The 144,179-nt window shown below is 32.6% G+C and overlaps 5 protein-coding genes and 1 long non-coding RNA gene across 9 annotated transcripts in view; 5 read left to right on the top strand and 1 right to left on the bottom strand.

The window, feature by feature from the left end:
• The window catches only part of LOC139517397 (uncharacterized), a 28,114-nt gene extending 21,618 nt beyond the window's left edge, over positions 1-6,496 (top strand). The window contains exons 2-4 of the long non-coding RNA XR_011663137.1: positions 239-366; positions 2,524-2,705; positions 6,140-6,496. This is a non-coding gene — a long non-coding RNA (uncharacterized lncRNA). The remainder of the gene's footprint in view (positions 1-238; positions 367-2,523; positions 2,706-6,139) is intronic.
• A 212-nt stretch (positions 6,497-6,708) lies between these two features.
• Positions 6,709-18,025, top strand: LOC139517395 (trypsin-like). Its single transcript, XM_071308380.1, has 6 exons — positions 6,709-6,717; positions 10,742-10,923; positions 13,243-13,324; positions 15,386-15,545; positions 16,773-16,912; positions 17,747-18,025. Exons 2-6 carry the CDS (start codon positions 10,811-10,813, stop codon positions 17,984-17,986), a joined length of 735 nt encoding a protein of 244 aa, XP_071164481.1. The 5' UTR covers positions 6,709-6,717; positions 10,742-10,810; the 3' UTR covers positions 17,987-18,025.
• A 19,594-nt stretch (positions 18,026-37,619) lies between these two features.
• Positions 37,620-66,439, bottom strand: LOC139517394 (N-acetylated-alpha-linked acidic dipeptidase 2-like). The gene is made up of 18 exons (XM_071308379.1): positions 66,063-66,439; positions 59,979-60,282; positions 58,086-58,208; positions 55,630-55,819; positions 52,501-52,597; positions 51,078-51,170; positions 50,498-50,583; positions 50,033-50,152; positions 49,584-49,669; positions 47,379-47,442; positions 46,133-46,200; positions 45,554-45,651; positions 45,029-45,119; positions 43,954-44,043; positions 43,604-43,769; positions 43,004-43,085; positions 39,277-39,369; positions 37,620-38,211 (listed from the first exon to the last, which is right to left on the bottom strand). The coding sequence occupies exons 1-18, from the start codon at positions 66,341-66,343 to the stop codon at positions 37,989-37,991; spliced, it is 2,355 nt and encodes a 784-aa protein (XP_071164480.1). The 5' UTR covers positions 66,344-66,439; the 3' UTR covers positions 37,620-37,988.
• Positions 66,440-72,396: 5,957 nt separating this feature from the next.
• LOC139517355 (uncharacterized) lies at positions 72,397-96,477 on the top strand. The gene is made up of 5 exons (XM_071308303.1): positions 72,397-72,551; positions 87,807-87,949; positions 89,002-89,381; positions 94,491-94,545; positions 94,964-96,477. The coding sequence occupies exons 2-5, from the start codon at positions 87,845-87,847 to the stop codon at positions 95,120-95,122; spliced, it is 699 nt and encodes a 232-aa protein (XP_071164404.1). The 5' UTR covers positions 72,397-72,551; positions 87,807-87,844; the 3' UTR covers positions 95,123-96,477.
• A 4,992-nt stretch (positions 96,478-101,469) lies between these two features.
• LOC139517354 (uncharacterized) lies at positions 101,470-107,416 on the top strand. Of its 3 annotated transcripts, none has more exons than XM_071308300.1 (4): positions 101,470-101,688; positions 104,287-104,876; positions 105,580-105,637; positions 106,598-107,416. In XM_071308300.1, the coding sequence occupies exons 1-4, from the start codon at positions 101,575-101,577 to the stop codon at positions 106,742-106,744; spliced, it is 909 nt and encodes a 302-aa protein (XP_071164401.1). In that variant the 5' UTR covers positions 101,470-101,574; the 3' UTR covers positions 106,745-107,416. The 3 variants fall into 3 exon arrangements, with proteins under 3 accessions (XP_071164401.1, XP_071164402.1, XP_071164403.1); XM_071308301.1 differs by having other exon boundaries at positions 101,474-101,688; positions 104,299-104,876; XM_071308302.1 differs by having other exon boundaries at positions 101,478-101,688; positions 104,649-104,876.
• A 15,191-nt stretch (positions 107,417-122,607) lies between these two features.
• On the top strand, positions 122,608-139,561 carry LOC139517352 (uncharacterized). 2 transcript variants are annotated; one of them, XM_071308298.1, is made up of 6 exons: positions 122,608-122,740; positions 123,382-123,490; positions 125,039-125,149; positions 135,867-136,432; positions 137,628-137,661; positions 138,094-139,561. In XM_071308298.1, exons 3-6 carry the CDS (start codon positions 125,057-125,059, stop codon positions 138,328-138,330), a joined length of 930 nt encoding a protein of 309 aa, XP_071164399.1. In that variant the 5' UTR covers positions 122,608-122,740; positions 123,382-123,490; positions 125,039-125,056; the 3' UTR covers positions 138,331-139,561. The 2 variants fall into 2 exon arrangements, with proteins under 2 accessions (XP_071164399.1, XP_071164400.1); XM_071308299.1 differs by lacking the exon at positions 122,608-122,740 and adding an exon at positions 132,055-132,156 and having other exon boundaries at positions 123,248-123,490.
• The last annotated feature ends 4,618 nt before the right edge of the window (positions 139,562-144,179 follow it).

Here is a 144,179-nt window from a genome sequence, read left to right as displayed (position 1 = left end):
CGACATGATATGTCGAAATTACGACATAGCGATGTCGTTATAACGACATGTTATGTCGAAATTACGACATAGCGATGTCGTAATAACGACATGTTATGTCGAAATTACGACATGCTATGTCGTAATTACGACATAAAATATTTTTTTTGAATGGCCCTTATCGGCTTCCGTAAAAAACATCTTTTTGTTTTCATGAGTAAGTGTTTGTATTAATATGAAATGTTGTCCTCTTTTTCAGTTTAGACAAGATTTGAAGCCTGTATTGAGTATCAGTAACATGAACATGTCATAAAGGCGAAAACGAAGAAAGCAACTGATAGGTTACAAGTTGATGTTTTTTTATTAGGATTCAAGTCAGTTTTGGAGGTATTAATAATCTTGTCACGCCGAAAGTAAAAAAAACTAATATGTAAACATTTGGAATTTTTTGTCTTTCATTCCAGGGTTCTAAACGGTCTAGAATTATAAATCTAGAGGGAAGAAACTAATATGATAATATTCGTTTCGGGCAAATACCTAGAGCTTCGCCTCTTGTGTTAAAATATTTTTTTCTCGTTGGACACAAAAACACAGAAAAATTAGTTAAATGCATTTTGCCAATAACTTTACATCATTATTTCACATAATATTTCTACAATCATATTCAATGTGACATCTTGTGTGTAGGAAATTACACCAGGAAAAATAGTAATATTTAACAGTTAAAAATATATATCAACATAAATTGAAAAATTAAAGTACAAACATGTAAGCCATGGGTTAACAAACGTATACAATAAAGGAAACTTGCTAAAGTGCTAGAAAAGTTTAACAGTACATGCATTATGAAAAATGATTTTGGTAAATTTCATTTCTTATATCAAACAAGTTTTTCCCGAAGAGTAGATTCCGAATGTACTTTAATCACGATAGATCAACAAAAATTAGTCAACTTTAAAAACGGGTGATACGGTGCTTTTTGTCCGCGATTTGCTTTTTGTCCGCTTTTGCTTTTTGTCCGATTATTTTGCTTTTTGTCCGATACTTTTGCTTTTTGTCCGTTGCTTTTTGTCCGTTTTGCTTTTTGTCCGATAATTTTGCTTTTTGTCCGATACTTTTGCTTTTTGTCCGTTGCTTTTTGTCCGTTTTGCTTTTTGTCCGATAATTTTGCTTTTTGTCCGACACTTTTGCTTTTTGTCCGTTGCTTTTTGTCCGTTTTGCTTTTTAGCTCACCTGGACCATAGGACTAAGTGAGCTTTTCTCATTTTCTCATTATTCGTCGTCGTCATTAATTTTTACAAAAATCTTCTCTTCTGAAACTACTGGCAAAATTAAAGCAAACATGGCCAAAATCATCCTTAGGGTATTTAGTTTCAAAAAAGTATCCGATGACCCCGCCCAATAATTAAGATGGCCGCAATGTCTAAAAGAAGAGCATCGCATAAAATGTAGATTTTGGCTTATATATCTGAAACAAAACCATAGAGACAATCTAACAAGGGATAAGAACATTTCGCCTCATAAAATAATGTGGACCAGTCAGAACTTTTCATGTGGGACAATATGAGCTCTTAATTTAAAAAAAAGTGGGACAATCGGGAATAAGCCCTACAGACTTGAGCAATTCTAAAATAAACACTGTTGATGTATCTCTTTTAAATTTTCTATTAAAAAGTGTTTTACATTTACGAATGCACTATATTGTATCTGTATAAATATGTTTAAGAGTCTCATGATTACCAACACTTGCAGCGTGGAAAGTAGATAGCGATATTGTTTAAAGGTAATAATAAATCGTCAGTATTAAACATGCAATTACAAGTGCCATCTTACTGCTAGAAAGATACTTGCATTATTAAAGGGATTTATCTGATATGATTTGTTCAGGAACTTTCTATATTCAGATTTACAACTTTCTGCGAGTAATCAAATCTTGTCCCGATGCCATATTTGGAACAATTTTATTTTTAGTATCGACAATTTCATTTTGACAATCAAATCGACATTCTACATATATTTCAACAGGTCCAATTCTCGATATCCTAATATACAATATAACTGTAATCTTAATAGTTTATGACAATACATGTATGTAGAGGAGAACTATTGTGTGAACCTTTATCAGATTTTATAAACATTGACATTTTCTTCAATAACTGATTTGATTTTGGAAAATAACCTAATATAATATTATCTAAATTAGTTTCAAATCTGCCTTTAAGTTGACAATAACTGTACGAAACATTAACCAAGCTATATGGTCCATTTCCCATCGGCGTTATGTCTTCCTCCCTTCTCGGTATATGATATAACTGACCTAATGTCATGATTGGTGCCACCAGTTAAACACGAACATTTGAACCTTTAGGAGTACCATAGACGATCCCTGGCGTTTTTTTTTCTTTTTTTCGTGTATTTCAATCTTGTGTTATGTAAAATTTTGTTTGAACGTTCTGTTTTTCCGTATTGCTTTTTGGATGTTTCGTTTTTTTATCAATAACCATAATGTTACATAAATTTTACCATAAAGTTTTATTTATTTAGTTACCGTAATTAACCAATGTCAATTGGTAAATTGTTATCGACGTGCTGAAAATGTTATGTTCGTAGCAAGATGTAACAGCTTCAACTACATACCACGCATTACGTGGATGTATATAAAACTGGCTGCTCAGATCTTCAAAGCATTACAGTAGAGGTAAAACAACTTAGAAATTTCAATACAGGTTTGTCAATTAATAATTTATATCTTTTTTATGGTTTTTCAATTAATAATTTATATCTTTTTTATGGTTTGTCAATTAATTATTTATATCTTTTTTATGGTTTGTCAATTAATAATTTATATCTTTTTTAAGGTTTGTCAATTAATAATCTATATCTTTTTTATTTTGAATAAATTCGTCTGAAATTATAAGTTTGTAATAAGTTTATTGCAAATCAGCATATAATATAATGCTATAGCATCAACAACATATATAATATAGTAAGCGACATAATATAAATGCAAACAGAAAGCAAAATAATAACAAACAAAAAACAAAACCAACATATTAAACAAATAGTATTATATATAATCTACTTTATCAGTTGTGACCGTAGTTTCCAGTTCTCATTTAACAAACAACAAAGTTTTAATACCAAAGTTCTTGAACATGTTTGAATAAGTGATAAACATTTTGACATATTAGGCCAAGAACAATAATATTTAGGCAAAAATCTTAAACGCAGATGGCTATAGGCTGGACAAATCATTACAAAATGATATTCATTTTCAATAGCTTTCATATTGCAACATTGACATAGTCTTTCATTACGAGGCACATTATTATATCTACCAGTTTCAATGTTGAGTTTAAGTGAACCACATCTAAGTTGTGTTAAGAGTTTAACATTGACATCAAAAAGTAAATATTTTTCCAAACAAAAGTCAATTTTGAACATTTTCAAAATATCCAATTTTTCACAATCCAACATACTAGAACGCCAGCTTTGTATAAACTGGTCATAGAGGCGTAGTTTCAAAACATCATATGAAAAAAATACATTTTCTTGGTTATACCATAAAAAATTATAACCAAGATCATTTAATAAGGTACGAACATTTGACGCCCAGTTTGTTTTACTATTCTCAGCATCATTAACTAACATTTTATATACATCAAATACAATAGGAGGTTTCTTAGTAACAATTTTCAACCAATATTTAAGTATTCTTTGTTTTCTAATAATATGCATTGGCAAATGTCCAAGTTCACCGATAACAGCACATATAGGTGAATTTTTACCAACTTTAATTACAAATCTACAAAATTTATTATGAACCTGTTCAATGTCTTTGGCATGATGAAACCCCCATATCTCAGAACCATAGCTTAAGATCGATCCAACAAGACTATCGAACATTTCACATTTCTGTTGAGTTGATATGTACAACTTCTTAAATGAATTAAAGAGTGACGCAAGAGCTTTATTAGCTTGCTGGGATAATCTCTTTTGGGTTTGCTGAAATTTTCCGTTATAGTGAAATAAATTCCCAAGGTAAACAAAAGAGTTCACAACTTTGAGCTCGTGCTTGTCATAATACCAACTGTGATTGACTTGTTGACATCCATTACGGAATACAATTATTTCAGTTTTATATTTGTTCACTTCAATGTTCCATTTTGAACAATATTTTAGAAGTTTATCAAGAAGTAGCTGCAGTGCCTCTGGTGTTTTACCGAATAAAACTGTATCGTCAGCAAAAAGTAGCAGATGAATCAAAATACCATTCACACTAACGAAGTCGTCGTTGTTACTTGTTTCAAGCTCCTCAGCAATGTCATTAATGAAAAATATAAAAAGTAAAGGTGATAAAGGCTCACCTTGTTTCACGCCAGAAATATTTTCAAACACTTCCGAAAATTCTCCATCAGTTTTCACACGGAGGCGCACAGTTGCATATATCGACTTTATCATAGTAATTGTTTTGCTACTTATTCCAGAGTTAAAAGCTTATACCATAATATTCGTCTGTCTACATTATCAAACGCTTTACAGAAGTCTACAAATGCACAGAATAGTTCTTCTTTATTTTGTAAAGTATGAGAAATAATACCATGAAGCACGAAAATTGCATCAATTGTTGATTTATTCGGTCGGAATCCAAATTATGTCATATTGATCTCATAGATATATTGCATAAAACAACGTCTAGAATGATCGAGAAAATGAAAGATTTTTTTAGCATTTTAGCAGTAAGCCACCAGACTACTATAAAAAAAAAAAAAAAATAGAAAATGAAAATAAGCTATGGACAGTTTATATCTAGAATATTTCTGAGAGACTTAAATTTGTTATGTAAGATATAAAAAACTTGCCAAAATATATCCATTTCCAAACATTTGATCTTTAAAACGATTTATAATTTGAGACAAGAAAAACATATATTCTCGCTAACATACGTGGACTTCTAATATTGCAGAATTGAAGGTCGGCCAAAAAACTGTATATCATATATTACTGTTGTGTGGTTCGATGTATTTGAAATAATTTGTGACTGTATTCTCTATTGGAAAATTTTCTTTTAAGTTTTTTTAATTTATTTTCGTTTTTCATATAAATTTTGCTTTGTTTGATAAATGATCGTTTATCTCATTATCATCAAATTTATAATCTCCAACAATAAAATTTTACAAATACATAATCAAAATAACTTAAAATAATATCTTATAGATATATAATCGCGATAGCATCGAATTAGAGACAAAGGATACAATAGATACAGTTAAGTCGGCCTCATATCTTGACTGACATCTAAAATTGACAATGAAGGGCGGTTGAAATCAAAACTAACCGACAAAAGTGATGATAGAAGCTTCTCAAATATTACTTTCCATTTCTATGTAGCAATATTCCAGCAGCGTCTGCAAACGAAGTATATATTTCCGAACTGATACGATATTCCCGGGCTTGTATTGCCTATCATGATGAGTTTTACTGTCCCTTTGGTATCTGTCGCTCCTCTTTCAAGTCAATCTAAAATATTACAAACATGTCTGGTTGATTAACTATCATTATCGACATTTTGAGAAATTTTCATTTATTCTTTTTCACAGTAGAGATAAATGAAAAAATATCGCTAGAAAGTAAAGGTGAACGTCCGTTGTAAATGAAATTAACAACGTTATCATAGGTAAAACAGAGATGAACAGATTAAACAGAGCGTATCGGATCAATCCAGAAAATCAATCTGACTGAGAAGGCCATCATCTATAATTTCTTATTACAACCAACAAAATGAAGGCGCGGCTGTGAAAGTAATGCAAACTTTTCACCAGATTAGATCCTGGATATAAATCACCATCAATTAGAATTTGTACTGAGACGACAACTATCCAAAAATGCCTATTTGCAGCACTGTATTTTCAGCAAACTTTAACTTCCCATATTGTGTGGATCTCAAAACTATTTAGTGAGATTTCTGTCATATTGTTAATGTTGTTTTAACGGGACATAGATCTAAAATTGCTAGATTGGTGGTCGCATGTCTAGGGTCAAAAAGTTATCAGAGTCATGTAAATAAACTCATCATAAATACCAGGACTTAATTTTATATATACGCCAGACGCTCGTTTCGTCTACAAAAGACTCATAGGTATTGGACGTTTTATTGTAGATTTCTGAAGTGGAGTTGTTAGGAAACATAAAGATGTATCGAGTATTCATCGTCAGTATATTTGTCGGTAAGTAAATAATGTTTTATCTATATATCGAAGCGATAATACTTTTCCTGTTTTGAAGTCTTGTAAATCGATTTGAAAGAGACAAACCAAGATGAAACAATTTAACAAATCCGCGAATCACATGAAATTCAATAGATAAATGAACAAGTGGGTCGCCAGGGTTGGGTTCAAGGGTATAGATTCAAGTCAGAAGTAAATGTATTTCGGTCTTAAACGAATCTAATTAATTTGAAGTATAGTCTAAACAATTACATATGCAGTCGTGTTTAGGATTTTAGTTAATTGCCATATATATACACTGAGAAACGTTCAATTTTGTTCCGAACTTACGCTTTCAAACAATTCAGTACATAAACAATTATAATAATTTATGATTATACTAATAAATCTGCTGTAATTTTATATTCTTAAACAAATGCATTGTAAAGATAATGTTAAGAAAAGTATTTTAATAATTACGATAATAATATTCATAATATAACTTTCTTGTGAATTTGTAGTGTTCTACACGGTACGTATATGACCATTGTTTTAAGATATTATGAATACAACACAATTTCAACAACAATTAGCATTGTTGCTTATAAATGGTACCTTTGACAACTATTAGCAAGTCGAAATGTACTATTGTATTTCTAATTTTTTTATTTCTCTAAAACGAATGTTCCTGTATTTATTTGTACTGTAGTCCTGTAATGTAATGTTGTCATTTTAGTGTTATGTTTAACATAGCCATAAAAATTGATGTGGTGTCCTGCCACTTGATGATAAATTAAGATTATATTTTGATTGAAAATAAACAAAATAACGAAACATACTGGCGGAGCTGTAGTATTTCCTTCCTTCATCACATGGATCATGGTAGCTTTTTCAGTATTCTCATCACTTTCAAACATTAGACAATAACCTACACATACGGAAGGATTCTCAGTATACTATACAGAAAAATATGAGAATATTTAGGATGACAATATACTCTTTTTCGCTATGTTTTGCTATAGATATAGGAAGATGTGGTGTGTGTGCCAATCAGACAACTCTCCATCCAAATACCAATTTATAAAAGCAAACCATTATAGGTCAATGCACGGCCTTCAACACAGAGCCTTGGCTCACACCGAGCAACAAGCTATAAAGGGCCCCACAATTACTGTTTATAAACAAAACGCACTTAAAAACATCCTAAAAAATCCTTTGTTTTAGAACAATTAACAAATACTACTAAAACATCGATTAACATGTAAATCATGGCAAGGACTAATTATCACCATTAATTAATTGAATGTGTCCACGTCACGTCACCGAAGGATTTAGAATATGCATGTCAATTGCATCAAGATAATATCGATGGAAACCTATTCTATCATCAGATGCATTCAAAATGAGTTTGACTGTTCCTTTGGTATTTTTCGTCCCTCTCTTTGGTAACAAATATACAGGTTTCAATAAAAAAATAAAATTAAAAATTACGAATTGGTTGCCAAACTGAAATTGAACCTTTTTTGTTTGATATTATGATGTTTATATTGCTTATAAAATGTTGATTGATTCAAAATAATGAGGATTTCTTCTCACATGCTTGTAATGCATAGTAGCATTTGTCACAAAATTATGACTTTTTGACTTTTTATTTCTGTTGCGTCGTATTGATTGACCATTTCCACTTTTGTAAGTGTTAGCGTACTAAAGTTTGAGCCTGTATCACTAGTGAGATGTAATAAATTTTTCCAGAATGAATTGTATATACAAAAAGCGATTCGGACGCACAAAATTTATAAAATGTAATTGTTTGGTATAAATAAAATTCTCCTCAATGTATTATCATCTATGTCTCTAAACTATTTCAATATTTTAGACATTTTACAACCAAAAGTACATAAGCAGCAATGAAAGAAAAGTATACAAAAAGTGACCATAACACTATAACAAATCGGCGGGATGTATACATACCGTGTAACGCCAAAGATAAATTTATGGATACACCTTTTTAATGAACAGATATTACACGGTCTCTTGATTATAAGAGTTGCATAATTGTTTTACTTAACTTTACATAATTTGTTTACTAACCAATTTTTACTTACGGGGTGTTTCTTTAAAAAAATAATTTTAATATTGATCTTTTTGTTGTGATTAAATAATAATACTTTGGGAATATCATTCTTAAAAACTTATTAAATTCGTAATTTTTTTATGATGAGATTTTTTTTTAGCCAAACGAAAATAGTATTTGCATGTGTTTGCACTAGTCCTAAGTTCGGACACTCATTTTCAGTAGTTGTCGTTTGTTGATGTGGTTTACAATTGTGTCTCATTTCTCGTTTTATGTATAGATTAGACATTTGCTTTTCCTATTTCAATGGTTTCACACTAGTCATTTTGTGGGCTTTTATGGACTGCCGTTCGGTGTGAGTCAAGGCTCAGTGCACTACAAACCATTAAAGTCTGAAATGGCCTATATCTGTACTCGACTGTACTGATTTTTAACTCGACCAGTCTGAATTGGTCTGACTTTTACTTGATATTACTCGACCCCAGTCTGAACCATACTTGACTGTACTGAATCGTACTTGACTCTTATCTTTGCTGTTGAAAATAGTCTGAACTATTACTCGACCAGTCTTAAACAGTCTTAACCCATTCTTGACATGTACTCGACCTATTTTTCCAGTCTAAACCATACTTAACCAAAGGTCTGAACAATACTCGACCAGTCTGAACCATACTAGACCAAAAACCCTCTACTTTTTTAACTGTTTAAATAAATCTTTTTTTTAACTGACATATATAACAACAGCCAACAAAATTTATAAAAGATTTTAACCTTATATAAAAAAATATATCTCTGATTACATTTAGGTTAAAAAAAATATATTATATATAACTTATATCAAAAAAGGGATAAAATTAAATAAATAAATAAAATTATATTTCTGATTAGTGGTGAAATATAAAGTATAACCTCTGCTTGGGGCAAACTCATAAATAAGATCACACCTGGTCAGAGGTATTAAGTCTAAATAAAATTGATTCAAAATTGCATAATCCTGTTTAAATTAAATAACAAGGCCTTTCGAATATACATGTATGTACTAGATAAGGAATACACGAATTTAAGAAAATAGGGCTTTCTTTTTACCTGTAAAATACACATGCACTGAGTAATTTAGAACATATTAAAGTGCTGTATGTATGCCATGTTAATTTGACAAAAAATACTTAAATTAATTTAAATTTTTTTTTATTGTTACGTTAGAATACATTTCCTTTTTTAAAAAGGTTATCAAGGATTGCTAGGGAAATTCTATTATAATGATTATATTAAATTCTTGGTTTAATAAAACAAAACAATTAAGGTCTCATTTTTTAAAAATTTATTAAGTTGTTTTATATACTATTTTATATATATCTTAATAAAAAAACATTCACTGCATTAAGTCAACTGACAACATAAATCTATACTAGGCTTAAGTTAATGGTGAAAATAGTCCAATTACCACAAAATACTTCCGAAATATTCATAAAATATGAATAATATTGAAGATATTAGTCATAATTCATTTTTTTTAAATTATTTGATCAACTTGTTTCATTTATATTTTAAAAGTTGATATATATTATTATGTAAGTGTTGATTAATATTGAGTTGAAGTTATATTATGATTGATTATTGTGAAATTTTAATTTCAATATTGTATTGAATACATTTTTAATTTCAAGTTGTTGTTTAAATTTCATTTTTATTAAATAAAATCCTAAATTGATAAAATTCAGTTAATAGATACAAAGAATATGTCTAGTTTGGTTAAGACTCGGTCGAGTATGGTTGAGACTAGGTCGAGTATGGTTGAGACTAGGTCGAGTACGGTTCAGACTAGGTCGAGTACGGTTCAGACTTGGTCGAGTACAGTTTAGACTCGTATAAAACGGTTAAGTACTGGTCAAGTACATATTCAGACTGTTAAGTATGGTTCAGAATTCAGTCGAGTATTATCGAGTTAATCTCAGACGAATTCAGACTGGTCGAGTAAAAATCAGTACAGTCGAGTACAGATATAGGCTATTTAAGACTTTTAATGGTTTGTAGTGGTGTTGAAGACATACTTTCACCTATCATGGTTTTCTTTTACAAATTGTGACTTGGATGGAGATTTGACTCATTCACACTTATACCACATCTTCTTATATCGAAATACTCGGTAGTTTCGTGATAACATGTATTATAACTTTAAAGGAACTGTATTATCTTTGTGACTTCATAATGTAATTGAAAGCTGCTACAATCAAACTGTTTATCTGAGTGATCTGGTGATAATTATTGAATTGTTGCGAAATTAAAACGGTCTCAATGTTTTTATATTGACATTACGTTCATATAGCTTTTATGGATTAATCATAATTTTGTGATTTCATTATAACAATTTTATAATCGCATTCACAAAAACGAGTGATAATGTGGAATTTCCGATAAATAAAGTTTCTTTACTTGACATTTGATAAAGAATATCTAAAACTAATGTTGTATCATAATTCAGGCTTTTTCGGCTGGTGCAAGTGTAAAGATTATCAATGGTGAAGATGCCAATATAGCAGATCATCCATGGATGGTGTCTGTTCAGTTTAAAACTGGTGCAAATTTTACCCATGAATGTGGTGGATCAATAATTGACAAAAGCTGGGTTGTTACAGCAGGACATTGTAATATTTTAGGATATAAGTAAGCTTGCTTATTTACAGTTTATAAATTAATTTAAAGATTAATACAGCTAAAACTGTTAATGATGAAATGGACTTGTTTTCATAAGTCTGCAATTAGGTAATAGTGCAGGGGACTCATACACTTTTCAGTTTCATTTCATGCTACTTTTGTTTTTACAATAAATAATATTTATGTGATGAACTCCGTAAAAAATAATGTATTTGGGAAATGGCGTTCAAGGTTTTTTCTGTGTATTTTCTAAATTGTGTTTTTTGAAGAATTATAATATGATATTGAAAATATCACTATTTTTCAACAACTTCATAGCTTCTCGCATTAGCTTTTTTGTCTTCTGCATTTAAATATAATTTTTTTTAAATATTCAGTGATAAACTTGCAAAATTTCTTTTTGTCTGCTACGGTGATTTTTCTGTGGTTGATATGTGTGACGTCAAGACGTCATAAGTCTACATTTAGCAAGATATTTTATATTGACCACCAATTAACATATATAAATAGATATTAAAGGTAAACATAGAAACAAGTATACGGATACGTAAAATAATCCTTAAATGTACGTGATTCTAATGTCCGATAAAAATAGTAGAATGCTACACCTTATGTAATATTGTATACTTATTGACTGAGTATAAGTGGAATAGTAAGTTTGTTGTCCCCCGAGGTGCAACTATTGTCCAGAGGCGTAACAAGGGCAATAGTTGTATCCGAGGGGAGAATAAACTTCCTATACTACAAATATCCAGTCAGTAAGTGTTTTATAATATCGAAAAAGACAACAGACAATAAATAGCTGTGATAAATCAACTGTCGTAATATATAAAGCAGAATCCCAACCATAATGATAACTTTATTTAATCATTCTGAAATGCTACGTTTTGCACTTGCGTCAACCCTAGAGTAATAAGGTTAAAAGCGACATCGTTACTCCCGTGGATCTAAAATCCTCCAATCCCGTAGCTGGATTGTAAATGCCGCGTTATATATTGACGCTTGCGGTCAAATAGTTTCATCGAGGTCCATCAGTTGGAAAATATTGACCGGTTCATTAGTTCAAAGCTTGAAATTTGAAGAAATAGTCAAAGTATTGTGCACTTATTTTATATAGAAAATGATAACTGAGGTATTATAATTTCTATTATCAAATGATTTCTATATCTTTTTTACTTGGATTGTATAGTACTCGATGTGGTTTACTACTGAATTGATATGCCGTAGAGGTTTAAGCTTGTCACAGTGTTTAATGAAACCTTCACCATGATCAAATGAATTATATATCTTGTTTTTATATATGGCTATAAACATGAATACACTATGTTCCGGATTTTGTTTTCTGTAATTAGTTAATACTTCAGTTTTATCATGTATATCTTTTATATTCATTTGATAAAATATACTGTTTGCAATAAATAGCATAAATTGTTTTAAATAATAAGTGTGTTCTTATCCCAAGCAGCAAACCCTAGCCGTATTTGGCACAACCTTTTTGAACTTTTGATCCTCAGTTCTGTACAACTTTGTATTTGTTTTGTAACTTTTATATCTGGGCGTCACTGGTAAGTCTTGTGTGGACGAGGCGCGTTTATGGCGTATTGTATTTTAAATCTGATGCCTTTTTCATGTTTATTCATGTGTTTCTTTGTCTTATATGTTCTCCTATTTATCTGTATTGTAGTCCTGTAATATTTTGTTGTCATTTTAATGTTATATTTAACATTGCTATTAAAGTGCGAGGTTTGGCATGCCACAAAACCAGGTTCAACCCGGCATTTTTTTCTTTAAAAATGTCCTGTACCAAGTCAGGAATATGGTCATTGTTATATTATAGTTCGTTTCTGTGTGTGCTACATTTTAACGTTGTGTTTCCGTTGTGTCGTTTGTTTTCTCTTATATTTGAGTGTGAATTCACATTACTATAAAACGTGTCACGGTACTTTTCTATCCCCAATTCATGCATTTGGTTTTGATGTTATATTTGTTATTCTCATCGGATTTTGTCTAATGCTTAGTCCGTTTCTGTGTGTGTTACATTTTAATGTTGTGTCATTGTTCTCCTCTTATATTTAAAGCGTTTCCCTCAGTTTTAGTTTGTTACCTCGATTTTGTTTTTTGTCCATGGATTTACGAGTTTTGAACACCGGTATACTATAGCTACTGTTGCCTTTATTTATCATATCTTCGCCAATATACCTATGAGTTGCACTACTGTGCATTAAAATCTTCTAAAATATGTTTGCCTTAAGGATTAATATGTTTACTGTTGCTTATATAATTGTAATGATAACCAGACTTTTACCTTTTGTTTTTTTGTCATTTTAGGGCGAAGGATATACGAATAGCAGCTGGAAGCTCTTTTAGGAGTCAGATGACAACTATTGTACCTTTGAAAAACTTCTATAGGGTATGTGCTTTCAGTTTTACATATTTTACTACACTATGTATAGGAATGAGAAAATATTGAAATCAGCCAATTTTTTTCGTCTTTCCGTTCCATCCGCCGGTACAACACGGTAGGTTTTAAAACAACACAACATGTATCATCACAATTCTTATCAACAGAACAAATACAACATATTTGGCAGCTAATGATTTATAACATTGGAGTGTTTTTTAAAAACGTCAAACTTATAATTTTTTTACGTTAACTAACGAATTGAGACATGCCCCACTCTACAAATGGTGCATTCTTAATCCTCCCGATTGAAGGAATATATATATAAGAAATTATTGATCTTGAAAGGTTACGATAAGTTGCATATATCGAAAATGCTTAACATGATAAGGTTTACAAATATGCTAATGACAAATGTAAAACAATTCAAACGAGAAAAAATAACGGCCTAATTTATGTACAAAAAATAACGAAAAACAAATAATACATCAACAAACGACAACCAATGAATTACAGGCTCCTGACTTCAGACAGGCACATACATACAGAATATGGCGGCGATTTGACATGTTAGCGGGAGTTGCACAATATGTTTGATGAACGAGACAGTATTCTAATTACAAAGCTGTTATTTACATTTGTAGCTTTCATTTTTATTTTTTATGTGTGTGTGTACCTTGTAAGATTGGAAAACAAAACTTTTGACTAGACCGCTGTTCGAAAGTAATGTAATGATGTTTGGTGTATTTTATAACAATTACAAGAATATTAATATAGACTTGTGTTAGTAATTAGATAGTTAATTGTATTGTCTAGCTATAAAAAAGAAGATGTAGTATGATTGCCCATGAGACAACTATTCATAAGTAACCAAAATGACACAGAAATTAACAAATATAGTTGCTTTGAACTGCCTATATATATATTATTATATGTTGGTATTTCTTCTAAATCAAACTGTAAAAACAAATGATTCGTGTACATATAGTAGCTTTAAACTAAAATCTTATAAATGAACTGGGTGAATGTATTTTGTGGATATTTGTCTTACACTAAGATTTTTTCATAAACCGATAAAAATATGTTAGAGAAACTGGAGGAGAGTTATGTTGCTCTGAACAGTCGATATTATTGTTAAATTATTCAAAGACATTGTTTATTGCCTGCTCTGTCAATGATTTCTTTCAATGTATAAAACTGTAAGACATGCATCTAAATTGGTGAGAAGTTATTTGTTTTTAGAATGTAAATGTTTAATCTCGTTGTATATTTGTCGGTGTAGTAGTAAAATCATTACAAAAAACTTAAATAAAAGAAACTGGGTCCTACTCTTTAGAATGTTTGGATTTATTAATATACGTAGAGCAATTTCATGTAATATTGAATACACATAGAAAGAACTTTACGGCGTCAAAGGATTCAAGAATATGAATATTTCAAATGACAAAGTTCTGTTTTCACAAATTATGACAACATGCAAGTGCAAATAAAAGACAAAATATCATTATGCCTGAAAAAAATATACATGACTAGCTAATTTGGTGTCTTCCTTATGGATGTACTTAGGTGCGGTTATTTAAAAATTATTAAATTAAGAAATCAAAATTAAACTATAAGCCGGTAGAGCATCGATTAAGGATAAGGATAAGCTAAAAATATTGATAGATCATGGACCTCCTTTTCGAGATATTTGAGATTTGAAATATGTCGGAAAAAGGCTGACTCGGACTTTTATCTTATATTTGCATTGATATTAATTGGGTCTCAAATCAAAAGAATGAAAATCAAGAATCTTCTAAAATTTTGGTAAATGACCTTTCTTGAGCTATGAAGTCTTATATGAAAAAATAAATGAGAGTTATGGGGCAAAATATTTTACATAGTATTGTATAGTAAAACACCAAGGAGTCCGAACATTTGACACAAATTCCAAAACCTCACCTAAGTACACCCTTATGTGTAATATAGAAGACACTTAGACAAAATAGTTTCTGTATAGATATATGTGTATACATGTGAATAACACGTCTGCAAATACTGTTTAATTGAATTTCATTCTTTATGTTTTAGCCCAAAGACTATGATGGTATCTATAATGACATCATGCTACTGCAGCTTCAAAAACCGCTTAAATTCGGATCTACCATCAATAAAATCAATCTTGAAACTGATATAGGCAAAAATTACACAGGAGACTTGTGCACAATAACAGGATGGGGTCGTAACGGTGGTATGTTTTATAAAATTGAAATTTTTTAAATTTACTGTAAACAAAATATCAACTGTGCATGCAAATAAGTGATAATACTTTTGGCTCTCTTTTTTCACCTTCAAGTCAAAAATATCTTTTATATAATAAAATATAAGTGTATAGAATACAGATATGGCAGTAAGTATTTTTTATCAAGGATTGAAACTTTAAAAAATCGTTCTTTATTGGCCATGGTATTGTCCTTAGTTTGAATATCCAATTGGTAACTTTCGCTTGTCTTTTTAAGTTTAAATCTTTGATAGAACATAATTTCTGCAATATCTGTATGCATGTACTTTGTAACTTTGTGTTATAATCTTAGTCACTATAAAACATACAAATATGTCAACCAAATCAGTTTAAGCTTGATTCAAAACCAATGAAAGCGACAGTTGTTTCCCGTAAAACCATTAAACTTTTTTGGTAATTAAACAAAAACTGAGGAAACCATATGACCTCCAAAAACAACGAGACACGACTCGTCAACAGCATAAAAAAAGAGGGGTAAAAGATATCAGAGAGACATTCAAACTGATAAATCGAAAATAAACTGACAACGCCATGGCTAAAAAAGAGAACGACAAACAGACGAATAATAGTACACAAAACAAAAGCGTCTTCTCCTATGAATGATTCATTTGCCATGCGCATCAACTATCTGCCAGAAACCACGACCATACCCGTTGAATTCGTTTGTGAATAAATGAAAAGTATGTGAATGTAAAATAAAACTAACAAGTGCATTTGATAAAGGGAACAGAGCAATATAGTATTGACGTATCCGACCTCTAAAATTAACAGCTGTTATTTTGATAATGTTTTATTTGTAAAGTCTTTCCGAAATGGTTCATTAAATGGCTTCTCCACAAATGGGAGCGGAAGTAAAAAGGACAAAAGTAAAAACATAAGTATACGAATGACAATAAAACATTTATACTAATATATAAATAAGATGTGGTAATATTATAAAAAAACGATAGCTATTCACAAATGTTATAACTGCATGGCCGTAAACAGTTAAAGCGTATGACCTTTAACAATGAGAAACAGCAATACATTATGGTCAGCTATAAAAGACCCGGACATAACAAATGCGAAATAATCAAAACGAGAAAACCAACGATCTTGATTTTAACATATCAATTAACTGGAAAATAAATATGACAGATATGAACCAACGAGATTATTAAAAATATTTGATTACAGAGGGGAATTTACCCGATCGTCTGCAAATATTGTCTATGCCTGCAGTCAATAAAACATACTGTGGAACTGCTAATTTCATGCCTGAGATTTATTGGAACAAAATACTTTGTCTTCAGGAGATTGGAAAGGATTCATGTAATGTAACTACATTTTATTTTACCCAAAATCTATCATTTGTAAATTTTTCAACTTATATAAATTTAATGATATGTGGTATGACTACCAAAGAGACAACTATCCACCAGAGTTCAAATGAACTGCATGTTGGCAATTATAAGCAGTACAGCCGTCAACTATGAGAACATGACATACCGCATGGTCAGCTATAAAAAAGGCTCCGGCATGAAAAATATGAAACAAGTACATTTAATGATTTTGGTATGCTTTAACAAAAAAGTGTTAAAACTATCGTACGTCTGACTTTTTATGATACAAAATATATATCGACGTCAAAGCATGTAACCACTTATGGTATCTTGTTTATTTTTTAATCAAAATAACTTTTCAATCATTGTTTCTGTTAAGATATAAATGACAAGAATAAAGCAAACCCATAGCATTGAAGACTTGAAACCATTTGTATGGCCATGGAATGAATTATTGGCATTTCTGATCACAAAACGCAAGTTTTAATCGAAATCCCCCAAGTTGACCAAAATCATGAACAACTCTTAAATGTAATCTGTTATAAAAGGCTACATGTAGTTTGTATGCTTTGTTCTAACTATTAATTGGAGTGCGTTTGCTTGAATTGCATTACAACTGTAATGATGATAAAGGACATGTTCCATAATTGTAATGACAGAATGTTATAGAATAGATAAACAAATCTGTGATTGTGGTACTATTTCAAATTGTTAAGCAGATTTGACAACCTGTATAGTTGAAATTAGTCCAAGAAGAACTAATTTACTAACTACTGTGGCTTTGCATACAACCGTTTTTTTCCTTCAGAGATTCTATTATATATACAGGGCGATAGTGGTGGACCTGTGATTTGCAATAACGATAACAAGCTAGCTGGCTTACTATCCTTTGGGCTTAAATGTAATGGACCTACACCAAGTGTTCATACCAAAATTGCTGCTTACTTAGATTGGATCAAAGACACAATGAATACGAAAAATAAGAAGAATAAGAAAGATAAGAAAAACAAGAACAATACGAAAAGCAAAGGAAAGAAGAGCAACAAAAATAACAGAAACAGAAATTAATACGACAATAAAATTAGACATAGAATGTTAGTTATTCAATATGTTGTTGTTGTCTTCTTTCTCACCGACTTTAAAACTCTAATTCAAAAGGAAAACCAAAGGATAAGGTTGCAAATTTAAAACACTGAAATTGTTCAAACTATTACCAAACACTGTGAAAAGGTATGGAACGCCACAGCTGTCTTATATGGAAATCTCATATTACGTTATGTTGTTTAATTGTGACTTGATGATATTATGTCTTTACATAATGATGTTTTGATATAACTCAATATGGAATAGTCATTACTTAATGATATTTTTATATTTTACGATATGGTAAACCGTTTCGTATTGACTTGATATAGTTTTATCATGACTTGATATGGTTTTGTCATTAATCAATTTGGCTTTGTCATTAGTCGATGTGGTTTCACCATTATTTAATGTAGTTGTTTCATTAAGCAATGTGGTTTTAACATTCCTTGATGTGTATGTGACTATGTAGTTATTTCATTACATGATGTGGTTTTGTTGTTCCGTAATGATGATTTGCCAGTTCTTTATATGGTTTTAAAATTACGTAATGATGTTTCAAATTTGACGATTTGACACTACATGATGTGCTTGTTTCAGTATTTGATGTGGTCCTTTCATTCTTTGATGTGGTTATCACATTACGTGGTGCAGGTAAAACCACGTGACCATTTCGGAAAAACTATTTTTAAACTGATTGCACTATGTCGTTTGTTTAATGTCCTTGAGTTTCGCTATCCATTAAGTTCAAGTTCAAATTAAAGTTCGACTTTTTGTTCAGAGTTACTAGGTATTAAAAAGTGGAACGGCAGACAAAAATAAAAAAATAGTACTAAACTATTTACAGCCTTTCGGCCATACGGGGGATATCCCTAAACTATTTGGTCCTGCCGTTTATACTTCTTTCTTAATTCTCAAATAGAAGCAGTATTATATAATAATTCATGAAAGATTCCACGGAATTCTCGCCTCGTCTGATATTGCTGCTGTCAGTGTAAAAGCGTAATGTTGACTTTACATTTATTTGTACATATATCGGTAAATACAAAATTAAAAAAGAAATGTTTTTGTCTTGAACTTGAAGAATAACTCCTATACAAGTTTTGTACTAATCCATTGAGTTTTTCAAATGTATCATACCAAAACAGTTTAATTCGGTAATATTTAATGCAAAAAAACAACGTATATAGAAATAAGAAAATGTGGTATGATTGCCAATGAGACAACTCTCATCCAAATATTTATCACATGACGTAGAAGATTTAAACAACTATATTTGACTGTATAGTCTTCAAAAATGAGCAAAATCCATACCACATAATATGCTATAAAAGGTCCCGAAATGAAAAATGTAAAAACAATTTAAACGAAAAATCTGACAATCTAAATGGCCGACGCCACTAACGACAACGAAACATAGGTTTGATGTGTTTCATTGCCGCAATAATAATGGCAAGACAAGACAAGACAATTTATTTCAACTTAGGCACACGTATGGTGCTACAAGAGGATACCAATTATACATTAACAATTACATATATACATGTTCATATACATTTACAAACAAGACACCAAGGTTCAACTTAAAAATCAAAAGACTTGTACTTTATTGTCGGCAATCACTGGGTGTATACTTTCACTAATTACACGACAGCTACCATACCTTAAGCGGAATCTGTTTAACCTTCTGGAGCACGCGAGATCATCCCCAATGGATTTATATTACCTAGTAATACCGATCTATTGATTTAAGCCTATTGGATATTTTTTTTTATATTTTCTTATGTTGTATTGTTATATTACAGTCCGAGTTTATGTTAGGGTTTATCGCTCACATACATGTTAAACTCCACCACGTGCACTTTCTGTATGTGCCTGCTAAAGCCACTCGAAGACCTGTGGTTCAATGGTTGCCATTGTTTCATGTGCGTCATATTTGTTTTTCGTAGATTGTTTCGTTTTGAATTTGAATTGTTTCACATTTTCACGTGGTAGCCTTTGTAGCCTTTTTTACCATACGGTGCGTTGAAGGATGAACGTTTGCCTATGATTGTGTACGTCCATTACTGTGGCATTTAAACTTTAGTGGATAGTAATCTCATTGGTAATCATTACACATCGGACTTTATTTCAATTTCTATGTTGGGTTTTGTACAATGTATGCGTTTACTTTTCTACATTGGTTAGAGGTATAGGGGGAGGGTTGAGATCTCACAAACATGTTTAACCCCGCCGCATTTTTGCGCCTGTCCCAAGTCAGGAGCCTCTGGCCTTTGTTAGTCTTGTATTATTTTAATTTTAGTTTCTTGTGTACAATTTGGAAATTAGTATGGCGTTCATTATCACTGGACTAGTATATATTTGTTTAGGGGCCAGCTGAAGGACGCCTCCGGGTGTGGGAATTTCTCGCTACATTGAAGACCTGTTGGTGACCCTCTGCTGTTGTTTTTTATTTGGTCGGGTTGTTGTCTGTTTGACACATTACCCATTTCCATTCTCAATTTTAATGTAACATTGTTTATCTTTTGTACAAATACCCCTCGGTCCACTTTTTGTAAGCCCGGACAAAAGCCCTTGATCTTAGATAGAAAAAATTAAATACCGTGACGAACTCATATTAGATAACTCCAATTTTAATTCGAAATCTTAATCTAAACGAAACGCATATTCCACTCTAACTTAAACTCTACCCAAAAAGGCGCCTTAAATTCAAAGTTGAGGTCAAATTCATTATTGTAACTCGAATGCTACCTTTAAATTGACTCAGACTTGAAATTGAACCCGAAACTTAATGCAATAGATCGAAGACTTAACTGAAAGTTTAATTCGAAAAGCAACCCAAACTTTAATTTAAACTCTAAATCGATGGATGGCCACACTCAACCAAGGCACATAAAAACATGGAAATCTATGATCTAAAAACAGAACTAGTCTTTCCGGAATGGTCACGTGGTTTTACCTCCACCACGTAATGTGATAACCACATCAAAAATGAAAGGACCACATCATGTAGTGGTATGGGCTTTGCTCATTGTTGAAGGCCGTACGGTGACCTATGGTTGTTAATGTCTGTGTCATTTTGGTCTCTTGTGGACAGTTGTCTCATTGGCAATCATACCACATCATGTAGTGTCAAATCGTCATTACATTATGTTTAAACCATATAAAAAATTGGCAAATCATCATTACGAAACAACAAAACAACATCATGTAGTGAAACAACTACATAATGTTAAGTCACATACACATCAAGTAATGTTAAAACCTTATTGTCTAATGAAACAACCACTTAAAATAATGGTGAAACCACATCGAGTTATGGCAAAACCATATTAAGTAATGACAAAACTATTCAATACGAAAAAATTCAATACGAAACCATGTCGTGTAATGTCGAAATATGATTAAGTAACTACTATTCGATATTGAGTTATATCGAAACATCATTACGTAAAGTCAAAACCATTTTTATGTAAAGACAAAATATTATCAAGTAATAATAAAACAACATAACATTATATCAGAATTCCACATAAGGCAGCTGTGGCGTTCCATAAAAAGGTGAAACTTAGTTTTGAACGAATCTACAAGCAACTTTAGACTTTGCATGCATGATTAAACATTTGTTTTCGGAACATTTATAATAGGATATGATTTAAATTGTTTGTTTCTCAACAGTATGAGTGTCTTTTGTATTAGTAGTACGGCGGCTTTGTGAAAAATTGTGCACATCCTGCTACAAGCATGAAATTTGGCATAGACCTTCCTCAACTATTACTCTTTTATTTCAGATAGGGAGGCATTTGAAAAAAAATGTCGCACTTCCGGTAAAATCCAAAATGGCGGACTGCATACTTAAATCAGCCCAATATCGAATCCATTATTCAAAATATTCATTTCATTATTCAAAATTGGCTATTTCTTAATTTGCACGCTTAATTCGATATTTAAGTCATTCGTTACTCCTCTAATATGCGTTGCGGAACATATCGACTATATACCTTTTGTTTCTATCTTGATAAGCTTTCGATTGAGGCATAAAATATCTGTAATTAGGGGCTAAAGGGTCATAGCAGTCCATTCCGTTATTCAAAATATCCATTTCATTATTCAAAATTGGCTATTTCTAAATGTTCACGCGTATTATATATTTAAGTCCTTAGTTACTCCTCTAATATGCGTTGCAGAACATATTGACTATATACCTTTTGTTCCTCTCTAGATAAGCTTTCGATTGAGGTATAATATATATCTGTAATTAGAGGCTGAAGGGTCCTACCAGTCCAGTCCATTATTCAAAATATCCATTTCATTATTCAAAATTGGCTATTTCTCAATGTTCACGCGAATTTCGATATTTAAATCCTTAGTTACTTCTCTGATATGCGTTGCGGAACATACTGACTATATAACTTTTGTTCCTCTCTTGACAAGCTTTCGAATGAGGTATATTATATATCTGTAATTAGGGGCTGAAGGGTCATAGCAGTCCATTCTATTATTCAAAATATCCATTTCATTATTCAAAATTGGCTATTTCTAAATGTTCACGCGTATTTCGATATTCAAGTCCTTCGTTACTCCTGTAATATCCGTTGCGGAACATATTGACTATATACCTTTTGTTCCGATTGAGGTATAGTATATATCTGTAATTAGGAAGTGAAGGGTCATAGCAGTCCATTCCATTATTCAATATTCATTTTTTAATATTGAATAATGAATAGTGAACTGGGTGGAGTTTATTGTTACAGGAATATGATGTAATTATAAAACATATTAAGGGTAACGATAATGTAATAGCAGATGCTTTATCTAGAGCTTATTAAAACACTTTGTATACACTATGTATTTTTGTTCATATTATTCATGATAAGTTTTTGTTACACTTAAACTTCTTTTAAGGTCGGGGGGGGGGGGGGGAGTGGGGGTGTTATGATATTGTAATTATTATATTTGTTTGAGTTTGCCTTATTTGTTTTGTGTGGCCTGATAGTTGTTTACAAAATAATCTTAAAACTGTGCAGTTTAGAAATCACTGGAACAATCGCAGAATGATTGGAACTTTCCATTTGACTTACATAATGATACCAGAATGATCCTAATAAAAGATGCGTAATTTAAACTTTTACATTTTACTAGAAACATCCGTTGTAACTGTCTAGGACGTTCCATTTCTAGAGTCTTCTAGAAATTTCCGTGACAACTATATATATACAAACACTAAGTTAAACTCTCAGACTTAGACATCGATAGACATTAGTATTCACAGCATTTGGATTGACACTTTTATTCTACAAACAACATCATACTGGATTGTGACCTTAGTAGTGAACGTAATATTCAGATTGGATTCCGAGAAGATTTCCGAATACAGATAAAGATAAAAGATTGGACTCATATTTTGTCAGTTAAGTTAAGGGGGTACCCAACACTATACCCCAAAAAAATCCTGTCGTTTAATTTTTCTTAATTTTTTTTCATTGATAAACTAGGCCAACCTCAACATCTTGTAAAAATTTTAAAACATTTGAACCATAGGTTTAAAAGATTTGGCAACTCAAATATGGCATCTTTTACATACTAGTATCGGCCAAAATTGGAAGTTTCTGAAATATGGGTATAGGGTTGAATTTGTTAAAAATTTAAAAATTTAATCCTAAATTGACAATAGCATAGCTAATAATGATAGCTGAGGTGAATATTAGTTCACTGATACCCCTTCCTTGTAAGTTTTTTATTCCGGATTTAAAATTTTGCCAGAACTTTAATAGGGGGTATCAGAATCAGCCCCGAAAATTGAATGCTGTGCTTCTAGTATTTGAAGAAGATTTTTTTTTTGAAAAAAAAATGTGTCGTTTAATTTTTTCATAAAACTAAGCATTTGTAGTGCTATACTAGTCGGTTGTTCATGCAAAATTATTTTAAAATTTAACCGTTAGATTTTTTGGTATTTAAGTTTAAATTACGCCCCACCCTCAAATTGGTTCATTAAATAAGAGCAAAATCTATTCAAAAAGTACATAATGGCCATATTTTTGTTCGTCTTTAGAACTAGGCCTTAGCTATTTGGTATGTTGATGTATCATCATAGGGTTAAGTGTCTTGCATCATGATGACCTTTGCGTGACCTTCAAATGTGACCTCAAGGTCAACTTTATGGGTTTTTTCCCGCGAAAAACACAACCATGTAGGCCATAACTTCTTTTCCTTTTGACCTAGGCCTTACATCTTTGGCATGTGGATGTATCATCATGAGGTGGTGTGCCTTCTTAAAATTTTGACCTTCATGTGACCTTGAACTTTGACCTCAAGGACGATAAATGTAGTTTTTGGTAAGAAACACTTGTACGGGCCATGACTTTTATGAAGTCAGTATGAATTCATATTTATTTTAAAAAATCATGTTACACAAGCTTTAATCGACCATACAACAATATAGAAAGATTTATGACATGTCAACCCATTCAATGCACACGGAATAAATAATCGACATGTAGTCACATAAAATTGTTTGAAAAGGGAATCGTTTCTATTGAAGCGCAGCGTACGTACTTAACTACTCAACAGACAGCAAAGTGAAAACTTCCTAGAAATCAAACAGTAGGAGGAGTCATGCCAAATAACTATATACCAATAATGGGACGGACGGAAGGACAGACGGACAGGGGTAAATCAATACCCCCCCCCCCCCCCCCCCCCCCCGACTTTCAGTTGCACTGCAGGGGCAAAAAAAGGATGTAACTGATTTTTCATTTGAGATACGAGCTGTTGAAATTAAAAGCATGACACGCCAAAAATACACATGATTCATAGGGAAAAGCTTTAAAGTTGGCAGATGCTTTACATGATCAAGATTTTCAATTTATTGGTCTTTTGGCCAGATTCAAAAATATACAATTCAAAACATAACGACAAAACCATTGGTGCAAAGAACCACGGCTCATAAGAGATGAAATAGATCTGACATCCTTATACTGTTAAATTAAGTTTGTTAAACATAGAATGTTTTTAGTATTTCTGCAGAGGTTATGAAAATTAGATACAACTGGTTTTTAGTTAAAAGCACGGCAGTTACAAGTTTCACATTTGGGGCCCCTTATTATTATAGAGAATGATTACTCTATTCAGTAATAATCTTGAATTGAGACTTGAGAAGAAACATTTTCACTTGTCACTTGCAATAACACCACACTTTCTTTTTTATATTTATTTCAAAATTGAATTTGATAAAAAAAAAAATCGGAAAGATACACAAGTTAACATGACAAATGCACAACAAAAGAAAATAATAAATTTTGCCATCCCTTCGAAATTTAAATTTGATAAAGCGAAAATGACATGTTCTATTTATATCATACATGTGTAGTTTCAGTTTCAACTATGATTCTAAATATAGACTTTACTTTCCCTAAAATTGCGGACGGAATAGAAGACACCCGTTAATTTTCTACACCTGTCAGGATAAAGGTTGGGAAAAGATACTAGAAAGATATAGTTTTTTTTTATTCAGATGAATTAAGAAAGCAAAAATATGTGTAGTGTTTTTTGGACTGAAAAGGACGTTTTTTTCCTTCTTTTTGCCTTGTTCCGTGACATGTAAATGATGCACTGGTGGTTGATTATCCCTCTGGGTATCTTCTAACTTTTTACATTAATATAAATCATGCAATAAATATTCAATTGCACTTTAAAAAATATGACAGCAATTATAAAATTATAAATTATTCGTAATCTTTTTTACATTACTACATGTATTACTAAGGCCATAGTGTATTTCCTTAAAAATCAAACCTCATGTTATGTTTTAAAAAAAAGTATTGTGGAGTCAATTCAGTTTTGATTTAATCAATTTAATAAGAAGATCTACAAACATAAGCATTGTGTAATTGTCCAGGGATTCTTATTTATTTTGTTAAAATTTTATTGTCGGAGGGAGCTACCATTTGAGGTAGGAGGGGTCCTGATCCCGAAATCCCGGCTTAAAAAACCGAAATCCCGAGGTCCAGAAATCCTGACCCCCGAAATTCAAAAAAAGAATTTCCGGATCTCGAAAGGGTCAATCCCTAAATCCTGACCTTAAAAACACTCGATCCCGGAGTCCCGATTAAGGTCCTATCCACCCTCATTTGAGGAGGGGGAAAGGGAGTGGGGGGGCTTGGATGAAATTTGAAAAAAAGGCAAGACAGGCTTTTGAACAAACAAAGGAAGAATCAGTAATTTGGCATAACAAGCAGGATGACAATTTATGAAAACAATTCCAGTAAACTAATGAAAATTGCAGGTCCGTAAAAGAATGAAAAATAAAAAATGCAGGACAATAATGATGATTACACCTATAAAAAAAAATGCAGGACAAATTTTTAAATCCTAGCTCTCCCCCCCCCCCCCCCTCAAATCAAATGGTAGCATCCTTAGACTTTTAACTTTTTGTATTTTATTTCATTTTATTTAAGACCTAGACATTGCCAAGTAAAAAACGAAAACAGTTATGGTACTTTCTCTTTCTGTTTCCCTCCTTTTCTAACGTCCTGGTTTTCTTTTGGTAAATTTATTTCACTTCGAAATTTCCCTTTTATGTCTCATTGAAGATTCATTTATTGAAAATGAGTAACTTTAAATGAATTAAAAGATTAAAAGAATAACAACGGGTGTACAGCTGCAATAATGTAAACATTCTAATCATGATCTTTTAAAAGCTTACATATTGCACATAATTTTAAAACGTAGCAATGAATCAGACTATGAGTAAGAGTTATCTTTTCTTAGGTGTTCTGTACCCCCTTAACAGTAATATATGTGTAATATTTCTAGTAAACTTTTGTACAATAAATCTTGTTAAATTTTATTATCGATTTGTGTCTTTTGTTGGCTACAATTTAAAGGTGATTTCTGACCGTAACAACGTAGAAAAGTAAACGCATAACAATACGCACATTAAATTCAGTTCAAGTCCGAGTCCGATGTCAGAAGATGTAACAAAAGAAAATAAATTAAATGACAATAATACATAAATAACAACAGACTACTAGCAGTTAACTATGTATCATACTATCATAAAATATATGAGAAGAACATTACCCGTGTCATGCCAACAACTGTTAACAGTTTTTTTTTTTAAATAAATGTGTTTAGTTCCGATGCAAAGACCCTATAGGTGAATCAATATTAAAGCCAAAATATGCAATCTTTAATGACCTGACAACAGTATCGGAACTATATGAGGTGAATACTGACATTTGTGTGCTTTGTGAAGAATATTACCATAAAAGATTGGATGTGAAATACCTGAACGTATAAGATGTCTGCATGTTGAGTTATATGTACGAATTATGTCCTTATACCGATGATAAAATTTAGTAAATGTTTTGACTAGTTTGTGATATCGAAAATCATGGTGTAATCATTTTTCAGTAAAACATAAATTTCTCTCGCTAAAATCTAATACGTTGTTACATACACGAGCGAATCGTACAAGTTGAGATATATAAACACCGTAAGATGGTGACAAGGGAAGTCACCATCTAAAAATGGATGATTAACGATAGGAAATGAAAAATCAATTATTTTATCATAAATTTTTGTATTAAGCTTCCCGTTAATGATATTGATATCAAGATCGAGGAAAGGGCAGTGGTCATTGTTAGTATTAGCTTTATTTAAAGTAAGTTCAACAGGATAAATGTCTTTAGTTACATACTGAAGTCGTCATTTTTGAGAGCAATATATCATCCAAATATCTAAAAGTATTGTTAAATTTTTGTATCAAATGTTGTTTCGATGGGTCTTTGCTAATTTTAGTCATCAATTGTAACTCATAACAATACAAAAATAGGTCCGCAAAAGAAATTAATTCCACTATTTTCAAAGGCCTTATTTGAACAATTTATAATCAGGTTTTTGTTATTGTTCCAAGTGTACTAGTAAGTAGAATAGAAAATTTAGTAGTGGAACAATGGCTTGAAGATGAAATAAATTGATATTTGTAAGGTTTTTTGTGTAGCTTCGGAAGCCAGTACATAGTTGGGACTTTCATTGTATTTGGTTCTGCTTGTAAAGAAGTAGCTAAAAGTTTGTATTTGTTCTTGATGGCCAACGTAGATACAAGTATCTTGTCTTAGGGAGGGATAAATCATATTTTGTAAAGAATCACTCTGATTCAAACAAAAAATTCTCTGAAACCGATATTATCAAAATGCTTGATTTCTTGATTGACAACATATTTGTAACGTTCGGAGGACGTGTTTTTCAACAGACTGTCGGCATCCCAATGGGAACAAACTGTGCCCCTCTACTTGCCGACTTTTTTCTTTATTATTATGAGGCTGACTTCATGCAGAAACTTCTTAGGAAGAAAGATAAGAAGTTAGCAATATCCTCTAACTCTACTTTCCGCTATATAGATGACGTTCTTTCACTAAACAATTCAAAATTTGGTGACTATGTGGAACGCATCTATCCCATCGAATCGGAGATAAAGGATACTACAGATACAGTTAAGTCGGCTTCATATCTTGACTTACATCTAGAAATTGACAATGAGGGTCGGTTGAAAACAAAACTTTATGACAAAAGAGATGATTTCAGCTTTCCAATTGTGAACTTTCCATTTCTAAGTAGTAACATTCCAGCAGCACCTGCATACGGGGTATATATCTCCCAATTGATACGATATTCCCGTGCTTGCATTTCCTATCATGATTTTCTTGATAGAGGGTAACTGCTCACAAGGAAGCTATTAAACCAAGAGTTCCAAATGGTGAAGTTGAAATCATCCCTTCGTAAATTTTATGGACGCCATCACGAGTTGGTTGACCGTTATGGAATAACCGTTTCACAAATGATATCGGATATGTTCCTTACGTCGTAACTACAATCCCCTTCCCTTTCATGAATGTGACCTACCGAATTAGACTATTTACCGGATTTGTAATCACATAAGCAACACGACGGGTGCCACATGTGGAGCAGGGTCTTCCTACCCTTCCGGAGCACCTGAGATCATCCCTAGTTTTTGGTGGGGTTCGTGTTGTTTATTCTTTAGTTTTCTATGTTGTGTCATGTGTACTATTGTTTTTCTGTTTGTCTTTTTCATTTTTAGCCATGGCGTTGTCAGTTTGTTTAGATTTATGAGTTTGACTGTCCCCTTGGTATCTTTCGTCCCTCTTTTACAGATGTCGTTTTCTGAAAATGAAGTCAGTTGGATTGGTGGTAAATTCGTGATTTCCTTTTGCAGAACCTCAATATAAAATTTACGTCAAACAATAATGATATTATTAGCAGCTTTATCAGCCGGGACAAAAACAAATTCCTTGGCTAGTTCTTTTAGTTTATGTTTGATACGCGAAATATGGTATTTCTGGTTGTTGTTAGGAGTAAAATGTTCTTTGAAATGTTGTATTCGGATATCAACTATCTTCATTACTGAATTAAAAAAAGAGTCCAAAGATTTTTTGTCAGCTTTTCCCCGGTTTACCCATTTCAAACAGTAGGTACGAAGTGAGTCGTGGATGATATTACGACACTCATTCCAATTAATAATTGACTGGGGACGATATTTAGGTCCTTTATTGAGGAATGATTTTAACTCTCGGTCGCGAACGATGTTAAGGTCTCCTGTTATGACATGAGAAATGGGGTCATAAGTTTATTCGGAATTACTGCAATTACATGACTTAGGTGTATTTTCAATGATATTTACATCTTTACACAATTGGTTATAATTAAACACAAATTTCCGGGTAGATTTCTTGTAAATATAACAAATAAGAGGGAGTTCAGCATTATCAAAATATCCAGGAATTTGGTCTTTAACAGAATGGTCGTTAAAAATACCGGCAATATTTACAAAATCAAAACCACCTTTATTGACATACTTTTTAGCTCACCTGTCCCGAAGGGACAAGTGAGCTTATGCCATCACTTGGCGTCCGTCGTCGTCCGTCGTCTGTCGTCGTCTGTCGTCGTAAACTATTTCAAGAATCTTCTCCTCTGAAACTACTGGGCCAAATACTTTCAAACTTTAACTGAATGTTCCTTAGGGTATCTAATTTATAAATTGTATCCGAAGTTTTGATCTATCAACAAACATGGTCGCCATTGCTAAAAATAGAACATAGGGGTCAAATGCAGTTTTTGGCTAATAACTCAAAAACCAAAGCATTTAGAGCAAATCTGACATGGGGTAATATTGTTTATCAGGTCAAGATCTATCTGCCCTGAAATTTTCAGATGAATCAGACAACCCGTTGTTGGGTTGCTGCCCCTGAATTGGTAATTTTAAGGAAATTTTGCTGTTTTTGGTTATTATCTTAAATATTATTATAGATAGAGATAAACTGTAAACAGGAATAATGTTCAGCAAAGTAAGATTTACAAATAAGTCAACATGACGGAAATGGTCAGTTGACCCCTTTAGGAGTTATTGCCCTTTATAGTCAATTTTTAACCATTTTTCGTAAATCTTAGTAATCTTTTACAAAAATCTTCTCCTCTGAAACTACTGGGCCAAATACTTCCAAACTTTAATTGAATGTTCCTTAGGGTATCTAGTTTGTAAATTGTATCCGAAGTTATGATCTATCAACAAACATGGTCGCCATTGCTAAAAATAGAACATAGGGGTCAAATGCAGTTTTTGGCTTATAACTCAAAAACCAAAGCATTTAGAGCAAATCTGACATGGGATAATATTGTTTATCAGGTCAAGATCTATCTGCCCTGAAATTTTCAGATGAATCAGACAACCTGTTGTTGGGTTGCTGCCCCTGAATTGGTAATTTTAAGGAAATTTTGCTGTTTTTGGTTATTATCTTGAATATAATTATAGATAAAAATAAACTGTAAACAGCAATAATGTTCAGCAAAGTAAGATCTTCAATTAAGTCAATTTGACCAAAATTGTCAATTGACCCCTTAAGGAGTTATTGCCCTTTAAAGACTTTTTTCACAATTTGTTCATCATGTTGACTTATTTCAAAAAATCTTCTCCTTTGAAACTGCTGTATCAATTTCAGCCAAACTTAGGCTAAATGAGTTTCAGAGTATCTAGTATAAATTTTATATTTTATTTCCTTGTATGTCAAGAAACATAGCTCAATGGCTAAAATAAAACATAGGAGAAAATGATATTTTTTTTTGGCTTTTGAAGAAAATAGGACGATCCAAAAAAATTTAAATAAATTGAAAAGCCAAAATAATCATTGATGAGAGATTTAACCAAAAGAATTAAGGTGAGCGATTCAGGCTCTTGAGAGCCTCTTGTTTTTTAATAAAATGTTTCATTTTTATTTTCAGGGCGATCAATTTTGGGAAACAGTTTAGAATAACAATATGCCATTATAATTTGAACGATTTCATACTTAGGACTGCAATATGAAATCGTGTAGCAATCCTCTTAAATTTTATTTAATTTATTAATAGGTAAAGAACAGACCTTGGTTAACAGATAATGTCTGTCGTTGTTTTTTGGAATAGAAATTAGGTCCGAAATAGTTGTATGGTTGGTTCGAGATTTTCTTTAATTGCGATTTTTCTACGTCCATGAGAACGATTTTTACGAACAGTTTTAGAAACTATATCCAAAATGTTAACAGAATCGGTTCTTGATATGTTACCAATTCCCATGATATTATCATTAAGACCGAGAGGGTAGACTTTCTGTAATTTTTTAATCCAATTCAATTCAATTATATTCCGTGATCGTACAAACTTTGAATGAGATTCACCAGGCTGCTTATTTACTACTTCTAAAGGTTGAACTGTTAAATATTTAATAGGATGATTGTGCTTCTTAAGATGTTGATAAATGATACTTTTGAATTTATTGGGTCTTTTAAAACGATACAGGACGGTGTTCTTGCGTGCGTTTAGATAAATATCGCCCCGTTTCACCTAAGTACTGAATACCGCATCCCGGTTTGTTTCATGTGAGTAAATATATAATACTGTTTGTTTTTCAAGGAATATCAGTTTCAAAATTTAAAGAAAATGTGCCACCATTAAACGTGGATCTGACCGTATTGTTGGTGGAAAGACGGGGACATGTAAGTCATGTTTTGGCATGACACTTATCGATGCTATTTCTTAGATTTATGCAAGGTTATAAAATGTTATATTGTCGATACAATATCCAATTCAAAATATGATATGAATTATGAAAGGACAGGATTAGTAAGAACTGGATTTGGTATTTGAAATGTCAAATTCATGCATTATGTGCGTCCGAACCACCTTTTTATATACATTTATCAGAAACGCTGAAACTTCTACATTTGAATGTTAAGGATGTGTTTATACGCCTAAACATCAGGATCTATATGACTAATTCAGAACTTATCAAAACGCACGAATGTATCTAAAATAATTTCGGAATTTGGGACTTAAGGGTCTTTCTGCTTTTTTTTAATTGATGAGCAGATAGTTATAAATTTGAAACCCAGGGATACGTATTCTATCAATTAGGTTCCTATTTATGTAAAACAGGATTGTCTTTTCCTAAAACATATTTTTATTTTTGTATATTGTTTCCTAATTTGGGACAAGCACATACATAATGTGCCGGGATGTATCCCTCACCCGGCACAGTGAATAAACAGGTCCATAGTTACTCAACACATTTGTTTGATACAAAAAAATGAACAGATCTTAAAATAAAATCAAAAGTACAGATATGAGAATACTGGCACCTTATGAAAGCCAGTTCAAAGCCAATAATAAATAAAACTACGTTGTGTGTTTAGTACTTAGTTGACAGTTGTTTGACTATTCATTTTTTAAGTTTGCGTTCGTCTTACGTCTGGTATATTTACGATAGATTCATGGTATTTCGCCATCTTAGATTGTACAATCACAGTACAAAATTGGTCTAGTTATTTGCCCAAACCTGCAAATTTGATTTCCGATTTCAATGGTTTACTGTGTTATATTCTTCTTCTGTTTGTCCCCAAATGATAATAACATCTATGTCCGTTTCTACGCCTTCTAGGATTTCAAATATTTGCGAGATGAGTTTTTGGTATACATCTTGTGCGCTTCGTATTCCGAACGCCATTCTAATAAAGCAGTACCTGCCAAACGGAGAATTAAAGGTTGTTAGCAACTGACTTTGCTCGTCTAGCTTCAACCGCCAATACCCCTGGTTACAATCAACTTTGGAGAACCATTTTGCTCCGTACATTCTTGTTGTTATGTCTTCAATTGTTAGTAATTGGTAAAATTCCCTTTTTATGGCAACATTAAGGGATCTTTGATCTAAACACACTCTTAATTTGTCCGACTACGGTTTTTCACAGCAACTAACGAGTTTACCCAGTCAGTAGGTTCATCCACTTTTCTAATGACGTGTTTATTCTCCATATCTTTCAATGTATCCTTTAAGTTTTTGCGTAGCGCAGCTGTTATGTTTCTCGGTGCATTTACGACAGGTTGAAAACTTTTGTCAACTTCAATGTGATAAGGCTTTTCCAAACACCCTAGTCCATTGAATACCTTCGGAAATGCTTTTGTAGGATTTTGATCCGGTTTAATGGCCATAATTACTTGAATTATCCCTGAATCTTTGGATGCTTTTAATCCCAGTAGTGGTGATTGTGCAGTTTCGATTATGAAGAAATCGAATTGTTTATCTTGCAAATTCAACTGACATTTGCCTTACACTTTCCTTTTATCACCAGAATAACTTGTTAACGTGGTTTTGGTTGACATTAACTTTACATGCGACAACTTGTCAAAAATTGAGGACGGTAAAATATTTACTTGTGAGCCAGTATCAACTTTAAACTTAATGTTCCTACCTTGAACTTTGTATCTTGTAAAGCATTTATCTCCTACAATTTCTGTTTTGCTCTTTTCGGTGACGCTCCCAACGAAGAATTCGTCCTGATCGGAATCGCTATTTGATTCGCATTCCTCCAATCCGTGTACTTTACGCTTGTATCTGCAACATTTTTTGAAAATGGTTTAACTTGTTACATTTTCTGCACATTTTACCATAAGCAGGACAATTTAGTTTTTCATGTTAAAATCCCGCATTTTCCGAAACAGACTTTTTGATCTTCCTTTCTTCTTTGTTGTTGATTTTGATAACGTGGTTTTCTTTTTAATGCATGCATTGTTTCCTCTTCTTTTAATGTTTTTATCTGACGTTTGAATTCTTCATCTGTTCGGCATGCAAGTATTGTCTTTGCAAGTGTCAACTTGTCTTTCTTTTACTCTTTCAGAGTTAGTTCCACACACAATACGATTTCGTACAAGTTCTTCTGGGATTGCTCCAAATGCACAATTTTTAGTCATGTTTCTTAAATCCGTTACGAATTGATCTATCGATTCTGATTTTTCTTTTACCCTAGTATTGAACGTGTAACGTTCCATAGTTACGTTTTTGCGCGGAATGCAATATCTCTCAAAATGCTTTAAAAGTTTTATAATTTTGCCTTTGTTTCCTTCCTGGATATTAAAGGTATTGAATATGTCCCGGCCTTCCTGTCCGATCACATATAGCAACGCTTTGCATTTATCCTTTTCCTCTGCTTCGCTCATAGCCACATCCAAGTATGGCTCCATTGTCTGACACCACCCTTTCCATCTTTCTGCCATACTCCGTCACTGGAAAAGTTTATTTCAGGAGGCTGCTTTAAATGCGCTTCCATGTTTCTTGTGTTGATGCTTTCGCCAAACAATAGTCTTAATATTGTGCACATCTATCACCTTGTTATATTCTTCAGTTTCTTATTGACTAATAAGTAAATACAAATGATTGATATCATTGAAGACTGTATAAAGAAAACTTGGTGATTTATTGTATTATCCAAAATATTTAAAAAAAAATATCATTTTGTTTCTTTTTAGAATCATTTTTTCAAATGCGCCTTTTAAGGGTAGATAATTCTTTTATCAAAACTTATACTGGAGTAATAGGGATTTGTTTTGGATTTTTACTTGTAGCAAGAAAACAAGTGCGGTGACACCGTTTTTCTTTTTAATTTCCTAAATCATATAATAAAATCTTTTTTCTCACAACTTATTTCAAAAATCTATCTTATAGAATTTTTTTTATGCACTCTAATGTGTTTTTTTTCATGAACAATCTAACCAAATTTAAGCAATTTTCATAGCGTGAAAAAAAGCACGGTGACCCATACTTTTTATTATGTTTTTGAAAAAAGCATAGTAAAATCTTGATGGTGGCCAATTATAAGAAAATGCTGTCTCAAAAAGTCTATATTTATGACCTACTTTAATAATACCTTTCTTTTTCTTTTCATAAATGTTATCGTTCAGAAAGGTATGCATTAATGACAATTATCGCTATTTTTACGAAATTTCCCCTTGATCTTACTGTCTGATAATTTTATTTTCAGCGGAGTCGAATGATATGAAAATTATCGCTAGAGGGAGCACACGCCGTAGTGTACTTGTATAAAATGCCATCATGTTAATGTAATCATTTTAGACTTTAAAACGAATCTATTATTTACCATTACTGAACTTATAAGTCGGAAAAAAAAGAACTTATAAGTCGGGTCAAGTTATCTAAAATTGCAAATGGGCACAAATGTCAAATTCTAAATGAAGAAAATGTGTGCTTCTTTGCCATATGTGTGTGCGAAAAATAAAGCACACATCTTTTTTATTTAACATAATTCCTCATTATAACAAGTGCAATAAAAGTCATTAATTCGATACACACCTGATTTGAATCTTTTGTGAATGAAACAATGAAATATTGGTGGGAAAAATTTAGAATAATTTGATGAAAAATGTTTGAATCAAGGTACACAGTTTATTACATAGGAGTATTGGATAGGCCTTAGATAATAACAACACGAGAAATTTCGTTTCAATATCATAATAAACGAAACTTTTCTCTAATAGTTTCGGACTGTAGAGAGATATCGATCGTATCACATTGAACGATGGATGGTGTGATTGTGTGATGCTTAATCTAATTAACCCCGATGTATTGTAGCAGGTTATTTGAAAATGATAGATTTTAATGATTAAGGAAAAATGTTGTTGTCTTTCAGCAATTTACTCATATATTGAGGTAAAAAACATGATAAATATAGGATTCGCAATAGAATTTAATGAAATTTTGCTGTCTGTATTAGAAAGACATTGAGGCGTTAGCGTGAAAGGACATATCATCTTATTTACACGAACATTTTAATGTCAATGCAGAATGATAGTTTTCAATAAATAAGGGGAAAAGGGGGATCTTTCATCCATTGTATCATATGCTATTGAAAAGCATGATAAATGTAGGGTATCCCATTTTATTTAACGACAATATTGGCGTGAGTTTCAGGAAAAAGCTTGATATTCAGTTTTCACTCAACTAGTTTATTGTAGTTGTCCAGATTATCCGGAATATCTAACAAATTATCTTTTCCCATCTCAACATTACATTTATACTTACATGCAGCTATGAATTTAAACAGCATGTTTTAGTGGTTTATACATGTAAATTTATGAAGGATTACAAATATACAACACATTTACTAAATGTATTATTCAAATGTTGTCATGCCCAGTCGTGTTTATATTTATATGTTCTTAAAAGAGAGACCGCCTCTTCTTTTCTATCAAAATGAACAAATGAAATGTAAATTCATTATAAACAAGTCGACAAATGGGAGCAAGAAACTGTGTGGAACTGTGTTAATGATATACTCATGTCATTGTAACTTAGCTCTGTTTTCAAATTTACATTGATTATATATGGCATAAAAATTATAAACTAAATTTTGGTTTAACACAACAGTCATTCAAACTAACCATAAAATGAAAATGATTGAACGATTTGTTTATAATCTTACAATAAAAGAGTATCATGAATCAGTATTAGAAGTTAAATAAATATATGTTTTAAAAAAGTAATAATTGTTACTCGCAGTTGGACTTGCTTACCATTGACCTCTTGTTAACTATATATGAATATAAAATATACTGTGAGGCTAAGTATAGTTTTCGTTTCCTTTTGTAATCAAAATGAACTGAATTTTATGCTTTGTTCATTGTAGGGGAAACATACCTTAGGTATTCTCTGATATTTTCTGCTCGTATGCCATTTAATATCTCCTCGCTTATTTTGGGATCACCATCATTTATGATAGAATCTGAAACACCCTGTAGAAATGTGCCGTCCTGTTTTGGAACCACTTTTTCCTCTGAACATGTCGCAGGGAAATATCGGATATCGAATTTAACACATACAATTTCTATACATATGCTATCTGTGCATTTTTTTCACGAAAGCTAGTTCATTCTTATACGATATTGTTACAATATAACTTAAAAGAGGTCCGAAAGATACCAAAAGAGTATTCAAAATCATAAGTAAAAAAACAAACTGACAGAGCCATGGCAGAAAAGGTTTGTCCTCTAATTCTGACTCTAAATCCGCTAGATTCCTTTTGAGTGTTTTGTTGACGGTTCCTTTTCCTCTTTGCTACTCTTTGGTTTTAAGCCTTAGTGTTGTCTGTCTTACTCAGACTTATAGTTTTGACTGCTTCCCTTGTATCTTTTTTATTTATTTAAAAAGAACAGCTTGGTAAAAGACCAAATAATAATTTCATTGTTGTTTAATAAAATGCTGGGATATTGACAAAAATGAAACTGGTAATAAAATAGTTTGTTAATGAATGATATACATGTACATATTCCAAATGATTTTATAACGCATGCATCCTTCATTTTTTATCCCATGTTTATATACGAGAAACGTCTACTACATTCATTATTTTATTTATGACTTTTTTTATTTTTCACTCAATTAAAGCAAGAAAATATGATAAAAAAAACCCATCAAAAATATAAAATCATGGTATCAAAATGAGCTTTGACAACATTCTGGTTTCTGGAAGTAAAATTACAATACTGGAAAATGTGTTTTTTAAAAACTATCTATTTTCTGTTTACAATGAGTAATCAATAATTATAAGAAATTTAAAAAAATCACTTACAAAAAAACCACCGTTTTTAATAATCACGATCTATCTTTATTAAATACTGGCATAAATTTTGTTACATCTCTTAAAGTGGAAGTGGCTGATTCTATTGTAAATAAAATGACTGAAAAATGTTTCTTAACAATATTCCATCGTCCTTTTTGATCTGGGTCTTTTTCGATTTCAAACAACGAATCCACCAATCCTGGGAAACTACTACCAGCATACGTGTTAACCTGGCTCTCGGCAAACAGAACATGCCTGGGGATATAAAGTTAATTAATAACAAACAAATTTGATCGAGTTTAGTTTGAGCATGAAATCGCTCCTTTTCAAGGACAAATCAAATCAAAGGATTTTAACTGAAGACGAAGGATGCACATAACTCCGATATAACGCAGTTTGTAAGGGTAAGGGAAAGGTGTACTGACATAAGAGCCACATTAGCTCCAGATGGAACTTTAATCAGTAGAAGTCACATTATTTATGTGTATCAGCGTTAGAAAATGTGAAAGAATAAACATATAGTATATGTCGTATATGTCAATGCACATATTTAACAGTACCTGGTGATGTTTCATAGCCTGACCGGTTTCGGTCCAAAAGGGACTTTTATCAGAGGCAGAGTGTTGAATAAATGTTTTCATCCTATTTATATAGATACAGCAACCATTGTAACGGTAGTGCCCCGGCGGTTCAGACACGTAAGAGCTCTTACAATGCAATGTTTCCTAATATTAATATCTTTACAAATCTCATTACTCTAAAAAAATTATTAAACATTGGTGATATAATCCTTTGATATAAATTTGTCAATATTTGTAAACGTGAGAGCGCTTAACATAAGAGGAAGTACAGGTGAGCTCCACTAAACGTGTCAAGCGTGAAACAAAATAATAAAATAAGGGTACTGAGACTTTTGTTTTACTAGATTTTTTTTAGATTACAACATATTCCTAAATAAAATTAGATTATCTGAGTCATTTCAACTTAAAGGTCTACGTTGAAGAGAAAAAAATCAAACAAACAAAACATAAATTGTACTCTTAAAAGATAAATAATAATAAGAATCTAACACATAATGGTCTTTTTGGAATGAAAGTCTTAAAAGTCATATTACAATCCTACCTCTCTCAAAATTTGTTTATTTTATGGAAGATCTAAACCAAAGGTTTTCTGCTATTTTACTCTCACGATCTAACTTAATTTAAAAGAAAAATAACCTAGTTTGTAGATAAAAAAATAATCTTTTCCATAATTTGCAATGAAATAATATAAGTAAAGATTTACACATAGAATACTATTAATTGTATAAATTAAATTTACCTAGCATACGGACGTCCCGGAAGACCCTGTGGATCTAAGAAGGATCTTTCAAACAAAATTAACTGGTCGTTTATATGCCGAACTGCTAGTGGACTGAAATAAAACATGTCAAATAAATATATGTGATAACAAATTCAATCTATTTTAAGAAACAACAAGAGGCTGTGACAACGACAGCAAACCGGATTTATTAACATTTATTTGTGTCCTGGCAATATCACAAGAACCATAACTGATGAACGGTGAAAGTCAAAAAATCGTAAATATCAAATTTGACCTGCATTTTGTCATCAATATCAATATATTAAAATTTGAAAGAGCTTAGGTTGAATGGTCCAGGCGCGTAGCTACGTTTACGTCAAAACGCCCGGGCGTACACTTGAATTTTGAAAACAAAATATTTTAATCTAAAGAAAATAAAAAAGAACTTGTTAGAAGCACATCAGCTTTATAATTCTTTCTTCGTTGGCCTGTAATTGCGGATCAAATTGACGAAATTTACTTTTCACCCAAATGGTATCATATTATATATTTGTTCATTTTCTGTCAAGTCTGGATCTATTCTGTGAGTTCTATACACACTTCCCATTTGTTTAAAGTAATTCATTATCTGCTAAGATTGGTTTTGTGGTTTACAGTTTTGTCGAGCCGGTGACATATTTATGACGCCAAAGCGAGACATTGCAATCTAAATTTCGTCGGCGGCATAACGTTCAGTATGTTGTTCAACTTTTTTTTTAAAATAACAATAACTTTGCCAAACCTTTGTGAAACTTTACGGATGTTAAACTGAAAGTGTTTTTAAAGTCAAAAGAGTAAACTGACTGACAGCATACTATTGAAACTATATGCAGTTAGTTTTCCCCATGTTTTACGGACAATATTATAAACGGGACTGGTACTAATAGATAATAGTCTGCATGGGGTTTACATTTTTTACACAACCATTCTTTGTCAAAATTTCATCGAATCCAATGAAACTTTAGCAGAATCCAAGCGATTTTTACATATTTCGTCTGAAGCAAAATTTTGAAACTAAAATTAAGAATGGAAATGGGGAATGTGTCAAAGAGACAACAACCCGACCAAAGAGTAGACAGCTGAAGGCCACCAATAGGTCTTCAATGCAGCGAGAAACTCCCGAACAAGGAGGCATGCTTCAGCTCGCCACTAAACAAAAATGTATACTACCTCAGTGATAATGGACGTCATACTAAACTCCGAAATATACACAAGAAACTAATTTAATTTTTTTAAATCATGCAAGACTAACAAAGGCCAGAGGCTCCTGACTTGGGACAAATCTGTTTATTCATTTTTCAGTATTAAACTGACAGACTGTATGGCTTTTTTAAAAATAATTAATGCATAAACCTTCATAGATTGTCATGAAACTTTGGCCGAAACTAATATTCCAGATCAAGGAAAAAATATCTAAAGAAAATGTTTTTTTTTTTAAATCCTGTAATGGACTGATAAATGGATTCACTTTGTGCGGGGAAAATCTCAGACGAGAACCACGGTTCCACCGATCCCTTAACGATATTTAATATTGCACCATAACATCTCTAAAGATTAATTATTACATGTTAATTTACGAAATTTGGACATAAAAAAGAGTTTTTGTTGGTTGAGTGCCCCCATCACTCTCTTTAAACATATTCTAAAGTTGCTGGTTTTGACATTTTCTCTAAATCCAATGACCATTATATATCAAATTAACAAAATATATAATTTAAAATAACAAATAAACCATTTAGATTCTAAAGTATGTTGCAACTGATAATTCTTTAATGACAGGAATGGTATCCATTCTCGAAAACTCTTTAGCTTCTGGGGTTTCGCTCCATAGCTCTAACCGATAAACAGCAATTGTTTGACATGGACCCGTTTGGGGTCCTCGAGCCCCTTGCCAAGCCATGATTCGGGCGTACACGTAAAAATGACCTAGCTACGCCACTGATGGTTGATGAGTATATGCAACAACATGAATGGAAACGCCATTTTTCGATCTTTCAAGAACCATAACTCCTGAACGGTAAAAGTCAAAATCGACATTCTTGATCTTGACCTCCATTTTGTCATCAGTAACAACATATTAAAATTTGGGAAGCTTTGATTGAACAGTTCATGCGTAAATGCACGGACACGACTGGAAACCCCATTTTTCAATCTTTCAAGAACCATAACTCCTGAACGGTAAAAGTCAAAATCGACATTATTGAACTTGACCTCCATTTTGTCATCAGTAACAACATATCAAAATTTGGGAAGCTTTGATTGAACAGTTCATGCCTAAATGCACGGACTCGACTGGAAACGCCATTTTTCAATCTTTCAAGAACCATAACTCCTGAACGGTAAAAGTCAAAATCGTTATTTTTTAACTTGACCTCCATTTTGTCATCAGTAACAACATATTAAAATTTGGTAAGCTTTGGTTGAACAGATCATGTGTAAATGCACGGACATGACTAGAAACGCCATTTTTCAATCTTTCAAGAACCATTACTCCTGAACGGTAAAAGTCAAAATCGTCATTCTTGAACTTGACCTTCATTTTGTTGTCAGTAACAACATATTAAAATTTTAAAAAGCTTTGGATGAATGGTTCATGAGTAAATGCACGGACAACATTTGGTTGCCGCCCGCCCCACCGACCGCCCGACTGCCCGCCGTACATCCCCAAATCAATAACCGACATTTTTGTCACAAAAAACCGGTTAATTGGAATATGGTATGGGCACCAACAAGACTAACTATCCACCATAGAAGATGTTTTAAAGTCAAAACATATCAGCAGAATTGCAATGTGTCATCGTTAAAATACCCAGACAAAATCGAATTTGAAACTAAATTTGAGATGAATTTCACTAAATTTTGGAATGTACATATTTTTTTTTGAAGAAATGAAAAAATGTATAAAAAATACTGTACCAACATTAACAATCTTTTAAACCAGCTGAATATTTCAAAATAATCAAAATCTTATAATTTTTTGTAAGTTCATTCGAATTATAAATAACAAAATTAATTCCTGTCTAATAAAAAGTAATCCTTCAAACCTATGCATCCTTCACTCCTCAAAGAAGTCTTGATTTGCTGTGACCTCATCATATGTTTTAAAGGATAATTATGTATGTCTATGTGGTTTTTTTTTATATCATTGTATCAGCAACTTTTTCTCATAACAAATATTGTCGTTTGTTGTTTGTTGCACTTCGGTTTTCTGTTGTTTCATTGTTTTCCTCTGATAGGGCATGTGTTTTCCTCGGTTTTAGTTGTAACCCAGACTTGTTTTCTCTCAATTTATTACTTTAGTTTTGACTTTGAACAGCGGCATACTACTGTTGCCTTAGTTTACAACTGAAGCTAATTTGATTGTCTATCAGAATTTACAATATATTCGATAATATTTACTGAATAAAACCTTTTACCTAATCTAATACTAAGGCTTTTCTACCTCAGGAATAGATTACCTTAGCTGTATTTGGCAAAACTTTTAGGAATATTTGGTCCTCAATGCTCTTCAACTTCGTACTTTATTTGGCCTTTTAACATTTTTTGATTCGAGTGTCACTGATGAGTCTTTTGAAGACGACACGCGCGTCTGGTGTAAATATAAAATTTCAATCCTGGTATCTATGATGAGCTTATTTACCTGTTTAGTATTTCTGAATGAATTTTCCGGCAAATTTAAAATGATGTAAGAACATAAGTGACTTACTTATATTTTTCTACATTATCTACTCTGCTTTTGAATGCCATTGCCTCTGTTTTAAGGTTGTTTGTCACCGATTTTAAATCATCTAAAATAGAAAACAAACTTGATTAGGGACCTTCCGTTTTGAATTTTCTTCGGAGTCCTGTATTTTTATGATTTTACTTTGTACCTTACCAATTTGTTTTTTTATTATTTATTCTTAAAGCTGGAACTGTTATCATTCAATATAATTAACATGGTCACCACTTTCAATTTCTCTCATAAATACCAAATTTATAAATGAATCATCGGAGACGCTTAAATATTAGATAAATAGAGTTAAAAGGATAAGAAAAAGTACGAAGTTGAAGATTCATATTATTGTTTTGGTAATCTTCAAAACTCAGGTTACTTCATTCATCAAAAACTGGATACATATGCGATATTTGTATACTTTTAAAACGCAGTATCACACAAAAATCAAAGTACTGCAATGTTATTGGATTTCTGAATTCTGTAAGCTTCCAAATTATTTCAAATGAAAACGATTCAAATATTTAAAACTTTTAAGCACTGTAACCTATAAGGGATTGTATAAATGATTTGGAAATTAGAATCTCTCACCAAAAGTAATATTGTTATTTCGCAGCATTGTTCCATAATCGTTGTCGAGGGTATTGACCAACGAAATTAGTTCGTTTGAGAAGTTTACAACATCTAATGGAATAATCATTGTATCTGCTAAAGTTCTTGCCATCTCTGCCCATACCTGTCCTGTGGCTTGGTGATGCTGTAATTTAAAAAAAATACATTTTGTCTTTAATACGAATATTATTATCAAATTTAATGATTTCCTTTATTTGAGGTCTTGAATATAACAAATAAAGCACACTTTTAAGTGCCTAGTTTTTATGAAATAGTCTGTCGCAATTTCTTTGTATTATACTTCAAACAATCCGTTTACTGCAGCTTACCTTGAAACCTCGGTCCATGATTTCATCAACAGCCTTAAAAGTTTCATACTTTGAATGGTACAGTGGATATGAAGACAACGGGTACTTTTTCTAAAATGAAAAATGAAATAGCTACATCATCATGGACAGGCCAAAGGACATATATTTATATTGTAAACTTGGTTTTGTTATATTACTAACGGAATAAATGTCAAGGAGATATCGGTACATTTGAGTTCGGGAAAACATATAGTTGAATTATAATTTGTTTGGAGGCTTAATTTCGATTTGTTCTTTTAATGTTTCAGCAGTTACTGTCAGTTTCGTTTCGACTTTTCAGTTTGAATGTCACTTTGTCATCTTTTGCTTCTTTTTGTTCATGCTTCATGCCGGTTGGCTTTGCAAGCTTCATGCTTTTAGAAAATTGTAACAACTTATTACAGATTAACTGTTCCTCTGATATCTTTAGCCCCTCTTTTATTACAAAAAACACGAATGTTTTCTAAGGAAATTACTGTTTTGGCACAATTTTTGGGGGAAAGGTTATGTTTTGACTTCAGATGTTCTTTACTAGTATTTTATCATGATATTTTGTCATTTCGATTTCATGACATCAGTAAATAGTGATATCTTATTGATATGAGATAATGGAACGACTTACATGACCGAACGTATTACGAATATCACAGCTTGGTAAACAGGAGGTTCAATGTAATGACATAATTGATCGAATCTTAACGAATGCCACAGCTTGAGTAAATCGATGTCACAATGTAATAACTTACATGATCGAACTTACAATGGACATCACAGCTGTGTAAATTGATGTGACAATGGAATGACGCACAGGCTCGAATATATAACACACATTACAGCTGGGATAATCGATGTTATAATATAAAGACTTACAGTAATAGAATGTACAATGGACATCACCGCTCGGTAAATAGTAGTTTCAACTTCAAGACTTGGATAATATAATGTATAACGGACACCACAGCTTGGTTAATCGATAGGAGAATGTAATGGATTACAGGATCGAGCGTAAAACAGACATTACAGATCGGTAAAACAATGGGACAATGTTATGACTTACAGGATCGAATGTATAACGGACATCACAGACTGGTAAACCAACCATTTGTACCATTGGAGCATAATCACTTCCGGAACCAACACCACCAACACTTAAACATAAATTAAATGTACACTTGTTTATAAATGATCTAAAACATTAAAATATGTTTTGAGATTGTGACGCAGTGATGACTGCTGTACCCATATGGTGATATTTTTACCTATTATGTCTGTTTTGTTCACGCATCGTTGTAAAATATAATGGAAGTTGATGCGACTGTCATACAAGTGAGAGGTTTAGCGTAATAAAACTAGGTTCAATCCACCATTTTCTACATTTGAAAATGCCTGTACCAAGTCAGGAATATGAGAGTTATTGCCCAATTGTTTGATGTGTTGTATCATTTGATTTTGACATTTTATTAGGGACTTTCCGTTTTGAATTTTCCTCGGAGTTCAGTATTTTTGTACTTTTTAACAAAATTTGGCATAAAAAGGTTGGAAAGTGAGGAAATCACTCAACAATTGAGTATAGTAAACTTACCTAGGAACACTATTAGGGTCACTGCTATCCTTTGGAAAAGAAGCCTTCCATTTATCATACACAGTTTTATGGATTTCAGTGGAGTCTGGATTAGGGACCTGGTTGTAAGTAAATACAATGCATGATATTAGAATTGAACAATAATATATCTTATACATGTTAACTGCACCTGATTAATGAAATAATTATATAAAATTACAATACAAAGATATCAGGAATTATATTTTTAAGACTTAAAGATTTCAGACCCTTTCTAATCCATTATACGTGTTGAATTTAAGTAAATTGTATAAATACGAAAAATTCAGAAACTATCCGAAATAACTACATTTCAGTTCATAAACTAATAATAAGACACATTTTTAAAAAATTATTTAGATTTTTAAACACTATTAAGTATCATGTACCCGAAACACACGTCAGGTGTACAAAATGATCAACCTGATATCTTTTGTGCGTTTTTTTAAATGCCTTCCCTCAGGAACATTTTTGAAGCAAAATATTGAATATAAAATAATTATTCAAGTTATCCAAGAAATTTAGTTACCATCTCAAAATTTATTTCTGGATTATAAGTACCTTTTTCGTAGCTGAGAAAACGACATCATACAACAGTGGAGTCGCCAGCGCCCTAAGAGAAAAGTTACCTGTAATGAAAAGAACGTTTTTAGTTGCTAGAAATTAGTGGAAGGTATCAATTTTAAATTTTGGGTTCGCATTGCTCTTAAACTTCGTACTTAATTTAGTCTCTGATTTCTTTTGGTTTTAGGGTCACTGGTATGTCTTTTATTGACAAAACGCGCGTCCTGGGTACACAATTATAGGTCTGGTATCTTTGTCGATTTCATTTTACCGTTTGAAGTGCTTAAACGTTTGGTTTTGCAATTTGATTAGGGACTTTTCAAACTCAAAACGGAAAGTCACTTATCAAATGGCTAAATCAAAAGCTCAAACACATCAAACGAATGGGTAACAACTGTCATATATATATGAATAGGTCCAGGCATTTTCTTATGTAGAAAATGGTGGACTAAACCTGGTTTTATAGCTATATAAACATCTCACTTGTTTGACAATCGCATAAAATTCTATAATATTGATAACGACAAACACACAGACACAATAGGTAAAAACGTCAAAATAGGGGTACAATAGTCAACGTTGTGTTATTATCTTAATCACTATAAAACAAACCAATATGTAACAAAGAAAACACAAAAGGGCATATAGAAAAGGCACACGCAAAAATAAAAGACATTTATTTAAATTTACCACAGCACATTAACACAATGACGGGATAAAGAGGTACCGAGTCACGTCAAATGAATATCACAAAAAGTAACCGAAACAGTAAAGGTAATAATCAAAAAGACAAATCAGAGAATACTGTAAAATGTTATTAAGATGATAAACAATGTCAGTACCCATAATCTATACTTTAAGACCATCGTGTGCTAATTATGAAGGTGATACGGAATTTTTATGAATAAGGTCTTTGTATCTTCCGATTAACTTTGTAACAGTTTGAAAACGCAAACGGCGATGTTTCAAAATAACAAATAAATTAAATTTAGAGGTACTGTAAATCATTGCATGTTCATAAATAACTGTAAGCGTTAGTATCATACATTTACAGGACTACACTACTTTATCTCTTTTTTCGAACACTTTGTATTAATGATTTTGGCTGTCCCACTGGTATCTTTCGCCACTCTTCTATTAGGATTGATTCATATTTGTATTTCAATCTTAATATTTAGCACCATCAGAGCATACATTATCAACGACTTGAAATTGAATTACTACTTGTCATCTAAGAACATACCTTGTAAAGCTAAATCAACATTGAGATAAGCAAGTGATCTTTCCGCTAGATTTTTTATATATTGCTGAAATAAACACCAAAATAACTCATATAAAACATAATTTGAAGTATACGAAGGTATTGTAAAGTTTATAAAACTTCATCTGTAGTAAAGCTTCGAACCTAATCTTTTTTTTTGTATATGAGAAAAGTAAAACCATAAATACACGTATATGTTAAGTTGAAAGAATATGGGCGTTTTTCAATAAAAGCGTTCCTTTCATACCTAAAAAAAATGGAAAATCAACTAGTCTAAAATTTATTTTCAAGAGTTATTTTGAATACCTCTATTATATACCTGTTTGTAAACAAAAAGTGCAATCTTAAATACTCTTTAAAATGATATTATTTTCATAATTAGTGTACTGTTTCGTAGGAGACTTTTGTCCCCTACGAAACTGCTTCTAAACACAAATATTTTGGCAATTTTAAATGTTTCCTATAGACATTCCAGTTTGTTTACTTTATATACTAGAAAAATCTCATTTTTTTCTGAATTGGTGAACCATTTTTTATTGATAAAGATTAGACAGTACTTCACATATGAAGGTACAACTCATGTTACGTAGTGGACATTTTGATGCGTTTCGTAGTTGACAAAACCGTTTCGTAGTGGACAAAAAGTTTCGTAGTTGACATCAACCCTATTCTATGTTAATAAAAACATAACAAAAATTACATAAAACTAACCTTTATTATTTGCTTTGCACGAATATAATTGAAAAAAGAGTAAAAAAAGACTGCATGGTAGTGGTAGTGTCCACTACGAAACGTTTTTCTCCCAAACTTGTTTCGTAGGGGACCGTTTCGTAGGGGACATATTCACATATTTTATTTTTTTCTCACAACCCCTATATTGCAATAGTAACAAGACAGCGTTATTAAGCTGTACACTGATATTTTTTTCATAATTTTAAAACCAGTTACTGAAAGAGATTTGACCCGTTTCGTAGTGGACATTTGCAAAAATACGGTATCACTCTGGTCCATTTGATGTGCTCAATTTTTCTTACCAACAGTTTAATTGCCGTTATAAAAGCATCACTTCTTTTGTAAGACCCTAATGTTTATATCTCTTGCAAACAAAAAATTACATTGATTTTATAAAACTGTTTATAAGCAAGTTTTAATGACTTCGTTTCGTAGTGGACATTGTGTTAGGGACACACCTTCTAAAAGAAAAAAATCCTATGTTAAAAGCTGTTTATTAAAATATGTTGGCTCTAAACATACTTTTGAATTATTAAAGAACTTATATTAAGTAAAATTAATGTTTATTTCTACATTTTTTTACAATATTTTAGAGTATGAATGTTGAACAGGCGGTCTAGGGACATGCCATTTTGGTTGTTTTGGACCATCCAGGAATCAATATCTTATCAATCCCTCTAAAAAATAAACTGTTTCTTTGCTTAAAAATGTTATATCTAATTCAATGTACTGACTGCACAAAAAATTACTTGCAAAGATCAAACACATTTTTTTTACAGTGGCTGGGACAAGAAAGTACGTTTTTATTGAAAAACGCCCATATATGTGTATCCTAGGATTTTGTTAAATATTTGTGATGTTTTGTTGTTATCTCAAGATTGATATTTTACCGAATTTTGTTTTGATAGCATATCTATAATAATTTCAATCAAATGTATTCGCAACTGTCTTAAAATGTCATGTACCAGTTGTCATCAAATATTTTGTTTCTATGTATGTTGCATTGTTGTTTGTTTTCCTTGTATATTTGATGTGTTCCCTCTAATTTAGTTTGCAACCCGGATTTATTTACTCTCAATCGATTTATGACTATTGAACAGCGGTATACTACTGTTAGACTCTGGACGAGTGAGAGCTTTATTGACATATTGTATACACGGCTATTGTTAAAAGAACTTGATGTATGTTTGTTATTTCACGGTTTCGTCGGATGGTTGTAGTTTTGATGTTTATCTCGTCTCCTAATATTCATCATTTTTGTCTTTACTTTTTGCAACGTTCAGTTTTGGTGTTGTCTGCATTTTTATTATTTGTATCTTTGCTCTTTTGCTTATGTCCAGAAGATCTAGTGGCGCATGTTAATTTGTCTCAGTGCTTCTTTTGGTTACATGATTATAGTACTCTGAAAAAACAACACGCCATAAAATAAATAAAATAACTGTTAATCTAATATACCTCAACCCATTCGACAGAACCAACTAAACCATATTCTTCTGCTCCCCAGCTACAAAATATTATTGATCGACGTGGTCGCCATTTTTCTGAAAACAGTATATACTAATTTTATGTTCATTATAAAAAATTAGGAAAATGTCAAAGGCTTAACTGAAGCCGTAGATCGAATGGACGGACAAGACCCGGACTATTTAAGTTAAAAAAAATAACTGTAACAACAATTCATAAAATATAAATTTTGTTACTCCGTATTGAATTGTGGTAAAAAGTCTCAATGTATATAATAAAAAGGAAAATAGGACTGCAGTTCAAACGCTACATTTTTGTTTCGTTATGGAGTTTTGTATCTTTATAAATGGTCAAAATAGACAAAACATGTATTGTTATTGCCTCAAACAGAGTAAGTTTAGACAGAGACTATTGCAGATAATATAAAAATCCTGACTTACTACTTTTTACTAGTTGTCCCATGACACGTGACACCTCCTTCATTACAGCTGTACCACTAGAAGGATCGATTGCACCAAACACCCAAGCGTCTCTATGGTTACCCATCAGTACGTACCTGTCTTATAACATACACAATATTTGTAAATAGCATATGGGGGAAATAGGACATGGGGGTAAATGTATTAACCGGTTTTATAAAAACAAGGTACAATGCCTGTATAAAACACAGGGGCGGATGCAGGAATTTTCGAAAGGGGGGTGCTAACCCAGGGCACCCAGGGCAAAGGGGGGGGGGGGGGGGGGTGCAAAACATATGTCCCGATACAAATGCATTGATCGGCAAAAATAAAGGGGGGTGCGCACCCCCGGAACCCCCCCCCCCCTGGATCCGCCACTGAAACAATGAAATCATATATGAAGTACAAATTTAAAATATTCTTATGAAAAACGTGTATACATTGTACCTGGTTCAATAGCTCCTCTTATTATTCCTATTACATTGTAAGTTTTGACTCTTTTATTTGCTGTTGATATCCTCATTTTCACTTTCCTGAAAGAAAAAAATTGTTAAGAATAACCTCCGAAAACATCTTTTCATTAATTGGTTAATACTGAAAAATCTTGTAGAAAACGTTTTATTTTTGTATTGTATTCTTCTATCATGTCTAACGCAGTCGCATGCAGTCACATTTTTATGTGGGTAGCATCATACTTTTGGTCATGAGTTTTGGTGATCCTACATTTGTGTTCAGTGTTATAATGTCTCTCGACGCACTCGGTTTCACTATTTTTAGAATTCGTTTAATTTTCTAAGATTTTGTTTATTACCTTGATTTATATATATTCAACCGATTCACGATTGTGTAGTGTTTTGTTGCTCTTGATATCTTCTTTCTTTTTCTATACATAGACTTGTCTGATTGCAGACGCGGACTAAATCATACTTCTTTAGAATAGTGACGTTTTCAAGTACATATTAAAACGAAGAATCTTTATAAATACTAAAGATAAAAACGTAAGAAATGATACTATCGAAATCATTACCATGTTTGATTGGTCAACTGTCCACCATATCTGTAAGTGACGTTTGGTACCTTACCTTCCCACTCCGATGAAACGTTATCACCAGTCATCTGTCTGTAATCAAATTGTAATATCTATCATTCATTCAAATCGTATTTATTAAAAAAAAACGGCGTGTACGTTTTGAATATGGCTAGTGTTTTTTCGATGCATTAGTTTTGAAAAAAAATTAGTTTAAGCAGATACAGTTTTAAATCAAAACAGTTTAAGTAGATACAGTTTTAAACGGGTATACACTTTATTATAAATTAAATGTTGTAAGAATAAGCTTCCTGCTTGTTCCACTTATCAACTTAAAATAATATATTTCGTTTAACGGAATGAGTTTTAATTATATTAGCCTGGTATTTTTGTGATGCGATTTTTAACCACAAGTTCAATGTCACTCTTTGTGGAAAACCTCTCCCCTGTGCGTATCACCGCCTAGTCCTCAGCACGTTTATATCATGGATATGTTCAGTTTCTGTCAATTCACTGTCTATAAATTGGTGCCTTATTCGAAACCGTAATGTTTTTCTACTACAAGCATAGATTGTCTGGTCGTCTTTGGCTTTAGTGTTTTTGAATTTTCTGTTTTGAGAGTCACTGATGTGCCAGATGTAACGCCCGTTTGTTTTCCACTTTATTGCTTGTCAAGCGTTGTTTATTGCTTTTTCGCCATTTTCACATTTTAAACACGTCAACTTCAATATTATAACAAGCGTTAGCCTTTCAAAAAGGCTATTCGACTCTTAGCTGATGAAAATGGAAAGTGCTTTCGCTTTGTAGGTTTATTCATTTACTAGAATAGCCAAGTGCATCAATCAGCAAATTTTACCACACACGTGAGATCACACTTAATGTGAATTATTATCGTTTAACGTTGTTGTTTACCCCAGAAGATTCGACTATTTATAGTTAAAGGTTACCTGTGTAAAATTTAATTGCTAAAATAGAGAGGACAAATCCGATACTCTACGGGATTGAAGGACATTTACTTGGTTTGGATTTTTGTCCTAACCAATCAATAAACTTTGATTATTCACGTCTCGTAATATCTTCCAATCAGGAAGCAAGAAAAATTCACGCACTATCTGTCCATCGTTCAATTCTTAATCTCGACTCCTAGGAGTCGAGAATGACCTTTCATTCCCTCGAAGTTTTATGCCTTGATTTATATACTCTTGGCATCTTTACTATGTTCTTTTGTTTATAAATTCTACTTTAAGTACATCGATTGATTTTATGGTCTGGGAATATATCCATGAAAAAGGAAGTACTTCGTCCTCAGTTACTACCAACGTTGTTTAATAGGACAAATGCATATTTTTGATTAGGCGGTTTTTTAAAAATTGTATTAAATAATTAGTATTTCGATCAAATTTTATTCAAAGGTCAAACTTACTGCAGTATTTTTTCAGCGACGCCATACCCAACAGGGTGTGTTATAATCTTTGGTAAGCCAGCTTCTGGTTCATCCTCTCCTAGACGGTATGCAGTTTCTAACAAAGTTGTAAAAAAAACGTATGTTCAAGGGTGTCAAACAAATTATTTAGGGTCGAAAAAAAAGAAAAATTTGTATAAACAGCTTCTTTCTTTTGGAAAACACTTTGGCAATTTCTGGGATATTAAAATTATCACCATCTCTAGAACTGCCTGACATATTTCATTGGTCTGAACCATGGATTAGGTAATTTGAAAGTAAAAATTATTTAAAGATGTTTATAGTTTTGTGATTAAACGAGTTGAATAAATTGGGACAGAAAGAGAGAGAAAGAAAAGAGTGGAGACGAAGCATTGACTGTTCGACTAAAATAAGTCATCAGCGTTGGTGTCGATAAAACATTCTTTTTTCGAAACGATTATATGAATATCTGTTCATTTGTCAAGCAGAGACTCAAAATGTTTGAATGCTCTTAAGTTTGAATAAAGAACAAGTGGTGTCAAAGATTTTTTTACAAGATTCTGTACATTATTTCGGAATGTTTAGGCTATAACTAAAATAGAAAAAGTACAAAATGTTCTATAAAATGCACGTTTAATAAGCAAGCAACCATGTGTTGTTGCGTACCAATGGTATAATGTTGCAATATATATTCAAATGACTGAAAAAAGCAACAATAAATTGATTTTTACGAAAAGTTTATAAATTGGGTCTAGAAGAACATGATAGATTGACAGATAAATTTAAAACTGTTTATACATAGATGTGACAGATTATTAATTTATGTATCAAACAAACAAAATCTTCCATAAATCTGTGAGAACGCATAATTAACTGTTGCTTAACCGTAAAATAAAATATGTACAAGAATGTATGAAAATAATTCCATTAACATAAAATACACAACTATTTTTGAAGTCACATTAGTTGTTTGATATAGTGACATGAATAAAAATAAAAGTGACAGTATAAACTTAAATGAAAAAACAACTAAACAAAAAACTAACAAAAAAATCTCAATTGATCTCAACACCCTCCTTAAAAAATCCCATACAAAAAGATAATTACATCGAATGAAATGATTAATGGGATAATGACATTTTTTAAAATATGTGTACTCTGCTCCCTCTATCCCAATCAACGAAAGAACACATTTTGAGATATCATGATAAAAACGCACAATAGAATAAAAACGAACACAATAAGATAAAAAAAACCAAACACAATAAAAAAATAAGTACATAAATAAAATTAATAAAACGATTAAAAGACTAACAACAATATACAAAACCCACAAAGAATACTAAAGACTGATCAACACGAATACGCCCAAAAAAAGCCGTGGGTATTCTCACGTGCTCTGGAAGTATCAGCAGATCATGTTTTGCACCCTTCGGGTAGCTCATATAAGTACAATGCTGGTTTAAAAGTTTCATTGTAAGCAACAACCATCTATCAAGGAAATCATCATACTGAGAGAGAATCCACGCTATCGTATCAACAGAGAAATAATATACTCATACGCAAACTCTGCTGGATATGAACAATTTAATATAATACGGAAGTATTGACTGTCGTGGTACAGATAACCTTAAAAAATTTGAAAGCCAGAAACTTAATTCAAACGTTGGATAGCTGATAAAACCATAAAAACAAAACAAAAAGTAACTCCATACCGAACAAGGAATAAGAGTTTCCAGGAGGGAGATATATTCCTTAATTAAAATAATTTTGTATAACAAAAAATTTAGATAAATCTTTATCCGTATTTTCATGCCAGTTCCGAATTATAAGCTAATGGACTGGTGGTACCCTTGGTGGCTAACAGTCTATCCGCAAAGGTATCGGCTAAGTGGTAGTAATAACATTGAACCAGATGCGCGTCCGGACTATTAACTTAAGATAATGTCTCCTCGGTTATGCCCAAAATATTAAAAAGCCAAAAACTTCGAAATTCTGATAAAAAAACCAAACAGGGCATAAAAAAGCCATACCCGGATAAGAAATCAGAGCTATACGGGAAAAACATACGGTAAAACAAGCATTCGTGTCCTGTCATCCCCGAATTATACTGTAAGTTACCTGATCGTTTAATTGTGCTGCCCTTTCTACTACCAAACAACAATAAAACATTCAGCAGTCAAAAGTGTTTTATCAATAGAAATTATGCTGTATATTTCGGACCGTATATTTCATATGAAAACACTTGTCTTTTTAATTGTTATAAATTTATTTCGTCTTGATTTCATAAATGTTTACCGTTTATGATTGTTATGAACAATTTTTTTGTATGTCATTGCTAAAATATAATTAGTAATAAATATAAGCATTGAAATGAAGTGTCATTGTTCTATATACCGATAGATGCTTTTATATACCCATACAAGCATTAGCCTTTCAAAAAGGGCTAGTCGACTCTTAGCTGATGAAAATGGAAAGTGCTCTCGTTTTGTAGATTAATTAATTTACTAAAATAGCCACATGCATCAATCAACAAATTTTACCACACACGTGAGGTCACACGTTATGAAGTAGTATATATCGTTTAACGTTGTTGTTTACGAAACTCCAGAATATTCGACTATTTATAGATAAAAGTTACCTGTGTACCAATATCATGAATATGCATGATTAATGACCAGGCAAAATCTAATTGCTAAAATAGAGAGGACAAATCCGATACTTTACGGGATTGAAGAACATTTACTAGGTTTGGATTGTCCTAACCAATCAATAAACTTTGATTATTCACGTCTCGTAATATCTTCCAATCAGGTAGCAACAAAAATTCACGCACTGATTGTCCATCGTTCAATTCTAATATCGACTCCTAGGAGTCGAATATTATATTTTTCGTGCAGAAATTCAGACTTGTCTTAAAATGGTGATTATTTTAATGAAGTGAATTATACGAAAAGCCATAGAATTTAAAAATATAGTTAAAAGACTGCAATAATATCTGTTATTGGTAAACATTTCATTAAAATCCGACAATGAATAACCTAAGAAAGTGTTTTTATATGAAAAATAGAGCATAATTATGGAGTGATGCAACACAATTTAACTTCTGACTACAAAATAAGTCGGTACCTGTTGCAGGATACCCAGGCGTTAAAGGATCTCCAGACCCTAGAAATATTGTCCCGCGTTGTGCCCCTGAGGCTGGGAGCCACCAGTCATGAGGATATACTTGTGAACTATCAGTTTGTCCCATAGCATAGTCTGCTGGATCCGAGTATAGTATAATTCCTATGGCCCCATGCACATAAGCTAGATTTGCCTACAATATTAAATGAAAATGTGCAAAATAAAATATCCTATTACCTGAACTGTAATATTTACAGAGGAATTAAACATCAAGAATAGTTTTAAACATCCTATATATATAGCTAGTTAAAGGTGTGAGTGGTTTATCTTATGATTAAACAATATAAACAAAGTTATCCTTTAAAGTACAAGATTTCACAACTGTACAAAACGTAAACTTTCCTATATAAATGGATGTATTAATAGACCTTTTCAACATCTCTCGACACCTACAGTTGAGAACGACTACGACAGGTATAATGTGAGGGGTCGTCTCAAAATTTAAAAAAAATGAAATCATTATTGATTTTATTGCTTTCATTGACAATGATAGAACTTTCCTACAGAGTTCAAATAACATGGATTTATAAAATTTATTATAAAGAAAATGATGGGCTTTAAGTCACATTTCATCTTTTTAGACGTTGAGCTTCTAGCTGTCATGGTGGAATTTGGAAAATGAAAAGAACAAAGCATGTTTAATTATGTATTTGATATTTAATTAAACAATGTTGTATGTCTGTTGACAAGGGCGGCACATGTTTCCACAATGTCTGTTAGTTTTGGCCTTGTGTGCCTCCGTAATGTACTGAATACTTTGTATATTTTAAATTCACCAATTTGGTGTTCCACTTGAATTCTGTATTCACCAATCACGCGTTTAAATTTTCTGCTCTTTCTCTCAAATGTTATGGCTTACGACTAATTTGAGGTGTTGTAAATGGTGTGTAACTAAAGGATGACGATATGGATAAACTTTGTCTCTAAGGGAAATGCAGCAGATTATTTCTCCCTGTTTTAATTCAAAACCTCCCCGTTATGTATGTACGTCATAGATGAGATACAAAAAAAATCTAAAGTACGAAAACACTTGAAAAAGGTACAAAACTTTCTTCCGGAAATTGGATATAGAGAAATAAATTCTGATCCCATGAAAACAAAACAAAATATAGCAATGACAGTGTAGAAATAAAATCAACGAAATTTGATCAACTTCTTGTAAGAAACCGAAAGGTCATTTTCAGGAACGAGGGAAGGACGCTATATAACGAAGGGACAATGTATGTTGTTTCTGGGACATCAGTCGTCGGTCTCCAAAGCCCTGCTTAGCACTTTTCATATTGATTTTGCAATCTCAACAAGCCCTATAGTATTAACTAACAACTTGAAATATAATTCCATACATAGGTACGTAAAAAGAATACACTGCTTACAATGTTGTAACATTAAAACGAGAAGTCAATTATATTTTTTTTTCAAAATTTATCATGAAAAACATCAACTCTTACAAAATATCTTGAAGCGGAGAATTTCCTTAGACCTTCAAAATCAATATGTGATTATTCCTCCAGAAATTGAATATGTACATCAACTAAGGTGAAGATCGGTTGAAAAATACCAATTTGATCATGTTCACAAATGTGATACGGACGTACGGACAGTCCAGTCATTATTTTTCATAAATTTTGGAAAATTTCATAAAAGCTTTTACACCAACAAAATTAATCGTTTTTTACATGCGGCAAATAATTGGTAAAGGACTCACATAATCATAAAATTGAAGAGAAAGCGGATTAGGATGCAGAACGGTTGCTGTATTTGTTTTAATCATTCAACATGAAATGTCGTGTAAATACATATAAAATAAGAATATTATATAACAGTGACATATATTTATTTATTTATTTGGTTGATATAATTATATTCTGAAGCTACACAGTCAAGACAGTATATAACCGCCAATCCAATATGTTACGTATTGATATCATGATGGTTTTTGTCTTTGAGACGACCCATCCATTTTACCTGTAAACTGTAGGTGTCATTAGTCGGTGTTGAGAGATGTTGAAAAGGTCTAATAACAAGGTGTTTATGTAAGCATAGATCTCACACTGGACTGACGAATGTTTCAGGTTTTTTTAATACAGATCACAAGGATGTTTAGGTTTGAACATTTTATGTTTTTAAAAACCTCAAACGCTTTTCCTACCTATTTACCTCTTTTCCATACCCAAAATGAACCATGAAGACATTGCATTAAGAAGTAAATATATATCCGGCGGTCAGTATGAATGCAAAACCTATCACTTTTTATGTATACAAACTCAGATAAAAATGTCAAACGTAAAAAAAAAAAAATCTGCATTTTTTTGTTGGATAGTTGTTTCAGTGACATCTTCCCCCATATCCTTTTTATTGCCACTGTCATCAGATTCAGTATCTATTACAAGGGCTCTTACTTTATCTCCTCGAAATATCTTCCCATATCTTGCAATTACTATCTTCCCGGATACAGTTATATTTAAACTGTCTAGATGTGTATAATCCTCAACTCTTCCATAGTTAACATATATCAGCTGATCCTGGAAAAAACAAAATTATATGTATTACGAATCCATACAGTAATAATATTCAACCTAATGTGGATTCTTTATTTTTCGTTGCATAACAATTTTCGTCGGTTTCGTAGATACAGGTGACCACGATTTCAAATTTTCCATGAATTACAAATTTTATAAAGGCTTTTTATGCAGTGATTGCCAAAACAACGAAATCAAATGTTCACAAAAATGGAAATGGTCCTCAATCCACTTAAAACGGATCACCACGAAAATAAATGAATCCACAGTATTCATAAGTAACTTAGTTTTTAATGAAGCGCGCACGTTCAATGCATCGTTTAATGATTTTCGTGAATCTTTTAATATTACTTTAACTAATTTGTTTAAGTGTGAAATAAAATTAGATATTAGAAACAAGGCTGAAATTTAACAGTTTCCCCCAGATAGCCGTAGGACACATATTGTCTCTTTTCGAACATTTATCATAATCTGAAACCAGAAATTAGTACTTTTAAATGTTTAATTAAACAGAGTTGAACCCTAAATATATGTTGGTTGTTGTGTTATGTACAGCTGCCTCATCGACGTTTACCAATCGTAAATACATCAATCATATACACAAACGAGTAAGAATATATGAAGGGGGCAAAATTAAACACGGCCAGAACAAAATTCGACAAAACCTTACAACACTGAGTTCACATAACACTGCAAAGAAAACTTAAAATCGAGTAACACAGACTCCTCAAAATAGAGGAGATAAACTCATGTGATACTGAAGGGTAATCAATACCAGTCTACTAGGGGACACGGAATACAACCAAAACTGTTCACTGTTGTCATGAAATTCAGCAAAGATACCAGGCGTGCATTGCATCACAGGAGATTCACAAGTGGCACTCGAATGATATTAGTAGGAATTCCATATTAATAACAAGGTTGAGGAAAACAGAGAACAAAACCATTTAAAATGTACCAAACTGGCTTCAGTCATTCATACTAAGGGTAAAAAGGATTTTCAACATCTGCTGAACATTTCATTTATAGAAAATGACCATATGTCAATAATACTTCATGTCAGCACAATAGTGTCGACTAATAGGATGGAAATACCCTCGAGATTGAGACGTCCACCAGTAGCAACATCGACCCGATGGTTGTAAATTCATCAAAGACATAAGACCTCATTATTATGTAAGCCAAAGTGCAAAACGTAGCTAAGTGTATCTATCCCTGGAGTTAGAAAAAACTGTGTTCCGAAAGATTTTAACATTTCATGAACTGTTAATTTACTGAAGATGACCGTCTCTTGACGAATATAAGAACCGAAAAAACAATATTTGGGTAATAATAATTTCATTGAAAGTTTACTAGTATCAAAGTAATTTTTGCGAATAATAATGTGTTACTTCATATGATTGCATTTTAATTATTTAAAACTAACTAATTCTTTAATCAGACTATAAACATTGAAATTTTGATATAAAGCGGTGTGTCAACTGTTACACTATTCCACAAAGAGACGGACTTAGATTATTTAGATGTTTGACATTTCAATAGTTTTGATAAATTATCTGTAGTAATAATGTAATTTTAGAATTCTAATTTGATCTTTACCCTTTAACAATGCAATTATAATTTTGGCCTTTGACGGTGTTTGCATGTGGTTCTATATGTCATAACACCACTTGATTAGGAATACAAGTTAAAAACCCATGATAACACTCACATATGCAGATTTTGACATTGAAACAACAGTTTGAAGCGTTTTATAAAATTGACAATTCTTACCGATTCAACCGTTCCTGGTTTAGAATAAGCATTAAAAGGTGGGACAACATTGGACTTGTTTTCCGATTCATCCAATATATCCTCGTATAATGGTGACTTATAGATGATATTGCCGGTACTGTTGTCGACGATCTGTATCTGGTTCATATTATCTTCATCTGTTGTATTAGGATATGACAGCAACACGTCATATTCACTGATAAATACCTCGTCCAATCCATTGTCTGTCCAAAACTTTCGTAACTTGTCGGCTTGTTCCCAGTCGGCGGGAGTGCCAGCAAGATGCGGATATTCTGATAGTTCTCTGGAATAACAGGGGAGAAAACAGTATTACCTACGTAATATTTTCGAATTTAATAGAATATAAGATCTTCCAACTTTCCTTGTTTCACAACCATTTAGACATGTTTTAAAACCATTGAAAAGTAAAGCCCGTTCACACACGCTAGTGAAAAATTATGGAATTTTGCTATAAGTATGCAAATATACAATAATTCACATGGTTTATATAGCAGGGGTGTATTTTATACAATAATTCACATGGTTTATATAGCAGGGCTGTATTTTTATAAACTGGCCATACGAAGAATTTCAATGTTTCCATGATTGAACTTGAAAGTCAAGTCATGTAATCTGAGTTTTGAAATGGACACATATGACCAATGCTAAATGAAGAACATGTGTGTGCTTCTCTTTCATTTATATTGAGGTATACAATGAAGCTATAGATTTGTTACAAAAACAAGAATCGTGAGACAACATAGGACAGAGTTCTTTGCACCAGGTATCAGATACATTCACGTTTCCTATTTTAAAATATCCTCTTGTTCCTCCTAATATAGGACATTGACGTGCAGTGCAACAACATAACAATGCGCATGTCCAAGAAAAACTTAGGCAAATCGCCGAGCTGAGCGAGGCGATCTTTTGTAGGGGGGGGGGGGGGGGGTTCGGGTGCCTGAAACGGGAGAAGCTTATTTCAGTTTTACTATGGGAGAGGTCAATGTATTTATAATAAAAAACTGAAAAGATATAACAGATATTCGGTTTTTTTTATTAGCTAGCCTAGTAGGTAACAAAAAAAATTTCAATATTAAAGTTAATCTCTGTTGGTCAACCAAAACTTTCTCCTGTGTCCTGTACTATCGAAAAGCTTCAACACATATTCTTTGTCAACTGTATCATTCCTATGCACATGGAGCATGGCAAGCCCACAAAGCCTGTCACCACCCATTGTAGCCCGTTCCCAGTTTTTCAAACGCCTTAAACTTGAAAACGATCTCTCACAACAGACTGATGTGACAGGCAGAGTTAAAAGTAATTGTAATATTATGAAAACATTTGGGTATAAGTCTTTGTTAGCTAGCTTAATTGCTGTCTGGAGGCTCCCTTCATCTGGCATTGCTACTGTCTTTCTTACCCACCTTTCAAGTTCACATGTTAACTCTTCCATGTTATTTTGTCCGGAAATGCATGGAAAAGGGGTTCAATTAATTTCGGTGTTAACTTGCCTACATTTTTTTAAAAAATAAGGTAATATCCTAACATTTGATTTTTTACCTCACCAGGAAACCGGCGTTGCATTTCACTAATGACGTGATACAAAAATGGGCATTGCTCTGCAGTAGAGGCAGTTGCTGCGTTCTCCCTATGAACTTGACGCCAACTATAACCTACGTGGCATTAAGTCTATTTCAATAGCATCTGCTATGACAGTACCTCGACTGAAAAGGTCTGAAAGATTTCCTCTGTTCTCGTTTCCTGCAATAATTCCAGAAGAATTTCTGATTCATCAAAAGCATCCACCATGTTGCAGTCAGTCTTTTGAAGGAACAATGGTAGTGGCTTAAGAATGCTGAAGACTTCCATAGAAAAGGCGCTTCATGAATTAAATATACTAGTTAATAATTATTATATTTTTGGTCAATGAATTATTTTATCGATTATCATTTGTTGTTCAGTGAGTTATCGATTCAAAAATAAATCAAGGAAAGTAATAAGCCAGCATACTTATAGGGGGTGTTTATACTCATAAGTTACCTTTTTCATCTTTTTTTCTCTTTAAATAACCCGTCTTCAACCAGTTTTGTAACGACATTAAGATTTGTTTCATTTTTTTTTATTTTGATTTGTATTTGAAACACTTATTTTTTTACCGTCACCGCTATGGTAAAAGCTGCAATCACTGCTGTAGATTGGAGACACGGTATGCAGTGTGCCGGTAGATAATTTGAAACTCGAAACTCGCATATTGATAATGTAAAATACATAATTGAGAAAAAAAAATGACACTTCTAAAGTTTGGTCGTCGTTTCAAAAGTGAGACATTTGCCTCAGTTCCCTCCATTACACTACGGCCCTGTAAAATCAAACTTTAAAATAGATATAGCTAAACAGATGCAAGAAAATCTATTTCACTGTTTGCATATGTGTTTGAGATCCCATTTTAAAAAGAATGGAAAAATACCAAAGGGACGTTCAAACTCATAAATCACGTTATGACAACGCCATGGCAAAAAAAAAATGGCTAAAACACAAAACACAACAAAGAAAACCAATTAAAAGACTTAGCAATACTAACACAACCAAAAACCGGGGGTAATATCAAGTGCACCGTCTTGTTGCTTTTGTAAGTATCAACTCGGTGATAAGTCTAAATTTAATATAATTTATAAATGACTAGCTATTCGGTTGCCTGTCAATCAAAACTAAAGTTTATGAATCATTTATGTAAATTAAATGTATTTATTGACATGTAAAACAGATGCATGAGATACTCTTGTGCTTAAAATCCCACATGTAGGTCAATGGACATGTCAAATGTTGCTTTTTAATAAAGGAATCTCCAAGTTCAGTGCGACACCCTGTGTATGTACAGTAACTGCTGTTTAATGTATAACAGGATTCCATTGGATATTGATTATTTGGTCTCGATTAGGTAGAAAAAAACAAGATAAAGGGTCAACGTATACAAATAAGGAAGTATTATATCTGCACATAGAGAGTAATAAAATAGAAGTTGTGATTGTGTTATAAATTATACCACACAGTTGACGCCAACCTGAGTATATATAAAGGTAAGCTCGAGTGATTTAGAAACCCCGTCTTACATATGTATATTACAATTTCTGTATTAGGATTGATGCATGCTTTGGTGAAGTTTAACTATTTTAATCGGTTATTCACCATAAAATAAATTATCATCTCAATATCTGTGTAATCTGTCTGTATAAAATTTGATTTTAACATATCATCATCGACATGGTAACAATCTTTTTGTCTCTTCGCTTTAATCATTTGCATTTAAAAAATTAACATCTGCATCAAATGCCGGATTTAAGGATCTAATTAAGGAATCATGTAAACTCATGAAAATTTCGTTATTTTATTATTCAAAGTTTCTCTTTTTTTTATCCCGTTTGAATGGTTTTTACACTAGTAATTTGTTTGGGGTCCTTCATAGCTTGCTGTTCGATGTGAGCCAAAGCTCCGTGTTGAAATACCTTAGTACTTTGATCTGTAAAGGATTACTTTTACAAATTATGACTTGGATGGAGAGTTGTCCCATAGGCACTCATACCACATCAATCTTCTTATATCTATGTGATTTATTCACTTCACAAGAAAGCCGTTCGCATCTTTAGGTTCGCATCCGAACAGCTTATGTTTAATTCATAAATCATTTCCATTAAGTTGAATGTATATAGGAGATTGTGAATATAATGAGAAGATATGGTATGCTTGCCAATGAGACAACTCTCCACAAGAGACCGAATGACACAGCTATAGATCATCGTACGGTGCAATTTATTGCTTTATTACATCTGTCATGTATGTGTGCTGAAAATAAAACGAATATCCCCTCTATAAAACAAATACTCCTCAACAACTACAATAAAAGTCACTAATTCCGTTTCGATACACATCAGACTTGAAAGTAGTTTTGTAAATGAAACAATAAAATATGGGTGGGGAAATTTAGAATAGTTTGATGGAAATTTTTGAATCAATTCATACAGTTTATAACTTTTGAATCAATTAATACAGCTCATAACTTTTGAATCAATTCATTCAGTCCATAACTATTGTATGAATCTTAAACTAATAAAATTTTTATTTTTATTCTAAAAATTAAGGGAGTAGCTGATATGTAGTATACATAAATGATAGCAACACGAGTTATTTAGCTTCATTAGAATAATAAATGAGGGTATAACAGTTCAGGTCTCTGTTTTATTTCCCGTAATTTTTTTGGCTTAAATTAGCAACGTGTAACGACATTAAGATATTCAAACATTGTTTTTCGTTAGGTCAACGATAACTTTCAAAGGTCACAACAAACCCGTGGCAACATAGTTTATGGTTTAGTTTGAATTATGGAACCTAAACTATTATATACCAATTAATATCCTGAAAAATGAAAAAAAAAATGCTTGTATGCCCCTTTGTGGCCTCTTATTCATAAACAGCCACGACAATAATTCCCAAAACAGAATCACAACCTTCATATTTAAATTTGAAAACTTGTGCTGAAATGTTGTATCTATTCCGTAGACCATAGAATATTCGCTAGCATCTTTGTCATATTTCTGCTTGTAACTATGTTTTCTCGTTTGTTTCTTTTTGTTACATTTTCTCATGTCCATGAATTTTATAGCTTGCCAAGCTGTATGGGTGTTGGAACTTGTTGAAGTTCGTACGTTGACCTATACGGCATGTACTTGCTAACATCTTCGTCAGTTGGTCTCTAGTAAGCTGCATATGATTGCCCCATACTCGAGGCCACATGAGCCATCGTCAAATCAATCATATTTCTTTTAATATCAAAAGGTTTTCACAGTTTTCTGTTCAGATATTTTTTTTCAATTGCTATTTTCTATTTGCATATTCTTTTTGCATGTCATAATATGGTTGATAATGACATTTGGTAAACCAGAATTACATCTTAACCACTGTCCCCGATCTCACTTTTATATATCTATCAGTTGGGTTCTCAATTTGGTCAGTCACTAGGTTTTGTTGAATAAGTTGATTCGTCAACGGTTATGATCATGTATTAGATAAACACCTGAGGGCGTTAGTCCGATTGTGTAAACTAATTTACTCCAAGGTTTTATGGCTATTGGAATATTATAGATTCCAATGATTAAGAGAAAAGGGGGTTGGCTTTCAGCAATTTAATCATAGTATTATTCTGAGGTAAAACAAGATACACGAATCACAGGCACTTGTACCAGAATTTTTTTTCCCTGTATATACCTTAAGTTAATATAACACCTTGTGTTATATTAAGGTATATAGGAGAAAAAAAATTCAGCGACAAGATACACGAATGCATTTAATGACTTCCTGATGTATGTTTAGAAACTAGGAAGAAAATTTGATATACAGATATCACTCGATTGAAATGATGTTTTATTGTAGTTGCCCAGATCATTATCCGGAATGTCCAACAATTTACCTTTACACATCTCAACATTACATTTACATATACATGTATCTGTGGTTTTAGTGGTTAAAACATGTAAATTTATTAGTGACTGAAAAGATACAACCCATTCCGACTTACTTATTTAAATTCCACTATGCCCAGGCATGTTTATATCTTAAGTATGTGTTCTTGTTATAATAAGTGAGACTTCCCTTTTTCTTCTCCATCAAAATAAATAAACTAAATGTAAAATTTCAAAAGGGTCGAAATGGCAATGAGAGAAATGTTCATGTTCTGTCTTGTATCGACTGTTGGTAAAGTCGAGCAAGCTGTTAAAAATAAATTCTAAAATTGGATTTTACGCGATCTGTTATTTATATCAACCATGCATGAAAACAAAACTGATTCAACAATGCGTTTATAGTTTAACAATAAAAGAGTATCATGTTAAGTATAAATAATTTAAAAAAAAAACAATGTATGTTTTTAAATTATATTTAACAATCAAATGTTACTCGAAGTTGGACTTGTTTACCATCGACCAATGTACTTTGATTAAAAGGTAACATTTGAAAATATGCTGTGAGATAAACTATAGATTCTGTTTCCTTTTTGTAATCAGAATAAACTTGTTCATTGTAGGGGAAACCTACCTTAGGTATTTTCTGATATTGTCTGCTCGAATGCCATTTATTATCTCCTCACTAATTTTGGGATCACCATCTTTTATGATAGAATCGGAAACACCCAGAAGAAATGTACCGTCCTGTTTTGGAACCTCATTCTCCTCTGGACATGTTGCAAATCTGCCAATCAATATGCCTATGACAAACCCTACAATGATTGCCACAGCACCACATATCCAGATCTTTCTGTTAGCATGGCTGCGATTAGCATCCTTAAACATATACTCATGAGAATCCGACATATCCATAATTGATTGTTATGCACATACGATATGACAGACAGGATCCTAGTCCTACTGGTATGAGTGTACTTTATATGTTTATAAGTTTATTGAAGAAGGCTGTTTAAATTTTACGGAGTATTTATACATTTATTAACACGTAGCTATAGATTATGCAGTAGGTCAATGTACTGAAATAGGTTACATACAATAATGAGAGGTATTACAAAAAGTGATTTCGTTTAATACAGTGCATTCAAAAAAAAGTTTTTATTAAGTTTTGTTGCGTGCTTATTGTCGATCTGATGAGTCAGGCCTTTAACAATTTTTAGAGTTTTTTTAAGTCTCATGCTGTTGACACTTACATTTGATTATAAACAGTGAGATTATATAAAGTTGCAAATGAGCGGACAGTAATCCATCAGAGACCAAATTCTGAGAATGCAAATAACTATATGACGCTTCATCGCGGCCTTTGATAATGGGCAAAACCCTTACCGTATACAGAAGGCTATACAGGGCCCCGTCATGACAAAATGTGAACCAACACATTAACATGTGATCATGGTCTTATTTAAAGCCTATAAATAATTGTTCTCCAAAAAAATCAATTTATTTTACGTATCTATATTCCAGTTGTAAACATGAGCTGCCAATATTAAGAAAATGTGTTTCATTTAAATTATTAATCTGAATATAGCTTCAGGAGGACATAAATATTTCTTAGACAAGGTTTCTTACACAAATTGGTGACAACAGGAACAAATATCTGTCAGTGTTATATGTCCCTTCCTTAATGCCGGTATGCTTGCTACTTTGTTTATTTTCATTAATTATTTACTGCATATGGGATTGCAGTAATGTAATTTGTATAAATAAACTAAATTAATTTAAATCTTGAATTTCCATGAAACGTCGCACGATACTGGTGTCACCTAACGTTACACACTCAAAGACGTAAGCCAAAATTAAAACGTTGGAATGCATGTCGTTCAGATGGCTTTTTACAATAAATTTTAAAGAATTGATTTTGTTTTCCTAAGAAAGGATTAATTGTTTTTTCTAAGACAAAAGATGTTAAGCTTTAGTTTTATTAACAAATAAAAAATTAAAAAAGGAACTTGAATTGAAACCATTTGTTTTATATACATTTTAATTATAAAGGCAATCGATTACTTTTTTATGGATAAACTATGCACTGCAAATGCACTCATCTTTGCACTCCAGAATGTCAAGGCGAAAGGACTACGGCATATCTAGCATGTCAGTTCTGCACAAATATATGCAAGGGAAATAGCGGGAACAATTATTATTGCTGTTGTTTTTTTTTCTATTAATTTGTATTATAGCGGATCCGACTATTACAGTCCGGAAAACACTTCAGTTTCGCGAGAAAATCTCTCCCAACCCCTTCTCTATGAATCGGTAGAGATTCAACATAAAACATTAATTTTAAAGTTTTCTTATTAAGCAACAAAATAAAATAGCCGTATTACAAATCGTCTGTGAAAACCGCAATAATGACAATTAGACGGGACGTTAGAAGTATATTTTATTGAATAACGTCAAAGTCGTATGTGGGGACATTGTATCGGACATTTTAGTTTTATCTGATATCTCGTATATTAGATTTAATTTATGGGAATTTAATATCAAAATAGAGATAATTTTTTGTACTTTTATCCATTATAATTTTTTTTATGTAGTGAATGGCACTGTATTAAATAAACATCATAAAAAAACAGAAAACGTAACCCTACGTTTAATTTGGTTTGAAGGGGACAAAATGTCGGACATTGCTATTCAACTCGAATAATAAGAATTTATTTTCAAAATTCTTGATTATTGCATGAGGCGAAAGTGTGATCTTTGTACAAAATACTAGTATAAGAATTATTTACTTTCGACATGGGGATTGCTCTGGAATTCCCTTTTTTGGAACAATTCAATAAAAATTACGGCACCTTTCGTGCATGGGACACATAATTTGTATCATCTTGATCCTTTTTTTTTTTATATTTCCGTCTTTTCGAGAGAAAAAAATCAACATTACGTCATCGCCCAATTATGAATTGCTTGATCTAGACAAACTTTTATATCGTTTGGTAATCAAATTTATATGTTTTTTTACGGTATTTAGAATTTCACAAAACTAAAAGTGTAACGCGGGACAAGGAAATCATATTGCAAAATACAGGTTTTATTGAGTTTTAATTAATGAAAATGGTCTGTTACATATTCAAAATTGCAATAATATGAAAGAAGAGTTTAAAAGCTTTAAAATGATATACAACACTTTATAATATCAATTTGTATGTTTAAAAACCAATAAGACGAATGTGTCTTGTCCGTGATTTAACCAAAGTAACACCAGTAGCGTGCGACGTTTCCATCTCATTGATTTGATTTAAGAAAAATTATAAGATCATAAATGGAAGTATGAATCAACTTTAAAGAATTTAGGAAAATATTATCTTACCTCCTATACATTTCTAGTAATGTGATTGGTTAAAAGCGTCCGCGTGAAAACCGTGTATATTTGATATTAGGTTATTAGGGAGGCGGGGCTTATTTCATACACGGTTATTAGCGGAGTTACGTCCCTTTATATTCCAAATTAGGTAGTAGGGATGCGGGGCTTAGTTTAAACAATATTTATTCAGACAAATCAACATTAAACATATTATACAATGAAATAATATTAAGGATTCAGAAACAAGCAATTTGCTTTTACAAATCTGCCTCCCTTTACAGACATAATACACTTATTGAACAATACATAAATATAAATACTGGCATGCTCTGTAATAAATATATGAATATAAAAAAGGTGAAAAAGAAGAAAAAAAAAATTCATGAGAAAAATAAAATAAAAATAATAATAAATAAACGTGAATAATTGTAATTTATACAGTGTGAAATGCTTGGGTTCCTTTTGAGTGATGAGGCATTAACATCAAGGGTTAAAACGTTTACTTTTAATAATATATTTTTTGCACCAAACTGAATAAAATACTATTTTGCTCATCTGAGAGTACCGTTGATCCAAAAAGCAAAGTTTTTGTGTTTACTTGGACAGGAAGAACTGAAATAGAATCTAATAGTTCATGTCTTAAATTAATGTATATAGGACAAGATAACAGAAAGTGAGTATTTGTTTCTACATCACCACAACGACAATTTGGAGAGTCTACTAAATTATGAACGAAAAGGTGAGAATTCAAAGAACTTGAATCCATTCTTAAGCGAGCATGAAGAATTTGACCAAAACGATGTCCTATATAATAATACGTTGGGACCTTACTATTTTGGGTACTAATTTGTTTTTTGAATAATGATAGAGACTCACATTTTCTTATGTTTAAGTTAAGAGTGTTCCATAGTTTTGTTGTTGCAGGGATGCAATATTCAGAATATATTATGATCATGCCTACTTCCTACTGAATCAGGCAATAAGTCTCTTAAGTACTCTGGAGTTTTATTATTCAAAATTTTGTGATAATGAATTAGTCTATGATTGCGTCGTCTTTCAGATAATTTTTCCCATCGAGTTTCAATATATAAATTGTTTATACTGGTAAGTTTAGTACCCCCCCGTGACGATACGCGCTGCGTCAAGCTGAATATTTTCAAGTTTAGCAATCAGAATGCGGGGCTTATTTCACACACGGTTAGTAGTGGTGTTACGTCCCTTTATAAAAACCAAACGGAACTGAGAAAAAATCTTAAAGGTTTCAACAGAGGAAGAGATTGCTGATTAAGATTGAAATAAATTCATTAACCACATTTAAAACGTGACCTAACAAGTTGTTATCGTTGGCTATTGTTCTTGTAGGATCAATGGAGGTAGTTTCTTAATGCTAACAGTATTGAAGACTGGCTTGCTCATTTTGATACTGAGATCACAAGTCTAAATTTTACACGTTAAGATAGTCGGTAAGATAAATTCGTTACATAGTGTGCTAGTGACGTAATACTGTATATATGTATGGGGTCAGTAAATTCCATATGGGGTGAAAGCACACTATGTAACTAATATTATTTCCCTATCAGATGTTTACCTTTAGTATTTTCTATCTTGCGTCTAATTGTAGATGTCAATTTACTTTTAATTGTTTGGCCTAAGTTTCTATGTGTTTACGTTATATATAAACTCGTATTTAAAATTTCTTTCTTAAACAAAGTTGATGTTTGATTTCAAACTTTTTCATTTGTTCCCCGCTTGTAAAAAAAAGTGGATTTTCTTTTCTTTTCTCCCCATGTGTCAAGCTTGTGAGTTTCTGTTAAAATAACAGCGTAACTGAATGAGAGATCGTTTGTATTCTGTTAAACATCAAGAGTTGTCCCTCTTTTTACACTTCAATTCAGTATTTTTAAAGCCTATTTTAAGAAAAGTAAGCGGCTTATTGTTAGGAATGCAACAAAATAGAATAAATTACAACAGTAAGTCCAGAATTTGATAACATCTCCATGCCTTATATATCATGTACTGTAGTACGACGCTAGATTAAAACTGACGAGGAAAGGTAACACACGGCCACCGAAAGCGGGACGGCTACAGTCCAGGCGATTAGGTGTCACGATATCTCAGTAGCATGGGTTCGAATCCCGGCGAGGGAAGAACAAAAACTTTGCGAAAGCAAATATACAGATCTAACATTGTTGGGTTGATGTTTAGACGAGTTGTATATATATGTTAGATCTGTTAATTTTCTTTCGCAAATTTTTTGTTCTTCCCTCACCGGGATTCGAACCCACAGCCATGTATCACCATCATTGATGGCGATCCGATGGATAAATCTGTTGTACTGAGAGTTGTCACTGACTCAGACGTACTGATAATATAAACGAGTCTAAATTGAAAACTACGTTCAAACCTATGATTGCGTTGGATAAAAACCGCAATTTTTATACGTGTGCATGTAAAACAAATTTCGTTGTAGAAGGGTCTAAAAACAGCACAAACAACATTTTCCAATAGACAAATAAAGTGAAAAAGTATATTTAAACAAAACGCATTTGACTAACAGGTCGAACAACTGATGTTCTTTAACCCTGCTTACTGCCATTGGCGATTGCCAAATAATACTAAACAGAAAAAATTTAACTTGTGGCCACGATGTTATGCCACAAACATACGGTGTAAATATTTTTTTAGTACACCAGATCCGGATTTCGACAATAAATGTCTCGTCAGTGATGTTAGGGATCGAAACGGTATTTGGAAGGCCATATAAAATATATATATATTAAACTGAAGACTAACAAAGGCCAGAGGCTCCTGACTTGGGACAGGCGTTATTTAAATGCGGCGGGGTTGAACCTGTTCCACTTATACTTCTAGCCAATGTAGAAAACATACACAGCTACAGAGAAGATAATTACATCACAATAATGTACTACCTTTTAAACCAGAACCTTTAACTTTTCACCAAATTTTCAAATATTAATTTGAGTAGCTTCAATTGTTCTGTCAACAATTTTTTTTAAAAGTTTTTCATGTATGATAAATGAATCTATGTGTGCCTTATAATTAAAAAAATGGATGAATTTATCTTTACACAAAGAGAAAAACCCAACATTTATATATTCCAAAGTTAGAACCACGCCTTAATTTTATTAATGATTTGAACTATCACCAAGTTTTTTTTTTAATTTTATTTCATTCAGGCTAAATAATATTAATATATTCCTAAGTAACGACAGGGATTGCTAACACGTTATTTTATTGACACTCCTATAAATTACCACATGATGCTACATGTACTAAAGATAACTTGTGTATTAACACACCTGACAAATGCAGCGTTATAATAAAGGTAAGGATTTTATATGTATATTAGTTGTAGATATATAACGACGTTTTTAACATATTGATTATCTTATTTTCCTAAATCTGTGAATCTTATTTTCTAATCTGCTTATTCATTTTAGGAGATATTGTTATGTAATGAAGTCAGAGTGTGTATATTATTTAATCTTTTTTAGTATGTTAGATAGTACAGTAACATTTTATTGGATTTTTCCTTGAAAAGGTTTCAGGTTATATTTGAAAAAAGACGTATTTTATAAAAGTTTTTAAATCTTAGCAATTGATCGTAAAAGTTCAGGCAACATTATTTATTATCGTGAAAAGTAATGGACGATCAGACTTAATCGTTAGGAAATTATTTCATCAATTGGTGTACTTTTAATTAGTTGAACTGTTGGAGCAAATGTTTATTACTACAAGAAGGTAAATGAATGTTTTCTCTTTTCTTTTTGTAATAAACTTATTCATATACTAATACATCCATGATTATTCGTGTGATCATGAGGGACAATGATAAGGGAAATACCATTTAACTTCAAAGGTGAGGTGGGGTATGTTCTTTTTTAACCAACAAAAATAATCTTATCCCAAATTTGATGAACGAAAATATTTTGGTCAAGAAGTTGACAATTTTTTTTTCAGAATCCAGATTCGATACCTCATAGTGTTAGATTTTGAAATAATTTGAGCGTCGAAAACTAAATAAAAAATTTCTGTCTAAAACAAAAAATCATAACCACTCTCTTTTTGAAGTTAAACAGTTGCTCCCTTACATGTCATAATTGCTCAAGATACTATGGTCAAAAGGAGTGTAAGTATTTATTTTTTATTTTGTATCAATAATGATAACTGAATTGGCGATGGTGCAAAGGTTCTGGGAACTTAAAGTACATTCATTGTGTATATGCAACTTATTTTTTGCATATATTACGCTCCTGGCAACTATCTTACTATCATTGTACGAACTGTCCTTCGCAAGTACATTGATATACGTCACAGCAACTAAATGCCATCACGATCGATTTAATATTCAAGTAATTTTTTAATAACCAGTTTACCTTATATTAAAGAAGGCTTTTCAATCCATAGCACAGACAGTCAATCACTAGAACTGGATGGTGAGAATCACGCTGCTCTTGTTTGATTCTAACAACCTTTCACTGAAACTATGCGCTAAACTGGTTGTTTTCCCTTTTCATTCGGGCGCTGCTGATGAGTCAAGAACATGCAGACGAAACGCGCGTCTAATGATTCGACTCTTAATAACTTGGAATCTTTTAAATGATTTAAACAATAGAATAAGATGTGTCAGCCATTTGGATATTAGAATAATTTATAAAAATACTCTACCACTTTTTAGCTCACCTGGCCCCGAAGCGTGACCCGGCTAAAAATAGAACATAGGGGTAAAATGTAGATTTTGGCTTATTACTCTGAAACCAAAGCATTTAGAGCAAATCTGACATGGGATAAAATTGTTTATCAGGTCAAGATTTATCTGCCCTGAAATTTTCAGACGAATCGGACAACCGGTTGTTGGGTTGCTGCCCCTGAATTGGCAATTTTAAGGAAATTATACCGTTTTTTGGCTATTTAATCTTGAATATTATTACAGATAGAGATTAATGCTGAGTTCAAACGTAATCCCCGAATTCAATTCGCATTAACTAATTCGAATTAGTTTAACTTGCATTCGAAACGTTTTACGTCCTAACGTCAATTCTAATTCGAAATATAATGCGCGTCAAATTCGCTCTACTTTCTAAACGACGTTAACTTATAATTCGTATTTACAAAAGCGTATTTCTAATGCGAATGAGTTAATTCGAATTAGCCAATTCGAATTAAAAAAGAACAGTGTTTGAACGCGATTTGCGAATTCGATTCGCATTCGATTCGAATTCAATTCCAATTAAATGTACGTGTGAACGAGGCATGACTATAAAAAGAGCAATAATGTTCAGCAAAGTAAGATATACAAATAAGTTAATACATGTATGACTAAAATGGTTTGTTGACCCCTTAATGAGTTTTTGTCCTTTCTAGTCATTTGTTTACGAATTTTTCGTAAATTTTTGTAATCTTTTACAAAAAACTTCTTCTCTTAAACTACTGGTCCAAATTTAACCATACTTGGCCACAATCATCATTGAGGTATCTAGCTTTAAAGATGTGTGCGGTGACCCTGCCAACCAACCAAGATGGCCGCCATGGCTAAAAATAGAACATAGGGCCTGGGTAAAATGTAGATTTTGGCTTATAACTTTGAAACCAAAGCATTAAGAGCAATTCAGACATGGGTTAAATTGTTTTGCAAGTCAAGATCTATCTGCCCTGAAATTTTCATATGAATCCGACAACCGGTTGTTGGGTTGCTGCCCCTGAATTGGTAATTTTTAAGGAAATTTTGCTGTTTTTGGATATTTTCTTGAATATTATTATAGATAGAGATAAACTGTAAAGAACAATAATGTTCAGCAAAGTAAGATCCACTAATAAGTCAACATGACCAAAAAGGTCAGTTGACCCCTTAAGGAGTTATTGCCCTTTATAGTCAATTTTTAATAATATTGTTAATTTTGTAAATTTTTGTAAATTTTAACAAAATATTTTCCTCTGTAACTAAGGGCTAAGTTCATTATAAATTGAGATAATTGTAAGCAGCAAGAATGTTCAGTAAAGTAAGATCTAACAACACATCACCATCACCAAAACACAATTTTGTCATGAATCCATCCGTGTCCTTTGTTTAATATGCACATAGACCAAGGTGAGCGACACAGGCTCTTAAGAGCCTCTAGTTTTTTTTTATATGTTAGTATGGGTTATGCAAACCTTTCTCAGTTTTTACCCTTTGTCCAACAGACAATGAAAAATTATGTTTTTTTCCTACTTGTAACATATCTACTAGTATGATATGACATACATGCAATAGAAGGTCACTTTGCTGAAGATAGCACAATATGTAGGCTACGAACTTATTATGTTATTTGTGCATTTATGAATTATACAGTGATTAGGAGTAATAAAACATTCAGAAGGTAAATACATACAAAGTACTATTTTTAGCTCACCTGACACAAAGGGCCAAGTGCCGAGCTTTTCCCATCACTTGGCGTTCGTCGTCCGTCGTCGTTAACTTTTACAAAAATCTTCCCCTCTGAAACTACTGGGCCAAATTTTACCAAACTTGGCCACAATCATCACTAGGGTATTTAGTTTAAAAAACCTGTCCAGTGACCCGACCAACCAACCAAGATGGCCGCCATGGCTAAAAATAGAACATAGGGGTAAAATGTAGAATTTGGCTTATAACTCTGAAACCAAAGCATTTAGAGCATATCTGACAGGTGTGAAATTGTTTATCAGGTCAAAATCTATCTGCCCTGAAATTTTCAGATGAACCGGACAACCGGATGGTGGGTTGCTGCCCCTGAATTGGTAATTTTAAGGAAATTTTGTCATTTTTGGTTAGTATCTTTAATATTATTATAGATAGAGATAAACTGTAAACAGCAATAATGTTCAGCAAAGTAAGATCGATCTTCAAATAATTCAACATGACCAAAATTGTCAGTTGACCAATTAAAGAGTTATTGCCATTTATAGTCATTTTTTACCAATTTTTCGTAAATTTTTGTAATCTTTTATAAAATATTCTCCTCTGAAACTATCGGGTCAAATTTAACCAAACTTAGCCACAGTCATTATTAGAGTATCTAGTTTTAAAATGTGTACGGTGACCCAGCAAACCAATCAAGATGGACGCCATGGCTAAAAATAGAACAAAGGGGTAAAATGTAGATTTTGGCTTATAACTCTGAAACCAAAGCATTTAGAGCAAATCTGACAGGGTTAAATTGTTTATCAAGTCAATATCTTATAATAATAATCTTCTCCTCTGAAAATATTGGGTCAAATTTAACCAAACTTCGCCACAATCATTGCCCTATAAGCCCCTGTCACAACAGATCGTACGATTTTATGTCGTGGAAGATCGATGAAAAAGTTGTCGTGGCACTGTCGTGCAAAATGTAAAAAAAATATTTCGAGTGGTCACACATGTCCACGATGGTTCCACGATGGGTACAGTAAAGAAAAAAAGATTTGTAATTGTACTGTCGTGGGTTTGTCGCAAGTGAGTCATGCGAATGGCGTACGACAGTCGTACGACAATCGTGAGTTGTTTGGTGCTATTTTTCAGGTTTTCATGTCATAGGATGCGCGTGTTACTGTCGAACGACTGTCGCACAACAGTCGTGGGTCACTCGCGCGTTTGACTCTGAACTACTATTAAAAAAAATGTGATATGAAGGCCAATGAAACAACTCTCCACGAGAGACCCAAATGACACAGAAATTAACAACTAAAGGTCACCGTACGGCCTTCAACAATGAGCAAAGCCCATTCCGCATAGTCAGCTATAAAAGGCCCCGAAATGACCATGTAAAACAATTCAAACGAGAAAACTGACGTCCTTATTTATATAAAAAAAAATAACGAAAAACAAATATGTAACACATAAACAAACGACAACCACTGAATTACAGGCTCCTGACTTGGAACAGGCACATACATACATTATGTAACGGGGTTAAACATGCTAGCGGGATCTCAACCCTCCCCTAAACTGGAACAGTGGTATAACAGTATAACATAAGAACGAACTATAAAAATCAGATGGACAAATATACAAGTGGACATGGTTGGGTACTTGTACATCCCAACAACAAAAAGACACTAGGAACTGATCTGAGAGTATTCGCCGTTAACTGACAGATAGTTCAAAGCCACTAACAACTAATAAAAAAGCATGCATCTAAGACTAAATTATCTAAAGAAGGCCCGATTTATTGCGTGCCATTTTCCATTTGCTTTCAATATTGTTCAGTGTCAAGTTCGGTCCAAATAAACGACGTTTTTCGTATTAGTTTATATTATAATTGTTCAGCGAATTTATACCAGGATGCACCCGAAAAGAAAAATTAACAAAAGAAAGATGGTAGCAGTAAACGTGGATGATGTTGACCAGACGAAGGACCCCCTACCACAAGCTGAAACGATTTGGAAACTGCAGGAGACGACCCTGCTGATAATGTCGTCACTGTGACTGAGGACGGGGAGGAGTCTATTGACATTCCCGCAAAACTGTATTTTTCAAAATAAAATGAAAATATATTGCACGTACCACTGTCGTACGACATACTATCAATGTTGTGCGAGCATCGTACGAAATTTGGTAATTTTGAGACAATCGTGCGACTGTATCACGAGTGTCTGCGAAAGTCGTGAGATTGTCGAATGACAGTCGTGCGACAATCGTACGATTGTTTTTATTTAAATGGTTTACGTATGATTTTGATACCCACGACAATGTGTTTATCGCACGCACGACAGACGCACGACTGTGGTAAGACACTCTCACGACGGCCACAAGACAGTGACACGACAAAAAATCGTAAAGCAAAAAAGGTGCATGTTCAATTTTCGTCCCACGACACACGACAGGGCCACGATGCTGAAAATATCGTGCGACTATCGTGCAACTGTCGTACGAAGATCACAGATGACCCGCGATTTGACCAAATTTCATGTCGTGGTGCTGCATAGATGTGTCGTGGGTTCGTTGTGACCAAGGCTTTAGAGTCAATTTTTAACAATTTTCATTAATTTGGAAAATTTTTGTATAAATTTTTACAAAATGTTTTCCTCTGTATCTAAAGGCCCAAGTTTATTATAGATACTAGAGAAAATTTTAAGTAGCAAGAATGTTCAGTATAGTAAAATCTACAAACACATCAACATCACCAAAACACAATTTTGTCATGAATCCAGCAGTGTCCTTTGTTTGATATGCACATAGACCAATGTGAGCGACACAGGCTCTTTAGAGCCTCTAGTTTAGAAAATAAAAAAGCTATCAATCGCAATGGCATTTTCCGATTCTGAAACTTGCGGATACAATATATATAGTTTAGTTCAACATATCTACGACAGAGTAGGACCTGTCTTTGTTTGGAATATGATTGCTTAAGGTAACTCGAAAAATGGTAAGGTACTCTCGATTGAGGCACAAGAAAATTAATTTGTATGAAAATCAAGTCAAGGGATATATAAATCCTAGAATAAATAATATTTAGGGTGATATAGCACGAGTACCAATGAGACCCTGACAATGGAGCACAGAATATTATGATACAAATTTCGTGCTTTTAAATCTAGATTTTGACATGCGACATATATATTATTAAAAAGATTATTTCCCACCTTGTTCCATTCCCATGATCTTTGAACAAATGTTTTTAACTCAAATAATTTACATTTATATTAAAAATCACCGTATACAAATTAAATATTGATCTTTTACTCTTTGATTTCTCGTAAATTAAACTGCATTCTACAATGACGTAAGTTACAATTAACACATGGTATGGGTAAAATCTCTTTGTTCTTACTGTGCTATAATCTGGATAATGCACAGCAAAGGTGTGCATTAACTACCTCAGATATACTGCACAGTTCAGATCTATTTTTACCTTTAGGTGCGGTTCCTAGATTTTAAAAGGGGCGTTATTCTATCAAATTAAAAAAATATATCACCGAGCGTAGCGAGACTAAAAACAATATTGACGATTTTAAGGCAAAACACGATAATTTGTCCAATCCTTGGGTGAACGACATGTTCGTCCCCACCCCCGAATCCACCATCTGCCTTGAAATTACGACAAAACTGAACTTTGTACAAACATCGTAGTTTCAGAATAGGAAAACAGAAAGGTTTCTCATTCCTTTTTTTCATCTTAGCTTGAACATAAAATGTTTCAGTATTATATTTTGCGTACAACATAAAACTTAAATTAGTGTTTTAAAGTCAGAAAGAAAGTTAAAACAATTTTTGGTAACTTCCGCCAAAAAAGAAATGTATCTAAGAATATCCGAATAAAAGAAATCTGATTTGGACTAGTTTAAGATTCAATGGAATTTATAACGACTTCTTCAATATCTATTCCCCATATTTTTGGATTGAATTTGAAGGGGGTCATATTTAAGTTTGTTTTAAAACAGGGAGATTAGCTAGAGATCAATCAGACTACATTTAGATGGACTTGTCAGTAGATACAAAGAATTTGGGGGAGGGGGAGTAAAAGATTGGAAAGAGAAAAGTATTTTCTGTTTATTAAACATTTAAAATTTAAAATACAACATCTAATTCTTCCTCTGTTTATCTTTCTCTATTAAAAAAAATGGTAATAGATTTAATTGAAAAATTAAAAAAAAATCTACCAGTAAATTGCAATTTTACAATAAGTCTAAACCTAAAAAAAAGTTATCAATTTAAAACTTACCAATGCAAGTCGTATTTTCCCCTTTCTTTACCCTACAATAAACTTTCCTAGGATCCGTGAATTGCGGAATATCGTCCACATGTAAAACGTCCACGTAAATTAATGACGTCATGTGTTAAAACAGTTATTGGCCAATCAAATCGGTATATAGAATTTAATCTGCACGCGCTCAGGATGACCCTTTAACCCGAACTCCTACGTCGTTCGGGTTAATAAGGGTCACCTGAGCTGTGCAGATTAAATTCTATATACCGACTTGCTTGGTCAATAACTATAACATAATGGATTTTTTCATTTAAAGACCAGTCAGTGCAGTATACCTAATTTCTCGGTATACATGCATAACATGAATACCGGGAATACAATAAAATATATAACAATAGATAGAAATTAAGCGTTTATTGCAATTGAGGTCCCTAAAGGGGACAGTGACAAAGATAAAATCATAATTTAATTGTAATTATGACTATTAGTATTTTTCACGAAGATGTCGATAAATGAAATGGGATACCCTGTATTAATCATTCTTTACAATAACTAATAGTAAAATCACTGAAAGACCCCCTCCTAAATTTTTGAATACGATTAATTCTGTATTAACTATATAATAAATTGGTGTAAATTATGTACACCTATTCGACCCAATGTCCTCAATGTGTATTAAATACAATGTATATACAAACAGTGCAATACCCTTGAATAGTTTAAATAAGGTGATGTTCTGCGTTTCTTATTTTTTTTAAATCATTTTCTCTATTCTTTCTACTTTTACCCATCACTAGATCTAAGATTCATATTATTCTTTATTTTGTGTTCTAGAATCCCCATCCAGACCCTCATTTCTGTGTTCTTATCTGCATTAATTAATTGATAACAACACAAACTAAAGGTAGGTAAAATACTTCTGAAATAGTAATAATTATTAAAATTAATTTGTCAAAAATGATGTTGTCCTTTTAAAAACATCTAATTAAAGATTTTTATACAAATACTTTATTCGACCATATTGGTACACTGTTTCTAGCTCACTACCTAGAACGCAGATCTGACGTTGATATATGGCGCAATATTCAAGACGATGTTTGTACACATGCAATTTGTGATTCAAGCTCAACATTACACTAGCTTTTCTGATGGAGAATTTCTTTCTCCAACTTGGGTTTTGGTTTCGTATTCTAGCGATCTTGAACTCTCATTTAGACCTCTTAACTAGATTTCGAGATGTGTAGTTCTCTCGTACTTTCCATGTTGTATGTATGTAGCGAAAACTATTCAGGAAATATGATTCCATTTTAACAACATTCCGCGAAAAAATGAAATCACATGAAACGAAGTATTAAAAGTATTATGTTTTACAACAGTTTTCATATATTTTCCAATTCCCTGTTATTAAAGAAGTGACCCAGTATTTTCACGTAGAGGAATTCTTGCAAGCACTCTGATACGCGGTGGTTCATACGGTGGCAGAATGCGGCCATGAAAGAAAAAAGATATGTTGTTCCATCAAGAAACTATCATTCCCTCAAGATGGTATGTCGTTCATTCAAGATAGTTATCATGTTCCCTCAAGATGGTATGTCGTTCTCTCAAGATAGTTATCATGTTCCCTCAAGATGCTTTGTCGTTTCGAGATAGTTATCTCGTTCCCTCAAGATACTAAATCGTTCCCTCAAGATAGTTATCTCGTTCCCTCAGATACTATGTCGTTCCCTCAAGATGATATGTCGTTTCCTTAAGATATTATGTCGTTCTCTAAAGATGCAATGTCATTCTCTCTAGATATTATGTAGTTCCCTAAAGATGCTATGTCGTTTCCACAAGATAGTTATCTTGTTCCCTCAAGATGATATGTCGTTTCCACAAGATAGTTATCTCGTTCCCTCAAGATGCGATGTTATGTCGTTTCCACAAGATAGTTATTTAGTTCCCTCAAGATACTATGTCGTTCCCATAAATACTATGTTGTTCCCTCAACATAGCTATAAAATTGTATTGATATATTATTCATTTCCCCCTTCGAAGTATCTTGAGGGAACGAGATAAATATCTTGAGGGAACGAGGTAAATATCTTGAGGGAACAACATAACATCATGAGAGAACGAGATAACTATCTTCTGGGACCGACATAGCATCTTGAGGGAACAACATAGTTTCTTGAGAGAACGATATAGTGTATTTAGGGAACAACATATTATCTTGAGAGAACAACATATATTTATTTTCTTTCATGGCCGCATTCTGCCGCCGTACACAAAGCACGCGAGTTGAGCTGGATCTTGTTTTTTTTATTATTCAGATTGAGTATAATTTTAATTAATTTTTTTTTGAGGGGGGGGGGATTAGCTGCTATTTCCCGTCTTGTTGGTTTTAAACTTGACAATAAATCATCTATCAGGACTAAGGAAAATTAGTGTTTTTGGATTGTAGTATGTTTTGAAGTTTAGATATACTTACTAACAACAATCGGTAAAACGATCTGCAAAAATTTGAAATATGTGCAATGAATATCAATAATCACACCATCAATGATCTCTCGCACAACAAAGGGGGGTCATTAATACTAGTCTTTATCGTGTATTAGTAATGTGAACCTTTGAGTGTAACGAACGCTTCACAGATCTTCTGTAAGTTCACACAATATAAATTGCATGCAGTTGTATACATATTAGAATTTCAGTTAGATATAATATTTGAAGGTTATAATGAGATAGAGTTAGATATAATATTTGAAAGTTATAATGAGATAGACTATATTTAACTAAGATAACACAGTTTTATTGTTCTTCCACATATAATAAAAAGCTCAAATGTTGTACAATGGAAGGTGGATGTCTATGCACTTAAACATGCTGTGTACACGAAATATCGAAAAGTTTTAACTTTAATTATATTTTCACAGTCTCTATATTACCTAGGAAGACTAAATTCTGAAAATGTAAATCCTTTTCTTAAAGAAGCATTTATATTGTCAAAACTGCTGGACTCCTATGGCACTTATTCTTTGTTTACATATGCAAAGAATATTTCACCCAATCCAGATTAAATTAAAATGAATAATCGTAGGAACTTGATTGAAAAAAGTCTTTAAAGCCATTGATTAAAAATGAATTTAAAGATAGTTAAAAAATATTTTTGATATTTATAAATCAATCAGTGTTTGTAATTACATTTTTCAACACGACGGAGCATCCAATTTTGCAATGACGGAAATCTAGTCCTTCGGCCAAACAATGATTAATACATTATCAATATAAGTTGACATGAGTTTGATTGATCCTACATATATGATAACATTATTACGGAAGACATATATTTTTATTTGATAATTATTTGTTATAGTCTATTGATAATCATGTAAACAATCATATGACAAATGTCACAACGTTTAGGCAATGAAATAAGATAACAGACATTGATACGTAGGATTTTGTGTACGGTATTACGAACAGCAATTAAGGTAAAGACAATTACTTGAAACACTATGTGAATAACTTTATAAGGAATTTGTATTAGTCTATTTCTAAATGTTAGGTGTTTTACAACTTTGACCTTTGATCTTTGTATTTAAAATATTACTAGGTATTATTTGTATATTATTCAAAAAGCGTTTCTGGATAGGAGTTTTACCCAACGTTAACTATAAGATGTAGTAAGAACCGAACTTTAGACTACTTAACGTTATGTACTGTTCTATTGACATATTTTGTACGACTGCATATTTACAAGGTTTAAGGTTCACGAGAAAAAATAATTCTATTTGTTCAAGTTGAAACGGAAAATTTCACTCCCTTAATTATACTTAATTATACAAGTTTATACTTAATTATACAAGTAAGCACAGGTCGTCTGGTATACCAAAATTGTTTTCTGTACGTTTAATTAAAACCGAAAACAACATATATGATATTAAAATTTTGTGCAGTATAAGAAGCATTCAGTTCTGAAATATACATTTAATAAGACTAATGAATTGCAATTTGTTTAGAAATATAAATTTATGTAATAAAAGAGGCTGTATTTCGGATGTACATTCTTCTTGAATTTCATAATTAAAACAGTACGATCACGGCCGACACTCGGCTAACCGAGAGATTGGTCGGTTAATCTATATTGAGTATGCGGCTATATCGGCGGTTGGTCTGTTAATCGGGTTGGCTAAAGTCTGTTAATCAGGTGTTATCGAGAAAATCATTGAAAGTTCAGCATGTTTCATTGTATAACTTTCTAAATATACTTTTATCATAAAAAGTATTCATGTCTAACAAAACAATTCAATGTACTGAATTTAGTGGTGTAATTATTATTTTTTTAGCTTCGATGTACGATCTATAAAATGAAAAGGCGGGTTACTCATCATTAAATTTATACACATTTTACTCACATAAAATGTACACAAAATGACACATTGGTTAAATTTACTTGCATTCAATATTTTTAACATCGAAAAAAAAGGCATTATGTTTGTTAACCATATTGATATCATTGTGTGAAAAATCTACACGAAAATCTGTATTTTGATGATATAAATCAATCTTTATTTAAAACCTGGTCTGTTAATGGGTCGGATGTATAAAACCCGGTCTGTTAATTGGTCTGTTAAGAGTTATGAATGGCAATAAAAGTATAATTTTATTGCTATATGGGTTGTTATCTGATCAAATGAGTAGGCTCAAGACGAGCGGCTAAAATATACGAAAACAACACATGAGCAATGAAACATAACATATACGGAAACAACACATGAAATTGAAAATTGATAAAAATGGTTTCAAAAAGTGTAATATTAAAGTAATATTAATTTCATCCAAGAATGATCCAAGAATGATCGCATATATCATGTTGATTCTGTTTTATTGTCATGCATGACACAAATTTGTCATCTACATTGGTAACCAGTATATAAATCAGAGATAGTAACTAAACATCAGTAAGTAAAATATATTGGGATGTCAAAATATGAAAAATAAAGAAAGAATAATGAGTAAGATAAGTAAGAATACAGAAATAAACAATACCTCCCAATCCGGACCCTCATGGTATACACAAGAATCTGGATGGAAACGCGGAATAAAGGACAGAAAAGAGTGATACATTGCTAAAACCGAGAGAAAAATAATACTTGTTTAAGAATATAAACATGAAAAACCGATGGCTGTTGAAACAGTAACGGATTGCGATGTACTTATATTGGTGACAAATTCTAGAAGTTTACAAGACAAGACAAGACAAGACAATATTTTATTTGAGTCTCACCTCTTCTAAAACATTTACATAATATTACAGTTTACATATTACAATATAAAACAAGAGCCACTCTAAAAAGAGTTATGAGAGACTATAAAAAAATGGTATATACATTTACATAAATATATATATATATACATACATAAAACATAAAACAAATTAAAAGTATACAAATGTTAAGATTAACATAAAACAGTTTAAAAGTAAACAAATGTTAAGAATATAATAAACATTTTCTTTTCAGTAAAATATCATAGCAGATTTTGGCAGTGTAAAAATAAACATTTTCATCACTAAATAAAAATACAAATTTATCATCATCTGACATACTATTAAAATCATGACAAAAAGAATTAGCATGACTAAACAACACAGCACGAAAATCTGCATATAGTGGACATTTCAAAATTACATGTTTCTCATCTTCTATGGTTTCATTACAACTAAAATATATTCGTTCATTAATAGGTAAGTTCTGATACCGGCCCGTTTCAATTTTTAGGGGCGCAACACCACAACGAAATTTTGCAAAAGCACTTCTATATTTCCCTGCAATAGTTTTACAAATGTAATTTTCTACATGCGGACAACTATGGTGGCAGGTTAATGCCATTTTGCCTTTTAGCGCTTTAGCGTTTTCGCCTTACATATTCTATATTTTATTTCAACTGTATTTCTCCTCTGCACTTATGTAGAAAGGAACTAAACCGAATAAAATGAATTTAAACTTAAAATAACCAAATGTAGCTGCATTCGCCCCTTTCCGTTTACTTCTTTAGAGTGATTTGTAAACAACATATGATTAAGTAATAGAAGAACAGAACCAATTGGAAGATGCTGACAAATTAGGGTTTAACGTCCAGTGACAAATATCATGCTCATATGTGAACGAGAACACGTTATATGTACCCTGTGTTGTATTAGAAAGACACTTTCAGTCGGAATTGAGAACGTGCTACTTCGAACAGACACAAAAATTAAGGCTAATTAAAAACGTCAATAAAAAATGCAAGCATATTCCAGAGGCCAATCCATATCACGCTATATTGAAGTGTATTGAAGTGACACACCCTTCAATAAAATGCAAAGAAAGTTAAAATAAGAATGCTCTTTCTAGGATACTGGGCACCGTATTGTCATTTTTGTTTACTCAGGAACATCTCATTCTTAATTTTTCAAGGGGAAAATATAAAGGTAGCAAAATTATTGTCGTGGCTAAATAACTCTTAACTGACACAATTTCAATTGTCCAACCCATTAACAGACTTTATTCCCATAATTTTCACTAAAACGTGGTATTATTCACGTTATTTTACAATTATGAAATATTTACTAATGTCAATTTATTTTTTAGAACCACAGTACTATTTTTTGTCCTTTAAATGATATCTAAATTTGTTTGTTTCGCCTTTTATTAAAAAAAATTGCTATGCGTATAAGCATAAATACTACAAACTTGCGCGACGCCTTTTAGTTTTACTGAAAACTGCGTAGACTAAGAAATGTTTTTACAAGTGCAAAATGTTCTATGATAGATATCATTTTGTCAGACACTTTTCTTTTTTTGATTTGGTTCTTATAACATGCCAAAAATCTGTATATTTAATAGAGTTTGACATTAAATTAAGCGTTTTACTCTTAACAGACGTATAACCAACCCGATTAACAGACCAATCGCCCATATAGCCGCATACTCAATATAGATTAACCGACCAATCTCTCGGTTAGCCGAGTGTCGGCCGTGACGATGCACCATTTATATAAATGATAGGTGGATAAAGTTCTGAACTGCACTAAATTCAAAAGAAAAGATAAATCAGAGTTATAAGAATAGGGATTGTGACCACAAGGTTTGACAGGAAATCCGGATTAATCCTTTATTGATGCAAGTTAATTGGTTATATAATAACAAATTGTGTAGATCAGTTGTTTTTCTTGCATGATGGTATTACTGTTATTAGTAGGTGAAACGTGATTTTAAACAAATCAGCATGAAATTAACACTATACACAAATATGATAAAGTCCGTACTATACACGATTAGAATTATTAAAATTTTGAAATGTACATTTTGTCATCTATAAACCTCTATCAAGTGTTTATGCACCATTTTTAATCAAATCTTTTTCGTGACCTCATCTTTGGTGATTAATGTGTATGATTTCCGCGGTTTTCCATCGAATGCCTTCCTGTGGTTTTCCATCGAATGCCTTCCTGCGGTTTTAAATCAAATGCCTTCCCGCGGTTTTCCATCGAATGCCACTTTCCGTCGAATGCCTTCCTGCGGGTTTCCATCGAATGCCTTCCTGCGGTTTTCCATCGAATGTCTTCCTGCGGTTTTCCATCGAATGCCTTCCTGTGGTTTTCCATCGAATGCCTTCCTGCGGTTTTCCATCGAATGCCTTTCTACGGTTTCCATCGAATGCCTTCCTGCGATTTTCCATCGAATGCCTTCCGATGGTTTTCCATCGAATGCCTTCCTGCGGTTTTCCATCGAAGCCTTCCAGCGGTTTTCCATCGAATGCCTTCCTGCGGTTTTCCATCGAATGCATGTGATTAGAGAAAACAGTCTCTAGCTATTTATTTGAATACAGATTTCAGCTATTTATTTGAATATAGATTTCACCCAATTTGACGCCAAAATATTCATGAGAGAGCAATTGACATCGAAGGAAAAGAATCCTTTTTAGAATTTCTTCATTTCCATCAATTGCTTGTTACAATGTCTTCCAACTACTGATTTAGTAACACCTTTTTAACCTGTTTAGTCAAGCACAAGACATACCTATTTATAGCATACGTATATATATATATACATATAAATTAGCTTTTAAAATACATATACAATACTAGCAACTTACTCTTTTTTCTCAGTAAAACAGGCTAGGAATGTTTGTGACATATTTAGCATTGTTACTGGCGATTTAAGTATGTATAATTACTTTTCACTTACTTGTATTTTTCAATATATTATATAGATATATAAGTTCTTCTTGATTGGAATAATAAGTATTCGTGTTCCTCTTCTTATCATTCTTTGCTTAATTTTTTGCTATCATTGACCAGGTATTTTTCTTTCAATTTCAGTTTAAAAAAGTAAAGGATGAACGACGCCATTACATGAAATGGTACTTAACTTTGTTTGTAAAATATTTGTCATAGTCTACGTTACTATAGCAAATGGAATAATTCAGAAGACGGATGATAATCTAGAAATATGTTCTAACAGTGTAAGTACTTATATCAGCGATGATTTTTATGCTCCACCTACGATAGTCCGAACAAATTGAAACTTAGTACAAATGTACACATGTTCCCTATGATATGATCTTTCTAGGCCAAATAAGAGTTTTTACCCCATTTCACGGTCCACTGAACATAGAAAATGATAGTGCGAGTGGGGCATCCGTGTACTGAGGACACATTCATGTTTTTTCATAAGTGTTTCTAAATATCTACCCAACATCACATCAGTGACAAAGAAACAATTTATTAAAAAAAAAATAATATCTCTGATTTCATTTATCCTACATACGAGCACGCGAGTAAAAGATGATCTGAGTTTTAAACAGATTGAACGACGAAAGACGTTAGGGCCAATGTATATTCTTTACAGGGAAGTTATGAATAAATCCTAATTCTATTGTTGTCTCCTAACATAACCTTTCTATCTGTGTCAATATACTTCTATATCTTATTACATACTTACCAACATCTGAATAGATATACTTGAGTTTGATTGACATATCAAATTATCTGCAACTTGAATGCTGGAAATACAAGATAACAAAATTTTCATGAATGTTATTTAATGTAAAACACAATTTTTAAAATAAATATATTTGTTGAGATGTAATTGTTTGAAAAGTGATAATTTCTGGTTGAAGTTTGAAAGCTTTTCACCAATATTAAAACTTACCGAGAAATTTATAAAATGTAACTATAAATTGAAACTTTTAACATTTTTTTTTAAAAATATAGAGAAATAGAAGAGTTCTTTGAAAAATGTTTGGTATACATGTATAACCTAATATATTCTGGTAGAAATATATCTCTGTCTCATTTCTTGTCTTAATATATAACGTTATTGTGATTGATTGATTGATTGATTGATTGATTGATTGATTAATAGATTGATTGAACGATTGAGTTATTGATTGATTAGTTAAAACAATATCAAATAACAACATATATTGGACTACACAACATTATGGGTTCTTTTAAATCAGGATTGATTTTCGATTGTTAACTTTTAATTCTCATGAGACACTTTTTCTTTTAGCAATGCGAAGCTATGGCCCAAGATTTACAGCTGAGCCAATCAGAAGCGGATATTTTACACACTGCTCCTTGTCCACCACCATGGGATATGGCACTATTGTTTTCCTCTACCATCTGTTTAGATTGTGCACATAGAGTACAAATACTACACAAATGTTTAAAAGAATGGAATATAACAATTGACTGCGAAAATATTGTAAACTGTGAAGACTGTATTTCTTGTAATATTTGTGATACCGGCTCGAGCATTGACAACAAGGAAATCGCTTTGGACGAGACTACAAAGGAAAATGGCATAGTAAAACAGAACGACAACGCTACAGTAAACGTTGAATTCATAGTAGTAATGAGTGTAATGGTTCTAGTGGCTACATGTTCTTTGTGAGTTATCCATAGTAATGAGTGTAATGGTTCTAGTGGCTACATGTTCTTTGTGAGTTATCCATAGTAATCAGTGTAATGGTTCTAGTGGCTACATGTTCTTTGTGAGTTACCCATAGTAATGAGTGTAATGGTTCTAGTGGCTACATGTTCTTTGTGAGTTATCCATAGTAATGAGTGTAATGGTTCTAGTGGCTACATGTTCTTTGTGAGTTATCCATAGTAATGAGTGTAATGGTTCTAGAGGCTACATGTTCTTTGTGAGTTATCCATAGTAATGAGTGTAATGGTTCTAGTGGCTACATGTTCTCTGTGAGTTATCCATAGTAATGAGTGTAATGGTTCTAGTGGCTACATGTTCTCTGTGAGTTACACATAGTAATGAGTGTAATGGTTCTAGTGGCTACATGTTCTTTGTGAGTTATTCATAGTAATGAGTGTAATGGTTCTAGAGGCTACATGTTCTCTGTGAGTTACCCATAGTAATGAGTGTAATGGTTCTAGTGGCTACATGTTCTCTGTGAGTTACCCATAGTAATGAGTGTAATGGTTCTAGTGGCTACATGTTCTTTGTGAGTTATCCATAGTAATGAGTGTAATGGTTCTAGTGACTACATGTTCTCTGTGAGTTATCCATAGTAATGAGTGTAATGGTTCTAGAGGCTACATGTTCTTTGTGAGTTATCCATAGTAATGAGTGTAATGGTTCTAGTGGCTACATGTTCTCTGTGAGTTATCCATAGTAATGAGTGTAATGGTTCTAGTGGCTACATGTTCTTTGTGAGTTATCCATAGTAATGAGTGTAATGGTTCTAGTGGCTACATGTTCTTTGTGAATTATTCATAGTAATCAGTGTAATGGTTCTAGTGGCTACATGTTCTTTGTGAATTATCCATAGTAATCAGTGTAATGGTTCTAGTGGCTACATGTTCTCTGTGAGTTACCCATAGTAATAAGTGTAATGGTTCTAGTGACTACATGTTCTCTGTGAGTTATCCATAGTAATGAGTGTAATGGTTCTAGTGGCTACATGTTCTCTGTGAGTTATCCAAAGTAATGAGTGTAATGGTTCTAGTGGCTACATGTTCTTTGTGAGTTACCCATAGTAATGAGTGTAATGGTTCTAGTGGCTACATGTTCTTTGTGAGTTATTCATAGTAATGAGTGTAATGGTTCTAGAGGCTACATGTTCTCTGTGAGTTACCCATAGTAATGAGTGTAATGGTTCTAGTGGCTACATGTTCTCTGTGAGTTACCCATAGTAATGAGTGTAATGGTTCTAGTGGCTACATGTTCTTTGTGAGTTATCCATAGTAATGAGTGTAATGGTTCTAGTGACTACATGTTCTCTGTGAGTTATCCATAGTAATGAGTGTAATGGTTCTAGAGGCTACATGTTCTTTGTGAGTTATCCATAGTAATGAGTGTAATGGTTCTAGTGGCTACATGTTCTCTGTGAGTTATCCATAGTAATGAGTGTAATGGTTCTAGTGGCTACATGTTCTTTGTGAGTTATCCATAGTAATGAGTGTAATGGTTCTAGTGGCTACATGTTCTTTGTGAATTATTCATAGTAATCAGTGTAATGGTTCTAGTGGCTACATGTTCTTTGTGAATTATCCATAGTAATCAGTGTAATGGTTCTAGTGGCTACATGTTCTCTGTGAGTTACCCATAGTAATAAGTGTAATGGTTCTAGTGACTACATGTTCTCTGTGAGTTATCCATAGTAATGAGTGTAATGGTTCTAGTGGCTACATGTTCTCTGTGAGTTATCCAAAGTAATGAGTGTAATGGTTCTTAGTGGCTACATGTTCTTTGTGAGTTACCCATAGTAATGAGTGTAATGGTTCTAGTGGCTACATGTTCTCTGTGAGATATTCATAGTAATGAGTGTAATGGTTCTAGTGGCTACATGTTCTCTGTGAGTTATCCAAAGTAATGAGTGTAATGGTTCTAGTGGCTACATAATCTTTGTGAGTTACCCATAGTAATGAGTGTAATGGTTCTAGTGGCTACATGTTCTCTGTGAGATATTCATAGTAATGAGTGTAATGGGTCTAGTGGCTACATGTTCTCTGTGAGTTATCCATAGTAATGAGTGTAATGGTTCTAGTGGCTACATGTTCTTTGTGAGTTATCCATAGTAATGAGTGTAATGGTTCTAGTGGCTACATGTTCTTTGTGAGTTATCCATAGTAATGAGTGTAATGGTTCTAATGGCTACATGTTCTCTGTGAGTTATCCATAGTAATGAGTGTAATGGTTCTAGTGGCTACATGTTCTTTGTGAGTTACCCATAGTAATGAGTGTAATGGTTCTAGTGGCTACATGTTCTTTGTGAGTTATCCATAGTAATGAGTGTAATGGTTCTAGAGGCTACATGTTCTTTGTGAGTTATCCATAGTAATGAGTGTAATGGTTCTAGTGGCTACATGTTCTTTGTGAGTTATCCATAGTAATGAGTGTAATGGTTCTAGTGGCTACATGTTCTTTGTGAGTTATCCATAGTAATGAGTGTAATGGTTCTAGAGGCTACATGTTCTCTGTGAGTTACCCATAGTAATGAGTGTAATGGTGCTAGTGGCTACATGTTCTTTGTGAGTTACCCATAGTAATGAGTGTAATGGTTCTAGTGGCTACATGTTCTCTCTGAGTTATCCATAGTGATGAGTGTAATGGTTCTAGTGGCTACATGTTCTTTGTGAGTTATCCATAGTAATGAGTGTAATGGTTCTAGAGGCTACATGTTCTCTGTGAGTTATCCATAGTAATGAGGGTAATGGTTCTAGTGGCTACATGTTCTTTGTGAGTTACCCATAGTAATGAGTGTAATGGTTCTAGTGGCTACATGTTCTTTGTGAGTTATCCATAGTAATGAGTGTAATGGTTCTAGAGGCTACATGTTCTCTGTGAGTTACCCATAGTAATGAGTGTAATGGTTCTAGTGGCTACATGTTCTCTGTGAGTTACCCATAGTAATGAGTGTAATGGTTCTAGTGACTACATGTTCTTTGTGAGTTACCCATAGTAATGAGTGTAATGGTTCTAGTGGCTACATGTTCTCTCTGAGTTATCCATAGTAATGAGTGTAATGGTTCTAGTGGCTACATGTTCTTTGTGAGTTATCCATAGTAATGAGTGTAATGGTTCTAGTGGCTACATGTTCTTTGTGAGTTATCCATAGTAATGAGTGTAATGGTTCTAATGGCTACATGTTCTCTGTGAGTTATCCATAGTAATGAGTGTAATGGTTCTAGTGGCTACATGTTCTTTGTGAGTTACCCATAGTAATGAGTGTAATGGTTCTAGTGGCTACATGTTCTTTGTGAGTTATCCATAGTAATGAGTGTAATGGTTCTAGAGGCTACATGTTCTTTGTGAGTTATCCATAGTAATGAGTGTAATGGTTCTAGTGGCTACATGTTCTTTGTGAGTTATCCATAGTAATGAGTGTAATGGTTCTAGTGGCTACATGTTCTTTGTGAGTTATCCATAGTAATGAGTGTAATGGTTCTAGAGGCTACATGTTCTCTGTGAGTTACCCATAGTAATGAGTGTAATGGTTCTAGTGACTACATGTTCTTTGTGAGTTACCCATAGTAATGAGTGTAATGGTTCTAGTGGCTACATGTTCTCTCTGAGTTATCCATAGTGATGAGTGTAATGGTTCTAGTGGCTACATGTTCTTTGTGAGTTATCCATAGTAATGAGTGTAATGGTTCTAGAGGCTACATGTTCTCTGTGAGTTATCCATAGTAATGAGGGTAATGGTTCTAGTGGCTACATGTTCTTTGTGAGTTACCCATAGTAATGAGTGTAATGGTTCTAGTGGCTACATGTTCTTTGTGAGTTATCCATAGTAATGAGTGTAATGGTTCTAGAGGCTACATGTTCTCTGTGAGTTACCCATAGTAATGAGTGTAATGGTTCTAGTGGCTACATGTTCTCTGTGAGTTACCCATAGTAATGAGTGTAATGGTTCTAGTGACTACATGTTCTTTGTGAGTTACCCATAGTAATGAGTGTAATGGTTCTAGTGGCTACATGTTCTCTCTGAGTTATCCATAGTGATGAGTGTAATGGTTCTAGTGGCTACATGTTCTTTGTGAGTTATCCATAGTAATGAGTGTAATGGTTCTAGAGGCTACATGTTCTCTGTGAGTTATCCATAGTAATGAGGGTAATGGTTCTAGTGGCTACATGTTCTTTGTGAGTTACCCATAGTAATGAGTGTAATGGTTCTAGTGGCTACATGTTCTTTGTGAGTTTCCCATAGTAATGAGTGTAATGGTTCTAGTGGCTACATGTTCTTTGTGAGTTATCCATAGTAATGAGTGTAATGGTTCTAGTGGCTACATGTTCTTTGTGAGTTATCCATAGTAATGAGTGTAATGGTTCTAGTGGCTACATGTTCTTTGTGAGTTACCCATAGTAATGAGTGTAATGGTTCTAGTGGCTACATGTTCTTTGTGAGTTATCCATAGTAATGAGTGTAATGGTTCTAGTGGCTACATGTTCTTTGTGAATTATCCAATTTTGTAGGTCCTATTGTTTATATAGCTCCTCAACTGTTTATGTTATTAAACATATTTGGCTTTCAAATGTTCGAAATAGAGCGTTCCTGATAAAGGTAAATACAGAAAAGATCTTCGGACATAATTTATAACGTGTTGTTTTTATTTGAATATCAAAATCTAAAAAAATATATTCTTGTTTTTTATGTCTTTTCATATTACATAAAATATTGTCCAAAGTACATATCTGTGGTGAATTCGGTCCACTTCGATCATTTTAGGTTGAGTCCTTATTAACTTAATTAATAATCCACCATATACTTTATGACCAAAAAACCAGGAATCTTTTTCCTTATTAAGATTTCTTTTTTTTCTGTCCAATATTGTATTGCCGTACTTTAAAACTGTGTGCGTGCGAGGGTATGTTGCCAGTATATTACCTTTTTATTATTCTTAGTTGATAGATAATAGCTTCTCATCTTACATTTTGATAGTTAATGGATTGAAGAGTCAGTTAACATTGTTTAACATATACAATAGTCAAGTTCAAGTTATCGAGTCTTATAAAATTATGCATATTTTGTCTTTCAGATTGTTTGCATTTAAAGTGTACAAAAATATGAGACATGATAGACAACGCAGATCGGTACGTATTTAAAAAGGATATGTGTATGGTGTCGTTTCTGTTTTGACTTACTTTATTTAAATTGTCAGATAATATTTCAGTGACAATGTAGATTGTGCTCTGTTGCAATGCACATTAAACAAATTTGAAACCGGCATATAACTGCATCTTTATACCTCATTTATGAATATTTCAATTTCGAAGATTAAAAATACACCCCCCTTTTCATTTTTTTCTTTCTTTAAAACAATCCCGAAAATCGCATGAAAACTAAAGTGCACATTTTATTTTTTTCAAAGACTCATATTTCTCTGTTTCATCTTCAAACTTTGATTAATTTGTTTTTATTAAATATTTAAAATTATCATTTTTTTTTAATAAAGTTGAATCACATTGAGGAACTATAGGTCACTTTATTTTGTGTGGGTTTTTTTTTCAGATTAAAAGAAAACCGAATAAAAAAGATATAATAACGAATGGAGAAACTGAAGATGCATTGGTTAACGACGAAAGAGAAGAAGAAGTTGAGAAAATGACTGTATCCCTTCAGTTACTTAATGAGAATGAACAAAATAGTTCTGAAGAAAATATCACATGAAATATATATTCTTGCTTACATTGAATAGAGAAGAGAATCTAAATGGAATGATACCGTTTGGAATAAATGAAAAGTCGAACTAGAACCATCCAATGCAAGATTATCAGAACGTGAGAGGAGTATGTATATGGGTAGGGATGAACCTATATGGATTAAAACTTAATGTAAAATTCAGATTTGTTAGTGCTTATACAAACCAATAAACCCTCATAATGCGGAAGACTAATGATACGGAACAAACTATAGTCATTAAGCTACTTGTACTGATAAGATACAGAGAAAAGAAAATCAAACCTACACCAAAGAAAAGGAATAACTGAATTGATTTACAAGTAACATTAGAAAGTGTGAACTGATTGGTGATCTGCTAACAAAATGGAATCTCGAATTGTCTAGAAATGATGTTTAACACAGGACAATTGCCAAAATACTGTTATGCAAATTGAATTATCACTTACAAAGTGGTTTTGGTTTTTCGTAAAACATCAAAACGCAAATACGAAACTACATGCAAACTTATCCAGGAGAACGAGGGAGTTAGTATGGATTAAACTTACTTATAGTTAATATCTATATCACGAAAATAAGAAGATATAACGAAAATGAATGTCCCATTGCATTTGGCAAAATACACTGTCGCAATTTTAATCAATGGTGTGACTTGCAGGACGATGAATCAAATCTCAGGAGCTACAGTGGGTGCAAGATCGTCGACATGATATACGAAGTGATCTCTGACAAAGGTTACTATATTATCAAGGACATTTTTGTATCACAAATCTCAGGTGCTACGGGTGGTATACAATGGTCCACATGTGCCAAATAATTTATAGGTTGGTTAATAATTCATGTGGACGCAAGAGTTTTGAAAAAGAGGCAGGATAAAATAAAACTGGATTAATATGTCAAGCTGAATAATGACATTATTATACTATCATTGATGTCATGTGAGAATCGAACAAAACTGATAATAAATAACATGAATTATATTAGCATTTGACCTGAAAGTAACCAAATTGACCAAACTTCTATTTATATGGATAGTCGACCTTCCTATGGATAGAAACAAGTGCCTGTGGTCGCTGCTTACAAAAAAACTTCTAAACCAAGAGTTCAAGTGGTCAGGTGGAAGTCGTTGCTTCCAAAGAATTACGGACCATCACTAGTTGGTTTACCGTAATTTGAGTATTTGTTGACAGATGACGACGGATATGTTTTAATTATCTTAAACTATAATTCCGTCTTCTTTCTTCAAATGTGTACGTTCAAATACGACTTATAACTTTATATGGGATGGGTGCACAGGGCTCGTATCATTGATGTTTTTGTTGATAAATATTCCTATCAACAAATTATACACGATGGTCTTGAAGTTTAGATTCTGGTTACTGAAGTTGTGTAGCATCTTAATAATATCAGTTTATTTTCGATTAATGAGTTTGACTGTCCCTCTGGTATCTTTCGTGCCTCTTTTTTATAACGTGTGCTAGTATTCTTTTATAATAGTCTTTTTGAATATTACATTTAGTGTTTGGTGAACTGTTTGTGACATCCATTTGACGTGGTTTGGTACTTGTGCATCCCGTCATCGTGTTATTGTGCTATGGTATTTCTTTGTATTTTTGTCTTTCATGTTTGCGTTTGTGCTTTGTCTATATGTTCTTTTGTGTTTCTTTGTTACATATTTGTTTGTTTTATAATGATTGATATTATAACACAATCTTGAATGTTGAACCCCTATTTTGACATTATTACCTGTTATGTCTGTTTGTTTTGTTCACATATTGTTGTCATATAATCGAATTTAATGCGACTGTCATACAAGTGAGAGGTTTAGCTAGCTATATAACCAGGTTTGATCCACCATTGTCTACATAAGAAAATGCCTGTACCAAGTCAGGAATATAACAGTTGTTATCCATTCGTTTGATGTGTTTGATCTTTTGATTTTGACATATAAGATTATAGACTTTCTATTTTGTATTTCCCTCGGAATTTTTGTAGTTTAACTTTTTATAGTTACTTACGACCGCGTCATTTGGACTCTGGTGGATATCCTTATTTTGATATTGTCGTGAACGACACGTAATCATGAAATTCAGATATGACTGAATGATTGGAAGAATGGTTTCAGCTGAGATAGAAATACAATATATTAGCAGGAATTTACTTCAACGCTGCTACAAAATCATTAATTTTAATCTACCCCACTCGTTTATAACAACATCCATGTCCGATCGTCCGTTCGTTATTCAAAGTTTACACCTCTCTAAGGTTGTAGTGAACATAATGACTTCATATTTGGTCGGCAGCATGACAGTAATGGGTTGACGCATATGATTATCGAATTCGACCGACACATCTTTCCCGGTACTTTAAATCCCGAATGAGTGCAAAATTTAGTACGGCACGCTTGCAACTTCTTGCGATATGTTTATTATTCCTTTCTTTAAAAGTTGTTCATATGTTTTGATTGTAATTATTTTCTAATGTAGTAGACTGAAACAACTAGTCTTTATATTTTTATTCTACAACACTAGTTCTGCATTTCAGTATTGAGGGGGGGCAAGGGGTTTAACTGTTATGCTGTTATGGGGCAATTTAATTCTTTGTTATCTGTTATTTTGAAAATATATTTGCTGTTAGCTGTTATTGTCTTATTCTTTGTTAGCTGTTATTGGGCTTTTAGTTTTTTTGTTATCTGTTATTGCGATAATGTATTTTCTGTTAACTGTTATTGAAAATTGGAATGTTAGCATTTTTTTTTATAGTCAATATTCGGTATAAATTGAAAATCATTGGACATTGGGGTCTACCACTACTAATATGTTTGTCCCGTATTCAGAGAAGGATTCCATTGACATATACCCATCACAGAAGTGAGGTCCAGGACAATTCAAGTATATCTTATGATTATCCTTTGTAATAAATTCCATTTTTTTTATGAATGTGTATTTAGAATTATCTTAATTTTTTGTATGAGAATAATGTTCCTTGTTTCCCCTACGAACATATTAAATTAAAACAATTTTTAATATGACAAAAAGGAAAACATATGGCCAGGAATATCTGACAAGGATCTCAATTAATGACTAGGTCCTAACAACCACTTAACCTTTTATATAATATGGTACCGTAGACTCAGCTCTGTGATTCTATTCAAAGCAGAACCAAATGCATTGTACAATGAAAGTTCCAACCATGTACTTGCGTCCGAAGCTGCACATAACTCATTACAAACAAAGATTTATTTCGTTTCAAGCCATTGTTTCCATACTAAACTATGTATTCTATTTACTAAAATTGAGAATGGAAATGGGGAATGTGCCCAAGAGACAACAACCCGACCATAGAAAAAAACAACAGCAGTAAGGTCACCAACAGGTCTTCAATGTAGCGAGAAATTCCAGCACCCGGAGGCGTCCTTCAACAGGCCCCTAAACAAATATATACTAGTTCAGTGATAATGAACACCATACTAATTTCCAAATTGTACACAAGAAACTAAAATTAAAATAATACAAGACTAACAAAGGCCAGAGGCTCCTGACTTGGGACAGGCGCAAAAATGCGGCGGGGTTAAACATGTTTGTGAGATCTCAACCCTCCCCCTATACCTCTAGCCAATGTAGAAAAGTAAACGCATAACAATACGCACATTAAAATTCAGTTCAAGAGAAGTCCGAGTCTGATGTCAGAAGATGTAACCAAAGAAAATAAACAAAATGACCATTATACATAAATAACAACAGACTACTAGCAGTTAACTGACATGCCAGCTCCAGACTTCAATTAAACTGACTGAAAGATTATGATTTCATCATATGAACATCATGCACAATCCTTCCCGTTAGGGGTTTAGTATCATACCATCATAACAAGTCATATATGAGAAGAATATAACCCGTGTCATGCCAACAACTGGTTTTTGAATAAATGTGTTTAGTTCCGATGCAAAGACCCTATAAGTGAATCAATATTAACGCCAAAATATGCAATCTTTAATGACCTGACTATATCCCTTCTTAATAAGTCTATTCAAAGGTTTTGTTAGTTTTTGAGGTGAATACTGACACCTTTGTGCTTTATAAAGAATATTTCCATAAAAACTAGTACACTTGGTACATGTACAATCAAAAACCTGATAACCAAAATGTTCAAATAAGGCCTTTGAAAAAGTAGAATAAATTGCTTTTGGAGTGTCAAAATTCGTTCGAAGTACTTGATAAATTGCATGCTTATAATTGGTGCTTTTGATTTTTCTACCCTATATACCACTTTGCCCCATAGTCTTATTAAGAAAAATTCACACACCTCATTAGATAGTCATTTAGAAAAAGTCAGAATATTCAAACTCTTTTAGGTCATTTTTTTTTTATTAGCAACAAAGGGAGCTTCAGTCAATATATATAAACAATACACCAACGTTTCATGAGAACTGATGAAAGCATTTTTGAGTTATTTTTGGAAACTAGAAAATACCACGTTTTTCTAATGAATAAAATCCCTGAACTCAATAACATAAAATCTAAAATTAATAAAAATCGAAAGGGAGTTTACAACAATAGATATAAACATTTCAGCAAAGTTTTATGAGAACTGCTGAAAACATTTTTGTGTTAATGTCTGAAAACTGGAAAATCCCCCCTTTTTAATTAATAAAACCAGTTAACTCGGAAACGTAAAATCTAAAATTTATGAAAATTGAAAGTGAACTCATGTTAAAAGATATAAACAATTCACCAAAATTCCTTGATTTGTGAAAGCATTTTTGAAATATTATCAGAAAACTGAAGAAAAAAAACCCACCAATTTTATTGAATAAAAACCCATTACCCAGAAACATAAAATCTAAAATTTATAAAAAAAAAAAAAAAAAAAAAAGCAAAAAAGGAGCTTACGTCAATAGATATAAACAATTTCCCAAAGTTTAATGCAAATTGGTTAAAGAGTTTTTGAGTTAATGTCCGACATGTTGAGAACAGACGGACAACAGTATACCATAATATGTTCCGTTAACGAGCGAATAAAAAATATTATAATATATTGAGTTGTAATTTAAACACATTCTAGATACATAAATTAATACTAAAAACATAGTCATAGAAAATGGAATGCATTACAAAGGATTATATCCGTAATAAGAAATACTGATTTGTCAAAGACCATATTGTTTTAATATTTCATTTACTGTTATCTGTTTTTGTCCATTTTAATTCCTTGTTATCTGTTATGAGCCAAATCAATTTGATGTTTTGCTGTTATTGGGACCCCCCTTGCCCCCCCCTCAGTATTGCATACACAGGCACTTGTTTTCTATCCATGGGAAGATCTACTATCCTCGTAATATATAGGGATAGTAGATCTTCCCATGGATAGAAAACAAGTGCCTGTGATTGCATAATAGCGATAGCAGTAAACACTAGTTTTGTATAGACTGTACAATAACACATTTATTATTTACCACCATCTTATCAATTATGTAACTGGTTTGTTTCTTCTCAAATTAAGCTCAATTGCAATTAATCTTCTCTTAGTTTAAACAAAAATACATAAACAGCTAGAAGCTGCCATAGGAGCCTGTACCGCTCACCTGGTTTATGTATAATGGCGTATTGTGTGACATTGCAGAGGCGGGTTTAGGGGGGGGGGGGGGGCACAGGGAGCCCGGGCACCCCATTTATGGGGGAAATTATATAGGGAATTACTGAAGCAAAACTAGAGCGGGCCCCTCTCTGGCATTCAGTTGGCCTCTCTTATGAACATTTCTGAGTCCACCACTGCATTGAGGTCATATTCTGCTTAAAAAAACTTCGTTTTCATTCTGTATTACAAATATGAGTAAAAGGCCAAATACATACGTTTAGTCTATCTTTCACTTCCAAAGTGGCTAGTCGGGAATCCCTTCTTTGGTTTGATTTGGCAGAGAACTGTTCAGCCACAAATTTATATGAAAATAATGAAGTTGTTGTACAGCCTTCAACTGTGAATATATAGTAAAGGCAACAAAGCTAAGGATACAAAATGTGACACAATCAAAACGACAAAACCAACAATAATTCAAAAGATAAAAACAATAATAATTCAAAAGATAAAACCAACAATAATTCAAAAGATAAAACTAACATCCTGATTAATATCCCTAAACCAAGTGATCTAACATACTGAGAAAAAAAACCATGCTTGATATTTCTTTATATCCCACAAGATTGTAATTTATAGCTATCTTAAAATGCTAAAAATTCGAAGTAACGTCATTCATTTTATAATTTCATGTACTAGAAAAAAAAAAGGTGAAAACTCAAGTGTTTAAAGTAAAATAATTATAATACACTTGAAGCAGTGAAAGTTTGATAAAAATAGATTATGTGTGAGAGTGTTGATTTTAAGTAATTAGAAAACGGATATATTAACACATGAGGAAATGAAACCTACCCAAGCTAGCCAGTGTGATGGTTGGACTATTGTATAATATCATATTTCTGTTGACATTCCATGTTTCATATTCAGAAAATAATTCTAAGATATTATTTTGCAACGGAACTGATGGTGGTTTCTGTTCAAAGGTAAGACATTGATGTTGTAATTTAATGTCATTTGTATCACACCCATTTCTGTAAAAGATTAGCCATTAATAATTTTACTCAAACATACACACAAATGAATTATCATATGTCTCCGGTCTTGTATCGCTCATTGGTTTGTTTTTCTATCAATGATTATATTTCATATTCTATAAGGAATTTAAAAAATGTTAAGGTTATCTGCACCTTAGATAGATATCCATGGAAACAGACATTAAAGTCAGTATTTGTACAAACACAATCATTCAAAAGCTTATTCCAGCACTGACAAACATAAAAATAACAAACAAAAATACGATTGATAAGTATTTGGCTGGCGATTTCTTTTAATTGTTTCAAAATGGAAATAGAAATCTCAGCACAAAATACAACTTAAAAAAGTATTAAGGCAATTTAATGTATATTTCAACTATATATGTAATAATATTTATTTACGACGATCAATTGTTTGAGCATCTTATTCCCATTCAATAGTATCGAATTTGAAAATTCCATGAAACTGTAAATAAAGTGGTATATCTTCCCGATCTCATGTTTTGTTTTACCAAATTATGTAGTGACGTTGCTCGGATTGATGCATACTAATAAATCTAAATACCAGAAATTATTTTTAAATAATTCAAAGATTCTTCAAAATTGTTCTCATGCGTCTAATTTCTTAGTTAAACTCAGAAATTTACTAATATTCATGTAGTTTAAGCGATAACAGGAATTTGAGTTTTATTGTTACATTCAGTTATATAATATTTATGGGGAAGGAAATGTTTTCCCCGATACAATCCACATCCTCCTTGACAATGTCAATTTTCAATGATTAACAAAAATGATTATTATAAACCTCAGAAATCTCCTTTGTCATCGTACTGATCTTGTCTCTTGGAAGTTAGTCATCCAAATTGGTTCACTTTTTGAAAAAAAACTTTTGAAAAATCAGTTCGTCTTCTAACTATGCATATGCCCTACATGATTTTATCCTGGTCTTTAGGCTAATGAAATCGATCAGAACTTATTTACTGTCGTTGGTCTATATACTAACAAAACTGAATGAAATGTGTCAATTTAAAATGTTACACGATTTTAATGATTATAGACCACAGGAATGATCAGGAATGCTGCTGTAAAATGAATCATTCACTTCAATGAATTAATTAGTATCGATGTTATGTAGTTTTTCGGTTGTAGGAGCTCATTAGAGCCCATATTAGGTTTTGTTTGTGTCGAATCTTGATAAACTTTACTTACCATCTAACTTAATAAGTGTAAGAACCTGAAAATAGAAACATTACACCAACCGTGATTGCATTATATGTTAAAAACTCCTGGTAAATAAAATTCGTGTCGCTGAAAATGTATTATTTGTTTATAACAAGTGGGTATTATTTCGAAATCCTTGCAATTTGGAGCTTCTATATGTCTTTTAAGTGTTGTTAAGTTTTCGTCGTATTGACATGCACTAATCCTGATATGCATGTGACATTTGCCACTGAACGTTCAAAAATACTTATATTCATCACCATCATCATCATTACACAACAAACGTAAATATATACAAACAGTGTTTATAAACAAATGTAGTAAGGTACGATATTGTGTCATTGTCTGAAGGTCGTGGTCTGTGTAGCCCATGCAGCCTCAATGAAATGCAGTCAGAGAGTCAGAGACGTCAGAGGAATATGATACATACAAAGTGTGTAGTATGATTTACAATCTGTCATCATAATGTATACGAACCAAACTAAGAGAATAAATAAGTAAATAAACAATTAATGAATGGCTGTTATTTATTTTGAATTTATTGAACCATAAAATTAATTTTTGACTCTTCACATGGAATAATCCGCGAAGCGCGAAGCGGATTATGTTAAATGTGAAGAGTCAAAAATTAATTTTATGGTTCAATAAATTCAAAATAATTTATTGCCATTCATTATAAATAAATTTCTATCAAAAATAAGGCTCAAAGATATATATTTATACGAATAACAACGTACACAATGTTAGAGTGGGCGTGTCGCCAAAAAAAGACCAATTGCAAAACTGTCTTATCTTTTATCTTGTGTTCTGAAAATAAGAATATGCTGTATGATTGCCAATGAGATAAATCTCCATCAAAGACAAAAAGACTTAAAAGTTAAACAACTTGTCTTTTTCTTGAATAAAGGGAAATTAAGAACAGATATCATATCCTAAACACTTCATCTGGTGAACCAATTTGTATGGTGTTTTACTTTGTCATGAGGGAATATGATATAGTTTTGACTCCACGGTGATTTTTTTTTTGGACAAAAACTTGCATACAAACAATTTTTCACCTCGTCAATGTAAATATGTTATCTTCATGAGCTAGCTACTTATAGAGATAACGGGGTCGAAATTTTAGACAATTATCCAAACTATTCGGTGTCTTGAAAAAGTCTATACGTTGGACCTGTCTCTGGTTGGACACACAAACCTATATTTTGGGGTGTTTTTTTTTCATACACATACAATCCCAATTCTTCATATTGTCAAGTATCTTAAGATATCTTTTAAACTAAATATAATCTTTTACATGTTTTTATAAAGACCCACAATTTATAGTTATCTTTTAAGGTTTTACAGTCAGTGGAAGCTTTCTACTCCAGTAAAGTGGCGATTCTAGACAACACACTCAGTTCGATAATATGTCCTCCAGATGATATGAAACTTGTTTTGTTCGAATGTTCACCCGGGGATAGATGTGACTGCAATAAAACCCTTGAAGTCTACGAACAATGTTTTGGTGATAAGTCATTTTGCAGCGAACAAGTCACCTCAACTATTAGTACATTTACGTACAAATGTAACAAAGAATTGAAATTAAATTGTCCCTTTCTTACATTACCCACACACAAAATTACATCGAGAAAGTCCACCACGACATCAACGTTAACGAAAACTATTTCGTCGTCTGTCCATTTCAGGAGTACGACGAGTAAACAAGCTTCCCCGCAAACTTTTATGTCAACAAAAACAACAGCATCAACAAAATTAACAACATATTTAAAAGAATTAACAACAGTTTCAAAAGAATCACTACCTACACATATTCCTTTTCCAACGGATCGAGAAGAAGAAGAGCAGAAGACAAAAGATGCTGTGATAGTGGTATTAGTCTTGAGTATTATCAGTCTTCTTGGAGCTACCGCTGGGTACGTTCAGTAATTAGTCAAAACTTTAAAGAATGCATCAACCATGAACGAGTACCCTTGGAATGTTTACAAGGGTTGTGTCCCACATTTACAAAGTTGATCCAATACGGATATTATGCTAATGCCATTTTATTATATAAGTATTTTGAAAATTAGTTATCTTGGAAACTGAAATAAAGTAATATAAAGTTTCTTATTAGACACGATCGATTGATGTTTTGATAGTTGTTTTACAGTGGCAAATATTACATGAATATCCAGGACAAGTGCAAGTTTGTTAAAACAAAGGTGACTTGAAGGCGAAAAAAAAGAGAAAATAATATTTACATCTGAAGAGAACCAATTATTTTTTATATATTGCATAGGTAAACAAATATATTAATCAAAGTACCGAAGTACTGAACATCAGATGACCGCAAGTTCTTATGGATAGTCAAAAGCACTTGTCACCAAAAAAAATCACATCTCTATATCTGAAACTGAGGTTAATGTATACCATTCTATTCTGCGTATACTATTCCAATAATAGTGCAGTGCAAGTGCATGATGGACACTTTTCTGTGAAAATTCAATTTTTCTAAAAGATTGGATATGAGCAGACATTCAATTTTTCCCGAAAAAAAAGTATTTCATATATATTATATATCTCACGACATAACATTTTCATAGTATTACTTTATTTAAAGTATATTTATTTCTATAGAATGTATGTTTACAAAGAGAGAAGACGAAGAAGATTCCAAGTACAGAAGGAACATGGGGTAACTTGACATTTATTATACACCGTGTCCAAAAATTAAAGGATGCATGTTATCATACAAACTAAGGCAATCAAGTGCCTAATCAAAATAAAGTGAGGACTGGTAGGTACCGCGGTACGGCTGGTCGGGGAATCTATCTTTGATTTAGTAAAACCAAAAACTTCAACATTTTTTTTCGCCAAGAAGCAACTGGTTAACGTATTTTAATAAAATCAAAGCCTGTCGCTTCGGAGTGTTAAATCTGTGCCCCGATGATAATAATTGCTGGGTGTAAAGCACTCAGAAGCTGATCTCAGAAGGAAGTGAAATGCATATTTAACACGAGAACATGATTATATGATATAAAAATGAACACATTTTGTACTAGACCGACATACTGAACCGGAATGTGAATGTGTTAGTTTAAGAGGTATCAGTTAGAAGGAAGGCATGGCTTATTTCACTTCCTTTTGGGACCAGCTTCTAAGCGCTATACAGCCACCAATTATCATCATAGGGAAGTTCCTAATGGAGTATTCCACTTATGGTCGTATATGTTAAAGTTTATACTAATAAATTACATAAATACTTCAAATAAACAGTAACATTCTGATTTTTCTTAATACATTAAGCTCTACTGAATGTTGTAAAAAATAGATAATGCCTTAATTGAGCGTAATGTTTTAGATCTGATGCATTCGATATACTCCTATATTCATATCAGAGTAATGCATTCGATATCCTCCTAAACTCATTCAGAGTAATGTATTCGATATACTCCTATACTCATTTCAAAGTAATGTATTCGATATACTCCTATACTCATTTCAGAGTAATGCATTCGATATACTCCTATACTCAGTTCAGAGTAATTTATTCGATAAACTCCTATACTCATTTCAGAATTATGTATTCGATATACTCATATGCTCATTTCAGAATAATGTTTTCGATAAACTCATATACTAGTGCTCATTTCAGAATAATGTGACCCCATCCAATGGAAAATGTACATATACTGATGAAAACCACGAGCAAGGAGCAAAGAACAACACTCATGAACTTCAGTGTCAACAGTCCTGTGATTCTGGCGTTGTGTGCAATGTCGAAATAAATCATGACGAATAGACTTTACAAACATACACTATTTTAAAATGTCTTTTAATCATTGTTATACAATCAGTGTAATGAAATAGCACCTAACTGAACAGACAAACATCTCAAAATAATTAAAAGAATGTTGAAACTGTTTCCAGCAATTGGAAGTTCCAAACTATTCATGATAACCTTTTATAAATTAAGCATCTGTTGGTTGCTATACAATAAGAAAAAGATGTAAACATTTCTTCCAATGATTTTTCGTTTCCGCACGAGATGCTTTGCCTCTGTACCTCATGCCAGCGTCAGTCAGGTAATCCAAACGATCTCGTTATCCTTTAGGATCTGTTCCGCGGCTCTAAAACTCATATTTTTGGGGGTTATTTTTGGAACTTGATACACTATTGTATCTCACGACTACGTCAGACCGACAAAATATCCGTTGTAAAAAAGATACAAATACAGAATCATTTTCATAACACCTTAGACAATATCATTTCTTGACTCTCTCAGGTTATTAATTGACTGGGTCAGATTAAGTGAACGTTCTTCTGTAATTCACACTTTTCAGTATCGTAAGTGTTATCGACATTTAAACTGCGGGGTCGCCAAATGTTCTAAACGCCTAAATCAAATAATACAAATAACTATCAGAGGACTTAACCTTGTCATGTGTATTGATTAAAATGTTGAATACTTAAACTTTCTTCTTCTTCTTCTAGTGTCCCTGCATGCACTTTACTTTTTATGGCCCCGCAACGAAGTTGTCGGTGCCATATAGTTTTACCCTTGTCCGAAATTCCGTCATTCCGCAACAAACGATTATACGTAGTTTTTTTTCTAAATGCCTTTAGATATTGGGCTTATTTTTGGTATGCAAGTTAACTATGATGAGTTACAGACCAAGTTTAAGTTTGGTTCGGATCCACTAATTTTTGCAGAAATTACAGGCTTTGGACTTTGAGAAATTGTATTACATCCCAGCTCCTTTGTTGCAGAACAAAGGAAAGCATGCATAACAAAGAAACCTAAACTGGGGTGATCTGGTTGGGGTGATCCGGCTCAGATCATTACTATATGATATTCTGCAACATTTTGGCGGGAATGTCAAATCCAGTATAAAACTTATAATTAATTATACGGAGAAGACTATCTATTAAAATTCACGTAGAAAAAATCCAATGTATATGCTGAGATTCGAACTCAAGACCTTTAGCATATCAAGCCATGACACATACCACTTGACCAGGACGACTGGATACGAACTATCAGAAATTTAACATACTTAAAGGAAGCAAGATATTTTTATAACTGGGTCGAGTTGGCAGACCTTTACTCAGTTAAATAAATAAGTTGTCCTTTTCGTTAAATAAATGAGTTGTCAGACTGATTGTTCATTTTGATTTTACACTTTTTTTAAGTTGGGCGAGTCGGTTACAAGAGTTGGTCGATTTTTTCATAAAGTGGCGATATATTGTGGGCCAATTGGCCAGTGGGGCGAGTTGACATTGTTTGATATCTACTCATCGTGTTAGGGGGTCATAAAGGGTATACATCATATAGTAATATATAAAGTATATTATAATGGTTGTGTGGCGTTCTAAACTAGATTTTATGAATTGAAAATGTTTTTTCGTCTAATCTAAAACAACTGGGATGTAAAATAGTTATCCCATTCGGACTTGGTGTGTCAGTGTAAGATCACCCTCTGGCCTCCGGCCATCGGGATGATCTTACTCTGGCCTCCGGCCATCGGGATGATCTTACACTGACACACCGCGTCCTTATGGGATAACTATTAAAGAAATCACAGTTATACAGATTTTTTTTTCTAAACGCCTTCAGATATTGAGTAGATTTTTGGTATGTTAGTAAGCCATGATGAGTTACAGATCAAGTTTAAGTTTCCTTCCGCTCCACTAATTTTTGCCGAAATTACGGGCTTTGGACTTTGAGAAATTGTTGATAATCACAGTTATACGGACTTTATTTCTAAACGCCTTCAGATATTTGGCTGATTTTTGGTATGTGAGTTAACCATGATGAGTTACAGATCAAGTTAAACTTTCGTTTGGATCCACTATTTTTTGCTGAATTTACAGGCTTCGGACTTTGAGAAATTGTTGATAATCACAGTTATACGGACTTTATTTCTAAACGCCTTCAGATATTGGGCTGAATTTTGATATGCGAGTTAACCATGTCGAGTTGCAGATCAAGTTTAAGTTTCGTTCCGCTCTGCTAATTATTGCTGAAATTATGGGCTTTGGACTTTGATGAATTATAAAAAATCACAGTTATATGGATTTTTTTTATGCCTCCAGATTTTGAGCTGATTTTTTATATATGAGACTACCATCATGTTTGTGTCCACATGTATTTATATTAAAATTGCAGATTTTTCAATTTTTTGGGACGGGGCCATTCGTGTCGCTTTGACACATCTAGTTTTATTTTATTTAAATACTCATTAGAAGGTCTCTGATACATTGAGTGAGCGTACAATCACTGTTATCGAAAGCCGATAACACACAATTTAAAGGTAAATGATTCAGTATTTTTTAACAACATGAGTATTTCGGTTGTCTACGCTGTTATGAAACTGATTCTAAGAAAAGACAATTTAAAAAACTTGATTATTAAATCTGATCGATTGTATTCTTCAAATACTGTGTACACTCGGCCTTTTTTTGTCAATTAATATCCAACAACATAATGGATAATAAAAAATATACAGATACAACTTCTTAACGACAAAGACCAACTCATTATTAGATTCTACGATAATTCCAGAAGAGATTTATTTATATTTTTAAGAAATAATAATAATGGTAATAATAATAATAATGATTTTTTATTTTATTAAAGACATAGTGTCAAAAACAACCGCAATTGCGGATATGACATATAATACAATGTATTCACTAATAAAACCCTTTAAATTGTGAGAGTTCTAACCTGTAAGTGGTAATGTCCCTTTATCGGACGGGACCAAAACTAGGTTCACAAATATTGTCTAGAAGTACAGATGAGAGAAATAGATTGTAAAGGTACTGCTGGACATTTGGAACATTTTCTTGTAAATTAGATTATTTAAGATTTGCTTTTTTCATTAGTTTCATTATGTGTATGTAATAGCTACCGTTGGTGTTTATCTGTTGTACATTAAATTATGATTTGCATGTCTCTTGAAATGTCTATCTTTCTCTTGACTCGTCAAGGTATTCTAGTTATTTTGAGACTACTTTCCCCATACATATATGTCAGAAACTCATAAAAAGAATTATAGAATTTTTTTTTTTATTTCTCAGGGTGGTGTAAAAAGATTATTACCAACGAATAAAATCAAAGTACTGAAGTACTGAACAAAGAATGACCGCAGGTGGAAGGTCAAAAGCACTTGTCTCAGAAAAAAAATCACATCTCTATACATGAAAGTGGGGTTAATGTACATATATATATTTTTTTCTGAGACAAGTTCGTGCGTGGATGATAAATAAATGACAGGATATTCGACCTCGTCATAATTACTATAATATTGTAGTGATACAAATCCGTATTCTCTGGTTTGTTGTTATATATTATATTAATATTTGTATATAATTACAGTCACATGTATATATAATTTTCATCCATTTGTATATCATTCTATTCTACTATATTAATAATAGTGCAGTGCAAGTGCATGGTTGATAACTCTGCATGGGATATTGCAAACGTTCTTGAGATATTCTTCAGCATGCGTTAACACACCTTTTATATACGTGTGCATAGATATTAAAGATTTTGTACATACATTCATAACGACAAAACAGTTTCATATTAATATGTTATATTATAAAAAAAATATTTCTAGGAGTATCCATTGAAAAAAATGAATTTATAACAAGCGATAAGGAATGCTATTTTGCACTCGATAATGTCCGCGTATTTATCATATTTACTAGAACACACCCGTGATATCGCGGGTCCGTGACTGAATTAAAGTATATAACTATGCGTAAGCCTTATTTTAGTGTTGGTATTGTCATCTGATAAAGTCGTGCCGATTATAAGATACACAGTTTTCTCTGCTTTCAAATCTTTCTGTTTGAACCCGTTGACCTGGAACTTTTCCATTATTGGTAATATTCAGGTCCTGGAATTGAGTATTTTTTAATCAACAGTATTGTCCAATAAAGTTCAAATCTTTGATTCGCTGTTTTGCGTCATGCCCGCTAACAAATTGAAAACTGTACCTATACGCCTTAGTCCAAATTTTTAGTATTCGTATTGTTATCTTAGAAAGTTTTACTAATTAAAAAACTACAATAGGGAACAATTTGACAATGATTGAATTTAGTTGTGTCGACTTTGTGATTATGACCCGTGTATATAGTAAAATCAAATACACCATTTGGTGGTGCGCCTGTTAGATGCGGAACGTACAGATAAGGTAATGAGTAACAGGTGAATATACTTTTGGTGTCGGTACCGGATAGATCGGTTACAATCCCAACACAAAAGTAACGTAATAGAAATTTAGGCGGCAGCAATGCAGATTCAGATTCAATATTTTATTATAGTCTCACCACATACAAACACAAAATGAGATTCACATACATAGACTTAAAATATTAAAACATTTGCATTGCATGTACCAATCTTAAAAAGATTTACGAGATACTTTTAAGATATATTATATACATATAAACATATTTTTACACATTTATAATTAAAATTCACAATATACATTTTTACTAAATGATAGTAAAACATTTGTTTCTATAAGAACTAGTGAAATAAAATACTATTTCTTCTTAATAAAATATTGTTGCAGGTTTTGGCAATTATAGCAGCAACATTGTCGTTACTAAATAGAAATATAAATTTTTCATTATCTGATAAAAGGTTAAAATGTTCATTAAAATGTACAGCTTCATGTATCATGATTTGTCTTAGATCCACATACAATGGGGATTTTAGAATGACATGTAGTTCATCTTCAACAACAGAGCTACATTTAAACTGTGACATGTCCTCTCGTGGACTTCTTTCCTTTCATATCTTCTAGTTTCTATTTTTAGTAGAGCTACCCCACATCTAAATTTAGCGAATGAACTTCTGTTTTTAGTGACATAATATTTTGCAAATAATTTTCAGTACAATAGTTATTTTAAAACAATTTGTAAGTCCTCAATTTACTTCCCTCTGCATATGCAGCAACTCTTGTACACCAGTTTGATTTAAAATGATCAAATACATCTTCCTCAATTTGTTTAATACAATTTTTGTTCAAAACATTTAATTCAAAATTACAATATTGCTCATAATTATACAATTTTAACATTTCTATAACTCTAAAACTCCAGTTTTTAATTCTAGTATTACACTTTCGTATAGACCACTTAAAATTTTTAAAATTTATCCTGTGTGGGTCCATTATGGAACACCTAGTCCAATGTCTCAAGACACTTGACCATTGTTTAACGCATGGAGGTTTCCAGCCCATATCACCAGCTATGGCATCATTTGGTGTGTATTTGTCAACACCCATGAAAAATCTCATAGCCCTGTTTTGGAATGCATTTATGCAGGAAAAGTCTATGGTTCCCCAAACACCTGCACCATAACTAATAACTGACCATACCATTGTATCATACAGTTTTGAAAAAAAAATTGTGTTGGAAACCACCATGCGTTTTACTTTTAACAATTAATAATCCTTATGCTCAACTGGCTGACTTCGCTACCGCCTTAGTAATTAACTGATAATCTAAACATTCAGTCAGTATAAGCCTAAATATTGATAACTTTTTACACATTCTATAACATTACGACCAATAGAAAAAATACATTTAGTTTGTAAGACAGTTGGATTTCTAAAATGCATGATCTTAGATTTATTTATATTAACTGTCAGCTCATTATTGAGACACCATGTATTAAGCTCCGGAATGCACTCACGGTCATCCGATGTTAAAATCAAGCAAACTAATAAATGTACATGCATGGTCTTTTATGATTTGCAATAACATTATAAATACAATGATCGTTGCTTTTTTTGTTAATACGTGTCTCAGCGGAATTTATACCTCATAACTTGGTCATTATTGAAGGAGTCAGAAACCCAAGAACATCAAGTTTAAAGACTAATAATATGGCTGTCTTGACATAATGTGAAAAGAAAACCACACAAAAGACAGAGGTCATTTTTTGTATATACGAATTACTGCGTATATTAAAATCAGAATGTTTGTGTTCAAAGTCACTATACGTGTATTATTGACATAATTGAAGTGGTTTAAGAATTGTTTTGCTTATATTCATTTAAAATATAGTTTGTAACCAAACCATAATTTATTTTTGTTGAACATAAATGTGTTTTTGTTATTCGTTTAGAATATATCTATATATGCAGGAAAAGTTAATATTTTTAAAATATCTTTTGAGTGCAATTTGTGATTTACATTTTTCTAAAATTACAGAGTAAAATGTTTTTAATTGAATTGTCTTGATAAATGAGCAGATACAGATCGAGTGTTTTGAAACAGTAGGGGCCAACCTAATCAATATGAAAAGAAGGACAAGATAAAAGAGGGACGAAAAATACCAGAGGAACAGTCAAACTCATAAATCGAAAATAAACTGACAACAGCATGGCTAAAAATGAAAAGGACATGCAAACAGACAAATAATAGTACACGACACAACATAGAAAACTAAAGAATAAACAACACGAACCCCACCAAAAACTAAGGGTGATCTCAGGTGCTCCGGATAAAATACAATGTAACTTTGTCTAATACAGTCGGAAACCCAGTTGAAATAGAACAAAAGAATCGAGGCTCTTTGTTAGAGGAGGCGATAAATGCTTACTGCGATGCGCCTCATAAGTGAAAAACTAACGAATTTTGACCAGGCTGATTTTGAGAAAGATTTATATGATGACAGAAACAATGCTAACGGCAACAAGCTAAGGACTTACCGTATTTACAAGCAAAGTGTTAAAACAGAACAATATATTCTCTCTCTTTTACCAAGAAACGTAACTCGAACTATGGCATTATTCCGCAGTGGATCGCTACCCCTAGCTGTAGAGACAGGGAGATACACCAGACCGCAGAATCCATTGAATACTAAGACTATGTAAATTTTGTAAATTGAATGATATTGAACACGAAACTCACTGTTTAATGGTTTGCACTCTGTATGAAGACATTATATATGAATTGTTTCAAAAGGCACGTCAATGTATTGAAAATTTTGAAAACATGAGTACAGAGCTCAAGTTCAATGCTTTAATGACATGTACTGACATTCAAGTAACACTGTCCTACTCTATTCACAAATTTTATGTCAGGCGAAAAAGTTTTTTATAACATATAATTGTCCATAAAGCCTATTCTTTTTCTCAGGGTAAAAATATAATATAAATAAAATATATATTAATTAAGGGAAATAACTTTTGGTACATAAATATTGAAAGTATATGTATTGTAATAGTTTCATGTAATATGTCGATAGAACATTTTAAATATATTTTTTGAAAATTGTTGAAAGTGGTTTAAATGTACTGATGATTCAATTTACTTTCTCTTTTTTCTATCACTTTTATTAATTTTAAATTATAATATATAGAAATATTTTATTCTTATCGCAGTTTTACACATAATTTTGTTTTAGTCTTTTGACGCAATTTTTAAACTAGGTGTATTTAACATTCTTACATTTCTTTAAAATCTAATTTTTATTAGTCCGTTTAATTTATCAGGTTTGCAAGGTTTTTTTTTATATTATTTCTATTTTTTACATTGTGTGATTGAGCTGTTTTATATGTATATAACAGTGTCTCATAAGTCTTTTTAGGCTGGGTGTTGATCTTTTTTTTATGTGATTGTACTTGTGTAAATATTTTACTATTGTGTAAGATCAATATCTTATCTGTAATGTTTACTATAGTAACATAAACATTAAATAGATAGAAATAAAATGACAATTTTCTTCTCAATTACGTAGTGTTCTATTTTAAAAACACCATTTGCATAAGGTTTCAATTTATCTATTACATAGTTAAGCAGAAAAATTAGATATCAAGTCGACGACATGGGTATCTATCAAGTTGGATGTAAAAATGCATAACCTCCGAATTTTTTTTTAAAATACCACGAACGGATAACATATTAATATATTAGTTCAGTAATTTTCGTGTCTGCCCTTCCATTATGTGACTGAAGAAAAAATTCTAAAAAAATGGGTATCAATTGTATCGAAAAGAGAAAATCGAGTGCACCTTTTTATGTTAGGGCGTGTTTGAGTTTGAAAATTTATCTTGAAAACGTACAAAGCAAGAATATTTGAAACATCATCTCGCTTCCGATTCTATCATTTTTATATATTAAAGCTACAGGTTGACTTTTTACACAGTACTAAACGATGAAATATATGGGTCAAGTGACATACCTATCTAATGAATCATAAAAACAGAGTAGGTGTGTTCGAATATCTATATTTTTACTAAAAGTACTTGACGACAGTCTTTCAAGTTGGATGATGAAAATGCACATCTTCGAAAAAGAAAAGAAAAAATGTGTGTGATAACTAAGGTTTATAGTCTTCAACAACTAAACAAATCTAGTCTGCCCTTCCACGAAATATTTAATTAGAATTTTTTTAAATGTTTATGAATTTTCAAAAATTCCACCTGACAACCGAATAGACAATAGTTTTAACAATGCAGACAAAATCATTAACTGATGCTCATTAGCTAGTAGATATATTTATCTTTTAAAATACAACTGACATATCAGGATCGCAATGGTGCTATGCGGATAAATATATGGTTTGCAAGAGCAAAATTGGCAGCGCGTCATCCCTACAATGGCGTCCATTTCTACGATTGTGAAAATTAACTGGCGTAATGGGGAGATAATTTTGACGAAGTAGAATCCTGACTGAATAAAGGTGATTCATATATATGAAAATTAACGGCCTATACTAATTTATGTACAAAATAATGATCGAAAACAAGTATGTAAAAAAGGGACAAAAGATACCACAGGAACAATACAAATCATTAATCGAAATTAAACTGACAACAACAACAACAACAACAACAACACTTTATTTTAAGAGGGTTACACAGTTAGCTATATAACTAATCTTCCCTGAGGCCCTCATCATAAAAAATCAAACAAAATGCAAACAAATACATTGCATACATTAGTATAAAAAGTCAAGTATGATTATAATGTGCAATACAACTTGATAAAATGTGATGAAAAAATAAACATGATGACATAATCAGTTTTTAATATTATTTATACAGCTAGGTTGATTTCAATAAATGATCTGTTATTTTGTATTTGAAAGAATTAAGATTTGTAATATTTCTAAACGGTATTGGCAAATTATTCCACAAGAATGGTCCAGAATACATAAATTTTTTTTTGAACAATTCTGTTTTTGGTTTTAGGAGGTTTCCTTGAACAACATTTCTCTAGGGGTATGGATTTCTGTCTGAAACATGATGAAACTTGTTAGTAAGATATAATGGGGCATCATTTTTAATGCACTTAAATGTCATCACAAACTTGTGATATTTTATTCTCTGTTCAACTGTCATCCAGTTTAAATGTTTGAATAAGGGCACAGAAGGATCGAAAGGGTCTGTTTCTAGTATTAATCTAGCAGCTCTCTTTTGTAATTTTAATATCCTTTTTAAACCCTCAGTGCTACAACTACTCCACACTATACAACAATAATCAATTAGTGGCAAGATATAACCATTATAGAATAATTTTCTGCAGTCTAGATTTATAAATTTTTTAATCTTTAATAGTAGATATAGTCAAGATGAAATTTTTTTAGCAGATCACGTCAATTTTGGTTTGTCCATGTGAGGGAAGGGTCAATTTTAATGCCTAAAAAACTTTCGCATGTGGGAGATTGTATCACTTGATTGAAAATAGTTGAAAAAAACTCCCATTGTAATATGGCATTGCTCTTTGCTTCGTTCCATATATTTATTTTTATTTTTATTGATGAACATATTGTTATCATTGCACCATTCCTCAACACCATGTAAATCTTCTTGTACCTTTGACTGTAGAGTTTGATAACAATTACCAGAAAGATGTAAAGTTGAATCATCGGCATATAAAACAGTGCAACAATTTTTCATATAAATAGGAAGGTCGTTTATGTATAATATAAACAGAAGGGGGCCTAATATGGAGCCTTGGGGGACACCATACTTGATATAAAGTTTTTCAGAATGAGCATTACCAATTTGTACTTGTTGAGTTCTTTCATTCAAATATGATTAAAAAAAAAACAGCAGTATTATCAAATCAATAAATTGTAAGCTTTTTACAGAGAATATCATGATCTACTACATCTAACAGGACTGCTAAGTTGATATCCCCATCAATTATGTCCTGTATCCATTTATCTATGATATTGATAAGGACAGTTTGGCAAGAGTGTTCTTGTCGAAACCCAGACTGTGCTGGGTGTAAAAGATCTAATCTTTTTAGATAGTCATACAAATGTTTTGAAACATGCTTTTCTAAAAGTTTTGATAAAACGGGAAGTACAGAAATTGGTCTATAATACTTATGTAAGGAACAACATAGAAAACTAAAGACTGATCAACACAAACCCTATTAAAACTGGGGGTGATGTCAGGTGCTCCGGAAGGGTAAGCAAATCCTGCTCCACATGTGGCACCCGTCGTGTTGCTCATGTTATAACAAACCCTGTAAATTCGGTAGGGCACATTCATGAAAAGGGAAGGGGATTGTAGTGACGACGTAAGTAACATATCAGATATCATCTGTGAAACTGTTATTCCATTACGGTCAACAACTCGTGATGGCGTTCGTAAAATTTACGAAGGGATGATTTCAACTTCACAGTTTGGATATCTTGCTTTAATAGCCTCCTTGTGAGCAGTAACCCTCTATCAAGGAAATCATGATAGGAAATACAAGCGCGGGAATATCGTATCAATGTAACACAGCAACAAACGACAACCACTGAATTACAGGCTCCTGACTTGGGAGAGGCACATACAAAATGTGGGGGATTTAAGATGTTGCTAGCACCGACCCCCTTTTTTTAGCTCACCTGGCCCGAAGGGCAAAGAGAGATTTTCTCATCACTTGGCGTCCGTCGTCCGTCGTCGGCGTAAACTTTTTACATTTTGAACTTCTTCTAGAGAACCACTGAATGGAATGAAACCAAACATAGCATGAATGCTCCTTATGAGATGCTGACCAAGTGTTGTTACTTTGTAGCCGATCCATCATCCAAGATGGCTGCCAGCTTGGTACTTAGTTTAACATAGTACCCTATGGGAAATACATACAATTGTCTTCCTTTATTGAACCACTGAATGGAATGAAACCAAATATGGCATGAATCTTCCTTATGAGGTGCTGACCAAATGATATTACTTTGTAGCCGATCCATTATCTAAGATGGCCGCCAGCAGGGGACTTATTTTAACATAGGACCCTATGGGAAATACATACAATTGTCTTCTATTAGAGAAGCCCTGAATGGAATGAAATCAAACATGGCATGAATGTTTCTTATGAGGTACGGACCAAGTGTTGTTACTTTGTGGCCGATCCATTATCCAAGATGGCCGCCAGCGGGGGACTTAGTTTAACATAGGATCATATTGGAAATACATTCAAATGTCTTCTTTTGAAGAATCACTGAATTGAATGAAACCAAATGTATGATGAATGTTTCTTATGAGATGATGACCAAGTTTTGTTATTTTTTAGCCAATCCATAATCCAAGATGGCCGCCAGTGGAGGACTTTGTTAAACACACTACCCTGTGGGAAATACATACAAATGTCTTCTTTTAGAGAATCACTGAATGGAATGAAACCAAACGTAGCATGAATTTTGCTTATGAGCCGCTGACCAAGTGTTGTTACTTTGTAGCAGATCTATCATCCAAGATGCCCCCAGCCGGGGTCTTTGTTAAACACAGTACCCTGTGGAAAATACATACAAATGTCTTCTTTAATAGAACCACTAAATGGAATGAAACCAAACATAGCATAAATGCTCCTTATGAGATGATGAACAAGTGTTGTTACTTTGTAGCCGATCCATCATCCAAGATGGCCGCCAGCATTGGACTTAGTTTAACATAGTACCCTATGGGGAATACATACAATTGTCTACCTTTATAGAACCACTGAATGGAATGAAACCAAACATGGCATGAATGTTCCTTATGAGGTGATGACCAAGTGTTGTAACTTTGTAGCCGATCCATCATCCAAGATGGCCGCCAGCGGGGGACTTTGTTTAACACAGTACCCTGTGGGAAATACATACAAATGTCTCCTTTAGAGAACCACTGAATGGAATGAAACCAAACATAGCATGAATGCTCCTTATGAGATGTTGACCAAGTGTTGTTACTTTGTAGCCGATCCATCATCCAAGATTGCCGCCAGCGTTGGACTTAGTTTAACATAGTTCCCTATGGGAAATACATACAATTGTCTTCCTTTATAGAACCACTGAATGGAATGAAACCAAACATGACATGAATGTTCCTTATGAGGTGCTGACCAAATGTTGTTACTTTGTAGCCGATCCATTATCTAAGATGGCCGCCAGCAGGGGACTTATTTTAATATAGGACCCTATGGGAAATATATACAAATGTCTTCTTTTTGAGAACCACTGAATGGAATGAAACCAAACATAGCATGAATTATCCTTATGAGATGATGACCAAGTGTTGTTATTTTGTAGCAATCATCCAAGATGGCCGCCAGTGGGGTACTTTGTTAAACACACTACCCTGTGGGAAATACATACAAATGTCTTCTTCTAGAGAACCACTGAATGGAATGAAATCAAAAATAGCATACATGCTCCTTATGAGATGATGACCAAGTGTTGTTACTTTGTAGCTGATCAATCATCCAAGATGGCCGCCAGCGTTGGACTTAGTTTAACATAGTACCAATGGGAAATACATACAATTGTCTTCCTTTATAGAACCACTGAATGGAATTAAACCAAACATGGCATGAATGTTCCGTATGAGGTGCTGACCAAATGTTGTTACTTTGTAGCAGATCCATTATCTAAGATGGCCGCCAGCAGGGGACTTATTTTAACATAGGACCCTATGGGAAATACATACAAATGTCATCTTTTAGAGAACCACTGAATGGAATGAAACCAAAGATAGCATGACTTTTCCTTATGAGATGATGACCAAGTGATGTGATTTTGTAGCAATCATCCAAGATGGCCGCCTGTGGGGGACTTTATTAAACACACTACCCTGTGGGAAATATATACAAATGTCTTCTTTTAGAGAACCACTGAATGGAATAAAATCAAACATGGCATGAATGTTCCTTATGAGGTGCTGACCAAGTGTTGTTACTTTGTAGCCTATCCATTATCCAAGATGGCCGCCAGCGGGGAACTTAGTTTTACATTGGATCCTAAGGGAAATACATACAAATGTCTTCTTTTGAAGAATCACTCAATGGAATGAAACCAAATGTATCATGAATGTTCCTTATGAGATGTTGACCAAGTGTTGTTTCTTTGTAGCCGATTCATCATCCAAGATGGACACCAGTGGGGGACTTTGTTTAACATAGTACCCTGTGGGAAATATATACAAATGTCTTCTTTTAGAGAACCACTGAATGGATTAAAACAAAACATGGCACGAATGCTCCTTCTGAGATGATGACCAAGTTTTGTTACTTTGTAGCCGATCCATCATACAAGATGGCCACCAGCGTGGGACTTAGTTTAACACTGTACCCTATGGGAAATACATACAATTGTCTTCTTTTAGAGAAGTACCGAATGGAATGAAATCGAACATGGCATGAATGTTCCTAACGAGGTGCTTAATAATGTGTTGTTACTTTGTTACCCTTCCATTATCCAAGATGTCCGCCAGTGGGGAAATTAGTTTAACACAGAACCGCATGGAAAATACATACACATGTCTTCTCATAGAGAAGCACTGAATGGAATGAAATCAAACATGGCATTAATGTTCCTTATGAGGTGCTGACCCAGTGTTGTAACTTTGTAGCCTATCCATTATCCAAGATGGCCGCCAGCGGGGGACTTAGTTTAACATAGGACCCTATGGGAAATAAATACAAATGTCTTCTTTTGAAGAACCACTAGATGGAATGAAACTAAACATAGCATGAATGATTCTTATGAGATGATGACCAAGTGTTGTAACTTTGTAGCCGTTACATCATCCAAGATGACCGCCAGCGTGGTACTAAGTTTAACAGAGTACCCTATGGGAAATACATACAATTGTCTTCTTTTAGAGACGCACTGAATGGAATGAAATCGAACATAAGCATGAATGTTCCTAACGAGGTGCTGAACAAGTGTTGTTACTTTGAAATCCTTCTTTTATCCAAAATGGCCGCCAGTGGGGAACTTAGTTTAACATAGGACCCTATGGGAATTACATACAAATGTCTTCTCTTAGAGAAGCACTATATGAGTAAAATCAAACATGGCATTAATGTTCCTTATGGGATGCTGACCAAGTGTTGTAACTTTGTAGCCTATCCTTTATCCAAGATGGCCGCCAGCGGGGGACTTAGTTTAACATAGGATCCTATGGGAAATACATACAAATGTCTTCTTTTGAAAAATCATTGAATGGAATGAAATCAAATGTATGATGAATGTTCCTTATGAGGTGCTGACCAAGTGTTGTTACTTTGTAACCGATCCATTATCCAAGATGGCCGCCAGCCAGGGACTTATTAAAAAGAAGATGTGCCACAGTGGTATGATTGCCAATGAGACAACTATCCACAAAAGACCAAAATGACACAGACATTAACAACTATAGGTCACTGTACGGCCTTCAACAATGAGCAAAGCCCATACTGCATAGTCAGCTATAAAAGACCCCGATAAGACAATGTAAAACAATACAAACGAGAAAACTGACGGCCTTATTTATGAAAAAAAAATGTAAACTTAGTTTAACATGGGACCCTATAAGAAATACATACAAATGTCTTCTTTAAGAGAACTACTGAATGAAATGAAACCAAGCATAAAAATATTAAACCTAATTTGGCCTAAAACATCATTATAAGTATCTGATCCAATTTTTTTACATTTTTTAATGTTATTTCAAAATCTCAAGTAGAATCAGGTGATCGACAATATATTGTCGAATATAGGTGAGCGACAATATATATTAGAATATAATAATATTATCAGAATAGATCATAAAATCATGTTAATTTATCGATGTTTAAAATACTACAAACATACAACTGTAGTTTCCATCAAATTAAAAAAAAAAAAGTATCATATTAAGTGCACTAAAAATTCGACATTTATTTAAATATTCTCAAATAAAGAAATAATGAGATTTTTTTTATTTGTTAAATGTGACATTAGATAATAGATTTCAACTTCTGGTTGCCATTGAAGACACCACACCCATTTCATCTCCAATATCTTACCGTTTTGTATCGAAGGAACGAAGCATTTTCGGTCTCAGACTTCATCAACAGATAAATATGACAACCCTGCAAAATTATATTGAAGCTTTCAGTGATTGGAATGATTCGGCTTTTGGTCTTCACACTCTTGACACTAGTGCACAAAGGCAAATAATATTAGTAAGATGCTAGAAAAAATTGTGATATAAAACACGTGTCAAACGACAGAATTCTATTAACAGATATCGACGATATCAAATTAAGATATTAGACCAAATACATCAATATAATGAAAATACGACAAATCTATTTATCATAATTGAAATCATAATTGTCCCAATATCAAGTTCTGTCATTTTTTTCATTGATTACCAGTTATTAATAATTTGATTTGTCTATAAATAGCAACTACCCAGTCCATTTTTCCTTTGTTGTTTATGCGTCTTTTAACTCATTCCTCAACTGTTTGTATAAAAACATGACAAAGGAAAATGTGCACCAAGACAGGTCGTAGACCTACAACTATTGTAATTGTCAGGTAAGAATGTAACTATTAAACTTTTAGGTGGGTAAACTTTTTGCTTCACGTATTCAATACAATAATTCCATGTTTTTTATCCTTCATATTTTGTTTTATTATTCTTATATTTAATGTTTAATTGATTGTAACGGTGCATGTAGAAAACATGTTACACAAAAATCTATAATTCATATGTATGTGTTGAATTAGTAAGACATTACTAACTACCTGTACATGTGATTCAGAATTTGTGCGTTCAAGAACAATATTATAAACTTATGTGACAATAAAATTGGATAAAAAGGGGACAAAGGGAACCAATGCCTGTTCGTCTCATCCACTTATTCAATAGGGATGTATAAAACATTGATATATTGTTACAGTAGTTGATAAAACTTTTCACAGTTAAAAGATTTTCATTTTCTTTTCATAAAAAAACACTGTTGATTGACATATAAAAAGAGGTTATATTCGTTGCTACGTGATAACATAATGTATAATTGCTTTATACTCTAGATACTGAAATATCACACTTTTATCTCATAAGTGTTGTATTTAATTCTAAAATGTGTAATATGAAATAAAATAAACTTGTACTTTGCGCAGGTGATGGTGCATATCGCGTTTGACAATTGTAAATACACTTTCTTTATTTATAGATATTTCTGTTTTTAATCAAAGAAACAACCATGGCATACGTACATTGTAGTAAACATACATGACAGAAATAGGTGATTACCACCAGCTAGGAAAATAACTAATTTAAAGGTAAGAAGTCTTATTTTAGTTTTGCTATACTTACAAATGTATACATTCACGCATTTCTTATCGGAAACCGGGAATACAAAACAGGTTGGAAACATTTACAGTGTAAATAAATGCATGTTGCTTGGGTAATTACGAAATATAATGAGTGTTTATAGAATCGCAATACATACATGTATTTTCTATTTGATAAAATCTACTTCGGGAGTTGACCAGTCGTTCTGAGGACATGCCTTCAGAAACGTTCCAAGCATAATTCTGAGCTGTTTGTTTTTAGATTTTTAACTTCCAAATTCCTTCGTTTTAACTAAAATTTTAAAATTCAATCCTAGCTTGAATGGCGAATTTACATTATACTTTAAAATTATTATAGCTAAAGTGACTGTTAAACACGATAAACAGGCTCACAATACATTTGGTCCTGTGTTTGTTTGTATTCGGAAGGATATTTGTGTGTTTTAATTTTGATCTCTCTGGAATTAGTCGCAAGTTTCTCAACTGAAAAAAGACGATGTAAAATAAACTATTTTAGTATACTTTAGCCGAAATGGACATGTTTGTATTGCTATCAAAAAGGACCAAAATGGTGTGCTGTGCTTCTCAGGGTACTCCGTATATTTGATCGTATATTTACTCGAGTATATTTACAAGAATTTGTTCTTGATTAGTGCCTTGACACTGCACTTATTTACACTCTAAAGCTGGCAAGAATGGTTTGCGCATCATTAGTTGTATATACATGTGTTATTGTCTTAGTACTTAGTAATTAAAAATAGCAAGCAAACTATGCTTAACCTGTTAACTAAGGATCCCTTAAACATTTATATGAATATTCCTGACTTGGGATAGGCACATACAGCAATTGGGGGGGGGGGGGGGGGGGGGGACTTAAAATAAGTGATAATCGAGAGAAAAGTAACCTAGATGGATATTTCTAGTAAGACAAATGCATTCAGTAATTTTTAAGCGTTTAGCTAAAACTTAATGAGGCTGCAAGTATGTTTCATGCAATTTTGGACAAGAATACATTAACAAAAATGTATGTTCTGCAAACTGGGTTGACTGCAAGGGAAAAAGAGAGAGTATGGTGTATGTTGACATAAAACTTGACCTAGCAACAGGCCACCTCCAGATACTTCAAGAGTTTTTACAAGAGTTCTATAATGTGAAGAGAGTTTTGCAATCTCTGTGCACGAAGCTTAAGATTTTACACCCCTTTCTGACTGGACATAGCTGCGTATTTTATATATCTTGCATCGGGGTTTGGAAGAAAACTTTATATGTTAAAAGATAGCCATTGCATTCTATAAAATTAGGTATTTTGTCCAATTAGATGGGTTTGTATAATTCAGACAAACTTATGAAATTTTTTATACAATTATTTATAATTCAAAGGAATTCTGCAACATCACACTCCCTTCTACAACAAAGATAACTTCTGTTTTCAACAAGTAATGAAAGACCTCGTTATTCTACATGGTATCCACATTAAGATAGACAAAAATAGATAATCTACACATGAAATATAACTTAATTATTCTCTTGTTTCAGGGGTAAAATGTGTTTGTTATGGTGACCTCCACCGGAAAGGTTACTTTATTTGTAGTGTTTATGACCTCTGTAGCTCAAAGCATGGACCTTAATAAAACTATGTGTTCTGAGGTAGGTACTATAAATCATAGTTGTCAAACTTTATATTTTTAACCAGATTTATTATTAAAAAAAAGTATTAGTCGATACTTATAATAGAAACAACAAAGTATCACAACAAGATAAAAATAACCCGTTCAAAATACTTTAAAAGTATATCATAAAAAAGTTATTACATTAACGTGTACATTTTCCAATTATAATTGTTTAAAAAGGAAGAGAGTACATTGCATCGAAAGAAGTTTGCAGTTAAAAGTAGAAAGACGTTCAAGATTAAGTTATAAAACATTAATATATCTGTCAAGTTTTCAGCAGGTTTACTTACAGGTATATCATGCTGTATTTATAGATTAAGTTGAAAGATAAGGCAACAGAATATTTTCTATCTACTTCACTCTAAAATTAGAAAATCTTTCAATCGATTTGATAAACGAATTTTATTTATATCACTATACGTTGGCAATACAAGTAACAATCGACTTAAATTATGAGAAAAAAACATTTTCAAGGTAGAACCATTAGAACCCGTTTTTTTTCATTATTCTTAATCCGCTCTTGGGTCTTTTGTTTATCATTGCTAGACATTTATATAGACTTCAACCGCTTCTTCTATCTGTGCATAGTTACAAAGAGTGATATTGAACATGTGGTAAAATGCGAGAAATCAAATACTACGTACCAGAATGATAATAACAATTTTGTGGTGTTTCCTTGTTAGCAAACACACCTAAAAATAATTAAAGAAATTTGTCGCGATGAAACACGGGTATATATATTTTTTATGCCCCCGCCGTAGCGAAGAGATTACTAGGTTGTGTCCTTGTCCGTCTGTAAGCCTCAGCCAAATGTTATGGAACTAATACACAATGCTCATTATAACAAAACACAGATCAAGCTTGAATTTTAGGCGTCAGTTTTACCGTTCGAGAAATGGACAAATTAAAATATATGTTTCCGTTCTCTAATTTAAATAGTTTGCTTCTACCAAATGTCATGAAACTTGTACATAATGCTTATTACCACAAAGCACTCATAAAATTTTGGTGGCGTCATTTTTACTGTTCTAGAGTTATGCTCCTTTATAAATGTAAAAAATGCGGACATATTCGTTTCTGTTCTCTAACTGTAGTTTTCCTCAACCAAATATTATGAAACTTATGCACACGGCTAATAACTACAAAACACAGCTCAAGTTTGAATTTTTGTTGTTTTACCGTATTAGAGTTATGCCTCTTTACAAATTGTGTTCTCTTACTTTAGTTTGCCTCAACTAAATGTTATGAAACGTATACACAATGCTTATTACCACAAATCTCAGATCAATGACCGGTTTTGGTAGCGTCACTTTTACAGTTTATGAGTTATGTCCCTTCATATCGTTATTAAAAAAGGGGGGGGTCGTTATATGCAACCGGGGACATCATCTGTGTCCCATGGACACATTTCCCATTTATTTATAGTTTAAGGATACCGTCATGAAATTTTAATGTATTTACACTACATAAAGAGCATTAGACTTTTATCTGAGGGTCTAGAAATGAATAAAGATAAAGATGTCTCTTGAGATTTATATAGACTTCTTCAAAGCTCTTCTTTTAATATTACCCGAGAGATCAAATACAACCAGAATGTTATTAATAATTTTGTGGGGTTACCTTGCACATACTAATTTTAGCAATTTGTATAAACATGAAAAGATTTATTAAATTTGATCCATCATATTTTCTGAAGTCTGAGGTTGAAGTTCACAATATTTCGATGCTTTATTTATTCTAAACACTCAATAAAGGTATATATCGCTATGTAACAACAAGAAACAGTACAACAAAATATTATTCAATTCAAACGCATTGATTTGATGGAGTTTCTTACATGCACCTATTGTATGATACATAGTAATGATATGAGAACGGGACTCTTTAGTTAAAGGTATCATCTCCAGTATTTAGGAGGACACTTACTGCATGCGTAATTGTCTCATAAAACAAGTGAAAAATAAAAAAGCAGGACAGAGATTACAGCTAAAAAAAATGCAGGACAAAATTTTTCATCCTAGCCCCCCCATAAAAATCAAATGGTAGCTCCCTTATGGTTAAAACATGGAAACACAATCTCTCAATCAAATAATTGCACAGTTATACTCCGAATTGGGTTGATGGCGTACTATTCGTGAAATAAACATTACAACTTAACTTACATAATACACCACATAGACTTATAAAAGCGCAAGACATAATAAACATATGTACATATATCGCAAGTTTAGGGAGTAGCATACTTAATTACTGAATTCAAATCTCATGTTTTCATTTTGTGTACATTTAAATTAGAAATGATAAATTGTTGAGCATATAAGATAGTGACCAAAAACAATAAATACAAACTACAACATGTAAACAACAATTTTTTTAACCTTCAGTTAATCGAGAGTCCCTTGTCCTCAGTTCCACTTACTGTTTTAAAAAAGAAAAAAGACTTTGTTCTTTTTGAAAAATTGTTGGATTGAGTATACACTGTATTTTATTTTGTAAGTACAACTCATAAAGCCAATATTTTGAGAAACAATTTCAGAGAAGTAATTGTTTTTTTTTAATTTTTATTTTAATATTTCAAAATGAAAGGAGAAATTGCTTGCCTCCTTGCATTTCTAAACATTATGTGCCAATTTGAAATAGTTATCAAACATTTTATATACTTGGGCCAAAACCAGGCCTTAATGCCCCTACTAGACAATAGGTCTACGAAATTCAAAGTTTGAATGTGCCAAGTAAAATTATTTTGAGATCTTGTAGAGAATTTTTTTTTTTTTATCACATAGGACTTCAATTTTAGTTTTAAGAGGTTAGTTTATTTATTAGATATTCCTTCTTTGATAACGTTTTAGAGATTTGACCTTTATAGTTTTGCATGAAGAAAACTTTTTGGGATCATACAGTTTTGCATGAAGACAACTTTTAGGGATCATCTATCTCTTTAGGAATACTATCTTTGGCATATGTAACATAGGAATATACATTGTTTGCGTCTATAAACATTTGACAGATTTTTGTTTTTTTTAATTATACAAAACAATATTCTCTGGAGAACGCCCGCCTCACCTGATATATCGACAAACTGTGACAACCTTTGGACAACTTGGATTTTAAACTTGGTTCAACAACATGCCACTTATACAGTTTCCTTAATCTGAGATTTGCGAGGTTTCTTGTGTTGATAGCGCAAAACTTTTCCTACACCGAGACCCTGTTCAGACGACGACAATGATGATGATGATGGCGCGAGTGTCAAACATCGCAAACAGTGTTCTGTTCTTGGACTTCAGACATTCTTACACTGGACATCGCACCCATTGTGTGCAGTTAATTCTGGAACAAATATACAGTCCTCTGAACATATTAGGTCAGGTTACTGTGCTGCTATGTAGATTTGCCGTAGTCACGAAGAGTATGTCATTGAGCAATAGCTATTCAAGATACATATTGTGGCTAGTGGATAAACAGTAGCTGATCTCTCACGTCCATTCATTTGTAATGATCGAGCCGTGACTGACGTGACCGGACGTGGCAGGGTATTTATACATCCCGAGCACCTTAACGGACATGTGTGCATGTCATTAGCATGCATGTTTTTATGCCTGATGGAAACAGTCAAGTACTAGCTATAATTATATACCTCATTCAACCATTGAGGTTTGCAGAATGTGTAACTTTGTCATCATTCACCTCGTCCCAACCAATCCAGATTTTGGATTTTATATCAATAAAATCTTTGGCTTAGACGTTGGAATGCATAAAAAGAAAGACAACTCCAGCTATATATATGAAAATCTGTATCTTATGTTTAAATATTTCTCTAGTTTGGGTACTAAAGATTTATTAATCTCTTACACAGACACTTGGGTCTGTGGAAAAGAGTTCCTATATATATATACTGATATAGCAGTATATATAGGTTTACACATTTCAGAAACAAGTGCCTTGTGTATTGTATACCTTTCCAAATTTTGACTTTGTTGAATTTTCATCTGATCGTCATCCTTTCATTGAATCAACATAATAAAATTAATCTGGTATTTTTTTTTTATTGTAGTTACTGTTATTAATTTGAGAAAGAATTTTTCATTATTTTACATCGCTGATTCATTAAATGCTTTTTTTTTGCACACAATGAAGTATTTATTGTTTTCGTTGACTTGAAAAAAAATAACCCGTCCTTGTCTATGTAGTAATGTATTATATCTTTTTAGTCTACTGGTCTTTTAGTCTACTGGTCTTTACGGTATTTTTTAGTAATAGTAATAATTTTGAACTTCTATCTTGGTAATTCTTAGATTTTTTATGTGACTTTTATTTGAACTATTGTGTTATTTGTTTCCATGTCATTAGCCTTATCAAAGTTTTTTTATATCAATAAATATTTCATGTTTTCGAAAGTCATTTTCCTAAAAATAATATAAATAAGTGTAGAAGTAATCACTTGGTTTATAGCAAATTCCTATTTCCTAAGGACTGCACCTTAGAAAAATGATCAAAATTGAGGATAACATATACACAAAAACCTTAGAACCAACCTAAACCTTGATTTATATCTTACACCAATAACTCCACAAAGCTGAAAGCCATTACAGAGAATGCTTATAACACATTGTTAAGACCACAAATGGATTACGCTATGACAGCATGAGACCACGTTCAGTAAACTCATAAACATAGTAGACGAGCTGCACAATATGTGGACAACAGACATAGAAATAGACCAAAAATCAGCAACATGATAAAGACACTAGGATGGATAAGCTTACAAACGAGGCGAAAAGAAACTCGACTCATAATGTGTTACAAAATATCAATTGACATTGTAGCCCCTAACATGCAGAATTCCATACAAAAACTAACAAGAAGCCCAATGCGCCAAGCGAATTATACATACCTTTTATCGGTTTATAGTCATCTGAATTGTATACTGCTTATAGGCGTTTGGTCAGTTAAGCCTGTGTTTTCAAGAGGATGTAGTGATTCACATTGAACGTTGCACTCATAGCAGTTTAATTTTATTATTGCTGCCTTTGATAAAAAATAATTTTAGCTATGCTTTGCACTCATGTTTAGAGCAAAAAATAAACAATTAAAACAACCCAAAACACCTCGTATTCATACTGTTTAGATAGTTGGTAATGAGAAACACAAGCATCTCTTTCCATCATAACACTATCTTACTTGATTGTTACATATTAATCTCTATTGGTAGATTCCTTCAAGGAAAACATATTCTTTTAATAATAATGTAACGTTGTTAGCTTAATTCTTAATTATAATACATATAACGTAATGGGATGTGTATTGCAATGTATATCTCTTCTTTATCCTTCGTCTGTGCATAGATGTGTAGTGTTACAAGTAGAAACTTGTGTTTTTTGTTGTAAAAGTAAAGTTGCAACTCCCACAGACAAAGTTGACTCTAAACGCCATTTTGTGTTATGCTCTTTAATGTTTTTTGTTTTTGTTTTATGCTTTTTAGTGATTCAGACTTTTCTCATCGCTTGCAATCCGTCATCTGTCGTCGTTAACTATTTCAAAAATCTTCTTTGAAACTAATGAGCAAAATTTAACCAAACTAGGCAACGCTCATCATTACGGCATCTTGTTTTAAAAATGTATCCGATGACTCCCGCCTGTCAACCAACATGACAGGAACGAAAAATGAAAGTGTTGTCTATTATCTTGAAAACCGGCCCTATAAATAGAAAAAACATATGACAGAATTGTTCGGAATGATGATATCTATACCTATTGTCCGAATACATCAAAACTTTCAGACGACATCTTAAACGAGTTATTGCCCTTAAATGATCGATGACGAATTTGACAAATGTGTTTCGTTTTTGCCTATAACTTAAAATAATAATGGAAAGATTACAGTAAATAGCAAATATGATCACCAAAATAAGATCTACTAATGAGTAATAAAATTGATAATGGAAATAGAACAGACAACAGCTGAACAGTGGCGGATCCAGAACTTTTCCTAAGGGGGGGGGGGGGCTGACTGACCTAAGAGGGGGCCCGCTCCAGTCATGCTTCAATGATTCCCTATATAATCAACCAAATTTTTCCCACGAAAGGGGGGGGTCCCGGGCCCCCCAGCCCCCCCCCCCCTGGATCCGCCTGTGCTGAAGGTCACATGAACATGAATGAAATGACAGACAACACCTTATCCGATTTTTAATGACGATTTTTATCATATTTTTGGGGGGCATTTCGTCTTATATCTGAAAACTACAAATGATAGATAGAAACATAAAAATGCAGAAAGATCTTTTTTCCGAAAATAAATTTCGTAGCTGAAATCGTCTGACAACCCCTTATTGTATGTAATGATGTATAATTGCCCTTCACTGATATTTTTACCATTGTGAGATATACTTTGGTGTAATGTGGTTGCTCATGCATAAATGTCTGAAAATGTAATTGTATATATATGCATTTATAAGAATTTTTATATAATAAAATCATCGAAAATTCTAAAAATTAGGAACATTACACAATTTTAGCTTTTGAAAATTTAATTATAGGGAAAAACATGTGTTGTGTAATATTGGTAGTTTGACGTTAACATATAGATCTCCATTTGGTTGACCACATACATAGTACTTTTGATTAAGGTTATAAATCTTTATTTGGCACAAACGTTTGTTAAATAAATACGGGCTAAGTTATTCTTCAATTCCGAGACTACTGAAGTGGTTCCATGGGGAAAAATACAATATATGTACCATTTCCGCCGGATGTGCATGAATGGTTACTGTAAAGTCAAATATGAATTAGAGATCCGATGTATCGTGCTACTTCATATGAACTTTCAAAATTTGTGAAACGCGTTAGAAAAGGTCTTTTAAAAAAAACTAAAACTTTTCACAGTGAACACGAATCCATGTGGCAGTTAAAACTCGCACTTGCCCTTTTATTAAGATGAGTTGGCAAGAAGACGTGGGAAATGGAAAGTAAATGATACAATGCAAGGTAATCAATGTGGCTTTATAAATAAAGCTTTGTTATTTGTTTTTTGTTTTTTATATAGAAACAAATCACTCCAAAGTCCAACAAAGCCCATGCTATCGGTTTGAATTTTACAATATTAAAAAAAATATAAAGCAATTCTCCGGAGAGCGCCGAACCTGCAGCCTTTCATGGTTCGCTGCGGATGCCGTTTCATCATCTAACCGTGACATACAATAACTTTAATTGGAAGAATCCTGCTTTTTATTATGAGTTAACTTAATAATGCAAAAAGCACTAAACACTAAAACATCACACAAAATAATCAATATAGTTTCATTACGGCTTCAAATGCTGTAGTTGTGTTGACAATTAAAGCATAGGCACTTGTAATATTTGAGAAGACTAAAATGGACGTGATAATGAGGATATGTTTAGAGATTTTGAGATAGACATTGCATGATTGTAATGGTTAAAATGAAAAAAATATTAGTTGTTGTTACTGAGTCGATATATAAATGGATTAAAACAGCATGTCGTACATCTGTTACTTCAATTAATTCATAGGAATTCTCGAGATATATTGTATTGAAAACACATTCATCGCGATCTAAGTTAGAAAAGCATTCCGTGGAGAGTTTAGTTACCAAATACGTAAGTAGTCATTTTATAATGCATTGTAAAATAACTAACAATATTTTGTTTCATTGTATAACAGTTTTTATGCATTAATCAAGAAAACGACAAGTATAAAAGCGAAAATCAATATGACACGGCCTTTGAACACGCTGCTACATCATAATTGTGGTTTGCTTGACTCATCTTGATTTTAGATAGCAAAAAATATTAATTTCAAGAACACAACCGATGCAATTACCTTTTTTTAACTCTAAGGTTGTTTTATGGGGCCATTTTTATTGATTATGGGTATACTACAAGCAGCTCTCGTTGCTCTAAATTACCTTTTTACGGTATTGACGACAGTTACTAGTTCTATTGATCACACCTGTCTGAATTAATTACTATAATTGGAACTGCTTGCTGACGTGTAATGACGACGGCTTAACGTGTGCATGGATGGTTGGTTTATAAAAAATGCATAAATCAGGTCGTATTAATGGCCAAAGAATTATATGAGAGACCAATCTAGTTCAGACCGAATCTTACAAATGTATCTATAAACCATGTTTCTCACAGTTATTTAACATAAAATAGGAATATAAATCAATTACCACTAATTTGTATTGTGTATGATTGTCCAAATATGCAACTTTCCCTGTTATTTAATAAAATATGAAATTTTTGGAAATTCATTTTAGAAAAAGAAAAGAAAAAAGAAATGGTCTAAAGATGAAGTCGCAAGCAAATTCATTGTTCCCGTCTGGCCCACTTGTAACCAAGTTAGCTTGCTTTCTAAACACGTCTGTTCTCTTTTAAAAAAAATAGACGTCAAAACAACTGACCACGCTGTTGAATACAGCTTGGTACCAATCATTCTTAGGGAATCTATGTTAGAATTTGTTCAATGAGTACTCGCTTATCGAAAAATTTGGCAACCATGGGATGCAAAATAATGCTTTACTTAATTGAAGGCACCCGAAAAGCTGCATGTTTGAAAGTAATCAATTTGTATTCGAAAAGTTTTAATCGCGAAAAAGATGAAAATCTTATTTCAGTACGGCATATTTTACCATGCGAGCAATTTAAGCTCCTATAAGAGCCTCTTTCAATATATTTTTGTGATCTCCGGATTATGAAAATGTCGTAACGCCGCTCTTTATTGCATCCTTCCAATAAAAGTTCTGAAAATTCAATTACCTTCTCAGCAGTATCTAACATCCTTATTTCATCATCAATTATAAAATGATGAATAAGCATGAAGATGAACTGCTGGTTTTTACCATTTATTTTCTATTTAGCATTAGTTTGGGATATGACATTCTGCCTATTGTCTGTCTGAACAAAGCCTTATATTCCAGATCTCAGATAATGTAAAGCATGCTATGTGCTATAAACTGGAATCCACTTGTATTACGCTTCACTCAAACTTTATAGTAGTCAGCCGAGAACTTATATGTGCTATAGACCAAAGAAGTTTTTGCAATGACTTTCTGAGGTCAGCTCTATTGTCTAATTGCTGATGTCGTTGAAAAGCTACTGCCTTAAGTCTTTTAATTTCGGCAACTTCCGACACTCAAGTTCTGATGTCACCCGTTGCCACGGGGGGGTCTCTTCCTATATAAAGGTATATACATATGTGCCGCTGGAATGGGTCCCTTTGTTGATCCGTCAAATATATCAATGGGGTGCAATTTTACCGAGAAAATATATCAATAGGTAGTAATTGACCGATTGTGATATATCAATGGGTCAAAAATATATGAATGGGTTATGATTTCGCTGTGAAATATATGTATAGGTAGGGATTTCACAATTATTCAATATATGAATGGGGGGTGTTTTTAAAATCCCAGCTGCACACCTGTACCCAAAATCACATGTTGAGACCCCCCCGTGCCCGTTGCTACATACCTAATTTCTTACAATCGCGAACACCAATGCTTATATTCATATAATCGCAGACCGCTATCGTCGAAGTTCCCGTCTCTAAGAGTTATTTCAGTAATTCTTCTTATATCAGGAGTTATATGATCTGGGACAGCCTTTGTCATTATTCCTCTGAATTTAAACATGTATTTCCCAATATTCTTTGGTCATTTACAGCTTTTTTGCAAAATTCCTTTGATGACTGATAGCAATAGCCAAATTGCTTGACCCCAAATAGCCATCGACATTATTCCTGTCACCGTACCTATTTCAGGCGCGGATCCAGAGGGGGGGGGGGGGGGTTCCGGGGGTTGGAACCCCCCTTTTTTTTTGGCCGATCAATGCATTTGAATCGGGACATGTAATTGGAACCCCCCCTTTGTCCTGGGTCAGGAACCCCCCCCCCCCCCTTTTTAAAAGGGCTGGATCCGCCCCTGCCTATTTCATCTTGATTATCGTGTTTTATTTCATTTCGCTGGTTGATTGCATATATTGGTGAAATGAAGCATTTCCAGTTGCAAAATTAAATTGAAAAAATCATGGAGTTTATCGACATTTGGTCATCATACTCTTGATATAAATGCACAAAAGCTAATGCTTTGATGGTTTGACCAAATACAGATATTGCAAAAAAAAATCCCCTCGGCTACCGGATAGTGACTCTGAGATCGTCAGATTGGATAACGGTTTGACTTAAAAATCGGCATAGTTCTTAATTTTAAAGGTCCTTTATGTAATCGCTAATATTGTAAGAAAATTTTATAAAAAACACGAAACACAGTTTAAAAAGACTGACATCATTTTGGTCTTTGAAAAAGAAACTATACAAATGAGAGGATCGGTCTACGACTAGTTGTAAACGGTTTACTTGCTCTATCAAAATAAAAGTGAACTTTACCTTCTACGGATAAATTGTACTTTTGTCGCTCAAGAGAGCCCCACAAGTCTCCCTTAAGAAAGCACGTGTAAAAACACATAAGTGCAGTAGTAACCAGGTTTAGTAAGTGATGTCAATAGCCTTACACAATCATCAAACATAGTAAGTATGAAAAAATATAAGAAACATATCCATACACTTATTTTGTTTTGTAAAAAACAGACTATTATTTAACTGAAGTGTATAAAAAAATAAAGGCAGAAAAAGATAACATTGTCTCGTTAACACGGTCCACTTTTTGTATTTGCAGGATTGTGCTGGTTATTATAATTTTCCTTCACCATTCTCTAACAGCAATGTCATCAATATAGGCATTACAGTGGATGTAAGCAGCAGTACATTTATACACGATCATTTGTTGTCATTTCCGTGTCCACCGGCATGGTGGCCAGGTTTCTGTACTGATCTACAGGACATATCTAGGATAAACTTCTCCTGCCAGGAAATAACTATCATACTAGAAGTATGTCTCAAACAAACTGAAGAAAAATATTATATTAATTTATTGTCGGATTGTAAAACTCTTTTGCATTGCAAAGAATTCGAAAGGTTGTGTTCATCTAAACAGTATAAGCATCACTGTGTTGACGGTACGACTTATAGTGTACCATATTATGTTGCTGTGAACGAAGATAATGCAAAAGACCACATGAATAATACAACGGAAATTACGATGGGAAATAGTGTAATAGAGTCGGACTCTGACTCAGGTCTATCGTACATTGGACCAAGCAACTGGCATGTACTTTGGGCCTTGTTAGTTCTAGTCTACATATTGGTATTTGTGCCTTGCCTTTTAAACCTTGTAATAAAACGGTAAGTGGAATTTAACAACACTTTGGTTTTGTCTCAATCGTATTACTGAACAATTTCTTTTCGGTTCTTGTGCATTAATTTGCAAATTCTGCATGCGTATCTATTTAAATTATTCTATTCGTGTTGTATCATGAGGAAATATTTTATTGCCATTAGTTTTCATCCCATACAACACTTGAACAGCTGATTAATAAACGGGATATGAATGTTTTGAAATATGTGGTTGTAAAGAATAAAATCAAATGTTTACATAGAGTGTTGACTATGTTCCAATTTTGTTTTCATACTTCAGTGGAGTATTCTTGGGCAGATATGAGTGTTTTGAAGTATCAAGCTATTACAATAAATATGCCAAGATATTTTGATACATTTTGCGTCAAAATGTTGATGAACTTTGATGAACTTTTTATACTAGTATCACAGACAAAAACATAGAGGTTGCAAATTAGAGGCAAGTATCAATTGTATATCTAATTTGCACTTGTCTAAATAATCTTGTAGTTGTACCTATCAATCAAAGTTATTTGCTTTTTAAAAAAATTGATTGGTAAAGATGGAAATGCAGATTAATGATCAAAGTATACATTAAAGCTTAACCACACCTAGTATGTAAACCAGGTGTAATGGCTATACCGTATATCAAGGTTTCTTTTATTGGCAGGAAAGGGGCGATAATTTGGCGAGGTTTCTAGTACATAGCTTCAATTGTGGACCAGTTGGGATCAAATTGAAGCCATGATAAACTATACGGGTGGTCAAACTACGTGTTAAAAACTTATATATTGATTTCCTGTTTGTGTTTAAAATTAAAAAAAACTTGTGCTTTCCTAACCAGTAATTATCCACTGTCCAAGCACATAAAATTTTTCTTAAACAAACATTGCAATTGAGTGTTGCTTGATTGATGCCAAGTGGCATATATTTTCATGCATATTCTGGGCGAAAAATGCCAACATACATTCTGAAAAATGTGTCGATCGGTATGAAGTTTGGGAATTTCGACTGCCATTCAACAGGCCACCTCCGAAACCCCTCTTGTTGCAAGGGTTTATGAATATGCATATAACGTGACGCTATCCTGACACTAGGCATCGTCCCACCCCATTCCAATCGGATATGGCAGTGTATTTTGACATCACGCAGTCCAAGGACGCCACCCATGTATTGGTATTAATGTGTCTTATTTCCATTGTAGATCTCTGATAGACAAGTGTCGGAACAGATGTCAGGTATGTTTAATTAAAAGATCAAACCGCATAACAAATGAAATCCATGATATGATTAAATTATTGAAAAGGGAAATGAAAAAAGCACAAAAATAATATTTCATTTTTGCAAGATTTTATGCTGTAGGCTATAGAAATACTCATCTAAATATACGGAACATATTGACGGATCCAGGGGGTTGGGGTTCCGGGGGTTGGAACCCCCCTTTTTTTGGGCCTGATCAATGCATTTGAATGGGGACATATAGTTGGAACCCCCCTTTGTCCTGGCCGGGTTGGGAATCCCCCTTTTTTTTAAATGGCTGGATCCGCCCCTGGAACATATACAAAATAATTATGATAATAATCATAGATTTTTTTTCAATTGTGTTTATGAAATTGTCCGTTGATTTTATCAAGGAAATCTAACGTTTATTGTTTTCTGTTTTATTTTAGAGAGGTAGATCTAAAACTGTGAAGACAAACTGTGATGACGATGAACCGCCATTAATACCTGTAGTACACAAAGAGTTACACAGTCCAGTAGATGCAGAGAACTCTCTATTTATTCCATCCAGACCCGATTCTATGGCGTCTTCAATAGGACAGGAATTGGATTTTCCTTACGCCGATCAAAGTGCAGCTGTATCGATGTATTCTCTGTTATTGATAGATGACCAAGACACTAGATAAGATTACACATAAAATATTCATAAACATTTTATTTAGACAACTAAGTCTGAGATGCCCGTCATGCCAATTCATAATGTTTCTTTCAATTTACCATAAACCTGGATATACTCTAAACCTGGATGTTTGAATTCAGAGTGGTACTTTGGAAACATTTCCTCAAAATGTGTTAAGATATTTCTACAACACAAATGCATACAACGCGGTCATATATATTATTTTTACATGGATATTATGTGGCCAGTTATATGTTGGAACTTATAGATTATCATTTAGTCCAATTGTTATAATACTATATGCATATGCTGTGCATGGTTATATGTTTCTAATACTCATACGATAGTGCAATTACATCCACTGCATTTGAACCTTGGTTGATAGTTGGCAATCATACCACATCCCTGTATTTTTATATATTAAGTTGCCTACGTTCGTTTGATCGCTAGAAAAAAAAATGTTTTTAAATAAGAAAAAATACTTTTAAACAATGCAATTTGATGCAATTGTTGTTTTAAGAATTTGTATAATAAAAACGGACTTTAAAAAGGAATAAAAGGTGAAAACCATATTGAACAGACAAACATATATTAGTACACGATGATACTGCAGAAAAAACATCGCTCAAAATACACACAAAACATATAGCACACAATTCAGAAACAGTATAGAACCATATAATGATACACAAACATAGCAGTAAAATAAACCATAGCATAATATATACAGCTGTAAATCAACAGATAAAATAATATTATATACAACTGTAAATCAAAGCATAACTTGATACATACAGCTGCAAACCATAGCATAATATATACACCTGTAAATCATAGCATTATATATACACCTATAGACCATGGCATAATATATAAACCTGAAAATCATAGCATAATATAAAAACCTCTAAAATCATAGCATAATATAAATAGCTGTAAACCATAGCATAATAGTTTTGAATATATTTTTAAATGATAACATTGTAAACAAAAGTTGATAATTAGAGATTTTACTCAGGTTTAAATTTGAATTGCATGAACAGTTTTTAATATAGTATATGCTCAATGCCAAATGTATATTTTATTGATGACTGGGAGATGGAAATGGCGCTTTTCTTTAAAATTGCTTATATTTTTTCTTTGATATATGTTGTAGTTATAATTGTAACTCAATGTACAGTTACATTATTTATTTTGAATATTTGAACAGTGAACTCAATAAATTAGTTTTTTAATTATTTTATCTTAATTAAAAGTAGTACATATAATCAGTTATTCCTGAAAACTGAAACAATGGCGAGGAGCCTCAATCAGACTTACATTTGATAGATGAGGTTCAAAAACGCATATTTCTGTCTAAAAACTTGCACAATATACTGTTTAATTCATTTTAACCTTAAGAATTCATTATCTCCCTTTGATCATTTATGTAGCCATCAAAGATGTGTAATACTATCAAAAACGAGTATTTCACATTAAACAGGTCGAAAACAACATTCACTTGAATTTGACAGTAGAAAGAAATTAACCCTGCATTTCATTGCAGATTTTTTTTTCTGATTCATAATGTTTCAAAGCATTATTCTTTTTTATAATATTTTGGAAATTTGAGTTGACATGGTGATTTAAAGTTATAAACATAATAAAAGGCACTTGTTTCTATCCATAGGAAGGTCGACTATCCCTATGTAATAGAAGAAGCTTCTATTAGATTCTATATATATTAGAGAGGCAAATAATACTAGGACAACATTCAAACTCACAAGTGAAAATAAACTGACAACAACATGGCTAATAAAAAACAAAGACAAACAAAAGTACACAACACGCATCATAGAAAACATTAACTAAAGATGAGCAATACGAACCCCACCTGGGGGATCTCAGGTGCTCTGGAAGGGTAAGCAAATCCTGCTCCACATGTGGCACCCTTTTATTACATATGGATAGTCAACCTTGTCAAGTACCTGTGACAAAAGGGGGTGAACCTTTGAATGGTTAACTTTTAATGAAGGGATATCATTTTATTATATAAGACCAAAGTGTGCTGAAATACCTATGCTGCATTTTAAGATTCGTATCAACTTCAGGGCTGATTTGCAAAACATTCTTCGCATAGATTCATGCAGAGAAACAACAATGACTTCTTGAAGTTTAATTCGAATATTGATATCGTTGGCCTTTGCATGAAATGATAAAAAGAATATAGGATACCAATTTCAACATTGATATAAAAAAAAAAGAAGATTTGGTATAATTGCCAATGAGACAACCCTCCACAAGAGACTGTTGAGCCTGTTTTATTCCAAATGTCTCTCGCTAAAGAATGACTCCATAAAAATGGGATGTACTCGACAAGAAACCCATCAGCAAACAAAAACTACACAAGATGATATTAACTGACTTAAACAATGTACATACACACACCTTTTATCTTTCATGTCTTTTGAATTGTAAGATCAGAATGAATTATTTAAACAGATCATTTTTAGTAAAACATGTTTTCCTGAAAATTCAATTAACCCATTTGCAATCTTCTATACATGAGGTAATATCGATAAGTGCACAAAGATGAGAAATCACAGAAGCATGGAATGCTTCGACTAGAAATATTTTATCACTTTGATTCAAATAACATTCTCCTATTTGCAATATGTTCTATTACATGAAATCGAAGGTTACAATATATTGATTCTTGATCTCATTTAAATACAATATGTTGCAGGACTAGCTTTATAATGTTAACATCAATGTTTATATCAATGGTTCATAAATTCCATTTTGATATAACGAATGTGTTAACTATCTTATAAGCTATATATGTGTTCCATTCACGACAGCTATCAAAGTGGTTTTATAACCCTAGAAGGAAACGACGATATTGATTTTGTAAAATAAACATAACTTCGCTAGGGATTCCTACATTGTAAATTTTTAATGCAGTAGTTGCATTTCAAAGGAAGCGCAATTAATTCATTAACTAGGTGTGATATGAAATCGTTACTATTAGAACAAAAGCCACAACGTATCATTTCTTGTAGAGTGTGGAGGTTCCATCAAGGAGGTGTTTTGTTATGCTCCGCAAAACATATCACTTAATGCGTCCTTCAAAATTAAGTTAGATCCTAATAAATGCATATTTCTACATTACGTTCTATTTATAACCCATGCTAGGAGAGCGCGATTCTAATGTTTTTCAGTGATAGGTGTTTAAACGACAACAGAAATATTATGACTTTGGATTTTTGATTTAAAACAAACAAAGGAGAAGGTTCACGAAGGGCTAAAATTGGCCCAAAATTTTTGATATTTTTTTTCAATCGGGCCAAAATATTACAAATTTCATATAGAAATAATTGTGATAATACTATTAAGACAAACATATATTTGTTTGGCCTCTTCCTTTACAATCAATAAAGCTATGACCTCTTAAATAAACATTATTTGTATTTTTAGGTCAATTTTCTATAATTTAATTGTTTTATGCATTATTAACCTTGGCCGCCATCCACGATCCAAAACGTTTTTATATTGATGAATTCTATATCAAAGTTGACACCTTTTGGTTACAAAACATTTTGGATCGTAGGTGGTGGCCAAGGTTTTCCAAAAACTTTTAAGTCTGGAAATTGCACAAAATCGTCATATTTTGACAAAATGTCCTATATGTGCATACTTTGGAGAATATTATGTACTTTTATAAAAGAACTGATTTATTTAGCATTAAGGCTTTTGAAATAGACCCATTTACAAACCAAGTTGTGAACTTTAAGGTGTTTTATGATAAAGTTGATATTTTAGGTCATATCGTGCCATAAGTGAACCTTGTCCTTTACTCGTCTAAGGTGAATGGTTTTCTGCATGTATAAATAGGACGAAATAATTTGTAGTTATAAGTCCACAGATTTTGGAAAAATTATATAATGTTTATAAAGTGTATGTTCGAAAAAAATGTATGAGAAAATGTAAATTTCCTGAGCGGCTAGGAAAAGGTAATTACTTCTCAAGGCTGTCATTTTTTTGGTGCATATATTCCTTCTGAACATGATACATTTGTTTTTAAATAACTCGTAGTATCAATGGAGAAGGGTATGTAATTCTTATTATTTTTTCGCTATATAATAGTTTGAAAAATCCGTCGCATTCTATAACGCGTCGTTTCTGACAGAGAGGAAAAGTGAATCAACCTGTGATTGTGAAATATGAACAAATGGTATATGATAAAAGAAAATACAGGGGAAAAAAACACTAGCTATAAACCCGATCAAAATCCATGATATACCTATATAATTAATTATTAAAGTGTAATTATTGACGGTATCATTTTTCTTGATACATTCAGAATAAAAATAGATCACAGAAGATTTTTGAGTAGCCCTTTCAGAAGATTGTCGACGTTTCCACTTCAATTGTCTGCATACACGAAATTGTAATAAAAATGTATGAAACTCAGCTGTTCTGCTTGGGGCAATAGGCGTTCCCAAAAACCTTCGCATATTGTTTACATCCAAGGAACGCAATTTTTGGACCATGCTCGTTATTTTAATCATATAGTCATATCTTGGTAAATAAAATTATCTGAATTATCTCCCCTAGGACAATAATTTAAGTTTTGAAAAAATCAAATTTACCTTCATAATAATGTGTTCTGGCCAATCTATTAAGTAGTTGCATCATGCTATAGTTGTATTTTCTCTTAATTTTCTGTCTATCGGTCTACAATATATTTAGGACAAAGTCACTGGTTGTGTTGTTTTGGTTAAGATGTTCTACGGAACAAACGGATCAATTCGAATCTGCGTAGATTACTGGAAAAAACAACTCCGTAGCGAAAAATGACGCGTACCCATTGCCACGTTCTGATTAGTCTCTTGGTGTCTTATCGGGAGCTATGAGTTCTTTTGTGCCTCGGAAAAGCCTCTTGTGAAGCTATTATTTAAACAAATACGCTCATCTTGATTGATAATTGAGTATTTGCCTAAATGTTTTCTTCTTTTTTTATTATTATTTTACGCGTCCAACATAGAACACGTTACAATCAAGGTTCAGAACATTAATTTTTATTTGACATTATATATATATTTTTTGGAAAACAGCCATTAAACAAATTTTCAATGAAGTTGAAAAATGTGAAGTACTATATAGATATAAGAAGATCTGTTATGAGTGCCAATGAGACAACTCTCTCATTCTAAGTCACAATTTGTAAAAGTAAACCATTATAGATCAACAAGGAGCCTTGGCACACATCGAACAGAAAGCTATAAAGGATCAAACAAATGACATGTGTTAAACCATTCAAACGGGAAAACCTAGGGTCTGATATATATATATATATATATAAAACGAGAAACGAGAAACACTTATGAACTACATCAACAAATGATAACTATTGCATGAACATCATTTATGTTTGTTATGGCATAAGTAAGATACTTACAGGCACTTCTCTTGCGTAAATAAAGGCAACAGAAGTATACCGATGTTCAAAAGTCATAAATCGATTGAAAAAAAACTAATCCGGGTTACTTACAAAAACCGAGGGAAACACATAAACTATAAGAGGAAAACAACAGGAACACCGAGGTGTAACAAAAACAGACACCATCACACTTATACATAAACGAACTACTAGTATTTGATAACAACTGTCATATTCCTGATTGGTACAGGACATTTTAAGGAAAATGGTGGGTTGAACCTGGGTTAATGGCATGCCAAACCTCCCGCTTTATGACAATGTTTAAAAATATCGCTAAACACTACGTGACATGAATACAGTACAAATACACGCAAGAAAATCTTTAACAGAGAAACGCACACACAAGTCATATAATATTAGACCCGACAATCATG

Source organism: Mytilus edulis, chromosome 3 (assembly GCF_963676685.1).
Source record: "Mytilus edulis chromosome 3, xbMytEdul2.2, whole genome shotgun sequence".
Lineage (NCBI taxonomy): Eukaryota > Metazoa > Mollusca > Bivalvia > Mytilida > Mytilidae > Mytilus > Mytilus edulis.
Note: the sequence above shows the minus strand (reverse complement) of the source record. Positions and strands in the feature narration are given on the sequence as shown.

Excerpts from the sequence above, each read along its gene's own strand:
- LOC139517395 (XM_071308380.1), top strand. The coding sequence starts at position 10,811 with ATGGTGTCTGTTCAGTTTAAAACTGGTGCAAATTTTACCCATGAATGT. Across the intron at positions 10,924-13,242 it reads TGTAATATTTTAGGATATAA|GGCGAAGGATATACGAATAG; the intron begins GTAAGCTTGCTT and ends TTGTCATTTTAG. Across the intron at positions 16,913-17,746 it reads TTGGAAAGGATTCATGTAAT|GGCGATAGTGGTGGACCTGT; the intron begins GTAACTACATTT and ends TTATATATACAG.
- LOC139517394 (XM_071308379.1), bottom strand. The coding sequence starts at position 66,343 with ATGGATATGTCGGATTCTCATGAGTATATGTTTAAGGATGCTAATCGC. Across the intron at positions 49,670-50,032 it reads GGGACAACTAGTAAAAAGTA|AAAAATGGCGACCACGTCGA; the intron begins GTAAGTCAGGAT and ends TACTGTTTTCAG. Across the intron at positions 39,370-43,003 it reads GATAATGTAGAAAAATATAA|TCCACTAGCAGTTCGGCATA; the intron begins GTAAGTCACTTA and ends GTTTTATTTCAG.
- LOC139517355 (XM_071308303.1), top strand. The coding sequence starts at position 87,845 with ATGGTACTTAACTTTGTTTGTAAAATATTTGTCATAGTCTACGTTACT. Across the intron at positions 87,950-89,001 it reads TAGAAATATGTTCTAACAGT|CAATGCGAAGCTATGGCCCA; the intron begins GTAAGTACTTAT and ends TTTTTCTTTTAG. Across the intron at positions 94,546-94,963 it reads ATGATAGACAACGCAGATCG|ATTAAAAGAAAACCGAATAA; the intron begins GTACGTATTTAA and ends TTTTTTTTTCAG.
- LOC139517354 (XM_071308300.1), top strand. The coding sequence starts at position 101,575 with ATGGTTGGACTATTGTATAATATCATATTTCTGTTGACATTCCATGTT. Across the intron at positions 101,689-104,286 it reads ATGGTGGTTTCTGTTCAAAG|TTATCTTTTAAGGTTTTACA; the intron begins GTAAGACATTGA and ends CACAATTTATAG. Across the intron at positions 104,877-105,579 it reads CTTCTTGGAGCTACCGCTGG|AATGTATGTTTACAAAGAGA; the intron begins GTACGTTCAGTA and ends TTATTTCTATAG.
- LOC139517352 (XM_071308298.1), top strand. The coding sequence starts at position 125,057 with ATGGTGACCTCCACCGGAAAGGTTACTTTATTTGTAGTGTTTATGACC. Across the intron at positions 125,150-135,866 it reads ATAAAACTATGTGTTCTGAG|GATTGTGCTGGTTATTATAA; the intron begins GTAGGTACTATA and ends TTGTATTTGCAG. Across the intron at positions 137,662-138,093 it reads AGTGTCGGAACAGATGTCAG|AGAGGTAGATCTAAAACTGT; the intron begins GTATGTTTAATT and ends GTTTTATTTTAG.